Below are 144,179 nucleotides of genomic sequence, written 5' to 3'. Positions count from 1 at the left end.
TTGTCATTTACAGTCTGCATTTTGAACAGTCTAACAATCACACCACAAAGAATACCAGAGTCACAAAAATAAAGACAAACATTAGGCATTATTACAGTATTCTGTTTTCATCTATATAAAAGCACTGTTGCTTACCATTAGACATATTATAAAGAGACATAAACATTAAAAGCAAAGTCAAAGATTTCAAATAATCTGAGAAAAGCTATTAAAATAAGTTTTCCTTTTATCAGCATGCCTTCTTATCAAGTTCATCAGTCTGAAATTTCTTGTAAGATACAAAAAGACGTACAGTCTGCCACAATTTTCAAAACAATACAAGGATATGGGGTAGGGATCAGGAAGTAGTGACTTTGGGCAATGTTAGGTTTCATTTCTCCGGAAAGGTCAAACTGGGCAAAAAGTTGAGTTTCACTTCTGAGATCATCCCAAATCTTTCCAGGAAATAGATGACCATAAAAGGTTTTGTAGCAGAAGCAACAACAAAAGAGCAAGTGGGGCTTTAGGGACATCCTTCACAGAGCAAATTGAAAGGATTGGAATAATTGTTTGTTAATTCAGTGTCTGAGGGGGTTGTGCTTTGAAGCTTAATCCGACAAATGAAGACTGGACCATATCCAAGGTTTTCAGGCACCAGAATCAAGTAATTTCACTGCAGCCTGCCAAATGAATTCTCCCCAGCTATGGAAGGGAGAGGCTTAGTATGTGCCTGTCAGGGGGAATAACGTTATTGTAAAAAAAAAAAAGGCTAAGTATGTCATGTTTTAAGTTACAAGCCTAAACCTTGAAGGGACAGTCTATCTTTAGGGGAAACAAAAATGTGCTGTTTAGTTAGACAATAAGATTGATGATACCTTACATGACTGGATGTTTTATGCAAAATCCATTTGCAGCTGGATCCAGAAAGCAATAAGCATAGCAAACAGAACATACAAGAACTAAACTGTGTAAAAATCATGTTTTGCTTTTATAGGTGTCGTGCATTCCTGCATATATGTAAAAAATATGAGTGAAACTTAATCCGCTGCCACCCAGATCATCTTTCGACACTGCCAAGCTGATATGGCTGTTTTCTCGTCTTTATGGTGGCACAGCTAACTGTTCATTACCTGTAGCTTTATTTAGAAAACTGCTATGATTGGGATTAAACTTCCCATCTCTCATCGCAAGAAAGACAAAATGTTGGAATTTGGAAGGTGTATTGCGACAGAAAATGTATTTCTGAGAATTAAAAATGTTCCTCTTGCGATAAAAAAGAGCCACTAAAGTCCAATTTGGAGTTTTTTTCAATTGGTATATTCTTTATTATTGTAATTCTTCATTGTTGTAAATCAAAATCAAACATGAAAAATACCTATATACTTATATATAGGCTATACATGAGCTGAGAAACAAGGAGTAGGTTTTCAGAGAAGATAGATTTAACACCAGCACAACATTCATCTTATTCAAATTTTAGTGTTCACTACAGTAGGTGAACAGTGTCAATAAAATCTGACTGGCATTTATGTAGTTAACATCTGGAGCATCTGGATCCAGCCAATGGTCACGTGACAAAGGGGAATTTGAGACTCTGTGAAACCTGCAGTCTGTGTTTGCGCAGCAGAGAACACTTTCTTGTTAAGCGTCAAACTTGAAGTGGAAACATGCCGCGACTCTCTATACTCACGCTCAGCCTGTTACCATGGATCCCAGGTATTCACTGTGACTGTGTGCATTTGATTAGAGAAGTCAGACAAAAAAGACTTTCAAGCTGTTTTCTGCTTCACATAATTGGAAAAAAACAAAGATAATTTATGTCTGTGCCTCCTTCTCCTCACTTCTCTGCTGTGCTTTTGGCAAATACTCTTGCTAAAATGTATGATACTCCTTAGACTTTGCTTCTCTTTACAATTTTATGACTTTTCTGTTATTAATCGTTTGTTTAAGACAGACTAGAAGGTTGTTAAAAGCTTGCAATTTTTTCCCCCAGGAGCCAGAGAGGGCTTTTGTGTTTTTGTAAATCTTCCAAGCTTCTGTACAGTTTGCCCTTTAGCAAACAGTATGTTTGATGTTTATTTTGTCAGGCCTTTAAAAGCCTGTGTATTATAAAGGGATAATCCAATTTTGGAATGAGAAGTATGAAGAGGGAAGTTAAAGCAGGAAATGTGCTTCGTAACAAAGGAAACTGAAGCGATAAATATGGTACAAGTGCTGCCAAAGGCCACATTTCCCCACATCTCATTTATAGATAACAGGTGTCCAATGTGAGCAACTGCTATATTAAGGTTGTGTCATAACCGAAAGTTTCATTTCAAATTGCTGTTTAACATTGAATGATCTCCACTTCTCATCAGTTGTTCTCTGCTGGGTGACCACTGTAGACGAGGTTAGTGTCCTGGAGGGTGGATCCATCACTGTCCCGTGTCGATATGACCCTAAGTATGCTAACCATGTCAAATACTGGTGTAGTGGGAGCATGAGAGAGTTCTGCACCAGCTTGGCTCGAACTGACGAGACCTCCTCGACCAATCCAAGTAAAGACAAAGTGAGCATTTTTGATGACCCGGCCCAGGAGATGTTCACAGTGACCATGAACAACCTGAAAGAGACGCAGTCTGGGTGGTACTTGTGTGGTGTGGAATTAGGTAATGGGTGGAAGGCCGATGATGTTGCTTACACTAAAGTGAAAGTCATTCACGGTGAGTAATGGAGAAATATTAAGATGATAAACATTTCTTGACTCACAGTTTTTAAGAAGTTTGTTGCATTTTCATGATTTCTGCAGGTGTGTCAGTCGTGAACAGCATGGTGAGTGGGGAAGAAGGAAGTAGTGTCACGGTTCAATGCCTTTACAGTGAAAGATTCAGGTATTTGGTTTTGCTTTGGAGGATTTTATCCACCTTTTACTCTTTAAAACTCTTAGAACTGTCCTTAAAGAAGCACTGATCACACTTCAGTAAATGTGGGAATTTGTCCGGAAACTTCCACTGGTGTCAAACGCTGGTGGACAGTGAGCATTCACTGACTCCCCTGTGACTGCCTGCCAACAGAGAAAGTGAGAAGAAGTGGTGTCGGAGCGGAGGCTGGAGCTCCTGTCTGTCGACGGGTTCTGAAGGGAGTTACGAAGATACTTCAGTGGCCATCAGCGATGACAGAACTGGGACTTTCACTGTAACCTTAAAGAAGCTGCAGATGAGAGATGCTGGCTGGTATTTATGTTCTGCAGGGCAGCAGCAAGTAGCCGTACAGGTTCAGGTCAGACCACGCGCCTCTACTAGTAAGTTGATAAAGAGCCTTTCATTCTTTTGGACATAAAATACATAACAAATTACACTTTTGAGCTTTGCTGTCTAACTGACTTGAAACTGTGAAATTTAAGCTTCATTATGAATTTTCTGTGTGCTGATATCATCAAGGATGAATATTTTTTTCATCGCAGGGAGTTTAGAGTTATTCAACATCCTTACGTAAGACCTCCCTCTCTAGAAATGTACCCCGATATTTTTATTGCTGTTCAGCTAACATTTAAAAGATTTATGACACAAAAATCACATGTAACACAGTCGGCGGTAAAAGAAATACAACTGACAGGAGCAACACAGCTGACGGCATTAAGAGGAAAAGAGAAACCTGTATTCAGATAAAAACCTTTTTATTTTCTCTGTGTTTCTATAAATATTAAGTGCTTCTCTCAAAATCAGCATGTGGTGCTGCTTCTCAGCAGAAGATAACCTCATCTCCCTACAACTTAAAACACTCTGTTTAATAATGTATGTAACGCTGCCGTTGTAACACTGTGAATGTAATGATTGAAAGCAATTCATTTCAGTTTTGCACCCTTACTTTGTTATTGACCAGATTACACAAATGTCAGCTGGAGCTCATCCTTTCAAACCACCAAATCACATCAAAATGAGTCATACTATGAGATCATTGCTATGTTGAAATGAGTTTTTCTGAAGGTAATGCAGATGATGTTGAAAACAAATGCTCATTTCATCTGGTAGTGAGGTCTAGTTAGAGTGTGATTATTTATTCAGTACTAAACCTCAACAGTATAATAATATTTATGTCAGTTATGTCAATCTCTTCTACTTTTATCAAATTTACCATGTAATTTCTGAGTCATAATAATAACAAGACAAAATTATATATGACAATAAGTCTAAATCATGATAGAATGTCGACTGTGTGGTGACAGGTAACACAGTTGACATTTCTTTAATTTTAGGCCCTCGCTAACATGTCACCTCTAGTGTTAATTTGAATAGCAAAAATTGACATTTAGCTAAATGGCCAGGAAAAAATAAATTATGGAAATTTTTTTTTTTTTAATTTATTAAAAACAACCATGCCCCAATATGATATTTATCATCGCTTGAAGTGAGTATTTGGTCGATAAAGCTTGTTGACATGAAATTTCCCCCTAACTGTAGAATGAACTAAAATTTGCTAAAATGCTAAACAGAGATCGTTTCATTATTGTGTGTCATTGGTCGCAAATGATTTTAATATATATATACCGCCATTTTACAGCATTGTTTTAAGTTAAAGAAAGCATACTAAGACCCTTCCCATGTTTCACAGCCCTTACATGCTCATTTTTACAGGCATATTTACCATCTCTGTGTTCTTAGGTTAGAGTAATAGCAACATTTCCAAGACAAATAAATGGTCATAGCTTATCATTTGGATAATCTATTAGCATTTTAAATCATGCATTGTAGGTATTTGTGTGATTGCTTGGCATTTTCTCCATGTCCCCTTGCAGCTGCTGAAATGAGAAGAAGCAGCTTTAAAGATCAATATGTGTTTGTGACAGATGGCAGAGGCTCTCAAGTCTCTACTTGTTCAGGGTATCGATTATTAAAAGTCACCTATCAACAATATTGATGTTAGGATGCTGGAAACACTCTTCACCTATCACAGCATATGTACAGAGTTGTTACAGTATTTTTTAGCGCTACAATATCTTTACCTTCAGCGACAGAGCCTGTGACATCCCCACCTACTCCGAGTCAGTCTGCTGTGTACCTCCCTCCACCCAAACCCATCACTAAGGAGTCCTGGAACAGTCACCGGTAAAAGTCAAGCACTTCTTTATCTTCACTTTAATGGATGTCGAAGGTGGATTGCCTGCTTAGTCTGCTTTGTGCCTGCTTCCTAGTTACATGTTGGAGTCTATAGCGGTGTGTTCGTCTCTCCTGCTCCTTGTGGGCTTGGCTGTATTGGCAAGAAAGTTGTGGATACTGCACAGTAAGGCAACTTCATATTCCTTTGAATTTTAAATTATGAAGTGTGTGTGTGTGTGTGTGTGTGTGTGTGTGTGTGTGTGTGTGTGTGTGTGTGTGTGTGTGTGTGTGTGTGTGTGTGTGTGTGCATGCATTGGCCACAAATCCTCTCTCTATATTTATATGATATAAAAAATGCATTAAATTTATCTGACTACTAATTTACATTCATATTTGTGCATTCATATCATCTTTCTAGAGGAGGATTCTGAACTTAGACACTTTAAGGAGATGAAAGAGAGATTCCCTGTAAGCCCCCATTATCATGTCCATCTCTGATCTATTACATTCTTTAAGAAACACAATTATCAGGGATATTTTTAATCAGATCACTCATTCTTCTTTCTGTCAACTACAGGATAATCCATCGGGCATGAGTGACCTGCAACATGTTCCTATTGCTTTCCATAACAAAGCTACCATGGACGTACGTGCTTACTAAGATCATTTTGTGAATTGTTAATTGTTACTCTTTGTAACTGAATGTAATTTTTCTATTAATTTCCCACACAGAACATATGGTCTTTGTTCCAGTATCTTTTTTACCATACCAAACCACTTCTGAACAGAGCTATATGTTCTGTTTCCTGTAATATAAATTTTGGACATTATAGTCTTGTCTTGACTCAGTATTTTAGACTCAATAAAATAAATCAACAAAATACACATGTATAATTATATGTGACTTTTTATTTATGTACCAGACTCTATGTGTTTATGCAACCTGTGACCTTTTTGGAAAAGAGGGAAAGATTTTTGCTAATTTTAGGGGTCATATGGCAAAGTTACTAGCTAGATAATCACACACAAATATCAACCAAGTTTAGCATTCAGGTAGAAATCTAGGCATAAAACTTTCCTTTTTAGTTTTTTTCACTGCCTCTGTGCTTACATGCCACTTTGCATTTAATCGTCATTATTAATCTCTGGCTTTCTTCCACTGTGTATCTTTTGTCATGTCTTCCTCAACAAACCAGTCAATGCAGATGTCTTCCCCTCCCTGAGCCTGGTTCTGCCCAAGGTTTCTTCCTGTTAAAAGGAAAAGGGAGTTTTTCCTTCCCACTGTTGCAAAGTTCTTGTTCAGGGTTAGCTCCTTGTAGCGTTTTTACATTAATATATATAACACCTTGAGGCGAGTGTTGTTGTGATTTGGAGCTATATAACTAAAATTAAATTTTGTTGAATCTGCCAATCATAGTTGTTACTGAAGAGAAGAAACACTCACTTGGGGTTTAACTGTTTGTGTTTCACAGATGGCGTATATGGACAGTATAGTTTACTTTTGTCTCTGCTTTAGTTTCTGTCTATTTTGCTTACTAATGCAATTGACTAGGGCTTTTTAATGCTGCATTTGCTCAAAAGGGTCAAAATCATACTCTAACAGTGTAGAAAGTGCAAAAATGATGTCAAATACTGTCAGGAGCACGGCAGCGCTGCAGGTGGCGATATAATCTTGTCTGTATTAAAAGTCTGGCCAATCAGAAGCCTAGGAGGAACCGTCACCAACAATAACACCGTGCACATTCTGACATCAAAGAAGGAAATAGAGGCCCAAACCTTTGATGCATCCAGACATCAAAGGTGTGGGCTGTTTTCCTTGTTCACATGTGAACACATAAACTGACTTTCTGAAAACCTTCACCCTGGAAGCAGTTTTCCAAAGTGCTGTTTTCAGTGATCTAAAAAGCTGTTTACATGCTTACAAAAAAGCTACATTTTTCTATGTAAGTGTAGACAGACCCACACAGAGCTCTCTTTTTGTCTTTAATGCATCCATGTGTATATCAGTTTCAAGAGGAAGAAACTGTTACATTCTACTGAAACTACTACCAATTGAGAATAAAATTGACTAGTTTAACATTGTAAGACTTTCTTTCTGTTATCATAAGGCAACATAATTATGCAGTCAATTAAAATAACATGTTAACACTGATGGAGCCCAAGGAATCATAAAGCCTGTAGATATAAGTGTCATATGCAGTGGTAATTTTTTTCAGCTCCAAACTGCTGCTTGTTGCTACAAAGGCCAAACAGAAATAATATGAAATGGAAAACAGTAAATCTTGTCTGCCTAAAAAGCCCATGAGACCCAGAGGGGAAAAATGATTTCAGTTTTTGCTCCTATTAGTGGAACTAGACTGAACTGTTTGATATGTAATATCATCATAATGATATGGCTAATTAACACATTTAGACATGGATATAGTCTGACTGAAAACTTGTGGAGGAAAATGTACATGACGTTAGCGTAGTTGTGAAATGCACTTCAGAAAATAGGAAGTAAATGAAGACAGAATGCATTAGAAGGAGTTGGCAAATTAACTCTGAAAGGAACAGCTCTACATTTTATGCTTGAACTGTCTGTTCTCACACTGAACCACAACCCGGGCTTTAGAATTGTAAATTGAACAAGCTAATGAGACCGTCGAAACCGCTGCGGAGCCCACGAGTCAACTAGACCTTGAAAATATTATATTAATATTTAGCTCACCTTCATTTGAGGGGGAAAAAATATCAAAATTCAAAGAGTCAAGATTCATTCACTGTGCCATACCGGCACCTATGTTCAGGCATGGCAGGTGATACTTTTGTTTGTGAACTGCAGTCCTTGATAATAGAGTGAATTTGACATCTCATCAACTATGACCCCTTAGCAGCAACATGTGTTATTTTAGGTTATATTAATATCACCAGAGTTTAGGATTCAATTCATTTCAATTCACAACATCAATGGCCTCAAGGGACTTTATATTGTAAGGTAGACCCTACAATAATACATACAGAGAAAAACCCAACAATCATATGACCCCCTATGAGCAAACACTTTGGCGACAGTGAGAAGGAAAAACTCCCTTTTAACAGGAAGAAACCTCCGGCAGAACCAGGCTCAGGGAGGGGCGGGGCCATCTGCCGTGACGGGAGAAAAGGAAAACAGGACAACAGACATGCTGTGGAAGAGAGTCAGAGATTAATAACAAGTATGATTCAATGCAGAGATGTCTATAGTGAGTGACAGAGGTGACTGAAGAAGAAATACTCGATGCATCATGGGATGCATGCATGCATGCATCTGCTGAGAAGGTGATTGGCTGCAGACTCCCATCTCTGCAGGACCTGTACACCTCCAGGACACTGGGGCTTGCAGCTCGGATCACAGCTGACCCTTCTCACCCTGGACATAGTCTGTTTGATCTGCTCCCCTCAGGCAGGAGGCTCCGGTCCATTCGCACCAGAACCTCTCGCCATAAGAACAGTTTCTTCCCCTCTGCTATTGGACTCATGAACAATAACCATATGACTGTTCCCACCACTAACACATGACCCTACACTGTGTTCACTGCATCATTCCATGTTTGCACTGATCACCACCTGCACTCATGTATATATCTATCTACTTAGCACTTTTAATTTTTATTTTTATGTTTATTTAAGCGTTGTCTGACAGTATGTTTTGCACTAAGTACCGCAGCAATTTCCTAATGTTGTAAACCTGCGCAACATTTGGCAATAAAACCCTTTCTGATTCTGATACTGATTCTGAGTCCCCCAGCAGCCTACACCTATTGCAGCATAACTAAGGGAGGATTCAGGGTCACCTGATCCAGCCCTAACTACATGCTTTAGCAAAAAGGGAAGTTTTGTGTGGGGCTCCCCACACTCCCTAGCAGATCGTTACATGGAGAAACCTTTTGAATACAAGCGTGCTGATCCACACAGGTGTACACACAGGTGTTCACAGACTCAAACTACACCTTTCTTGGCTGCTACCTCAAAGCACATTGTGTGCTGTCGATCTTGCGTACTGCACAATAACATTTAATATTTAGTATCTACTGTTATCTACTGTTAACTAGTTTATTGTGATGGTGTTGTATTTATTATGTTGCTCTTTTTTGTTTGTTTTCTCTTCTGTTTTTTCTTATCTCCATACAGGTGATCCAGGTGTTTTGTTTGTTTTTCTTTTTTTTTCCTTCCCCCCTTTCTCACCATCTCTTCTCCCCTCTATTTTTCTTTCTCTCCCTCTCTTTCTTTCTTTCTTTCTTTCTTTCTTTCTTTCTTTCTTTCTTTCTTTCTTTCTTTCTCCCTGTCCTATCCCCCAGTCATGTGTGTCCTGTCTGTAACAACCGAAAATCAAATCAAATAAATACATAATTATAATAAAGGTCAATCAAATGGACCAATATGGCAAGGCCATGATGATCCAATTGGTAAAGCAAAGCCGCTTGGCATCTTTCTTGGCCTTCAGACAACAATTCTGATGGCTAAAGATCCAAACGGGACAGGCAAAAAAAAAAAAAAAAAAAAAAAAAGGAAAGTTTTGGATGATACAACCCAGCAAACTTATAGTATTGATAGCAATGCAGACTTTGATCAAAAGTAACAAAGCAAAGGTTCCTTTCAGCTACTGCCATTCCTAATGTACTGTATGAATAGAATCCAAGTCCAAGGCCGTTATAATGGCCAAGGTAAATGACTGATTTCTTAGCCTCCTTGGTCTTATTTTAGCTCGGTTTGTTCTAATATTACTTTTTACATCACATTCTCTAAAAAAAACCATGTTATTGGTGTAATTTTAAAGAGTGCAATTACTACTTCCAACTTGGAAATACCTTATAATAACATTCTAATCTTTATAGCTCATAAGCATCACAAATAATTAAATCATGGCAATACTTAAAAAAGCTTGTTATGTGTATCATCATTATCTAATGTCAGCTCAAAAAAGGAGCCAAATGGGGACTAAAGGATTGTTTAAAAAAGGTCAGTTTGTAGGATGAAAGCCAAGGAATATAGAAAAAAACACACGGAGATCAACAGTGAACCCAGACAAACTGACAATAGGGCACAATCAGTTGAAAAACTGCATTTTGTCTACTTTGATGTTTCTGGCTTTAACCACATAATTCTTTTAAAAAAAGATGTAATTTAAAGTGAATATTGTTTGTGTAAGAAAAAAATAAACCAAAGATTGCTGGCGCCATCATGTTAATCTTTTTTTCCCATCTCATACTAGAGTGCTTTTCTCTGGGACTGCTGGTTTACGTGTGGTTCTTAAGGTTGAATGAGAAGGAGTGCCTTAAGTTTTCAGTCGCCTCTTCTGTGGGACCAGCTCAGACTTTGGATTTAAGAAACAGACACCCTCTCTACTTTTAAGATGAAGCTTAAACCTTTCCTTTTTTAAATGTTTACAGTAAACGCTGGATCAGGTGACCCTGAATCCTCCTTTAGTCATCCTGCAGTAGGCCTAGGCTGCTGGCGGCTTCCCACGATGCACTGACTGTTTCTTCTTCTCTCACCTCCTTTCAACAACCCTGTGTTTATGCACCACTTTGAATTTAGTTATAATTATTAATTATTAAAAGGGGGATTTTTGGCAGTTAGCAGCACCGATGCTGGAAATGTTTCGGCAGTGCAGAAAACTGCATCGAACTGTCAGGAACTGATGTGAACCTTCATTGCTGACAGTTGACAAGTTTGGGTGTTCACTTGAGCCCGTAGTCTTATGTAGCTTTCACATGTAAATGGTCATGATGTGAATTATACAAATGCAACTACAACTACTTCAAAAGCAGCTATTAAACTGCTTTGAGTCACTGAGAGCTGAATGTGCTCACTGGGCAGAAAAATCAGTTTTTTTCATGCATACACCATTTAAGCAATGGGCTTTTACTTCAGCAAAATTACTTGCAAATATGTGTGGAAAGTTGTGTAACAGATAAGCTACCGTAGCTGCTCCACTTATGTGATGTAACAGGGTGCTCAAATCTCTGCCGTTTCTATTTGAATGAACATATTGCTCCGTTTTGCAGGGGCTGAATGAATAAAACCACACAAAAAAAGAGGCACAAAACAGAAACATAGAGACAGGCTGGCAGAAAGAGAGGCAGAAGAGACCCAAGGATAAAGTCGACACAGAAATGGTAAAAAAACAAGCATGACAGAAAGCATGACATGTAACAAAAAATAATCACTGGAGGTGAACTCTTCCGTACCCAGCTTCAACCTTTGTGTGTTTAATGAAATACACTGTTCATTTGTGCTGTCCTGTATGTTCTGTTCTGCTATAATTTATTGTGGTCTGTTCTGCTCTCTGTAGCTCAATCTGTTGTAGCAGAGCTTCAGTACGGTCTTGTCTCCACCGTGTTACAGGCGCTTCATCATTAATCTTAATGCATTCAAGCGGAATCCATTCTGCCACTAGATGGAGGTCAATGCTGTATGAAATATGTTCTTTTCATTATATATTGTGTGCCCATCTCTGTGGGCGTGTGCATCTGTGTTTGTGGGTATGTGTGTCTACTCATGCACACAAATATTCCTTTGTTTTTTCAAATGCTGCACACAATCTGTAGGAAGTGAAGAAAAGTGAGAGGCTACTGCTATCCCCGACAGAATTCTGTACAGAGAAAACCCAGGATTTCTTATCTTAAAAATGCGTTAGGGTGTGCTTGTGTTTCATTCAGCGTAACAGCATTTCAGTTCATCTTGGTGTCTACATGCTTTTGAAATTACATTTCTGTAACCAATCTCTTGGCCCTTGCCATTTGAGGACGTCAACAATCAATACATTTGTACTCGCCCTGTGCCCAGATGCTGCCGATAATAAGGCATCGGCTGGAAACAAGGCCCAGGTTTAAGGGTAGGATTCTGGTTTGTGACAAGGTGTCTGAAGGCCAAACTTGCACAAGCATACAGCCGTCTAAAAAAAGAAAAAAGCAGCAATACACGTCACTAAGATCTCTTTGGTGTTTAAATGCAATCACGCCTGAGGACACAAAGATCGTAACTACTCAAACAGGTTTTGTGAGCAAAGATTTCTCTGGATTCTCTGAATCGTTTAATGGTATTATCACAGAAACTGTTGCAACCACAAAACTCTATGCAGCCTTTTTTTTTTAAAAAGAAAAGAAATTAATGCATGCTTTTTTAGCATATTGCGATCAATAATTTAGACACTGAATATGTCCTCTGCAACCTGCTTAGAGAAAGAATTTCCCTCAGTGTTTCTATAGTGATGGAAGCTTAAAAATAACACAAAACTATCTGAAAAGGGACCTAGTTATCCTTTTCACCCAATGAGAACGCATGACTTGGCCTGAAATAAGGGCTCTGGGTGTGCTGTGGCAGTGAACATCTGAACTCCTCTGAGCGCATCTTTTTAGCAGCTATTATCCATTGTATGGAGGCTTTAATGAGAAAATAATATATACTGTAGTTTTCTTTTGCCTTTTGTTTTACCTTCAAGGTCCAGATTTATATTATTTTATACTGTAAAACTCTCAAATGTCCAAGGATGTTTTATTATAGCCAAGAGAAAAAGGTTAAGCACCTTGAGAAAGAGGCGAGCCCTTTTATAATGGAACATAAGACCATGGAAGGACATAGCCAGCACAGTGTTATTCAAAATGAGTGCAATATGTTCTTATAAATAAAGAAAACACCTATTGTCAGTATGTCAAAGAATAATAAAAAATACACGCATGTAAAGCAGACTCCTGTAAATGAATTCGGTTAGGTGTCTCTATCCTCTTTACCTCCGATATTCTAAAGTGTTTTCTCCTTCTTTTCACCAACTATCAGTAATATTGATCATCCAATGGAGGCATTCAGATTTGCAGGGAAGCAGATGAGATTATTCTAGCTGCTTAAGTGAGACCACAGCTGCACAATACAGCCTCATTTTAAACAGTAAATACATTTACAATGTGTGTTTGCTATTTATAAATCCCGTTCCATCCAAAAGTCTAGATGCCTTAAAAATGTGAATTTAGACATTTTAATGGCAAGTGTATCCCTGACCTTGGGGTGTGGAATAAGATGACTAAAAGAAAAAAGTCAGTGAATGGAATTAACTTATTTGATATTTCCATCCGCTGAAGACTTTGGAGCTCTGGTTGCTTTGTCAAGCTACAATAATTTCATCTCTTGGGGTCAAATGTAAAATAATGGGAAGTATTCCAGTTATCTCTGATTCAGGATGTTTAATAACATGAACGAAGGGTGCCGCAAGAGACCCTTCATAGTTTTCATGTCACGCAGACATACGGCAACACAGGGAGAAAAACGCCAAAGCCAAGAACAGAAAATTATCATATTTTATGAATCAAACCCGTGCACCCATACACCCATTTCAGAATCAGACATTTCAATTATTATAAATATTATTATTTATGCACGCTGAACATTTTGCTGTGTTACAGACCGTAACATTTCTTAGCACATAATTGCACTATAATTAGCAGCAATGTGCGGTAGGATTTGCAACTTGCTGCTAATTATTTTCAGTTCTTTTGACATGTAACTAAGGTTCAGGTGGTTTACGTTAATAGTTGCAGAATAGCTGCTTTCTCCCGAAGCGGCCATGGAAAATGCCTGGAGAAACGAGGCCGTTTTGACCATGTTGCTGATTGGGCCTATGTCAGGGTTCAGTTCCTTCAACAATAAGCATTGTGATTTTAAATGTCATTGCCAGCATGGAGCAGCATTCCTGCGATGTGGTCCAATTGGGTCAAGAAGCATTGTGTCCTCATCATCTGCAGAAAATGCACAGCGATAAGAACGGGCACTGAGGGCTGACGGAGGCCCACAGCGCATATAATATGGGCTATCTCAATTTCCCAGAAAAAATATAGAATAAATATAGAAAATTCTGCAATTTGACATCATGTTGTCATTGCTTGAACCAAATATAGAAAATAATTTACTTTTAGCAAACATAAAGTGCACAAAACGGAATTAGCTGAGTGTAAAGAACATGATAAACGCCTTCCAGTCCAGCTGATATCTATATGCAGGAGACGGCAATGGCTTTGAATGACACAAATTATCTGGAAAACGTTCATTGAAGTTTAAAACTAATAACAGTTATCTCTCAACAGTTATTCAGTGATAACTGTTATTTCTGACAGCCTCTTTAACAAGCCAGATTTGAAGTCCTAACAGAAATGTTGTATTTCAGATTACTATCATATATATTTGTATCCCTGATGTTGGTTATTTGCATAAAAAAATCCTTCTGCTGTAAAAGTATGACTCAGTTGTTCTGCATCTGCTAAGTGTTTACAGACCCCTAATTTTATTTGCATTTCAAACTGACTCAGCTTTAGGTTTGTTCATTAAAAAGTTTGCTTTTCAGTTAATGTAAGAGTGTCATAATCATACTCTACGTTGTCATAAAACATAAGTGGGCTTTTGCTGGATCATTATCTTGCTCTGCTAGAGAGAAGATTGTGGTGAAAACAGGGGGACATATATGGATCAATATCTATTTCATGCTTCTATGTTACCATTGGCACTGTACAATTTATTGGTGTTACAACTCAGGTTTGGCCTGCTCACAGATCATAGGGGGATATTAAGGTGAGCCTGGTCATTTAGAGGCTGATGATGTCCGTGGGTTTTATGTTGCAGTCAGAGTCATTTTCAATACTGACTCATAAGTACAGCTCGTGCTCAACAGGAGCCTAATGTTTTCTGGGATAGTGTATTTTCTGTAGTTCTGTAGTTTTTTTTTTTTTTCCGCTTTCAGTTCAGACGTCTGTGGTTGCTCTAAAACAGCTGCAAGGATAATCATGTTTTTTTGTCACCATGGTTGTTGGTGCCAGATGGGCTTGTCTCAGTATTTCAGAATCTGCTGATCTACAGGGATTTTCCTGCATAAACACCTCGAGGGTTTACAGAATAGGGACAGAAAAAGAGAAGATATCCAATGAGCCGCGCTGGATATCACCTCTGGATGAAAACGGCTTGTTGATGATAGAGGGCAGAGGAGAATGGCCAGGCTGCTTTGGGGAAATGGAAGGCAGTAACAGTAAGAACTCATGGCAACAAAGGTATGCAGAAGAGCATCTCTGAATGCACAACACATTGAAACTTTAAGGAGATGGGCTATAGCAGCAAAAGAGCACATCTAGTGTCACTCCTGTCAGCTAGGATTAGGAAACTGCGGTACTCAGATGGCTACATGGAAAGATGGATGTATCCTGTCTTATATCAATTGTTCAGGCTTTGGGAGGTATTTTCTTAGCACACTTTGGGCCCCTAAGCTTCAACTAAGCATTACTTAAATGGCACACCTATTTTAGGGACGGGTTCTTGCCCCAAGTGGAAGAGTTTAAGTATCTCGGGGTCTTGTTCACGAGTGACGGGAGAAGGGAGCGGGAGATCGACAGACCCAGAACACGCTGGAGAGATTATATCTCTCTGCTGGCCTGGGAATGCTTTGGTGTTCCCACGGACAAGCTGGAGGAGGTGGCTGGACGGATGGACCTATTTTAGTACTGATACTGATGTCCGTTTCTTTATGGGCACAGTCCACCTTCCACCTGGATGATGCTGGAGATACCAGGTGCCTGTGCAGACCTAGCTGTAAGAATATGCATGTGGCTCAACAGAAAGTGTAAAGAGATGTTTTCTAAAGCACTTCTTCAGTTAAGAATCAGAGAGGAGAAACACAGTTTTACTTGTATACAAGGGCAGCACAGAGCAGGGCTCTGTGACACGCACTCTGAGACTGCCCTGGTCTTTATTTACACATCAGTGGGTGTTTGTTCCTTACATTGGAATGTGGATGTTTAGGTGTGTGTGTGTGTGTGTGTGTGTGTGTGTGTGTGTGTGTGTGTGTGTGTGTGTGTGTGTGTGTGTGTGTGTGACCCCATAAACGACTTCCCTAAACCTGCTGGTCTGGAAGTCCAACAGTTCATCTAAACAAAATGCACTTAGCCTAAAACAGACATAGATACGTTTATCCTATCATAAAACAATAAAAGAAGGTATGACCTCTCCCATGCTCCCAGGATGTGGGTTTAAATGCCAGAACACCCTGGAATGCACACAAAGCCCCAGCAGCCCACTAAAGATCACACATCCTATCACTACACAATCGATTATACACCTCTAAGCATATATGGAAACTTATATCATTAAAAGATTATACTGACTACTAAGTACAATTTTCCACTGACAGAAAGTTTCATAACATTTTAAGAGGAGTTCTTATGATGCTTCCAGCTGTTTGCATGCGTCCTGCCTATGAGTTTACTAAATACCCACAGCATCAAAAGGTTTCCTGTATCAAAGTGAAAGGATTGTGCACATTAGTAGTTAAGTGAGTAGAGATCATTATAAGTAATTGGACATGATTTATTCTGTGTCAGAATTCAATTGCACTATTTGGCGATTAGACTCTGATGGCTCATCACAGCAGCATGAAATCCCAGCGGTGATAGGAATTAGGCCAGGACCCCCTGAAGTCTTGACGCTGGTGGTGGTGAAGATAAGATAAAGGCTTGTGTAAGAGAGACTTGTGTTTCTGATGTAACTCTAGTATGAACTCCCATTTTTGCTTTTTTTGGGGGGGGGGGGTCTCTCCCAACTCTTGGAGAAATATAGACCTCTCACTGTTCTCCAGTTAGTCTCATAACTGGCATAACTGGGATTTTTAGACCTCTTTTCCCGAAGCCTAGTTGTTGCTGTTGAAGCCACTGTTACTGAAACGAATCAGTGCACCTTTAAAAATACTGTGTCTACTCCAGCTATGATAAATAAGAAATGTCTAAATATGTTAAAAGATTTTAGCGATCAAAAGTCATACATTTGCTTTGCTTTATATTAAAGTTTGCCTGTGAAACGTTTGTAAAAATGCAAAAGTAGGCACTGTAGAGTACGGCAGATCTCCTCTTAGTGTAATGAGACCTTTTCAAATCAATTAAAATTAGAATTAAATCACCTCGATCTAAATGGACCATTAAGAGGCTGCTAATCTTTACACAAAGCTCACATTTGGAAAATTGTCCTTTTATTGTAATAGAATATTTGGTCCATGACTTAATTTACCATGCTACCAATGGCAAAGCAATTGACTTTCTAGTTAACCTTATCCTAACATATGATTATATTCTTGTCCATGGTCCATTTGTGTTTGGTGGTCAGTATTAGACCGAGCGGTGCAGAGGAAGGCAGCAACATCGTTCACTGTTCAGTGGCTCCATATTTCGCATTTATTAGAAGCGTTGCCAAAGTTTGCATTCCTGTACAGCCATTGCATTTTCACTATGGCATGTGCATGCTGAGGGATGATGAGAAGAATACAGCCACCGTGACAGTAAGAGATAAAACATCATTTACTTCAGTAACACAATGACAACTACGGATTTCACATACTGTATACCTTCTTTGTAGTATGCTGAAAACAATGTTGGAAACAATTTAATTAAAGGCATTTCGTACCACCTGTGGTTTTAAAGTGGCTGTTAAAAACAGCCACAATGGAGCAGTTGTATTACAGAAAGAGGCTAAAAAATCCCTACTGAAAACAGCACTGACACCCATAACTAAGCTAATAAATGAAAACACAGCATTGGAACACAGCCTTCTGTTTAGTCCAAAAGGGTCATGTCATGACATGACAAAATAACTATGCAGTTAAAAACACAACAACTTCAGCGAGTGTGTACGTGGGCTTTTTCCAAACCAAAGTGACAAAAGTACTAAGTATGTCCCTGGCAACTAATTTTGAAGTTGTTTAAATGAGAAAGAAAACTGACTAGTTGACTAGACAAAAAGAGCAAAAACAGTCAGAAAACCTGTAAAACTGAGCTCGCTTTCAATGCATGAAGATGAACTTTGGTCACACATATACCATGAGTGTATTTTAGGAGCAGTAGTCTTGGTTTCTTACCTTATACTCTTCACACCCCCGGTGAAAAACGTGGCTTTGGTTTCTTGGTTAAATTTCATTTTATTCTGATAATGCAAACATTTTTTTAAAACTTCAAAGTGCAGCAGAACAGCACTGATTAGTATAGGCATCTGTTTACTTTCCACCTCTGCTTCTATTTACAGATATAGAGGATATGACATCATACATGCTATGTCGTGCACACTTTGCTTGAGATTTATTCTCAATATTGGATCTGCTACAATCACTGCTTTGGAAAAATGTGTATTCCCTGACTGGTTGGCAGTGGTTTCCAGTGGTTGCTGGGTCTTCTCAGGTGGAATCAGATTCAAAGACTGCTTGTTAGCAGACTGCCACAGTTGCCTTTAATTTTCCATGTTTGTCTGCAAATAGTGAGTATTTGCAGGCAAACATTGCAACTATCGGAATGGTTTTACAACTTGAAAAATTGCTAACATGTTTCATAAGGTCGAACTTTTACTTTGAAGGCAAAAGATCTTCATAACTGGTTGCACTTTTCACAGTTTAACTACAGCTCTGAGAGTACCTGGCTATTGTTTGTAGAATCACTTTAATTCAAACTATGACCACGACATCTCTACAAATCATTTTCCCAGCGACTGCGTCCAACCTCCACAAACCACTAGCAACTGGTCATTTTTTTCCTCAGTACTGGTGATTGTGAGATGATTACAGACCAGTCTCTAGGCCTGTGTGACTGGGGCTTTATTCACTTGATCCTACATTGTCACCATGATTGTCACATATCCAAAATAGCAGACAAGTTAATGTCACATGGTTAATGGTCACATGTCTGCAAAACCACAATAGGGAGAGGGTGACCATCATGGCTGCAGCCCAGGTAAGTAGCTTATGGTGTTGCGATATCTTGGATCCGATAACTACCTTTACACATTAATAAAAGATGGATAACATGTTTAACTGACTAGTATTTCTGACATCAACCAACAATGATAGCAACTTTTGAATGTCTAACCAAACAGTCACGCACATCCCCAATAAGTACAATGGTTGAGGTTGAATTCTTTTCTGGACTAAAAAGGTTTGTTATCTTCGTTCTTACAGAGAGGAAGAATGAAATTAAATTACAAGGTGTTACTAGTTGATCAAAAGCTCGCATAGCTGTATCATAATGACTTTAGCTCAGTGTAAAAAAAGTGTTTGACTCTGGTACAAAAGCTGAAGAACATCAGCCACTGCAGGAACTGCACATCGTGGGACTCGATGCTCTATAATCACACACAGTGGGACATTCTCACAAACCACAGTAATGCAAAAAAAATAAAAAATCAATAAATAAAAATATGTACATAAAAAGAATCAAGGCCTTTAAAATAGTTGCTCTGTGGCTTTCTGCCACACTTAAAAAAAATCAATACACTATTGCTAATTATATCAAGTGCAATTCACAAGGTCATTTAAACAAATCAAAAATCAATAACGTTTGAATCTGGTTTGGTCAAGTTTGCACTTTGCTTGCAGTGAGGGCGTTACTTTCAGCTAAACATTTAAAACATTGATTCGAGAGTTTAAATGTAGATGTGTCAGCTGTTGATGAAACTATTAGCCTGCTCTGTTTACCTGATGATTGATTTTGTGGCTAGCTGATGACAATGGTACAAATCAGTTTATATATAATAATTACCAAATGTTATTGCTGCTCTGTACTAAAAGTCCCAGCCCCTACTGTTTCAGCTGCACAGAGATTCGTGCAGTGTGCGGAGACACAAGTGCTCGATTGTCACAGCACTGACATCGGTCTCACTACCAACTCCTCACCCAGGCACACTTGAGTAGGATGTCTTAACGTCACATCTGAATGCAGTGGCTTTGCGTATACCATTTTTAGCATGCAGAGTTAACATCTTCAGTGGGCAAACCTAGCCCTTCAGAGGGTTCATCCAATTATCCGCAGAGTTTCAATGCACGTATTCCCAGTAAACATTAAAAGTCCAGAGCTTTGCAAATGAAATTCACTTAAAAGAGCAGTGACAAAGACTTGACTAAATCTGCGCCAGCTGGAAGTGTCTTCTCATTTTTCTGTTAAATCAGTTTTCCCATGTTGTTGTACCTGATAAATTCCTGTGCGTCCAGAGTAATGTGGGAATCTTGTTTTTATTTCTCTTACTTATGTTACTGCATTGTTATAGCTGACTTTGCCAAAGTAGTGACTGCACAATGGCATATTGTGATAGTGCTCTGTAATATAGCCACATCATCTTGTTACCCTGTTGCAGCTTTCCTTTCTGCTAAGTAATGCAGAGAATCCCCAACAATGCCATTTATCTTGATCTGCTGTCTATCACTGTGCTGTTGGGGATTTAGTATATTGAAATGTTTATGTTCTTGCAGGATGAGCAGTAGATGCAGCCATTAGGGGATTTCAGACTCTTCTTTAGCTTGTTCTATTTGTGTATTATAGCCTGTAGTGCACAAATAGCCAATCAACAGTGGAGACATAGCTTTCTAAGCTAAGTGTGGCTCTTTAATGTTTCCCTAAAGTTAGACTGTACTGTACACTTTTACTGCTTAGTTTTAGAGTGCATTACAACTGTATTGCATGATCCATTTGTACTGTTATATTAATCATTGCATAAGCTTAATGTCTTTATGTGTTTAACATTTTTTGCCATTAACAGTAGCCATATTGAAGGAAAAGTACACTACGCACAGTCTCCATGTTTACAGTCTTGATTTACTTCACAGACAACACAACTGCCTTTCTATATGTTCGAAAGGCTAAACATTTTATTCAGTCCTTATATAAAGCTTAAAAAAAATCCTTGTAGCTTTATAATATGCTTTATATGAAAAGAGGTATTAAGGTATTGTGGAAAAATCTACTAACCCTAATTTTGTTATGTTTTATTTCTTGGAAAATGGAAAAAGGTGCAGAGGTTTATTGAAACATAAGCAAACATACATGGATGTACAGTATATAAGAGATAAGCTTAAAAGTCAGTATTTGTTATGAGCACCTAATAAAGTCACTGCTTTATTATGGCAGCTGTCATAACATTAAAAACTAATGATTTTAATCATTACAATCATATTCAGTCATATTTGAGATCGATAATCTTTTTTTTATCAGTCTGATTACCTGATGTTTTTCTTTCCACAGGACTCTGCTGTGCCTGTTGGCTTGGGAGAAACAAAGTGAGGTAAGAATTTTTATTTAATGTAATAATAATAATAATAATAATAATAATAATAATAATAATAATAATGATAACAACAATAACTTAGATTTGTATAGCGCTTTTCAAGAAACCCAAGGACACTTTACATAAGAGTAAAAACACTAATTGCTAGAGGTTGAGGGTTTTGTTGAAGAGGTGAGTTCTGAGAAGCCCCGCCCAAGATCATATGGGAGAAAGTACCAGAAAGCGGGGGCCACCACGCTGAAGGTTGTGTATCCAAAGGTATGGAGGTTAGTGCGAGGGACAGAAAGCAGACTCATGGCTGATTTTTATATCTCTCTTCTGTTTTCCACAGTTTGTGCTAAACACATAGCAAAGACCTGAATAGATTTTCTAGCTTTGAATCATGTAAACCTGGGTGAAATATCACTCTGTGTTCAATCATGCCTCGAATAAAAATGACTGCAGAAAAAATTCCACCTTTTCAACTGAGCATCCAAACTAAACATCGCTGCTGAAAAATATTCCACTACCGTAAGACTTGAAACAACACACAGGGGTTTAATTACTGTTTCTTACTCTTTGTTTTTTCTGCAGGTACGCACAAGCTTACAATCCCAGCTCTGGTATTCTATTTACTACAGCTGTTAAATATGAATAAATCTCACATCTGAGCTCATGTTGCAAAACAGTTTAAAGGCCATCAAAGTTGCATAAATCCAAAACAAAAAGCATGTGTGGAGGAAATCTGTGCGCAGAGTTAGTGCCATCAAGCATTAGATGGAATTTGTGCAAACCCTTCTTCTGGAAAAAGGACAGGCGAGGCGGAAATGCGTCAATAATTCAGTCTCACATATCTCATATTTGACCCCACAGAAAAATTCATTGTCTTTTGTGGAAGTGAGTTTGAAGAGAGATGAAAACAGATGCTTGAGAGAAGGTGTAGATGGGGAAAAATAAAATAGCAAAATAAATAAATAACAAAAAAGAAAAACACAGCATCAGTATGAGAACCATGAGCTTTCACTCCTCTCTGCTGCATCCTCACGTGTTGATTGATGGGATCACTTAGGCATAAAAAAAGAGACAGCTACATCAGATTGGTAAAACATCTCAGCAATAAAGGCTCGTGTGAGTACCTATTGTGAATATATATTATACTAGTAACGTGTGCTAAACTCTCCTGTTCCATCTTTTTAATGAAAAGAATTCAATTTTTAATGTTGACAGCTGCCCTTGACAGTCCTTGAAGGGTTTTAATAAACCAAAAACTCTAATCTCTCCTTCGATCTTAAACATATTCATCCCTACAATATCCCTTCCAGAAGCCATAAACTGCCTCCTGCATGAAAAATGGGGAATAATCCCCTCACACAGTGACCAATGTTGTATTGCAAAGTGCCCGTGTATTTTGGAATAGCAAAATCATGTACTGACTACTCATTTGAGGTGCACTTAGCAGTGGCAGTACATTAAAAGACTTGATTTCCATATTACTGCCATCATTAGTGTTATTTTTGCATAAATTTCTGTCTGTTAAATCAATTAGGGAGGTCTCTAATAACCAGCATGGGTCTGCAGGTAAACTGGTCGAGGGAATCATTTGGAGTGATTTGCAAAGGTGCATAATGTGGTTTCAATGCATTCAGCTTTTATGCCTTAATGGAGATGAGCAAGCGTTGCCATTTTTGGATGTACTGCAGTTTTACTGGACAGTCTTGTGCTTGCTTCTGTGTTTTTGTCTACCTGCTGTGATCCACACAGAGAAAGTAAGACTCAATCAGAGACAGCAACATTAGCCTGATGACTTATATGTACCGAATCCATTGTGCCCATGACAACCATTGTGAGCCGAGCTTTGTCGGACATGTAATGACACAGCCCGCGAATTGTGTTATAGTAGACACAAAGAAAATCCATTTGCTTGGTGGGGGCAACTGGAATAAGAGTATTTCACATTTCATTGTGTGAGATAGGCAGCATAATACATCATCTGTGATAAGAAGGTGTTGTTGTGAGTTTCAGTCAGACGGTCGTGTCTTTTTTCAGAGTCTGGGGAATGCTTTACTTTTATCCTTTGTGTTAGCTTAGCTCGCTGGCAGTAATGCTGCTGTTGGCGAATCTGTATGTACAGTGTCATCTGAAACTGAGTTTTCCATTAGTGATCATTCCATCAAACGGAAATCTGGTTATAAAACAAATCCAGAGTTATTTGTAGTAATGAATAGGCAGGCTAGCTGTTTTTCTAGTTTCAGTCTTTGTGCTAATGTGGGTTAGTTGCGCATTTGATTATTTGATCTCCCTCTTTTTCTAAACATTCGTGATATGCATTTGCAACAGCTGATGCATTCATTGAGGTCCTTCTGTGTTTTGTGTCTGCCACTGGCATGTGTTTGTATATGTGTGCCTACCTCTTACCAGAGTAGGTGTGGTCACTAGTGGACTCTAACTGGGTAGACCTGTTCCTCCCACTCACCTGCAGTATTTAACTCTGGCTGTTCTTTCCACTCATGGCCAGATTTGACTACTCAGTGCAGTTGTATAGTGTAAGCCTCTTAGTATTTTGGAAGCGTTTGTGTCTGCTTAGCTGTAATCTTGCTCACAATACTTACCCTGACTGATTTAACTCCACTGCAGAAAATCTCTCAGTGTACGTGCCTGTTGAACTCTCAAGTACACCACGCTGTCCCACTGGCGTCTTTGGTGGAAGACCGTCTCTGTTGGAGTCTAAGGAAACTGGATAACATGCCTTATGAAAAATTACAAGTCTTAGCTGAACCTGAGTCCTGGAAGGCCCCAACTATGTCCTGCCATTGAAGGGAGACCCTAACTATGTGGCTCTTTTACCCATCTATAGTGGGTCTTGTGGGTGTTTTAAACATCTTAATTATTATAGTTATTGTTGCTGCAAATGATTCTTTACATTCTCTATATGTAAAAATGTATTTTCTATACACCAAATTAAAACAATTTTGCAATGCATCATGGCCTACATCTGTCAGTAGAGGGGTATGCCTTGGGTGCCTAGAAAAGCGCTATATAAATGCAATCCATTATTATCATTATATATCATTATATTATTATGCTATGAACTATGGTTAACGTAGTCAGGCTTTCTCAGCATCTCAACAGTGATTACAACTTTCTTTGTTAAGCTAGGCTTTGTGCTTCAGAAAGGGTAAAAGCCTAAAAAGGGGCTTTTTTAAATGTCATGTGACTCTTCTTCCTCACAAAATGCCCCCTATACTCACCACCGACTCCAGAGACACCATCAGATGGTGATGATAAAGTGGTGATTAAAACATATAAAGAACATAAAAAGTAGTAAAATGCAAGACTGTTGCAAATTCCATAAAACCCCCCCCACAGATTCTAGAAAAAAATCATAGCCGATTTCCTCTCCAGTTCATGGGGGAGCGGGGGTAGGTTCGGCTGGACATGGCCCCGGCCTCAGTTAGGTGGTGGGGGCATGTGGCGGGGCGTGGTTCGTGGCGTGGCTGCTGGGGAGGCTCTGTATAAAAGTCTGTACTGGGTCCTGTTGTAGTTGTTGTTGTTGGTGGCCTATGGGTGGCTGGGAGCTGAAAAGCTGTGGTGGTGATGTGGTAATGTGGTGGGGTCCGTCATTCGTGCCACATATATGTTTTAATGGTGAGTGTGCTCTTAGTGCTGCTGTTTATTTCTAACATGACAGTTCCATGTTAGAGCTCTGCAACATTAAAACTGATACATTTAAACATTAAATGTTGCTGTCAGCCTAATAAAGGGTGTTTTATTCTGGCTATTAAACAGGTATTTTTGGTGATAGGCTACAAATGTAACTTTTCAGTCTTCTAATCTGTGTTCCAGTCCAGCAGTGTAACTCAGCAGCATTTGGACTAAGTGTACTTGTATACATGCACACTGCAGTGATAATGTGTTGCACAGTTTACTGTAAGTGGGCTTCATTCAGTAATGTTAAGCTTTACTGATCGCTTATATAAAAGTTATTTCTTCGGGAGAGAATCTATATCAGACTTAGAGGAAAGCAAATAAAAGAAACATGATTTTAAACTGAAGCTCTTCAGCCAGACAATAAGATCCACTATACCAAACCTCTCTGGTGCCTTATTGCTTAATTTTGACAAACCTCAATAGTGATACTGTATATATACAAAAATGGCTACTCCTGAGTCTGCCAAGCTCTAGGTTCCAAAATGCATAAGTAGCAAATAATCATAAATACGGCACTGCATTTCCATGTTTTATGCACTAAAAGTTAGTAATGTTGATACCTGAAGCCTGCACCACCTTCTCTATTATCAGCCCCATACAGAGCTGCTTGTTTGTTTGTTTTTGTTCCAAAAACGGTCTTGTCTAGAAAGTTCATGAAAGCAAACAATTTTGAAGCAATTTTGCTTGTTTTATCATATAACTACATAGAAACCACCTTCAGCAAACACATACTGCAACAGAAATGTACTTCATGCACAGGATGGTTGACTTGTGCGCATAACAGTTCTGGAATATTTAAGAGAGCATTCTCAGGCTATATAAAACTTTTGTTTATTTGGCTCTGTGGCATCGTGCTGATACTTTAAGTGTTAGTGGCAGACAGTAGCAGGCTTTACATTTTTAAAACATGTCCTTTGTCTGTAATCCTTATTAAGCTGCATAGCATAACCATGACATTTAATACTCAGTAATAAACAGCTTTAAAATACCTACAGAGCAGCCAGTTTAAAAAGAATATTGACATGTTTTTGAACGAGAATCAATATAGCTCTGGGTCTCGGTGTAAAGCAGCAGAGATTATTTGGGTTTTCAACACATTTTCAGTCGCAACCATCTATCTTAGTCCACAAGTAGCTGTGAAAGGACACTTGATATCTGCAGTGTTTAGCGGCAAAGGGAAAGAATAAATGGTTTATGAACCATGAACCTCTCACAGACTGGCCTCTACACTGTGACTCAGATCAACCGTCTCTCCATAAAGCCCTTTTCACATCTCACAGAATGAAGGGAAGACCACAGAGAAAAACTACACACTTCAAATATGGACTATAGAGTCAGAAAAAGAGGGAAAAGGGAAAAACTTTCTCTTTTAAAATACATTTTATTATGTAGAAACCAAAGACAAAATGTACATTATTAACATCATAATGGTAATTACAGACTGACGTTAATGAAGCTTGAGTTCTTTCAGAGAGTCGACTTCACACATTAGAAATGCTAATATCTTGTTCTAGTGTTGCAGTCAGCAGGTATAAAACAACACAACATGTTAACATCAAGAAAAACAATGCTATGATACAAACATAAAAAAGACTAGATTCTGCATTCAGAATGAACCTCTATAAACAAATCCACCTACCCACACCCACTCGCACATGTGGGTAATGTTAATGTAGTTTCAGTAAGAGGATTGCTTTAGGCCTAATTCTAATGGGATGTGTAGCAGGATTCACAAAACAACTGTACTTCACTCTGAGAATTAACTTTGTAATATATTACACAAAACATAGACGAAACACGAAAAGTAAAGCGTAACGAACGAAATTAGAATAAAGCAGACACTGTGTGCTGCACCGTTTCAGCCTCTTTTCAGTGTAACTAAACATTTCTGACGAGGTTAGCCACTTAGAGTTATCCTTAAAGGGTTGATTTTGAGACAGAAAGCTGTGGTTCATGTGTTATTTCCCCTTCAATCATCAGTCTTCTTAACCCATCACGAGTGTCATACAATCAATCAAGAAGCTCTCTCAGAGGCCACTTGTGAACCAGGTTCCCCCAGAAATTACTAACTGACAATCTCCCCTCTTTAAAAGGCCAGATAATAATCTGATGCTTCAAATCATTGCACCAAGGTGATTTCCATTATTGTCTTTAATTAAAAGTCCATCAACATATTGTTTCATGCCAGAGCATAATAATGACTCCTTAACAATGGATCTCATAGGCAACCTGTGATCCGAACAGGAGACTCTGACTGAGGAAGAGCTCTTCTGGGTCTGTTGTTAGGGGCCCCTCTCCCCCATCCGCTGGGTTTCTGCGAAGCCCCAATCCCCCCGATCGCGTCAGAGTCTGAACCATTTCGTGATCGAGGAGAGCCTCCTTCATGCCCTTCTGTTGGACAAACCCACTCATCATGGGACATGCAGACGAAGTGGAACCCAGGACCGGCTTGGCTCGGTTGAGTACGTACATCTCGTGGCCATGGTCATCGCGGTACTCCTCCAGCTGCGCAAAGGTGGTGGGTCCATCAGAGTAGTCGTTCACATAGAGGATGCTCTCTTCCTTGCTCGTGCAATAGGAGCCAGTGTCGTCTTTCTGATACTGCTGGTGACGAGTGTAGATCATAATCAAGAGGAGAACAGCAGTGAGTGCCAGCAAGGAGATGCCAACAGCAATAGCAGTCTGTGTGGCAGGGCCCAGGGCATTAAAGTCCATGCTGTCTTGCTCATACAGAGGCTCCTGGCTAACATCCACAACCTCAGGCTGGTAAAAGGAGTTGGACGAAGATGAAACATAGGAGTGAGTGTTCAAACGAGGCCAAAACTGAGATGAATAGGAGGAAGAAGACATGTTGACTGCTAGGTGGAAAGTAACCCTAGCCACACCACCAGGGTTCCAGGCCTCGCATTCGTAGCGCCCAGCATGTGCTACAGTCACATTGCTGAGAAACAGCATGCCGCTGCCCATGTCTGGATCAAAGCTGTCCCTCTCACCACCTTCCTCAGTTCCACGTACAGGCCCGTGGATTGCTCCAACACCTCCCACCTTGATCCCTCCACTGCTAGGTAAGGCTGTCACCACTCCACCAGCCCCAGGCCTAAACAGCTCCCCATTGGGTCCCAGCTCTTGAACCAGACCTCGAGGTGACAACTGTGGTTTACCATGGGAGGCTTTTTTCCAAGTCACTTGAGGCTGAGGGTATCCCGAGGCCTGGCAGGAGACTCGAAGACTCTCTCCTAGGCGAACGGTCAGGTGGCTTGGCTCGAGCTGCACTACTGGAGGGATGCAGACCAGACTGTTTGGAGGTACCTCCACCAGGCTGAGGTGGGAGAGGCGAGGAGGTTCGGAGCACATTAGCCGACGCTGCTCTGCAGAACTCAAGAGACGCTGTCCGTCTTCGCTTATCCAGGTTCTCAGCCAGCCAAGAGCGCAATCACAACGCCATGGGTTCTCTATAGGGGAATGAAAGAAAGCAGTTAAGGAAACAGACATAAACGGAACGCAGTTTTCAAGGTAAAAATGAACCTAGCATAAATCTGATAGCATGGTGGAAAGTAACCCTGGCAACCTGCATGATCCAATGAAGTGGATTTGTTAAATATATTTTTTTGTTCATGTAATATCAACTTTCTAATTCAATTTAATTAATCTATCCATCAATTCTCTTCTGCTTATCCAATCAGGGTCAAGGGTGGCTGGAACCTATCCCAGCTGCTATAGAGCGAGAGGCGGGGTACACCCTGGACGGGTTGCCAGTCTGTCGCAGGGCTACCACAGAGAGACAGATAACCATTTGCACTCACATTTACACCTATGGGCAATTTAGATTTACCAAGATTTCAAACCCAGGACACAAGAAACTTCCAGCAGAACCAGGCTCTGCCATGACCAGTTGGGGATAATGGGAGTGAGACAGGTCAAAAAACACACTGTGGTGCTGTGGAGTTCTTTTGAGCCCACTGCAAGTCCATGGGCCTTAGTAATCAAGACTAAATCATTATTCATGTTTATAGTCACAGAGACATCATTGAGCTGTTTAAATAGTAACAAAAACAGACTGTGTACATTTTTTACACTCTTTAGGACATATAGACAGTGACAAAAAGTTCAATCTTTGAATCCATTAACGCCGCTGCCATTAAATGTAACGAGTATGAAGTTGGGATTGTTGCTTTCTTGGAAGTTACAGTAAGGGTCAGTCCGACTTTAGAAAAGTGTGGGAGGAAGGGTTACCAGATTTTATCTGAGTAAACAGGCTCCTCCACATGAGGTACCATTAATTAGCTGTTTCTTTAATTTAGTTGGCTTTTTCCTCTAGTTTTCATTCTCGGAAGTCTGCCTGCTGTGACCCGCTGTTATAATTTCATTGGTTGAGTGTGAATTTCAGCGGTTGGAAGTACATTATTGCAGAGGTGTGTCAGAACTGTGGAAATAGAGGAGTTATTCAAGGCACCTTGAATTAAAATCAGTGTTGGATGATTCTATCATATTATAGTAACACTTAATATAATCTAGGAATTCTACCTACCTGTAACACGGAGCACCTGCAGACTGACAAGCGGTTTGAGTGATGAGGCTCCCAGGGTGCGGAGGTGATTCCTGCTGAGGTCCAGCAAGGCCAGAGACGACAATCCAGACAAGGCTTGCTCAGCTAGCAGCTCAATGCTGTTTTCTTGCAAGTGGAGTTCCTGCAGACGCTGCAGACAGCAAAAATGACACAAAGCAGGGGAAGCAGAGGTAAGTATAAAATGTGCAAGTTCATAAGGGATAGAATTATCCAGTGTAGTGACAGGAGGGTGTCTCAGCTCCACCTGAGTCAGTCTGTACTGTATTACCACATGCTAGGGATTAAGGAGACATCAGTCACGAATAAGACTTAGATTTGAAGACATCATTCTGTAAAAACATTCTATATTTGTTTCCTAGAACACCTATTTCAAAGTTTGCATTAACTATTTCCAACTAATACATTTGGGCTGACACAGCCTAACCTGTAGTCCTCTGAAGGTGTGGTCCTGGACTCGAGTGATCTGGTTGCCGGCGAGATACAGGATCCTTAGGTGCTCCAGACCCCGAAACATATCGGAAGTAACCAGGTGGATGAGGTTGCCATTAAGGGCCAGCTCCAGCAGCTGCCCCTGCCCGAGAAAAGCCCCGGGCTCTAGGGCTGAGATGCTGTTGTTCTGCAGGTATAGATAATGGAGGCTGCCAAGGCGAGTCAGGTCCTGAAGACGGATCTGCACTATCGCATTGTCCTGGAGGAAAATGGTCTTTATGGACGACAGGGTAAATGAAATTAGCAGAGTGATCACACATTGATTACATTAGGGAAACAGAAGATAGGATGTGAGGTTTCATCTGAGGTTTGTTTTGTACAAGAAAATGAGTGTGGCTTATAGCTGTGCTGCACTCAGCGGGTAGAAATTAACCACACGATGGATTAAATCAGAAACAGACCCACCTTGAAACTCTGTCTCACTGGGCTGTGCATGTTAAATGTAGTCATGTGTGGTGTTCCATGAACCACAGAATGAACTAGTTCACAGTTATGATAATCCTACTAAAAATGGTAAATGGCCTGTATTTATATAGCGCTTTCTAGTCCCTAAGGACCCCAAAGCGCTTTACATATCCAGTCATTCACCCATTCACACACTGGTGATAGCAAGCTACGTTGTAGCCACAGCCACCCTGGGGCGCACTGACAGAGGTGAGGCTGCCGGACACTGGCGCCACCGGGCCCTCTGACCACCACCAGTAGGCAACGGGTGAAGTGTCTTGCCCAAGGACACAACGACCGAGACTGTCCGAGCCGGGGCTCGAACCGGTAACCTTCCGATTACAAGGCGAACTACTAATTCTAATGATGTCTGTATGCTCTAAACCTATCATCGGTAATCATTGTTCATCTGATCTTTCTCAAATCTGGCATATGTGTTGCTGAGAATCCAAATAACATCCAAAGTATGTAAGCTTCAGATAGGTTTGGTTGAGTGGTTCTCATATCAGCTCACTTGTCTGCGATCCTACTTTCCCAAAAGGATCAATCACTAATTTCAAGTCATAATGAATACAACATGATTTTAATTGAGTAAAATGTGTTGACTTAACAAACTGGGACTTTGACCCTGAGAGATCTGCACTCCACAGTGAGGCTGGAACAGCGACAGCCGGAGGGACAGCCCAGGGATGACTGAGGGTATGTTTTACTATGTGACTGAAAGGTTTCTAGCCTCTGTTTCTGAACCAGATCTGCCCCTTTGCCCTTCACGTTCGGTTTCAAAACACCAGGTGAAGACATAGACATTCAAAATCAGGCTTCATATTGAGCCTCCACTAACCAGTGAGTGACAGTGTCACAGTGGCTAGGTCCATCTTTTATTTACATCTTTTAGCTGTAGCCAACAATCTGCCTGTTCTGCAGAGCCCCATTTTGAACCGGCACAGTCACACCCACGCACATTCTGCGAGTGCAACCTCCTTGTTGTCAATATATGATTACCTGTATGTGATGTGTTTAGGGGGCGTCTGTAAATTGAGAAGGACATGGGTTATATTCTGCCTGAATGAGCACTGTGGTAGTAATGGTAGTTGGTTGTGTTTCACGTGTCTTAGTCAGAAATCACAGGTCTTTTCAGTCAGCATATCCCCAAAAAAGAACATTAGACTGAGTTTTTTTTATGAGATGTGCTTTCTGCGTTGGATCTGGCATGCATGATTTTACAGCTTGATTGGTAATATGCATTCATCTGTGACGCTTCCTTGGAGGAAAACATGGAGGCCACGAGGTAAAGTGTGATGGACGAGATAGACCTGCTGATTGAGGTTAATGGAACAATTTATGCGGGGCATGCTTTACATTAATATTCATGAGCTGCAGTGATGTTGGGGGGGCGGTTGAACCCAGGAGGAAAAAAAAACACGGCATAATGTTAAACATCTTCTCAACAGATGATCAGAGCGCGTGCGAGAGTTGCGCTCTGAGCAAGAATGAATAATTACACAGCCAACAGCGCAGCCCCTCCCTCAGGCTTACATCAAAGAGGGTCATGGTGAATTGATTAACCGCAATCATTTCAGGGTAATAAGAATGGATCAGAGAGGAAGTCAACTGAAAACCTCTGGTGTGCATGTGTGTGTGTTTGGATGGGGCGGGGGCACGGGCAACTAGTGCCCTAACATACAGTCGATCGTCCAACTGACCTCGGTGACAGACGGGATGCCCTGTGGGATTTCTTTGACCCCGAGAGATCCGCACTCCACCGTGAGGCTGTAGCAGCGACAGCCGGAGGGACAGCCCAGGGACGGCTGAGGGATGAGGACTAGGATGATCAGGATTAGCCTGGAGAACCACAAGAGGCCCATGACGGCTTTACAGTAGGTCTTCAGAGGCAGAACCTGAAAAGAGAAGATGGGAAAAAAGGGGAAAACATTTCTCTCTTCTTGGTTAATGCACTTTATTCTCAAAGCGGAGACTGACAGCAGCTCCAGATGTGCTGTTAAAGCATATAACTGTGAAATGGCAAGGGAGGATTGACAAAAAAGCAAGCAAAAACAAGCATATCTCTTCATCCCCGGCTATTATCCATTCAACTGTGTCTATTCTGTGGGACTGCAGCAGCTTCTATTATGGGCTTCAATTAATTAAAGATGTGATAAAAGATGTTCAGGTTGCCTCAAGGACCTCTCTCTTGTCTGCTTAATGCATGCACAAACACACTCTCCCTCATTTTCGGTCTCTTTCTTTGTCTTACAATCACACACACACACAAATGTGTAGCAAAGAGTCACGGTCTCTGTTTTGAACTCTGTAATCTCAGAAAGCACATTTACCTCCTCAAAGCAACTCTCCAGTGGTAACCAGCTCTAATCATCTGATCAAAACCATCAGCATCGGCCGCTCGCTGCACCTTACAGCAACGTCTTGCTTTGATATAAACCCATCGCAGAGCAACTCATCCATGCACTTCTTTTTTTCCATCCGTTTTCTTTTCTTTTCTTTTCTTTTCTGTTTTTTTTTTTTTTTTGCATCTATACGGTCCAGAAGGCATTTATTGTTCTGCTTGGTTGTTCACATGAAAACTCAATGCTGGCCAACACTATCCAGCTTGGCAATGTTCAAAATAGTTCATCTGCAGCAGATCACATGAGGATACCGGAGGGCTGGAGATATAATATGCACTGAAATGTCACACTGAGCCTGTCATTCTGTCCCCGTGACAGCAGGTTGATTTACCGCGCTTTACTGTGCCACCTGCCTCGTCCTGGAGCAGCTTCTTCCAGCAGAGAAGCAGACGTCTCATTGATCCAATCTAAAGTTTCACATTGTTAGAAAACATTCGCTCGTACCCCGGACCCCGTTAAGCTTGTCTGACTTGTGAAAAATCCTAGTTTACTTAAAGAGTCTCCCGGACAGATAATTGATAGCATTTGCATCTTGCTCGGAACGATCTGAAGATCGTTTAGTTTATTAATCATCAGAATGCACACAGCTCTCATTAAAGCTAAATGATGAAAGGGTCCTGTGCCTGAAATAAACTGTGACTGATAAATATTTCATTTGCCGGGTGTTTGAACTCTTCTCTTGGACCGATATCAAGCCTGTCCACCCCGTATGCAGCGTTATAATCCAGACCAGTAAATAAATGCCTAAGCGTAAAAGTACTGGGATCACTGTTTCAGTGGCTGAGAAGTAATTCTCAGTGCGGTCACGCTGCAGTATTAAGCAAATATGAAATAAAACTGGATTTTATTTTTTTTTTAACATTGTGTGTTTCATTTAGAGCGCATTTGCAAGGGTAGCCAGCTTGATTAATACAATGTGACCTACATAAGCTTTTCAATCGTCTCCTCTCACCAAAAAGACACTTATTAACAAAAGCATGCCATTTCCTCTCTGGAGCTCGCCAAACAAGCATGCAGAGAAATTAGGTATTTCTATTGTTGGGAAGAGAAAGCACAAAAATTGAATTCTGAATTAGGCCTTGGTCTGTCATTGAGCCTTTGTTACTTCTCACAGTGAGATGACTTCTAAATAGCTTTGACTTAACTTGAAAAGTGTCAGAAGGGGAACCGGAGAGGAAGACGCCTGCCCTCGGCTAAGAATACACTCAGAACAGGGTGCACAGTCTGATATTTGCTGTTAGAACATGAGCCCAACATCAATGCAAACGACGCACTGCCAGAAAACAGCTCGTGCATTTCTCTCCTTGCTTCCAGGGCTGCTCAGTTTTTTTTTTTAAACCGCACGTATACAGAGTCTGGATGGCCCAGTGAGACCCACACACAAAGGGTACCCATGGAGTCATCAGGTTCTGCAAACTGAAAGGACTCAATGACAAAAATAACACAACGGGCGGGGGCAGGCTTCTTTAAATAATGCTGCTGACACTTGTTTTGCAGTACAGTGTATACTCCACTTTTTCTAGATTCAGCAGAGACTCGCCGTGCTTGACTCTTATCTTTTGTTTTGCTGATGTGGGATTTTGGTGGTAAGAGGTCAATTTGTTCATTTCTGTCTCGGTAATCCCTCGCGGAACACGCGGTAATCTGCACAATCAGATGCTTGTTAGCTAAGCCTCTCTCTGTGCTGTCCACGTTTTCGTGGAGGGAGGCGTTTTGTTCGGCATTAAAAAAAACGAGGTCAGCAATATATCTTTATTGACCACGTGGGAAAGTGTACATAAGATGATTAAGGCTTGTTGGTTTGTAGAGCGAGCCGAGCGTCAGGGAGAGAGCGGCCGCAGAGACCTGCCAGGGCAGATGTCAGTCAACAAATGCCAAAGGAAATCTAATAAACCTGGCATCACACAAAGCCCTGCTCAGCATTCACCAGCAGCATCCGGACCCTAACGTGTGCCCACGCACATCTCTGCAAACATTATTTTGCTCTGGACTTGTTTATTTGGGCATTTCTGAATTACAAATGTCTCTTTTGCTCTTGACACAGTGATCTGTTTCTGCAAACAAAATCATCATCCACTGGTGAATAGTTACATTCTGGCTGACCAAACACAGCACTGACAGCTCGCTGCGCAGCGCTCTTAGGATTTTCTCTTGTTTTTGCCAAGAAGGGTAGGTGTTGATATGTCAGAGGTGCAGCAGACTAGCCAGAGTGCTGGAGGCGGGAATCAAAGTTCACATCCCCGCGCTGCCATCGGTGCAGGTCGGCCTCATCCGTTGTTATGGTAACTCTCGCGATCAGGGAAGGTTCTGCTCGCAGGGCCTGAAGGCCAGCCACAGTTCCTGTGAGCTGCTGTTAGGCAAACAACTCTGCAGAAATAGAAGCTGTCATTTCCAGGGGAAAATTGCTCACAGGCACTTGAGCTATGTGATGACCCAGAGCTAAATCGTAAATTCTCTTTCTCGCTCTCTTTTTTTTGGGTCTGAATCTCTTTCTCTTTTTCCAGCTTCAACTTTTCCTCCCCTCTTTCTCTCCTTGCTTCTATCGCAGTTTCCTTGAAAAGCTGCCATCATTTTCCCTTTCCATAGTCTCTGACCTCTCTCTTTTCTCACCGCCCGTCCTTCAGCTCTGACTGACAGGTGCTAAATCATTTGTCTCCGAGCATCCTTTTGTCCACAAATAAACTGAGGGCCAAGGCTCCGGCAGTGCACTGTGGCACTAACCCAAGAGTAACACACTGACTTTGAGAGATAGTCTTGTTGGCGCACACCAAAATGCACACACACACACACAGGAGCGCTCATGAACATGCAAAGCACGCCTACAATACAACACTCATACACAAGCACCAGCCACCAACGTTCAGGGACACACACTCTTGACTGGCAGATGCACACACACATAGAGGAAGACGCTCATATGCTTATGCGCTCGCACATCCTGTCTACAACCAGCAGCAGCTATCATCATTCACAGACACAGACAAGTCAAACACTCACATATTTTTGTGTCAGCGGTAAAGGAAGCTCTGCTCAGTTAATAAGTCTGCATTGATTTCTTTATTTTTCCACTATTACTCTGTCCAGTTGGGCTCTGCAACCATTGATTTTCACCGTGAAAGCAGTGGGGAGGGGAGCTGGCATTTGTGAATGTCTGTGTTGAGGAGAAACAGAGTAAATGACTGCATGTTGCTTATTGCTGGGTTACTTGTGTGTGTGTGTGTGTTTGTGTGTCTGTCTGTGTGTGTCTAGCTCACTGTCAGGTTGCCTCGAGCCAAATCACCCTCTGAGCAGCAGCAGCACTCCGCCACTGCTCCCAGAGGAGCATTTACTCTAAAACCTTCACTCCCTCTCCGCGTACTAAGACAAACTCGATAAATCTTTGCTTTTTAAGAGTTCACATGATAAACTGCTGTGACACGTCTGTCTGTGACGTGGAGGCTGTTGTTGCTAATGTAAGCTGGCAAGCAGAAAGACTCTGAAGGTATTGACATAAACTGCACGGAGCCTCGAATAAACCCACAAACTCTGATTTTGTTTTGAGGTTCATGCGACGCTTTATACAGGCTGCTGCTCCGGCTAAAACTGCAACCACGAGCGGAGCAATTTAGAAATATCAGCGTACGGTGTCTCCCGCAGGCTCAACAAGTCTGTGTGCTGGAATCCTTGCAAGTGAGTTTGATTTGCGACTGATAATTGAGAACTAAAAGCACAGCGGCGACTGCGGCGCTGCATAATCAATATTCCATTTTCTACATAAGATTTATTTTTATGCCCTCGTGGTCCGGGAAGGGTGGCTGAAACATCACGTCATGATTGCTCACAGCTCAGGAGAAGATTTTCAACCCGTTTTAGCCTTGCAACTTGTTTTCTGTTGCTCCATGCCTTCTTTTTTGTTTTTTTCTACCCCAAATCTGGTTAGTATGATGAAATACAAGCAACACTGCAAAAGCAGTGTGTCAGAAAATGTCTGACATAAAAATAAGGCTGCTTCTATATCACATGTATATCTTATTATATATGAATAGAGCAAACTAATGTGGCCAAAAATGTAACAAGTTTAAATTCATAGTTTTTTAAAATGCATTTTAAACCTTTTTTCTAGGACGTGCTTTTGCTTCTGTTTTGCTATTTTTGACAATTAAATTGTACTCAGACAACAGGTGTCGAGTGTGACCCTAACTGACAAAGTACACACAGTGAACAATTCACAAGAAACCAGATAAAGTAATAAATCAGCCATTGTATTTGCACCGGCATGAAGGTGCCATACACAGTCCAGTAAACACTGTATACTGGCCATGGATGGATATCCAGATGGATTTAATGCAAAGCAAAAGCATTTCATTTTCACTAACCAAGAACCTTTTATAAAAGAATATAGAGCATGAAACTGCTGCCCACTTACTAACAGACTACATGATTATAATAAGAGGCAAAGACACACATACATCAGTCTGGGAACCTCACTAACTAGCCTCTGGGAGGAGGGGCCAAATTTCCAGATCTTCTGCTTTAGCCAGGATATCAGTATATCCAGGTCTATGCTTGCTATTTGATGGATTGGTGATGGATTACCTGCTCAAACATGATTGGTTAAATCAGACTCAGACTACAAATACAATGCAGACAGTTTCAGTTAGCAAATATTTGGCCCATTGTTTTCAGTTTCTTCAGATTCATGTGGAGACGCTTGTAGTGCTGCACAAACAGTAAACATCATGTTTAAATCTCTTACACATTTTCTAACAAGCTCCAAAATTACAGCACTTTGTAATAACCAACATTATATGTGTGTGTAAGCAGATGAACGTTATCTGGACGGCCTTAATACTTGTTTTTTAAAAAATCAGGTGGGCTGTCAGTGACAAAAATCACCACACTGTTAACCTGAACGCCATGTTTCGTCTTCTTTTTTCACTAACAGCTGAGCTTTGTTTTCACTTTGAGTTGACTACCTTTTAGGCTAGGAGTCGGCACCTGCTTTGGTTTAAGCTACAATGATTAGACAAGTGCAGCAACTGCATCACAGCCGCCTTTATCATTTGTGGCACAGATTCAACATTCCCCAGAGATTTTGGTCCACATTGATGTGATAGCATCACACAGTTGCTGCAGATTTGTCAGCTGCATATCCATTATGCAAATCTCTTCTTCCACCACATCTGGGGATTGTAGAGACCATCTGACCTCATTGTCATGTTCAAGAAACCATTCGGTATAAGATCATCTGAGCTTTATGGCACAATGTGTTATTCTGCTGGAAGCAGCCATCAGGAGATGGGTACACTGTGGTCAATACTCGGGTAGGTTACGGTGTTTAAATAATGTTCAAAGTGTGCCAAGAAAATATGCTCAACAGTATTACAGCAGCAGCCTGAATCATTAACATAAGGAGGATCGATCCATGCTTTCACTTTGTTTATGCCCAGTTCTGACCCTACCATCTGGATGAGAAACAGACTCATCAGATCTAGCAACATTTTTCCAATCTTCTGTTGTTTACTTTCAGTGGCTCCATGCGAATAGTAGCCTCAGTTTCCTGTTGTCAGCTCACAGGAGTGGCACCTGGAGTGATCCTCTACTGCTCTAGCCCATCTGCTTCAAGTTGTGGCTTCAGACATGCTCTTCTGCCACCTTAGTTGTTACAGGTGGTTATTTGAGTCGCTGTTGCCTTCCTGTCCGCTCCAAGCAGTCTGGCCATTCTCCTCTGACCTCCGGTATCAACAAGACATTTTGGTCCAGCAAATTGCTACTCACTGGATATTTTCTCTTTGTTCGACCATTCTGTGTAAACCCCAGAGATGGTTGTGCAGGAAAATCCCAGCAGTTTCTAAAATACTCAGACCAGCCCCCGTGGCTTTCACAACACAACTATAATGGTCACTTAAATCACCCCTCTTCCCCACTCTGATGCTTGGCTTGAACTTCAGCAGATCGTCTTGATCATGTCTGCATGCCTAAATGTGCTGAGCGGCCGAAACTGAGTGGGTACTTTGAGCGAGCTGTTTCTTGTATCCAGTCTTTATGATAAGCCAAACTAACTTTGGCTCTAACTTGATCTTTACAGCTGCGAGCATGGTGTCAGTCTTCCTGCCTGAAGAAATTATAGTTAAGTGCAAATTTTGAGAGAACAATAAACATAAATGAGCCAATTGTGTGTTTGCGTATGCATGACTCAATTACTCACTTAGAGAACATGCTGGCAGTAGGCTGTGTCACCTTTTCGAACACAACGTCACACATACGCATGTGCTCTCTCACAACTTTTTCCTTTTTCACAGACATTTTCCTCCAGCCTCTCTGTGTCGCACACTGTCCATTCTAATTGTCAACGTTGGTGGATGCGATCAGTCACAGCCGTTTCTCTCACAGTAGCCTCATCTGACAGGCTGCTGAATTTGCCCCAGATTAAAATAAGCAGTTTGACTGATTGATTTATTTTGATATTTATATACATTTTGGTCCGTTTTCATCAGTCGGGCTTTAAACCTCTTGTTTTCCTGCTGCGCCCGGTACTACATGTCACACTGACAAACACCACTCACGTTTGAAGGTTTAAGGATGAATGAGATCAGACAAGTTTGAAGGCGAATGCTGGGAAGACAGATCATCCTGTATTGCAAAGCAGACCAATCCCTTCCATTTTTATATTTCCCTGGATTCGACAGAAGCATTAACTTGAATGGATTTTCTTTTTCTATGCGACTGTTTTCTTTTAAGCGGCTGCATTACTGCCCCCCCTCCTGTTGTTCTGGATGGGCGAATCTGAATTGTAAATATTGTTTATAGCAGTCGAGTTGAAAGTGCAGGTATTACTCAAGCAGCAGTGAAACTGTGTGTGAAAGCGTATGTGTCCAGAAATGAAATGAAATGCTCCGATAATGATTGCTTATCGTCCGTCTATATTGCACTTCTGTAATACTTGGGTGTGCAGTGGTTGTCTGTGCTAGGAGCCACTGAATCCTCATAAATTATGTTTCTTTGTTGCCATGGAAGTGACAGCATCTGCTGACTCCAAGTAATGGATGTCAGGCGTGTGTCAAATTGCACTCTGACACCTAGCCTATACTGTGGTTATCTGTACAGTCTGGCATACAGGCAGGAATTAATGAAACTTTAACAGAATCTGCTTCTTTTTTTTTTCTCATGAATTTCTTATTTCAGCTGATCTTTGCCATCTGCCCGTATCAAGTCAGGCCAGAACTGAGGGTACTATACAATTACAGCCATGAGACATTTCAGTCATCATTGTCTGGCAGACAGTAGCCAATGAAAAATTAAACATCTCTGCAGCCGTAAGAAGTCAACTTGTCCGTACGGATATGTCCACGGAAGACAGATTCCCCACCCTCGGAGTTAAACAAACGAGGTCCTATCTAGGGGGGTTGCTGTTTGGCTCCACACCGCTTCATGTGCAGAATAGCAATTAAGCAGAGGCAAGCACATTACAACTCTTGACATTAGGGAAGAGAGACGTCTAAAATTCCGAATAAGAAAGCAGGGTGGTCTTCCTGTAGGGCTACGCTACTGCATGCTAATCATATATTACTCTTGGTCCCTCACTTTAAAATATCTCCAACAGCAGCAACAGCTCGTCAGATAATCTGGATATGCTGCGGCTCTGTCTGCAGTGACATTAGTGTAAGTTGTGTGAAAGGTATTCTACAGTCTAAGAGAGCTGTTTAAGCATTGTAGTGCTGCCACATGATGACACAAAGTACAAGGTTCCAAATCACTGCAGTGACCTGATTGCTAATTAATCACGCCTGGAGTTCTGTGTCAAGACAAACAGCAAGAACCTTTGACAGCTGGTCAAACAGTGATGACCCAGTTTATCCACCAGACCCAGTGCAGTCAGATACAACCGCTCTGCAGCAGAACCCAGAATATGTGATGCTGATCATTCCTCAAGTTTTTTCATTTCTTTTCTCTTTGACAGGTGTTGATTCTGTTTCATGGCGGCTGCCTTTTGTGCTGTTGTTGAGCTGTATAGGTCATTATTTATTTATGTGCACTCACTGGCCCATTTATTAGGTACACCTACAAAGTATAATGCTGTGCAATGCAATAACCCTGTTATAGCAGTCATGTATACAAAGGTGAGTTTTGAGTGATGCTTGTGTCAATACGGAATTGCATTTGCAGTATTCTTACTCAATATGTGTGTTATATGTGTTGTATACCGGGAGGTATTTACATTTTTTGTCTGTCTCATGTACAATCATTGTAACAAAAAAGACAAACAAACAAATATCTGGCATCATGTAAGGAGAAGAGAGCAGCTGCAGCAGATTGATTTGAACTACACAAGCATACACGGCAATAAGAAGTGATTTATCATACACACAGTTAGACTTTCCATTTGAGGACTTTAAATGTTAACACGAGATTCAGGAGGAAATACTGTAGTATTAATACTACACAGAAACGAAAGGGTCTTATTGTTTCCACTTAAAAACTTCAATTAATATATTCTAGGAACGATTATATGTCACCTATAAGTTCAAGTAACACGTACTCACAGACACGGGGGAAAAAAACAAAACAACAACAACAAAAGAAACCCCCCAAAAGGAATAAAAAATATTAAAAACAGTGTTCTCCTCCAGCTTCAACTATGAGATGATAATAATAACACTTCCCAGAACAAGCCACCTCTTTTGTTTCACTCCCCTTCTGGTATCTGCGTGAGCGGGCTGCACAGTTTTCTGTTACTTCAACACAGAAAAGGAAAAAAAAAACCCAAAATCAACCAGTCTGGATTTAAATCAAACGTCAAACGGGGTCGCTAACAACCAACAGTGTGAGATACCTCATGGTCACTATCCCAGGCGCACTGTGCCACCCCCCGCCAAAAAAAGAGAAAAGAAAGCGCATTTACAACCTACCCTTTTCTTTGCGTGCACGGACTTGATCTCGGCAGCAGCGGTCGGGCGACTTGAAAGAAAAACTATAATAAGAATTTTTATAATAATGATAATAATAACAATAATTTAAAAACAAAAAGAGGAATTCCACAGCAGGGAAAAGCGCCGGAACATTGTTTCCCTCCCTCTGCCCTGCTCGCTCCTGGCTGGGCAGCGCTGAGGAGTCCACACAGGCTGAGCTGCTCCGCTGTAATTGGACGCTGCGAGCCGGAGGAAACTGCTCGCGTCTGCCAGGGCTGGACTTCAGCGCTGATGATGCTCCATTAAGACTCTTGTCTCCCTCCTCTCATATTATTATGCGGCTTTGATTCGTATTCCCCCCTTTTTCCCCTGACTTCATCGGTTGCTTTCTTCCAATAGTGACCCACTCTTCTAATTATCTCTGCTTGAACGGACTCCCTCCCCCTTCTCTCTCTCTCTCTCACTCTCTCTCTCTCTCTGTTTCTCGCTCTGTGTGCATGAGTGAGAGAGCAATAGAGATGAGATCCCTCACTCCTTTTACTCTCATTTATTCACTTTCATAACACACTAGGTGGTCTTATTGCCGCCTGCAACCTTTTGTTAGAGTTAACTTTAAGTGGCAGTTCCACAGCGGAAGGAAGGACGCTAAAGAGAAAGCGCCACGTTACTGTGAAACAACACATTAGCAGGGAGGGAAGCAGAATGGTTTCAGCACCACGGACAGCGGCCTCGTCTTTTATTGTGAAAGGTTACGGGCGTGTAAAATGTGATCATCCATGGTCTGCTGCTGAGAAAGAGAGGCTCATCATATATTTCCGGCTGTGACGACGACAGGAATGAGATTCTGAGTTGAAAAAGTCCTATTTCGATCTGGCCAAGGGCAAGAGAATCCAAGCTGAACCGCCAGCCTCTCAATATCCTGCAAAACCACACTGCTCAGTCATACTGCGGCCACAGTTCATTACTGGCTGTGTGGCAGAGGATGATTTTGAGCACAGGTTACATTCTATTTTGCAGCATTTTGCAGCCTGCTGTCTTGTACTGTGGCACAATACAAACAACTTTAAAGCTACTGACAGGTAAATAATATCAATCAGTTTGTTCTGCTCCTCTGACGGGTGACATCCACTCAACAGCAGCACCCTCTCCCAGCAGGAAAACGTCCCTGCTACGCTGCTATTAATGGCAATTTTCACGAGCAGTTATTGTATTAGAACACCAGTAACAGCCCAGGCCTCCAACTTCCCACATCCCAGTCTGATCAAGTTTGTATGAGACATGCAAGAAGAAACCAGATCCATGGAGGTCCCACTCCAAAACCCACAGGACTCAGAAGGTTAGCTGCCAACGCCCTGGTGTCAGAGGTTCTCTGTTCATATCCTGGAATGGTGGGGACCTACAAAATATTAGGTGATTTAAATATAGTCTGATCAGTAGACAGTTCTCGTGGAATTTGGCACACCTTAAACTTTTCTTCCCATTGTCTGTCCTTAAGAAAGGCCTATTGACAGCCACCCTGGATCGCCATGGAAACAACACTGGTTCATCCTTTGAGTTACTGTAGATGCCATATTTTTTATTAAACAATCATAGGTCAGTGTTAGGTGACCTAAAAAAAAATTCTTTGAAAACATGGACCAGACTAAAAAATTGGTGAAAACGCAACCAATGTCCAAAGAAAAAAACTGAAAGACATTCAGAAAGCCTACAGAAATATTTCCTTAACCCTTTCACTCATAGTGGTCACTACATTGGACAGCTATTCAAAGGCTGTTTTCTTGTATTTGTGTCAGTGTTGATGGTATACTTGCACATAAAGCACTACATTGGACACTGATGTGTCACTCCATAGCCTGCCACCCACTGGTCGTTTAATGTTACTATAGGTGTATGAAGTGTTTCACCGTAATTATTGTTATTTAACCCTGTCACGCATGAATCATGACAACCTCGATCAGGATTTTTTTCATAAGTACTTTATTCATCTTTTCATGCCTAAAGATGAATAAAAATACTTGAGAAAAAAATCCTGATCGAGGTTGTCATAATTCACGCATGAAAGGGTTAAGACCACTTTTTAAAAATAACATGAAAGTCTAGCTTCTTGGAAGGAAACTGTAATGAATTGAGGGGTGGTTCAAAACTTTTGCACAGTACAGTATATTGGACATGCTGTGTCCTAGTAAATGAGCTCCAAGCTCCTGTATCAACCATAGACTGTATATAAATGATAGACATAGCCACCGTGGAGTTCCCACTTGGCTTGGACTGCAAAGTTAGCATTTTGGAAAAGAACCATCACAATATTGGTTTTTAGGAATCAGATGTGACCATATCTAGATGAAAGGTTGACATGCATATTTACCAGATGACAAGCTTTGTTAGTGATCTGATGAATATCTGCTAATGAGTGATAACAGTCTAATCCTATACTCACCAGCTCCGAGCACCAACAGCTCTGTTCCATTCTCAGCAAACCTGATTATTTGTCTTATAACGGTATTAAAAAATACCCAACAGTACAAATACAGTCAACATGTCCAGTCTGATGAGCCAAATTCTCAGGGGTGAGGCCTAGCAGACAGCAATCAGCTACAGCGCCCTGTCGATTAAAGCAGCCACACTCTTAGATTTTATGTCTTAACAGTATCGATGATGCATGAGTTATTGAAAACAAATCACCCACTGTACAGTCGTTAGACATAAACTATCCAAAACAATTAGTTTAACTAGGCTGTAAACATGCTTTATAAGACCATTTAGTTGGCCATCTTAAAAAGAGAGTCTATGGGGACTGACTTGCTTTTGGAGCCAGCCTCAAATGAGCATTAGAAGAACTTGGCTTCATTTTTTATCCAAAGACGTTACAGCTTGATATCAACAGCACTCGATTTATTGCATTTTAAATAGGTTTAAACAGCCTACACGATTACTGAATACAGAACAAATGTTAGTGTTGATGTGCATTATACTCCTTAGATTGACAAAATACAGTCATTTAGACTCTTTAGCCTCTGACACTTTAATGTACGTATATTGTGGCTCTTGTGAGAAATTTAATTGAAATAATTACAAAGAATGAAAAAGACATAGTTTGCATGTGTCAGAGAGCACACAAACGGACATGTCTGGAGGTTAATGAAAATCACTAGTATCAGTCAAATTGTAAATTGGGTCCACTTTTATCCATAACTTTCAACTTAACGATATCCACCTCTTCTAGCTAATTTTCTCTTTCATCCATTACACTTCAACTTGAACAGATACGATATATAAAATACAGTTAAATGGTTGACTCAGTGTTTCTGTTAATTAATCTGTCTGGCGTTTGTTTTTATGCTCCCGCACCTGCAAAAGCAGGAGGTATTATGCTTTCAGGTTTTCTTTTCATTTCTGGCCATAAATAGCTTCATATGCTAATTATACAAAATGTCAAACAGGATGAAATTAATCATGTGATCACATTTTTTTTCCCAATAGGTCGATCGTCTCTTCACTGTAATATCATTATGTCATTATTCAAAGCCATAACTCAGAAACAGGGGGAGGTTGTAACTATATTTCACAAGGAGGAACCCATTGAATCGATGTTACTAAAACTGGGTGCCCTCCCTATAGCTTGAACCTGCCAGACTGATATGTGTGAGTCATCCAGTAGTTAGGATTTGCAGCATCTTTGCAGCAACAGTCACGTTTCAAGCACCGTCTACACCAGCGGCCTCAGCTTGGTGTTCTGTCAGAATCAGCTTTATTGGGCGAGGATTGAGCACATTTGATCCAGTCCTTTTCAAGTCTTCACTGTAAGTTGGGATTCTGGACAGACTTGGCTGGTGGGGGCATTCAGTGAGGTGGTAATTTTTAGTGATGTGCGGATCGATATTGAAATATCGATTCCTCTGATACCAGTTATTTATGTTCTAGAATCGATTCTCATATTAAAATATCGATATTTTAGTAATTTGGGGGTAAATTTGTAGTTTATCATTAACAGGAACACAGTGGAAAGAAACTATATTATTTGGAAGGAATTACTTTCTCTTCCGCCTTTCATAGTCATATACGAAATACGGGTGTATGAATGTGTCGCAGCCCCTTGGCGTGCGCACTCACAACAATGGCTGAGCGTAAACAGAGTTGTGTGTAGACGTATATTTCCTCCACAAACAGCCAAGACGCGGTTTGCGATACATGTGGCAAGACAGTGAGGTGTTGTGGCAACACTACTAACCTTGTCAAACGCCTCAGAGTAAATAATATCACCGAATATGACGAGCTTATGTTGAGGCGAACTGAAGAGGAGGAGAGGAGAGGGACAGGTGCTGCTAGGGTGAGACAGACGTCTCTCGCGGAGTCCTTTAGTGCTGCAGGCGGGCAGCGTGTTCAAATAGCTCACAACTTCAGGTTTTTTATTTCTATATGATAATTCTGTATTATTAAACAATAAGAACAAGTAGTCTGACGTCCTGTAGTCATTATGAAGCTATAATTTGAAATACAATAAAACATTAAGTTTTTGCACAAAGTATCGGATCAGTATTGTCAATACCGCCCTGAATTTTACTTGGTATTGGATCGGAAAGGAAATCAGTGGTATTTTACATCACTAGTAATTCTAGTTATTCCAACTGTTTAATGGTTAAAAGCTAGATAAGCCTGCTTTTAGCTGTTTTAGCTCAACTTATTACCTACTAATTTAAGCTAGCAGTTTTAGTCATGCTAACCGTTTTAGCTATTTTTGTGATTACTTTTAGGTAAACTATCTTAGACACTCCGTTGTTATTGTAATTCTCTTAGTTAGGCTTTGTACATTTTTTCTTTCCAAAATCTTTTTATATAATTTTAAGCTAGCAGTTATATAGCAGCTAGCTCACAGTTTACATCGTTCTCTTTACTTGCTAGCTAGTTTCACACTCTCAGTTACAACAGGTGGCATGCCTTTAGATGTTAGGGCACAATGTGATTGGTGTATTTTTTATTATTGTTATTTTTTTAAGTATTTATGCTGTACTGAAATGTTACCATAAAACCCACTGCCACTGCTCAAGTCCACCTGGTGTAAGCTGTAGTTTCCAAACCTGGTTGTGAATCACAGACACACAAGCATGCGCCTGTGTGTCTTTGATGTTGACTTGATCACACGCTAATCACACGGTAGTTAAATCCGTGCTGACCCATATTTAGCGTTGCTTGATTGACAGCTTGTGCGTGCGTGTTCGAGCACACATGCATACGCACACACTTAAATGTGCACTGATGCATAGCCATATGTGAAAAGGTTCCCATGCCTAAGCAGGTATATTAGCTAGTGCCTAATTGCGTGTGTTTGTGATGCTGAGCGCGCCGCAGTGTGTGTTTGGGCTTGGATTTTAATGATCTCCTCCTTCCCCCTCTGGGCCAGCATGAGCCTATTTCGACCCACATCTGGATAATTAACATCATACTCAAATGTCTGTAAGAGCACAGAGATCCTTTCACCATCTTCGCTGCTGCTCTTAACTCATCTCTTTTTTTTTTGGCTCACAGGAGAAGCAACAAATGCTAAATTACAACCCGCTAACTATTTGTATGCAGGCAAAGTCCCATACACATTTTATTTGCACATTAATTGCTCCATAAACTTCCCCAACAAGTTGTGTTTTCCAGCCATAAAAACCAAAAGCGCCTTATTAAACAGCTTAATGTGAGACAATCTGGCTTATGTCATAGTTGCCAGCATGAATCCCCAGATCTGCAGGGAAATCACTCCACTACACCCACTCACTACACTGCTCAACTGTCTAAGTGCACTTGAACTAGTCACACTTCCATTAGTGCTGCTCTCAGTCCAGCCTTAGAAGACTGAGGTTCTCTGGACTGTCTCCAGGTATGTGGGCATGTCTGTGTGTGTGTGTGGTTGAATAAAAACCCTTCATCCCTTTGCAGCTACTCCCACAGGGATTGACTGTAATTAGGAATGTTCTCTTTTCTCAACTTGCCTTGTAAATGAAAACACCTCTATATCAAAGGAGCGCGGTGGATACAACCCCGCTACAGAGGTTTTCCCACCTCTGATCTGCAATGACGTGCCTTTGTAGCTTTTCGCTTCCTCTGTAGTCGAGAAAATTCAAGTAGAAAAATGAAAAATTGTTTTTCCTTTTCCCTCACAGCATGCGGAGGAGGCTTAAATTAAGACATGCAAACTGGCACAGAGAAAGACACAAGCTCTTTGTCACTGCAAGAAAGATAATTGTGACTGAATCATTCATCTTTTTCTTACTAAAATTGACAGGTTTGAGCAATTTTCAAAATGGCTGGCAAAGATAAAGTCTGACGAATCGACTCACAGTCCGACAGGCAGATGGAGATGGAGCGATACAGACGAAACCAAATTACCAGTGGGGCAGTATAATTTCCATTTACATATTTTACGGAGCATTATAAATGAGCGCAATTTCCATATAAATGCGGGGAAGAAAATATCCAGGTGAGGAAATCGCCTTTTTGTTTGTGGTGTGGTCTACAAAGGTTAGAATCAATAACATGCACAGAACAGATGTCGGGATAACAGCGATTTAAGGCAGACCTGCGCGCGCGCACACACACACACACACACACACACACACTCTGCTGTGTAATGAGATGATCTCCCAGTGAAAAACATGCAAGACACAAGAGCTTTACAAATGGCCGGCAAAACAACAGCTGTAATACGAGAGGCAGATATTTGTTCCACTAATCACTTAGGGGATTGTCAAATGCGACCGAATGGAGGCCAAGAGAGTCTTATGATATTAGGCTCTGCAGTCGGAACGCCACAACACAAACATACATGCACATTGTGGACGAGTGTGCAGTCCATCATCCTATGCCTTGGCCCTCACACCTTGACAGCTGTCAGTGATTTTGACACGTGACGTTACAGAATAAAGGGATTACACTGACCGGTGGAGAAAAGGAGTGCTTCAAGCAGATACATCAGAGAGCATGGGCTACACATCAAGTAAACAGTGGTGGATTGTACAAGCTTGCAGATTAAAGACTTAAACCTATTTAAATTTAAAAAAAACAACTAGGTTTAGGGCAACAAAATCGAGTTTCAACATCGTGAAAGGAGACATTTCATATGCTATAACTTGTTTTGACCAACCCTCTAACCCATATGGTGATATGAGCCTTGAACGTTTGCCTAGTGTGCGATTTTTATAGCTTTTTTCCAGTAAATTAGCAGAAACATTCATTACTCTATGTCACAGACATTGAATTGGTGCAGTTTCATTCCTGAAACTATGATACTGATCCTCAAAGTTGATTCTAGAAAAAATCTGTGCTGAACAAAAAACTAGAAGGCAGTTTTGGATTGTAAGACTTTAAACAAATGCCATCATCAGAATCAGAAAGACTTTATTTATCCCCAAGGGGCAGTTAGCATTAAATGTCATCATCAGAGGCTGTAAATAAGACTTTGTAGGGATGGACCCCCTGACCTCCAAGTTTTTGTTAGACTCCAAGGGCTAGCAGTGCAATAAGAAGAACTTCTCCTTTTCGGTGTCCACCAAGGAGTGTGTTCTTGCCTTGACAGCTAGGCCATCTAAAGTGCATCCAGTGGATGATTAAGTTTAAGAAGCTAGAACAAACTTGGCTAAGATTTTGGTAAAGGTCAATGTTTTGAGCAATGCATGAGGTTTTGGGGTACCCAACCTCAGCTTTCTCACCATTTGGTTATTACAGAGCACATGTCTACCAGCACTGAGTCTGGATTAGGTTCCAAATTTTCCATTTGTGAATTAGAAACCATGACTCTGGAGCTCTAAGGAGCTTTATTCAATTCAAGGCCAGCTAGAAGTCAGCACCTAATGACGAAATACGCTCACGGGCCAATGGCCAAAACCAGAAAAAATCAACAAATGATTATTGCACTAACAGAAGACTGACTCCAATTGAAGGCTAAAGGCAACCAATTCAATTCAATTCAATTCAATTTTATTTATATAGCACCAAATCACAACAAAAGTCGCCTCAAGGCGCCTTATATTGTACAGTAGATAGCACAATAATAAATACAGAGAAAAACCCAACAATCATATGACCCCCTATGAGCAAGCACTTTGGCAACAGTGGGAAGGAAAAACTCCCTTTAACAGGAAGAAACCTCCGGCAGAACCAGGCTCAGGAGGGCGGGCCATCTGCTGCGACCGGTTGGGGTGAAAGAAGGAAAACAGGATAAAGACATGCTGTGGAAGAGAGACAGAGATTAATAACAGATATGATTCGATGCAGAGGGTCTATTAGCACATAGTGAGTGAGAAAGGTGACTGGAAGGAAAAACTCAATGCATCATGGGAATCCCCGGCAGCCTACGTCTATTGCAGCATAACTAAGGGAGGATTCAGGGTCACCTGGTCCAGCCCTAACTATATGCTTTAGCAAAAAGGAAAGTTTTAAGCCTAATCTTGAAAGTAGAGATAGTGTCTGTCTCCCGAATCCAAACTGGAAGTTGGTTCCACAGAAGAGGGGCCTGAAAACTGAAGGCTCTCCCTCCCATTCTATTGAGTTTAAAAAGGTGATTATCTTGTCAGCACTACAAGATAGGGTTCGCTTCCAGTCTGGTAGATTTAAATTTTTCATGTTATGGAGAACTGATTCCTTAATAGGTTTATCTATGTGAGCACATTATTAGAAGAAATGGTGCTGCCTGGCACGTACACATCCAAACAGATAACAAGGTGCTAACAATCATGGGAGCAGTGTCTCCCATCTTCCTCGATATCCCCCGATGCCTTTTCATTTGTGATTTCAGGAAGTCCATTACTATTGCAGACAGGTCGTGCTTCTGCACCACAATCAATACTCTTCCATTAAGGTGATGAACGGTCCGTTTCTCCAACCTTCTGCAGTCCAGAATAATTCGCAGGACCCACTGATCCGAATCAGTCAATGTGGGCATGACAGCCTAACACCCGGCAAAGGGAAAGAGAACGACTGACCTGGGAAGTCGGAGCAAGTTCTCAGTTTCCACATGTGGCCTACACCTTTTTTTCCCCCGTCAACCTAAATCTTAATGCAGTTAACTTAAGCACTGTCAAGGCTTTCTCAAACTTCGGCCTGGCAAATAAGTTAATTACTTTAATAGTGGGTATTGACCCCCAAAAAGTTGGGAGGTAACATCCACCAGACCATTGCAGTGCAGGGTTTTTGTACAACATGAATACTTATTCCCACAAGCAACATTATTCAGAAGATATCAAGATGTTAAGTGGTTTAAATGTTCTTTTTGTATAAAATAATATGTCATATCGGCAAGAAAAAAAACCCTAGGAAGAATCATTTTCGCTCTATTCTGGCATCAGAGGTTTGGTATTATAACTGACTTGGCACCTGTGGGATTTAAAAGCTAATGCAGTGCCAAGAAAACACATTTCCCCACATGCTCTATAAATATTTGCATCAGCACTGACAAAAACACTCGCTGTTCTTTAATTCATAAGAGATATGCTGAGTCACCCTTCAGGAAACAGGAATTAACTTTTCCTGAGATGGACATATTGTGAAAACCTTGGCAAAGACAACACTATGTTAATTTAATAAAGTCTGTGTTGTTAGCTTACTACAGAGACTGTTTTCCTTCAATTTAACAGCTGACATGTTCTACTATCTTTTGGTAATCCGAAAAGAAATACAGAGTGGCAAAGCAATTACTGGGAGACTGACAGGTTTGCAGCTGAACATTCAGCTCAGCCAACATAGCAAATTCTGTAAAATGCTCAGACAGTGTTCAAATCTGTCAGCGACAGAGACAGATTGAAGAAGGCTACACTACATTACTGAATGAATCAGTTAGAGTAAATGCTATGTCAATTAAATCAGTAGTTTTTACCAATTATAAATACAAATCAGCTAATTAAAAAGAGGCAAACGTAATGATCAAGTGCAGTCATCAGGTTGACATGTTTACTAGCCACAACTACCAAGCTTATGAAAATGGACGTGTGGTCATTTGTAAAAAATAACAAGAGAACAACAAAGTTTTTGAGATCGAAATATCCTGCACGCCTTCAGAGGCAAAGCCGGAGTGTATTAAACTTGTATTCTTTTTAACAACCATCAGGGGGCGACTCCTCTGGTTGTTAAAAAGATTTCAGATTGTATACAACAAGTCCCTGCCCTAAGAGTGCGGAGTGTCCTTGGTTTCCCAGTCAGATCTACCCCCTTACTTCTCACATGTGGTTTCGAAACACCGAGATGGAGGTAGCCAGAAAGTCAACGTTGGGGATTCAAATATGGATTTCACAAGGTAGAGATTGATGTCATGCTGGCCAGTACATTTAGTGTTATTTTTTTCTAATATTTTATTTATTCTAAAACTAGATTTATCTGAGGGTAGGTTTATTTTCATTTTAGCTTGTGAGAGTTCAAAAAGTTCAAGGCTTTAAATATCATGTAATTAATTTAGGAAAGATATTGCCATGTAATAAATTATGACTTAAAATCAAATGACAGATCAACTATTTAACAGGGACTTGTTTCATGAACAGCTCAATAAAAGTAACATTCTTGTATTCATAAATATAATTATGTATTAGAATCACCAACACCATCTACAGTGTTTATCCTTGAGCCACAAATCACTGATGTCATAGTCACTGACTTCTGTGTCGGTCCACAGTAATTTAGGTCATAATATTCTTAAGGGCTCGAAATGAAGGCAGCTGGACTTTTTGGTCCAAAAAATAATAAATGGGCCTGTCAAAATTAGTATTAGGTGTAACAGGTATAGGTGTAAATAATTAAAAACTTTTCCATCTGTTGTAATGGTTATTTGATACCTTCGCATCACATTTTCATTGCAGTAATAACATGTTTTTGTTGCAGTTGTCTGTAAGACTTACTCACATTTACAACTGGAGAATATATAGAATCCCTTACAGGAATGAAAATAAAGATTCAGATTGTTTTTCGCTTTTTCCTTGTAGCCTGTTGCTCTCTCCATCAGTAATGTCTTCTTGTCCACCACTTTCTCCACAGCATTCCCATACTAGGTAACACAGTGATGCGGCAGTTAGCACTCTTACCTCACAGCAACAGACTACTGGGTTCAAATCCACAATCTAGTTGTGTGGAGTTTGCATGTTCTCTGGGTTTCTCTCCCAGTCCAGAGATGTACATGTTTCACGATAGCTAGGCTTAAGCCCAGCAGGGGAAAATGGTATTTCCATATTCATTTCCACCTAGCTTTTTGTCATAGCCACTTTTTTGTACATAAAGAGTCGTGTCCCACTCTGGCATGTTTGATGCTAGACCTCTGAAGTTTTGTAACCAACAAAAGTTACAAAATTGGGCCGAAATGTGGTTTGAGCTTCATGCTAACTTCATGCTAGCATTCAATGCTTCAGCATTCAGTGCTTTTTAAGTTTCTACATCAAGCTGTAAAACATCAACTGTACTGGTATAAGCTTTCTATGTTCCTCCCATATGTCCTATTTGTGGAACTTATTCTGAGGTCAGTAACTGCTGCTAATCAACAGAATATATAACTATGCTAATTAGCCAAGGTTAGCCAAGGTTTTTGAAATAAAAAAGGCTCATAAAAGATTTCTTTTTTTAAAAAGGAGAAAAAAGTTGCATGCTTTTGTTTGACAAATGATTTAAAGAATGGATCCATTATACAAAATGTACTGTAGGTTAACACTTAAGGTTGAACTTACTCATGTGGCCCGCAGTATTATAAAGTAAAGGTGTCACAGCAGTGGGTATGTCATATATTACACCTGACAAAGGTGAAGGACCAATAGCTTGCTTGCCTGTGACCCTGAATGAAGGCTGTTTTTCTTTTCTCCTAAGATGGATTCCCAGAACTAAAGTCACCTTTCAAACAACAAGCAACAATAGACCCACAAGCAGCAAAATTACTTTCTGTCAAAAATGAAAACTTCAGTCTGGGAAATGTCCTTCAGCCACCCCTCAACACAAAGGCTGCAACACTCCACTGCTGTTCTCGGTAGAATATGGTAAGTATTCGTGGATAACAATCAGCAGTTACGCCTCCACACTTGTCCTCTGTCTGTTACTGTCCAGAAAGGTACTTAGAATTCAGCAGCTATGAGGCACTTCATTGCATCATGTAGTTTCCTAACAAAACTGCTGTAACTGATGGGATTCTGTAACTTATAAGCAGACCTGATAGTTCACCAGCAAAGAGAATAACAAGCTTTGTGTGTGTGTGTGTGTGTGTGTGTGTGTGTGTGTGTGTTAGCGGCTAACAAGCCACTGACATCTAGCTGTGTTCATTATGTAGCTTAATCCTGTAGCCTGGTGGTACCCATGATGGATGTTATGACCCAGTGATAAAATAGCTTGGCTGTAGTTGCTGTGCCTGTAAAGGAGTCTGTTGGGTCTTACAGTCACACTCTCACTGCCCTTTTCTGATTACACTTGATGAAGGACCTCACTGAACATTTTAAGGATGATGAATCTGATGTGTCCATTCATCTATCCTACGTGACATTTCAGCCACTTTAGCCCAGATTGCTGCGGGGTCCGGCAGTCATCAGTCTCAATCGATGATTCCTTTGGATTTTGGTCTCTTAGCACAGTCGGGTTAATGCTTTTGGTCTGCGACAAGATGCCTCACAAATGAAGAGAACGGGCTGTGGAGGTTACATACTGCACCTATGGTGACTACTGGGCTACTTATCTCAGAATCTCGTCTGATGGGTACAAAAAAGATTTGATATTTATGATATCTTGATGTGTTACAAAGGTCTTGGAAAGGTTAAGGCTGTTATCTATCAATCATCACTTAACTTGAGAGGACAGAAGCGGTGGATGTATCTGATATAATGCAATGAATATGAGCATAAATATAAAAAAAACATTTTGGAAGAATTCACACTACAAGCCTTCATTTGGATGAAAAGGCACAAATTTTAGCAAAAATGGGGAAACAGAATCTAGAAATATTACAAATGAGCTATTAACAGAGTCTTTTTTTTTTAAACTGATGACTATAATGTAATTCCTTTAATACTGAAGAAATCTTTATTTCCTCAGGCTAATTCTGAAACCTTACAATCCCTGAACCATTAATCAGTTACCCACTGTACTGCGTTTATGAGTTTCCTTAGCTCAATGATGAGATATTTTTATGCCAGTGAAACAAATGAGAACTTAGAGATTCAGGTTATATATCAAGGGTGGTTTTTGGAGCTATTGTACCAGTAAAGATAAATAAGACAGAAGGCTCTAAAGACGGCATCTCTTTTGTATCGTAGGTGTCGATGAACATTACAACGCCACGCATGGCTTCATTTTAGGACTCAGCTAAGATATTAAAATATCCATATCCAGATAAAAGAGAAGTAGAAGCTTCAGTCTTTCCCCCCCATGAATCAAAATATGCATTTTTGTTCTTGCTCATCTTTTGCTTGTAGGCACTCTTCACAGCAGTGCTGACTTAGAAGGGTGAAGCTTTGCCTACATGTTGATGATTTTCTTTTATATTTACAGCCATACTGCCCTCTTCTGACTCCACATGGGTAGTGTGATCATTACATCCAGCATCCAGGACATACAGTGGAGTAAGTGATCACCTGTGCAGCTTCACTGGCATGGGTGCATATATGTTGAATCACTGTACATGCACTATTTAAAAAGCGTGAAGAAAATGGATCCAAGCTTAGCCGTGTTAAAGAATTAAATGTTAAGAGGTTAGCAAGACTTTGAAAATTTTGCTTAACAGTGGAAATGACAGTTTAATACCCTTTCCCTTTAAAGTCCCTTTATTTCCCAAGACTTTCTTAAGTCACCATGTTTAATTCTAGGCATTGTATTTGACCCATAGAGTGAGGAGCAGATTGGTTTGATCCCACTCAAATCATTACAGAGCAACCACTTATTTCCTGTGATGAAAGTTTTCAATCCTGATACAAGTCCTCTGTTCTCGCATGAGGGCGTACTTAAAATTGTAACATTGTTTTGCAGTTTTGACTCAGTACACCTCCAAAGTGGATTTTAAATCAAACAGTTATTGCAGACTTTCAGTTTAAATTAAATGGGTTTTTGAACAAAAAAGGTATCAAGTGTTTAGTGAATTGCAGCAGTTCTTTTCTAGCCCATGTTCAGAGGCTGAAAGTTAAAGTTTAGTGACGAGTAGTTTCATGACCAGGTTAGGTCTGTGACTTTTTACTATTTCATGAAAAATAAAGCAAACATGATATCTCAAGTTGATTCGAAGTGTTGATTTAGTAGCTTTACACTGTAATTTTAAACATGAAGGCTCTATTCAATTCAATTTTACATGTATAGCACCAAATCACAACAGTTGCCTCAAAGCCCTTTATATTGTAAGGTAAGACCCTACAATAATTCAGCAATCAAATGATCCTCTATGAGCAATCACTTGGTGACAGTGGGGAAAAAACCCTTTTAACAGGAAGAGACCTCTAGCAGAACCAGGCTCAGGGAAGGCTAGTCATATACAGTGACAAGTTCAAGGGTAATAGAAGGAAGATTTAAGTTTTGCTGTTGTGTTCAGAGACTTAAAGAAAAGTTGGTCGGCCATCTGTACATCTTCAAAATATGATGCAACAGGATGAGCAGAAACAGTGTGTCCAAACTAATTGTCAGCTGTACAGGAAGATGTAAAACTAACAGTCCTAATATAGGTAATACTGTATCAAACTGAGTAAAGGTGCATTTTACACTGCATGCTATCAACTTTAACTTTAGTCCACATTGCACAAAAGGATGAGACTGCGATGGATTAAGTGGAGACTGCTCCAGGACAGAAAAATCTAGATTAAATTGTTAACATAACTTCGGCTCTTCACAAGCATCTGCAAAGACAGCATGCTAACGCTAAGCTAGCCAAGAACCCATAGCGATGTTAGTGATTGCTAAACCCAAGCCCAGCACAGTGATAAAGTGAGCCGTCATTTGCAGTGAAGCGGATGAGCAGTAAGGCTGCAGCTTGTTTATACCTGTTCATGTTTCTGCAGTAGAGTCAGTGTGACGATCGCTTTAAAGTTTGCGTTGTCGGCTTTGTGTTCATACCCTAAATACTAAGGGAAAGATCAAACTGTTAATTGGTAATTATGAGACAGTGTGTTTCAGATAATTTTACAGAGTAACATGAAAGTAACAAAAGTAGTATAATGAATGTCTTTCTCCTGGGTGTAATTAAATAACGTACCGCGTTACTTTTAAGAAGAGCGTTCTGTATAACATGTAGTAACTGTTTTGAGTAATAACCCCAATGTTGATCACAACAAAGAGGGGAAATACCTCCAACATGCTCAAACATTTGACCACGCAGCATGTAATTCATTTGTATGAATGTCTTTGATATGCTGGTGACTCTCAAAGTGGAGCCAATGAGAATCGATAAGGGAATTGATAAGGTCTTGAATCGATAAGTGATATCAATAATGGAATCTAAATTGCTAAATTCTTATCAATTCCCATCCCTACTCGCAAAGATGTGAACATTTCAATCTTGTAGTCTCTGTACTGTGATTTGTTTTTTTGTAGCTCAAGTCATTTCCATACATATAAAGTATTCTATTCTGTAGTAAAACCATCATTTCTGTACGTGCATTAAAATCAACAAAACTTGAATAGACAACACCGAGCAGTGATCTTTAAAATAGATTTTATTTATCATTTTGTAATTCAATAGCTTACGATACACAGCTGACAGGACTAAGACATTTCAATGAATTTTGGCCCTAAAGGTTGAAGAACACGAAGAACAGACATGGTTAGATACACAGACAGATATGATAGAAGGTACCAGAAGAACTGTGCTCTCTTTTCTTTTCATTTTTTCTTTTTACTTGTGCTTTTTCCCCTCCACTCCACCCATGAAACAATTCACATTGGCATAGCAACAACAAAGCAGTGTCCTTCAGCCAGAACACTGAACAGACATGATTTACTTTTCTTGTTTTGCTAATTTTTTTTTAAATGGAAGTTTGAGTTATTATTGTAATTATATATTTATACATTGTGTTGCTTATATAAACACTCATGATCTCTTTAAAGTGCTGTGACATGACATTATGCTTTTATGACCAGTAGTAAGAAATACAAGAGGTAATGTTTTGTAATTCACAGAGAAAGCAATGCAAAATGCGCAAATGTTTTGTTTTTTCACTACAGTGGATCAGTTGTCCTGTAAACCTTTGCCTAGCTAATGTTCTTCATCAACATCAGTGACTTTCTGCACAGCTGCCAGCAGTGGAAAGCGATGGTAAGTAGTCAAGTTTCATCTTTCTATTCATGCAGTTATCAAGAAATCATAGTTAAATCAAAATCAAACAATAGATGGACCCATTTCTGAAACATATGGCACGTAATTTGCCTACATTTCCACACAAAACAAGATTACACGCAAGAATAAAAACTGTATTCCTGATGCCGATTCCCTCGTGGTTGCTGAGTAATTTTGGTGTTTTGATGTCGTTAATTTTTTTTTGTTTTTAAGGACTACACAGAAAAAAAGGCAAACTGTTCACACTGAGGGCCACAGGATATTAAAAGTAAACAGTGATGTATGACTGTTGGCACTGCACAGATGAAAGTCAATGTAATACTGTTAAACACACACATACAAAAAAACAAAAAAAAAAGCATTGTCATATAGTGGCTGCCACTGTCTACACCAGAGCACACAGTACAAACTAACCACTCTTTTGTAGTTCAAGTTTCAATGCAAAGCTTTTTGTTTGGCAATGCTTTTGTTAATACCAGCTGGCTTCGTCGGAATTTCTCTGTGGATACAGTGTCAAAAACCAACAAAAAGTTGCGTCATTGAACGTGGATAAACAACGGTTAAAATCAGAGGATAAAATATGTACTTGTCCTTCTTTTACTACAAAAGATAGACTGTATATGATTAGCAGAGTAGGACTAGATTAGAGGTACATGGACATCAATACTGACACTACGCCTGCTCTACATGCAGGCTCAGCAGTTAGAGCTAATCCACTACACACAGAATACACAGTACACTCGACATTTTCTACATTACACTACAAATCAGGGGGGAAAACAACAACAACAAAAAAAAAACAAATAAAAACTGAAAGCAACAACAACAACAAACACAAGAACAAAAAAAACCTCAGTCGATATCTGCCCCTCAAGACCCAACCCCCCAAAAAGAAAGAAAAAAAAATGAACACCCACCCCAGAAATAAAAGCAAAGTAAAACACGCACAGTCTGATTATATATGTTTTTCTTTACATTACTGTACAATGTGAGGAGGAGATGCGGGGGCCAGCAGAGGTGGCCAGGGTTGAAATATATAGAGAGATAGCATTGCAGCAGGCTGGCTAATCTTCACTTATTACAACATGAACACAACGAGGCAGGCAATCACAGACAGGACGTGGTCTGAGCTACAAGCTGTCCCGACATACACTGAGAATAATCAAGTTCTTCATCATCTTTTTCAGCAAGCAAGACCTTACCAATAAAGCAGACTTCCTAACGTATCCAACGTGGTAGGTTAAGCTAGGTTAGCAGATGGTGATAATATATTGTTTCACAGAGCACCTGGTTTTGGAGTAATTTAATTAGAAATAAACACTAATCACTCTACCACCTCCCTGCCAAAAAACAAAACAAAAAAATCCACCACATGTGGCCTGATAGTTCAGGAACACATCAGAACCAGAGGGTCCAAACAGTCCGCTAACCAACTAAAGCTACAGTTCTCCATCTACAGGAACAGCTTCCTATCAGCTTTTCTTTCCTGTGCAAAAGGTCGTTAAATACGATCAGTAGAAATGTGTGCTCGTCTTGGAATGCTCACTGTGCTTATTGGGCTCTTTCAGTGTTTCTGTCAGGATATTTAGCCTCTTCAGCCAACTTTTCCACTCCCAATCTTGTGCTCCATCTTGTGGATTACCGGAGCAACTGCGCTGATATATTAAAAACCACTTTCTGCTTCTGAAGAAACAACTGTGGGGACCTGAATTTTTTTCTTGACATTTTATTGGTCACAGATGCAATTAATGATGGCTCAGTTCCATTAAGAGTCAAAGTAAGCTGTGAAAGTGCTCTGGCACCGTCAAAAGAAGGCCCTCCAATAAAGCAGTATGCAGCCATCATTGCTACCCCTGCGCTTTTCCTAGAGTCACAAGAATATGTGCCAGTTTACATTGAGATTGTGCTTAAATACATCTGATACAGGTATGTACTGAATCAATTACCATTTTTGGGAGTGTGTTTATTTTAAGTTCTGACTGAAAGGTAAAGAATGAATACACTACAGCTTGTGTTAGCTAAGCTTACAGCGTTAGCTTAGGCAACTGTGACTGTGCAGAAAAATTCACATCCCTGCTCTTCAAATGGCCACTAATTAAAAATGAATTTGCTATATTTCTTCTTAATATTACTTTTTGTTTTTAACCGAAAATGAAATAAGTTGCCTGTTAATGACTGAGACACCAGCCAAGACACAGCGCTGGGCTAGCTGTAGTCCAGTTGTTATGCTAATGTAAGCCAACTGTAGCTATGAGATTGACATCGATATTCTACTCCAACTCTGAGCAAAAAAGTGAATATGGTTTCTACAAATAAATATGGGGCATATAATAGACAGTTTGCTTTATTATACTAACATGTTCACTACCTGCACATCACAGCCCTCATTTAACCAGTCTGGATAATCTGACAAACTGTAAGAACCTGGAATTGGAGACACAACTTTGCCTTTTGAGCTAAAAGCATCTCCCAACATCTAAGGAGGAGTGAATAGAAAACCCTCGCCCTGTTCTTCCTTCACACCACCATATAAATCTCTGACACCACACTTCCACAGCAGTCTACTGGAGGCCTTCCGGTCTCCGGGGAAGCATGACCCTGCATGCTAAAGAGTCCACTCCCTACTGCGTGTCACCCTCCGACATAACCACAGTAAGTCAAGTAACAGATGAGGAATGGTAAACACGGTTAAATGTGATTCCGTAGTGTCACTTTTTTTGTACAAAATAAACATATGCGGTCGTTACTATTTACTAAGTTTACAAGAATGAGAGGTAATAAAGAGACGTCTAGCGAGACAACAGTACTATGCAGCTACATGTAAAACTACATCAATGAAAAGGTTTTTCTTCTGGAAAGAAGCAGCATCTTCTCTACTTTCCGTCTCTGCCAGTTACAGCACAGCTTGGCTCAGAGCTTTTAAAAACAAATGTCTGTAAATACATTAAAGGTTTCCACTGACTGTAAGTGACTGACGTGTCAGTCTCTGAGAAACATATGTTACCAAAAACATGTGCAGGACTCAGGTAACTTAGGAAATGTTTTTGGTAACATGCCTGAATGGGGCAGATTGCTACGACCCATAGGACACACACAGACTACGGCACACTTTTTATACTTCCTAGCCTGGATTCTCCTTCACGGATCACATCTCATGATGAGTTTCACTCAAACAGAATTTCTGGAAGACTTAATAAGAGATGGCACTTCTATATATATATATATATTTATATACTTATATATACGGAGTTGCATTGACCTGGTTTGCGTGTATGTGTATGCGTTTTTGGACAGCAAGGAAAGTCCCTAAAATCTAGAACAGGCCAACTCAGTCGAAGCAAGGTTTCCACTAGCGAGGAACCACAAAGTTCACCTTCGCTTCGATCCTGAGAATTGGGCACTGGGACCTCTTCTGTTAAAAACAATGATTGTATGTGTGTTTGTGTGTGCACATGCGTGCGAATGCAGAGTTACAGTACAGTTCACTGATGTTTCTCTGCTTAAGGTTTAAGCAGCTTTAGTAGGAGGAAAAAAAGTTACCAGTGGAGGAAATTTCCAGAGAAAATAAGCCCTAAGTGTCAGTTATCATCTTGGGTGTTTGTTAAATATTTGTGCTCTTTCGATTTTTTTTTTCCTTTATAAGAAGAAGCAGCATAAAAAAAACAACAGGCTTAGTCTTAAGCTGAGATCAACTACGGTTGAGGTCACTGTGTGCTGTAAAATATACAGATTGTATGAGTGTGAATGAGAGTATTCGCCTCTTTTTTTTTTTATCTGGCTAAACAACAGAGCCTTTTACCATCTTTGTCAGACTGTAAATGGCCCATACAGGCACATTTTACCCTTCTCCTCCATGTTACAGCACCACAACAAGTCTCCAGCTGCCGCTACAAAGTCACCCATCCCAAACAGAACCAGCTAATGGTATAAAGGAGAACAGTGTGTGTCTCTATGCTGCTGCATGCACAAAAACATAACCATGCAGCTTCACAATCTACTGTACCTCTAATGGCATATGAAGATGACGTATACAAGTTTTACAAAAAAGAAAATGAAAGGAAAAACCCCCCAAATATTATTAAATTATGTGGAACAAATTAACAACTCACTCACTCACGCACACGATGCCATACGCACAAATCTTTTGGGTGATGAGCCAATTTTTCTTTTTTTCTTCCTTTCATTTTGTTTTTCTGCACTTATGTAGAGACAACACACAGATAGATAGAAGAGGTTAGGATAGATATAATAAGCCCTTACAATATGTAAAGGTCTCCAGTGAATGGGATCTCCCCCACAGAGGACTGTGGGAAAGTGGGGTTGAGGATGAAGGAGAAGGGAGGAAAAGGGAAAGGTGTGAGGCTTTTGCCCCCTGATGCCGATAGAGCGGAGTGCTGTCTATGCGCTGGGGTTGGGGTTGTTGTGTGTGTTGGTGGAGCCGTTGCTTCCCTGGATGGTGAGGCTAATCTCATCCTTCCTCTCCTTCTCCTTTCCCTCCTCCTTTTCCTTCTCCTTTTGTTCTTCCTTCAGCTCATCCCTCTCCTTTAAGGGACGGGCCTCCACAGTGTCTTCGGAGGCCATAGGGGCGTAGCGGCCTGTCCGGTGCTCCTGGAGGGCAGGGCCCCACTTTGGATGTGCTCGGCACGCTGCCTTCAACCTCTGAGAGAGAAAGACAGACGAGCCTTTTAGAGCAGAAACATCAAGACTTATGAAGTCAAATTAGGTTTTCATTAAGTGACGCTTTAGCTGCTTTCCTTTCTTCAGTAGCTCCCACACATAACCACTGTGACTAAACTCCACTTAACTTTCATTTTCTCTCCATGCTTTTTAGTTCATCTGATAATTTAGCAGCTGCCATTGCACATTCACATCTCTTAAACAAGATTTATGGCCTGTCTAATTGTCAGAAATTGCAGTATTCCAACAGCCGGGCAGCTTTGTGCTGACACACATTGTACTTTCTAGACTTTCTCCCATTTGTTATTAACAGTTCTGCAGCACTTGTGATCTTTATAAAACCAAACATGTGGCATCAGTGTGGTTACAATGTCCTCCTGGAGAGACTGCATAAAAAAGTGCACTGTTATAGCCTGCTCATTTTCATGTGTGTGGGTTTTTTGTTATTCTTGTTCCTTTTTAAAAAAAATATGTCACTTCCCTTGCGTTTCTTAATTCAGTGTTATTTACATAGCACAAGTTCACAACAATAATAATTTCCAGGCATTTTATATTGTAAGGTAAAGGTGCTGCAGTTTTAGAGAGAGAACATCAGTTGACCAAAAATTCCCCTGTGAGAAAATGCTTGACGATAGTGGGGAGGAAGAACTTCCTTTTAACAGGAAGCGAGCCAGACTCAGCCATGCAGAGAGAGAAGGAGAAAGAGCGAGAAGGAAGCTAGCCATGTATTGCAATTCACTGTGAGGTCATATCTTTCTGTTTATATCTCATCATATCTTCTTGTGTTTTCAGTTTTGTTCATTGTTGCCTGCCTGTTTTGCTGCAATGTCTGCATTTAGGCCTTCTACCCCAAACGCAGACCTAACACATATGGTGCCTTGCTCTGTTTTCCCAGTCTCTATGACAACCAGCTTTTCACTCCTAGTGTAGCTGTCGGCAATAAGGATCATAAAATTTCAACTGGCAGTTCAAGTGACCTCAGCACTAACTGACACCAGCAACGCAGTTTTTCCTCCTCAAACTCATCTGCCAAAAGCAGAGACGCTTGGATTGATATTTAAACATCGTTTATGATTTAAACTAATAGTTCGACTGCTTTTAGAGCTTACATAATGCAAACCGGCAACTGAATTATGGAAAGAGCTCTTTCCATTATTCGGCAAACATACTTCAGCTGATATGCAGTTCAGAGCTTTTCAGTTGCTCAGATGATGTTAAAACTTTAAGTGATTTAATTTGCAGTGCAGCTCTTGCCTGCAAAAATGTTTTAACACGTTGATCTTTTTGAAAATTTGTTTAAATGCTTCAGAGGGAAATTTAGCCTTTTGTATTTAACTATAGAGCTTTTTATATCAGCTGAACAGAGAGGAGACTTTTGGGGAAGCTGTACCTCTCTAAAGGTAGCTCCTGGTGACTTTGAGATCTTGTAGAGGGCGTAGATGGGTATGCAGACAACCGAGGACAGAGCCATGGCAAAGCCAATAGCCAAGGACCAGCCGGGATACACGTAGTCATTGTAAGTAATGGGTTTGTACTGGATCACTGTGAAGATCAGGATGAACTGCAGGGACAAAGAGAGAATAGAAAGAGCCTCAATGTGTGCAAAATGCATGTATAACACAATAGTAAAGATATATGTCACATGGGTGGGTAAAAACATGAAAATATAAAGAGGAAATTAAGCCAGTGCAGGTGAAATCACCGTTGACATCGTTATTTAAAAGTTGCAGATGATTAAATAAACCCTGACTGCAGCCAAAGGCAGTGAGTTTAGCCAACAGTGCTAACAGTGGCCCTGGAGGGCAGGGCAGCACTCTGTGCAAAGAAATGAAAGAGAGAGAAAAATGCCTGAAATCTGACCAGTAATCCACAACAATGAATTTCTTGGTTAGCCCAGCAGCTTAGTGGACTAAAACGCCTGCTTGGGAAATACCATTGATATCAGCTGCATGTGTCCATTTCCCAGTCAGAAAGCTTTGCTTTTGGAGGTTTTAACTGGAAACAAAGCCAAAAAGATTAGCACTGATGGCAGCTCAAATGTAGGTCGGGTCCATAACAATGCGTCAGCAGCACGGGGAAGTTGAGAACCTTCCACTCAACATCCCGCAGACTGCAAAATATTGGCAAGCTATTTCGTCACTACGTCTGGTCTTAGATCAGTGTGCTTGTGTGTGTTCGCTTACAGAGATAATCACAGGCGAGATGAATCTCCAGCAGACTTTGAAGAAGAGAGGAGGAGGAAAGCCCAGCATCATCTCTACATCTTTGAAGTAGTTCCTGTGGCCTGCAAAGGAACAAAAACCCAACATTCATCATCATCATCAACTTTGATTACTTGTACTGGATTATGTGACTAATATGACTCGCTGTGGTAAGTGGTATTCTAGTTTTTATTAGGTCTGTTAACTTAGCGCTTCAAACTATGGAGTCCAAAACCACTGGATGACATCACAGTGACCACGTCCGTCTTTGATACTGTCTATAAATGGTGAGTCATTTGGGTAGAGGTCAGGTAACTGTTGAATTAGTTGTTTAAGGAGTTCTTTCAAAGCCCTTTGGTGTATTTGGGTTCATACTGAACCATGACCCCCTTCTACACAAAGATGGAGACCACAGCCATCTATAAAGGATGGAGTGATACTTGGATGGAGTGACCCGTGGCCAGTGTTGAGTTGAATCAGGGTGACCATGGTTCAGGGGGTTGAGAAGCTCATCTTGTAACCGGAAGGTTGCCGGTTCGATCCCCTGCTCTGTCTGTCTTGGTCGTTGTGTCCTTGGGCAAGACACTTCACCTGCTGCCTACTTGGCCAGAGGGGCCGATGGCGCGATATGGCAGCCTCGCTTCTGTCAGTCTGCCCCAGGGCAGCTGTGGCTACAACTGTAGCTTGCCTCCACCAGTGTGTGAATGTGAGAGTGAATGAATAGTGGAATTGTAAAGCGCTTTGAGGGCCTCGAAAAGCGCTCTATAAATCCAGTCCATTATTATTATTATTGTTGTTATTAATCAGTGCAGGTGTCCAAAAGGTAGGCAAAATGCACAAGACCTAGTACCAGGTTTCATTGTGGGTTTGGTCCACTGTGGTATCATTATCTCTCCTGTTCATATTCTGAATGACACCCCACTGTTGGTCGTATATCTGAGATCAGCTTGAACACTTATTTCGGTGTGTTTCAGTTTGTGCTCACTTAATGTGATTACATATTTGTAAAAATTGAACTACCACACTTAGAAAGTGCACCATGTTCTCTTTTTTTCCCTCCTTACCGTAAATATACATGATGCAGATGCACATGATGCATGAGATGATGACCAAAGAGAAACTGGCAGCATAGTTGTCCATCAGTAAAAGCCAATAGATTCCTGCCTGCGCACACACACACAAAGAATGAGTCAAAAACTTCAGCCCAGTGAGAGAGTGATTGTGTTTAAGGATGTGCTCGCCACATGTTTGTACCTGTGTCGTTAGCGGCACTCCCAGTAGAAAACCAGCTATGGCCACTGACAGCGTGACTACGGTCTTGTTCTTGATGATCCAGTCTGTACCAATTTCATCGACGATGGCCGTCACTAAGGTCTCCAGCAGACAGAACTACACGAACAGGGAAAAAGATTTGACAGGAGATGAATTCTTGATCAAACTTCTGCTTACATAACGATAGACCAAAAGGAATCTTGACCAAAGGGATTATCCATTGTTGAGTGATTGTGAGGATAAAAATTCCTCACTTTCATTGTCCTGTGTATTTAAATGTATTTTTAATTGAATACAATTGGTTTATTACAGCATTCCTTAAGAGCAGCCACATATATATCCACTGTACTGTGAATTTGATCTGTAAATATTCACTATATGGAAGTAAAAATCCACCTCTGTAGCATAATGTCTACATATTTTACCAAAAATACGCAGAAACTCTAATAAATGTCTGAGAATAAAACACCTTTTATTCATACTGGCTAAATGGTTAGAATAGTACTACAACCCTGATTCTGAAAAAGTCAAGTACACACACATACACATAAACACACACACACAAAGCATGTTTACCAGCATGTGTTGCATTATCTTTTGTTAACACTCAAATGTTTTTGGAAACTGAGGGGGCAATTTCTACAGCCAAATGTTTTCCTGTTCTACACCCAGTGGCCACATTATTACGCAGACCTTTAATCTGGTAAGTATCAGGTTTGACCCCCTTTTCCCTTCACAACCAACTACATTTTTCATGGCACAGATTCAACAAGGAAATACTCAGTGGAGGTGAAGTGGACTCAATGTCATGTTTAAGAAACTAACTGTAAGCTGACTACAGCCACATTGATGGGACCACTGTGGCTATAAAGGGATGGACATTGTTAGCAATGATACTACTGTAGGCTGTTGCATTTAAACAATGCTCAGTTGGTACCAAATGTCCAAAGTGTGTGTAGAAGATATCCCCCATACCATTACAGCACCACCAGCAGCCTGAAACACTGTCAGGATGGATCCGTGCCTTCATCTTGTTTATACCAAATTGTGACACTACCGACTGAATGAGACCATTTTTCCAATTCTGTGTTTGCCAATGTGCTGGAGCTCATCTGCTTCAATGTGTTGGCTATTTAGAGATGCTCTTCTGCATACCATGGTTGTTATGAGTAGTTATTTTAGTTACTGTTGCCTTTCTATCAGGTTGAATCTGCCCAATCTCCTCTGACATCAAACAAGGGATTTTTGCCCAGAAAGCTGCTGCTTACTGGATATTTTCTTTTTTATGGACCATCCTTTGCAGAGATGCTTGTGCTGGAAAATCCTAGCAGATCTCCAGTTTCTGTAATACTCAAACCAGCCTATCTGGCTAACAGCTCTGCCACATTTAAAGTAATTTAAATGGCCTTTCTTTTGTATTCGAATGCTTGGTTTGAATGTCAGCAAGTTGTCTTGACCATGTGCTTGTGCCTAAATGGTGCCATGTGATTGGCTGATTAAACAATTGTGTTAACGAGCAGTTGGTGTACCTAACAAAGCGGCTGTTGAGTGTATTGCTTAATATAAGATTTCAGCAGCTTAACAGTTCAGATCTGCACTGTAATATGTGCTGTGCATGTTATCTTGATGAAATAAACAAGCCCTTCCCTGCCACAGATGTCCCCTGGATAGCAGCATATGTTGCTCCAAACCTGAATATATCCTTTAGCATTAATAGCACTGATGCCATGGTCACTGATTAACTTTAGATTGAGAAATGTTAAGGAGGGTGAACGCCCATCTTTACTTCTGAAACACTCCATTTCAGTTTCTTTCCACTCGATAGTTTTGTTTGGCTGGCACCAAATACATCTTTGCAGATACAAATTTCCCAGTTTCACCTAAATTTATCATTTCAATGAGATGCAAATGGTCAGCAGCAGAAGACCACAGAGCATGCCACTCCTTTATTTGAAATATTTAGCAGTTTAGCAAGTCCAAACTTGGAATCAGGGTTATGAGAGGTTACGTCTATTAAATTCAAACACTATTATTTAGTGGGACATAATGTTCACCATCTCGTTTTAGGAGGAATATCATTTTGTAGCTATGGGTCCACAATCAATTCAAAAATATAGCATACTAGTTCAAACATCACATCTAAGTTATACCTACAAACAGCACCTATAGTCTCCCTGAGTCAGCGATGAAAAACATGTGGCACACAGGCAGACTTACTGTTGACTGTAAATGACTTGTAAGATTTTTAGCATTACACATCAGCAGATCCAGATCAGATCTAATCCTGAGTTCCCCACGCAAACAATTCCAGTCAGTTCTCATTCCAGTGAGTTCATTTGGTCTGTTTACAGTATCAGCATGCACTGTAGGTTCACTCAGCATGCAACAAACAAGGATTAAAGACAGCATTTGCACATTGTTTTGTTGTTTGAAGGTAAACTGGAATTTGGTAGACCGCTCCAGCTGAAAAGATAAAACAATCTATACTAATGACTGCACATATACAGTCACCTATCTATATGTCTGTCTCCATACACATTTAGTGTGATGTTTAATTTATTATATCCACAAGGTCAATGCATATTAATTACTTATACTGACTACTAAGCTTAATTAAGAAATGAATTTCACACAGTTCATAATGAAATCTTCGAGCGGTGTGTGACGCTGCAGTTTCTTGCTCTCACCTGAGTTCCCAGTCCCAGAAGGATGAGCATGAAGAAGAAAAGCAGCGACCACAGCGGCGAGATTGGAAGCAGAGTGAGGGCTTCTGGGTAGGCCACAAAGGCCAGCCCCGGGCCGTGGTCAGCCACCTCTGACACGGGGACGTTGAGGTGGTGTGCCATGAAGCCCAGGATGGAGAAAATGACAAAGCCAGCATAAACGCTGGTGGCACAGTTGGTTATACTGATGATGATGCTGTCTCTGTATGTTGAAAGGAACAAAGAACAAAACCAATTATATGAATACATACCGAACACATTTTAAATGGTTAAGAGAAAACAAACGGGATCAGCTGATCTCGATCTACTCAACAGTCTGCTGAAATGTCAATGTTTAATAAAACCGTGAATTAATATAGAAGATGGCTTCATTAGTCTTAATAGGCACGATGTATGAGTCAAGATAGTGTTGTAAAGCTCATTTACTCTGTTTACACTAGTGCTGTTTTTCTGCTCTTTTTTTGACATTGACTGTTGCCCGGGAAACACCTTTTCATCTTCTCTCCCTCCGACACAGACTCGGACTTTGACCGTGTTCAGATCTAAACAAGGGAATACTGTGTTTCCACACTGCTTTCTTTTCTCACATTTCCTGTTTAGGGTTACCACAGAGGATGTCTTTGATCACTTTGATGCCAGTCCGTTTCCCCACACATACGGATTCTGCTCGGTCCCACTCTATCTGCACTTCTGCATGCACACCAACTGGTGGTGTTACAGGAGTGCAAAAAGCATCTCCACCAGGGATGGAGCTGCAGAACACAAGCTGATTAAGTTGCCGTGCAGCTGTGTGCACTGATAGCACAACTTCAAGCTTCTGGCAGAGGAACACATTATATCTTTAGCTTCTCTCCTTAGCGCCCTCCCCCGACACCCTCACTCCATCAGCATGTGTGGACAAGCTCAGGAGAGTAAATGACATCTTTTTCCCTCCTTATCTCCTTCTCTGTCCTTTTTCCTCCATCTTCACCTTCTCTTTGGCTTCTTGCACGCTCCCCTGGTGTTCAAGCACATGGCAACCAGCCTCCTAACACGAGTCCAAAAGAGCGTTTATCTCTGTGCCCACTTACCTCAGCTTCTCTTTTTGCGAATGACTATTTTACCCCACTGCTCATAGTTGCTCCTTAACTCTTGCTCTCACTCATTAGCTCATCTGATGCATAAACTCAAATAAGGTCAGGATTTTTTTCCAGAGCGAGTTACACTCAGCACAGCACTCACCACAATAACAAAACCAAACCTATACTGTGTTAATGTTTTTATAGGTGTGCTTTTAAGGTGCTGGCAGTTGGATTTTACTCCCTTTAGACAAAGCAAAGTCTTTTCCTCCTAATTTCTTGCTTAGTAACTCATCATCGCCTGGCCCTGAATGTGTATTCTTTTTCCTTTAAAGCATAGCTTATAATGAGTTTACTCATCGTCTTTACCAACCTGAAACAGTTGTTGTGGAACTTGTTATATGAAGCCATGGTAATGAGACCACCCCAGGCACAACCCAAGGAGTAGAAGATCTGTGAGGCAGCATCTCCCCACACCTACACAAACAAACCCACAAACCGTCAGAGGCAGTACAATGATGGGGGGAAAAACCCAGTTCAGAAACATTTCTATATCAAGCGCATCTCATTCATCTACCTGCTAATGGAAGTGCATACCTTTGCATCAAGGACTTTCTGCCATTGTGGAGTCAGGTAGTACTTGATGCCATTGATGGCTCCATCCAGGGTGATGCCACGGATGAAGAGGATAGTCAGAACGACATAGGGGAATGTGGCTGTGAAGTACACCACCTGAACACACACAGATAATCACACAAGCTGTTAAAATCATCCTATACACAAGCGCCTTAAAATGCCGTCAAGCCAGGGTGCGTGTGTGCATGTGTGTGTGCTCTAGGCTCACCTTTCCAGATGATTTAACGCCCCTGATGAGACAGAGGAAGACGACAGACCAGGATACAGCCAGGCATCCCAGGATAGGGAGACGGACCTCTCCAAAGTTCCCAATATCATCAGAGATGTTCAACACATAGTGTCTGATAGACAGACAGACAGAGAAGGTTTCAGGTGCTTTAAATACTTTACATTTACACGTCTGACTAAAGTTGTGCAAGAGAAGAAAACTCTGAAAGAGAAAAAAGGCCCAGCTTTGCACTCTATCAACAGTCTTCAGCACATAGATAATAGAAAACTTTAAGCAGAGCCACAAAAACCTTGTATCTTGTGATCAAACACATCCATCAATCTGAAATAGTCTATGTGTTATTTTAATTAGTAATGAACAGGTAGTCTGTACCGACAAGCTGAGCAGCCCCACATTACATAATCATATGTACCCTCTGTCATTAAAATGCTAAGAAAAGCATCAGAGAGTGCAGTTACACAGGGCTGCTCCTTCTGCAACACATTTGAATAAGAGGCAGCAGATCATAACACTCTGACTTCCACTTTGATGGTCTATATTAATGCTACTAATTATGGATGTTAAGTGATGCGAATGCCACAGGAACTGCTACACTGGCACAAAAATGATGATAAAATTCCAAAGAAGTTGACAGTGCTATGCTACTGAAAGTACCAATGTTATTGGAGATTTCTGCAAGCACTGGAGATCCTGTACAATAACAATATGTGGAATGGCAGTGGCAGGTGTAGGACAGGTCTGCCTCAGCTTTAGTAAAGAGAATCATGATATTTCTCTTACACTTTTGCTCCCTGTGCAACAAAATGCGAGGGTGAAAACTGAAGCCAATGCGGAAGTGCCAAAATCTGTAGTGCCTGGAGTGTCAGGTCAGTCACTATAGGGTGCCTGCTGTGAAGTACGGTATGGCCCTAACATAGTAAGAGTCAAAACGCTAAAGTTCAGACAAAATGCAATTTCCAGAAGCCAGCGACTCACCTTATGGTTTATGCACACTCTACAATGCAAACCATCAAATTTCTAGCATTGTCACATCCCTGATAATTGATGCATATACACCACTCTCACTTTTAAATAACATAGCAAAGCCTGAACTTAACAGTAGATGTACCTGGATATCCGCTTAAAGATCTCCTACTTTATGCAGATTTTTGTGGCTGTGCTGGACAACAGAGTGCGCAGGAGTATAGTAAACACCCTGCATGTCAGCTGACATGATGCAGACCCAACACTGTACAGAAACTTCTGCCAGTCCAGTCAGATCTAGTCCAAATATTTGAATACTTTCTGCAAACATGAGGCCTCTTTGAGGCAAGCTTATCTGATAGGTCCGAGTCAATTTCGACCTCTGTTAAGAATGATAGGCCTACACAACCAAGTCCAAAGAGGTTACTGGTATAAGTCGGCAAAACAAAGTGCATTACAAAACTCAATCATTGCATGAGCAAGCATTCCTGATTTATTTTATATATAGTACTACTTCGCAGAGAGAAACTTTTGGTTTAACTGCATTTTTGGTGTCAGCCTAAGTGCATCATATACTTCCTGTTCTTACTTCCAGTATTCCTCGCTTGGGCTGGTCCTCTTGGTCCGGTTCACTACCTCAGACACCCCAGCTACCAGGCTACTGGTAGCATTTGCCAGGCTAGCGTTGAACTGGTGTCCGCTGCCAACGACACCGCTGCAGTCTGGCGTGTTCCAGGGGTTGTTGCAGTAAGTCCATGGAAGCAGGTTTGTCATGGACAAGAAAAAGTAGTAGAAGGCAATGCAAATAACCACATTGTAGTATATCCCAATGTAGGTGGACACCACCATCATGCCGTAGCCCACGCCTGAAGGTTGGACAGGATGGAGAGAAAAAGATAACCAGGTAGAGTACATTAGAAACTGAAATGTGAAGTGGATGTAACTACTGCTGCCTAATTAAATTTTCATATAAACAATAAAATCAATATTCACACAAAGACATACACACGCATACCTTTAAACATGGGGCTGATCTTCCAAACCCCCAAACAGCCCAAGCTGGCAAACTGACCAAAGGAGAGCTCGAGGAAGAAGAGTGGAATGCCACAGAACACAAGCATGATGAAGTACGGCAGCATGAAGGCACCTGGAGGAGAAAGTTAACAAGGAAGTCAATTTCTCTGGTCCAGAAAGACTGGGAAGGATACCCGAACACATTGATTTAAAGGGACACGTCATATTTGTTTCCAGCTTTATATTTTTATTCTTGGATTTTGCTAGAGTAGCTTAGTATGAATCCCAATTTAAATGTGAATCATCTACTGTTGGGCCTTGGTGGCCTTATTTGGTCCACTGTCTGGAACAAGCTGTTTTAACTCTGTCAAAGCCAACTGTCTTCTGATTGGATGCTCCTCAAAAACAGAAGGTTTGTACAGCAGCTGGATGGGCCTTGTGTGCTTACAGCCAGAGCTGTATGCTGACAATAATAGACAATATTATTATATCCCCTCTATATGAAATCACTCGGAGCCAAAAGTAGAAAAAAACAAAACAAAACTGAAATTGAGTGTTTAGTGAGTCTACTCAAAAGTCTGAACTGACCTCATTATTGTAAATTTGGCCTTGTTTAATATGAGTGTCCAACGTTATTAAGTTATATGACAGAAAATGAAGTCAAGCATAACTCGTCCCCTTTGATATAAATGGTGCCCTATTCAGTGTTTTGTTACCAGCAAACTCTTAAACAGCTAGATGCATGGTCTGAGAACACTTTTTGTGTTAGTCGTGACAAAAATATCCAAACCTACAAGGCAAACAAAAGTCAGCTGCCTCCTATTCTGTTACCTGACAAAGATAATAACTACCATGGAGCCAGATGAGCATAATTACTGCAGAGATGCCAAGTCCACAGACACCAGCAGACAAAAGAAATCAGGCACATTATATAAGCCGGCAGATGTAGTCTATAAGTATTCTACATAGGTAGGCTCTCCAGCTACAAGCCAGAGAGGTACAATGGACCACATGTTGTCATTAAAAACATGCTGTGCTATTATACGGTTTAAAATACTTACGTGTAAGCAATGATGTGCAATTTAACACTTAACCAAATCAAGTCTTACATGAATTGGACCCATGCCAGTAATATAGTATACAAAATTATAACTGAACCTGCAATTAAAAAAAAAAAAAAAAAAGCCCATGAATTTCATCTGTTATATAACCTCCCCAGAGTGAGCAGAGAGGTCACTAAATGTCCAGAAGAGTCTGTTCAGCAGTGCAGCAACTCTCTGGTGGTTCAGACTGGACCAAAAACCAGACGGTCATCTATGCGTGTGTGCACGCGCTAGTATGTTTTCATAAGATACTCCACATGTGAACTATGTTGGTGCAACCAGCTGATTCCGTCCAAACCTTTTCACTGCTGATGAAGTGAACTGTCACTGCTGCAGTATCTGCAGCTGTGTGTTGAGCTAACGCATAGCCTGCATATAGAAAGTCCTTGCGCAGGAACGCAAGGCTCCTGCATGCATGACACAAATCCAAATATTTGCACTGTAGGCTTATTATCTGCAGCTGGGGTCATGCCAAGGAAATTAAGCACTGAGTGAGGAGAACTGGACCAACATTGCTGCTTTTCACTACACGTTGGTACAATTCTTGTGCATGTTTTCAAAGGAAGATGCAAGGTATTTAAAACACAATTTAGGCTGTTTAATGTTTAATCCACAGCTTTTAGGATGCATCAGAGTAGGGAGCAAAAATACTGACAAAAGAGCTTATTTTGCTGTCATGATGTTCTTACGCACTGAATACGGTAGCTATATTATGAAAGCAGCATAACGGCAGCAGCACCTGGATCTGTTCTATGTGCTCAGACATATTTTGACAGCAATCACAGCCCAACAAACAATAACTGCAAACCTTTATGCCTAAAAAGATGTTTTGCATTGAAGTTGAGCACATAATGTGTGAGCTATTGTGGAAAAAAGACAGCTGCGCCGAGTATAGGTCTATGAAATATGTTTGAAACATCCGGCCTGCACAATGATCTGATTTTATATCTCAAACAAATACACAGAATAAAAGAACTTGCTAATAATGTTAGCACAAATAAGTAATCATACCTGCTAAATTTCCTTTTTTTGAGATTTTAACCCCAGTTTAACTGTTAAAGACCTTTTATTCTTTTCCTTTTTACTGGCACATATTCAGTGCCGTGGAAAAGTATTTTCCCCCTTCCAGATTTCTCCTTTTTTGTGCATATATGATATATAAAATAAAATGCAGCTTTTAAATATTGATTTCATTTATTAAGAGGGAAAAAAACTATCCAAACCACCTGGCCCTATGTGAAAAAGTAATTACCTTCCCCCCTTGTTAATCATGAATTAACTGTGATTAATCACATTTGTTTGGAAAGTTAAGTTCAATTTCACTAGCCACACCAAAGCCTGATAATTGGCAGACCTGCTGAATCAAGAAATCACTTAAACAGAACCTGTCTGACAAAGTGAAGCAAGGTAAAAGATATCAAAAAGCAACACATCATCCCAAAGCTAAGAAATATAGTCATTGACATCTTCCAGTATGGAAAGGGTTACAAAGGAATTTCTGAAGATGTGGTACTTCAGTGAACCACAGTGAGCCAATATCCACAAATGGAGAAAACTTTGTGGTGGACCTTCCCAGTAGAGGCAGCCCTACCAAAATTACGGTGAAAGTACACAGATAACTCCTTCAGGAGGTCACAAAAGAACCCAGACCAACATCTATAAAACTGCAGGCCTCACGTGCCTCAGGTAAGGCCAGTGCTCATGATTCAAAAGTAAAAAAGAGACTCGGCAAAAATGGCATCCATGGGAGACGTCCCAAGAGAAAACTACCCTCAGATTAGCTAAAAAAACCAAACAAAAAATGTTTTACTGTTCCCCAAGACTTGTGAGAAAGTATTCTGTTGAAAACTAACCCAGCATTTCATATAAAGAACATCATACCAACAGTCAAACACGGTGGTGGTAGTGTGATGGTCTGAAGCTACTTTGCTGCTTCAGGACTTGGATAACTTTCCATAACTGATGGAACAATGAATTTTACTCTCTACCAAAAAATCCTGAAGAGGAATATCCAACCATCAGTCTGTTCACTGAAGCTCCTGCACACTTGGGTTATGCAGCAGGACAGTAAACCGAACCACCTCCGAATGGCTAAAAAACCCCAAATGAAATGGAGTGGCCTAGTGAAAGTCTGGACTTAAATCCAATACAGTTGCTTTGTCATGACCTTAAACAGGTCATTCATGCTCAAAAACCCTGTAATATTGGTGAAATAAAACCATTCTGCTAAAAAGAGTGGGACAAAATTTCTCCACGGCGATGTGAAAGACTCATTCCCAGTTATCACCAACACACAAACACTAGTTCTTAGGTTTGGGGGGTATTTACATTTTCACACAGGACCAGACAGGTTTGGAAAGTTTTTTTTTCCCTTAATAAATAAAATCATCAATCCAAAACTGCATTTTGTATTTACCCGGATTTACTCTTTGTGTAATATTAAAAAGCATTTATCATCTGAAACATGTAAGAGTGGCTAATATGCAAAACAAATTGGAACTCAAACACTTTTTCTTGGAACTGTATATCCGATTACAGCGTTGGATTATCATTTTAAACAACACTTAAACAACGCTTCGAATAATGATGTAAAAGTAGTTTCCGTGAGTCAGAACAGAAGACTTTGGACTCCCCTCTAAGCCCTGTTACAGGGGCAGCCAATTAGAAGAAAGTAGGTTTAACCTCCTAAGACATGAACTCTTTCATTGCATGCATTTTTAATTTCTCTTTGCTATTTGGGCTGATTGGGACCTGATGAATATAAAAACAAAGAATTACGTGATTTTTTTTTTTACCTGATTTTTGTTTCTGAGAAAAATGAGATCCACATATGAGGACATTCGCTTTAAATTCCAATAGGACAGTGGCAGTATAACGTGCTCGTAAATGGATATCAGGCCCTTGTAGAGCAAAATTTAGTATTTTGGTCTAGACAACCCAAAATGTGATGTCCACATATGTGGACGCAGGTCCTAGGAAGTTAAAGGAAGGGGGATGTTAAAGGGAGAGGAGCCATCTTGTTTCAAACAGAGGATTTTTCAGCAGCTGATAAATACTTAGTATCTTATTACACTAGGGTTACAACCCAAAATACAAGTTTGAAAGCACCCACTAGTTGCCATGATAGGAAACATGATTGAATAACAGTGGTATTGCCTCTGAGCGACTGAATTATTTCTAAGTTGACACGTATCTGATCATATATACAGTGTAGAGAATATAAGGGGAAAGTACAATCTCAATACAACAAACAAACAGAGAAAAAGAACCCTGAGAAAACCCGAACTTTCTCAGTTCTCGACCTATAGACTGTGTCTATCTGCATGCCTATATTATGTGCAAGAACCCCCTTTTAACAGGAAGAAATCTCATTCTACTTTTGAATATCCTCTGAACCACAAGTAACCCAGCAGTCGGAGAGCAAAGTGCTTCGTTAGGATAATATGGTAATATGGAGGTCTTTAAATATGATATTAAATATTCAAGTACTTAAATGTGAGGAGAAGGATTTTAACTTTGAGCCTGTAATAACAGGGAGCCAATGAGGAGCCAATATAGGAGAAATACACTCCCTCTAAAAATATCAACAGTTTATAAAAGTCGATAAACAGAACAATAGTACATAACTGATATCGAAGTATTACACCTGGTAGGAAGGTATGGGAGGGAAGCTAGTCTAAAGGTGCACAAGTCTAATTCTACTTTCTTTTGTTTTAAATAGAGTTAATTCTTCCAAAACACAAGTTATATATGATATATACATAGTAAGCTTCTTTTAAATGTACAAAAATAAATAAATAAATAAATGAATGCAGCCCCTCAGTTTAGCCTGGGGAAGAAAATATTTTTTCTAGACTTGAAACCCACTTTAACTTTAACTTTCTGATTGGCAGGCTCTGTGGAAGTCTGCTGAGGAGCAGCAAATGTACAAAGTAATGTAATTACTCTCTTTCTGATGGCTCCATACAGGCTGGAGACTGAATATTAATATGAGGCTGGAGCAACAAACTGAGCAGGATATCAATACTACACTGATTGCCACTCGTTTGTGGATCTCATTAATAGAACAGTTATAATAAATGCAGCTTCTGATGTTTAATAAAATTTAAACTAGAAAAATTGCAACAGTTATAATAAATGCAGCTTCTGATGTTTAATAAAAATCAGTGTCTGTATCATATTATGAACACGGGTACACTGTAGTTTAGTTTGTCAATGCAAAGAAAATGGGCTCAGGTCTTCATTGTAATGCTTACCTCCTCCATTTCTGTAGCAGAGGTATGGAAACCTCCAGACATTGCCCAGGCCCACAGCATAGCCCACACTGGTGAGGACAAACTCAATCTGGTTTCCCCAGTTCCCTCTCCGGGAGTTTTCATCCTTCTTCACTGGCTCTCCTGGAACTGCTCCGTTCTACAACAAAGACACACAGAAAGATAGAGGTGACTTCAGGTGACAAGGAAGCGAGTGTGTTCCTGAGATAGTGCTGCTGCAGCAGGTCCGGCAAGTGCACCAGGCAAAGAAAAATCAAAAGGGAAAAACCCCCACCTCATTTAGAAGCATGAATGGGAAATGGATGCTATGACAGAGAGAAGAATCCTAAGAGCCCCTTTTTTCTACTTTTTTTTAACCTTATTTGGCCATCGGATTCAAATGGATTGAAAGTATTGTTAGCAATCATCTTGGAGTGCATGTGGAGTTTAATTATTCACTGTTTGCACTCCCGCTCATTGAATATATTCTGTAAGCTTCTATCTCATCTACTGCAAAGTTTAACATAAACATAAGGTGGGTGCGCTGGAGCAAACAGGATGAGAAGTGAAATCAGCGCCTTAAGAACAGCCGATAAGCTTTCGGTCATGTCGTCCTGATTTGCAGCTTCTTCTCTTCCTCCACTCCCTCCCTGCATCCCTCCATCTGCTGGCATCAGATGGTCGTTCTCTCCTGACCTCCTCTATAACCTCAGCTGTGTCTGTCTGTCTGTCGGTCTGTGGGTGCACAGCAAGGTACTTGTGCTCATTCAGTGTAATAAATGCTGCTAATTTAGGATGTACTTTATTTTAGTGAAATTTGAGCACTGCCAGAGTTACATTCCTTCACCTGCCTCGCTACGATCTACGAAGTCTTGGGGTTTTACATAGATTTGCCTTCATTCTGGTAATTCAGTTAGACAAATCTATGTAAAGTACAACAAGACAGCAAAATTGTTTTAATAGTTTTCAAGAGGTAAAATTTCTGTATTTATGTATGGTTCTGCTGGAGGTTTCTTCCTGTTAAAAGGGAGTTTTTCCTTCCCACTGTTGCCAAGGGCTTGCTCACAGTGAGTCGTCTGATCGTTGCGCTTTGCTCTGTATTATTGTAGAGGGATTGGTACTGTATATATATGAATACAATTTTTTGAGAGATTTGTATGAGATTCATAATGTGAAATAAGTGGAAACTTTCTTTTAGATACTGGCCTGACAAAGCATGCAAAGATTTGGAATAATTATTTCATTTTCATACATTTAAGATTTTTACCTTTGTGTTAAAAGCAAGGTGGTTGGTTGGACTATTACATTAGGATTTACTTTGCCACTTTTTTTTTAATGAATTTTTCTTGTTTTAAGATGCTTTTATACAGCAGTCTGGTTCTGGCCAATATAAATATATGTCTTATAAGCTCTTGCAGTCTGCTGTATGGATGACACCATTCATTCATCTGGGCTGCCTGTGTTATCTATGTGCGGCAGAGGCTGCTCTCTGAGACTCGTCGCATGAATACCCTGGTATTTTCAATGCGATTGGCTTTGAATCTGACGAAAATGAGGAATACTGGTCATAAAAACACACCCCCTCAGTTGCAGCAGCAAACTGGTAATTCTTCTGCAGTGCCATAAAAGTTTAAAAAAATATATTATTATTTATTAGATTTGCATGTTTGGTTTTAACATTACAAAAATAACGGTGCACAGACAAAGAACCACCAGCCTCACACTTCATGCTTCCAGAATACAGCGAGACATCTTGTTCATAAACAGAAAAATTACAAATAGAATTTTTTTTAAAGTCAGAAACAAAACAGCAACAACCGCACAAAACAAACAAACAGCTGTGCTATTTTCCCCAAAGCCCTGTAGTTTGTCTTTGAGTCTAGCTGTGCTTGCATGGTAGAAGAGCAAAACAACGATCTTTTTTTTCCCCCTTAGCATCCTTGACCTTTCGTTGTGCTAGGCTAAAGGCTGCAGGTGGGGGACACAGGAAGATCAGCAAACACAAGTGTCGTGGGCGAGGAGCTGTTCGCAGTGAAAACCACGGCCACAGCGGCGTGCAAGTGCAAACCATCAGCGGTGGGCCTGCCTGCGCAGCGTGTCGCACATTATGACATCTCCGTCTGGAGTTGACTTTGGAAGGAAAAGAAACATGCGAGACAGCTGCGTGTTCTTGCTGTGCCTCTTGTATGTCTTTCCCTATTAGAAGCCAGGTGTGGGCCTTTAGAAGATACACACAGGCACATGCACACGAACACAGGTTGACACGCTGTGTGTCCGAGACCAGACAAACACGAGCAAGAGACAAAACACTAGGAATAGTGCTGACCCCTAAATCTTAGGTGTCAGCTCTTCAAAACTTCAACCTGATGTTTTAAGACAGGTACACACACACACACACACGCATGCACGCAAACGCACGCACGCACGCACACACACACACACACACACACACACACACACACACACACACACACACACACACACACACACACACACACACACACACACACACACACACCCCTCTCTCACAGTGAATTTGAAGTTGAAAACAAGCAGTGGACATGAATCTTTTGAAAAACAGACATTGTGTCAGTGCAAAGTTCATACATTTAAAACGCAAAAATCATAATTTACTGTGAAAAACCTGATTATTCTTGTAGCAATAAAATACATTGGAATGAATTTATATCCAATTAGGTCAGACCTTTTTTGGGAAACACACTTATTTGGTCACAGTCAGATGAGAAACCTGATACTGCTCTAACGTATGCCATATGCAAACGGACAGCCAGCAGTAGCTTAGCTTAGCTAACTTGCTGTAAACAGGAGAGACCAGGCGCATAAAGACAACATGCTGGGGATTACATTTCAGAGTATTTGCAGCTATCTGAAACATGCAACCAGTCCCGACTGGTTGCTTAGTAACACAACAGTATCATCAAGACAAGATTAAAGGTCACACCTAAAATCTCTCTGAAGAAAAAGCAGGCAACTATTTAATCACAGGGAATAGTCCTCATCGATCAGACAGCAGGATAATTATGAGGCACCATCTTTCTTTTGCAGCAGTCTCCATCCATCCTTCCATCCAAATTCACCAATTCATATAAAAGTTGTGGGAGCATTTATAGTTTTAAATGGGCAACTTGAACTTTTATATAGTGTACTTTCATCATTTTGAATATAACCCCCCCCCAAAAGTAACACAAAATATTGAGGTCAGACGTCACCATCTTAAACTCTCAAAAGCTAAATTAACCATCTGACAGCACTTAACATGTAGATGTTTAGATGTTGGGTTTTGACAGCATACATTTTCCAGACTCGTTTGCTCATTTAGATGCTGTAAAGCCTCCTTCATCTGCTTTGTTGGATCCCTTGGCTTTTCTTGGACTAACACTACGTGGAAAACACAACATTTGCTTGAAGATGTGGACGAGCAGACTGAGATACGTCACTTTAAAAGTGCTTTATCAGAAAACATATAAGGCAAATGTATAGTGTTTGGAGATCATTCTTGGGCTTACTGAAGCTGACTTAAGGCTCATCTGTAGTAAAAAATAAAAGGTTTAACTACTTTATATACACACACACACACACACACACACACACACACACACACACACACACACACACACACACACACACACACACACACACACACACACACACACACACACACACACACACACACACATCTGTTTGCGCCGGGCAAAAGCAAAACTTTTTGTTTTTCACGACACCCCTTGCTTCCTTGACTGACCCCAATATCTGTATCTTTCCATCCAGGTGTTGTAGCCTGTGGTGTTGGCTCACAGGTCCCTTCGGTCACTCAGTCAGATGGACAGATTCCTCTCTCTCTTTCCCTCCACCCTTCCATGTCCCCATCACGTGCTTCCCTAGAACCATCTGGGCTTTATATAAGACCCACGCGTGCCCTCTCCCCGTGGCTCTCCTTCTGTTTAGCTTAAAAATTCTCTCTCTTTCCAGGGTCTCTTTCGAGTGACTTCACTGAGACTCATGACTCTATCATCTCAGTTGCTGCTTTGGTACTCAAAACTGCTTAAAAAGACAGACTTAAAATGAGAACCACTAAATTTTGTTCAGCTTACATGCAGTTCTTCAATGGTGTCACGTTATGCTTCATATAATGAGTGCATTTCCTGACCAGGGTCACAAAGAGTGTGCTGTACCAGAAACCTCCTTGTGACTTTACTTTGGTCGAAAGCAGATTACTGTCGTCGCCTGTGCTGTATGTTGAAGACGCCGACTTGTCTGCAAACTTTTGCCAGTTACCCTCTGAGCCCTTGCTAAACTTGAAAAAGCGTGATGCAAACCAGAAATGGCCTTCAAAGAAAAGACAGTTGGCAACTTTTACTTTGAAAGTAAATAATTTCCATTTCTGGTTTCCAATGCATATTTTGAAGTTTCACTTGGAAGCTTGCGAGCATCTGCAGACAAGTTATCATCTACCATACAAACCACAGTTAGTAGTCAAACCAGTCACTGGGACGTTTTTGGTGCAGCACCTTCTGTATAACCAATTTCAGCAATCTCCAGCAACCACTTGTCAACCCGTCTGGGAATATGCTTTTTTTTAGTGACTGGTTGTTTGTCAGGCGCTCACTGACCTGATGTAGGCCTCCCTGAACATGGCTTTCGCAATCGATTTCACAGCAACCAACAGCAAGCTTTCACAACTGGTTGGGGAATACACATTTTCTATTGCAACTAGTGGTCAGTTGGTCACCAGCTGGGCTTTAAGCCTGTGTGACTGAGGCCCATCACTACCATTATGTCAAACAAAGATGACAGGAAGTAGATCTGACTAAGAAACCAAGGGACAGTGAACGCTCATAGGCTAGTTACTTGTCAGCTACAAAGAAAAGCATAGCTGATTTATCCTCCTATTTGACTCTAATGTGGAACCAAAATTTACAACATCAACACTGTGTTGTATTTATGAAGAAATTAAACTAGCGAAGGAACTGCAGAGTCCCAGAGACGTCTGTACAACCTCATGTTATATTTAAACCAGATATGTTTAAGACATTCCCATAATGGCTTCATTTTTACAGCCTATATTGTTAAAAACAGAGACTACAAGAATAACAAATTATTATTCAGCCTCATTGAGGAAACTGACTCCCGGAGTTCAAAATGTCTTAATGGAGTTTTAGAGCAATAGTTTAATGAAACATAGACATACAAAAACATGATTTACATTAAAAAAAATATGCAATCTACGCTTAAATATAAAAACAACCAAAAAAGATGGCAACCAACCAGTGACACACTGAACCTGTTAGACACATTCAGTAAAATTTCAAATGATATCATTTGTGGCTGCACAACGCAAGTTGCATCACTATCATTTTACTAAAGGATTGTTAAGAGCACCAAATAAACAGAACAGATGGAGCTGGGGCAGGTTTGTACTTTTGCTTTCACATGCTGAAATCAAGTATTGACTTCAGCCAGTGTCTGATTCATTTCTGATTAGCCAGCGTTTAATTACATTCAGAGCCTGCTGCATAAGGGCACTCAGCAGTAACGATACATTGATACTCGCAATAGTACTAAGGGCCATTAGTTACCTATTCTGTAAGAGTAATCTCATAAGTGTGACTCCAACATTTTGTCAAACAGCAGCTGACAAAATAAGAGCATCTAACTCTTCTCTCCCAGAAGCTTAACTCGAAAAGATTGTCAGCTCAGTGCCTGAAATGTAAATGAAACGAGAACTGCTGATCTGCATTGTGCAGGCTTAGAATGGAAAGCGACATAAGGCGGAATCAGTGCGATTTACACAAACATGTGTCACTCTACAAAGGCTTGCAGGTGTTCTGTGAAGAGAATAGATGCTCTCCAGTAGGACGGATGTATAACCCTTCAAAAACTCACTAAGATGTTTTTCGCAGCATGTCACATGTCTGCTGCAGGTAACGCTTTATCAAAAAAAAAAAAACAGAACAAAAAAACATAGACGTGTAAATAAATGAAAAGCATGTTAGGATGTATCACATTCAACATCAGTGTCAAGTATCACCGCCTGCTTGTTTTGGAAACCTGTCATAAATATTAAATAAATGTAATAGAAGTTATTGGTTTGTGTTCTCGCTGCAAAGGTAATTCAGTTTCATCCCGCCGCTGCACCTCTCCCCTCATGTGTTTCCTCTTGAAGTTGCTGTTGCTCATCCTCCCTCCTCTCACAGCCCACAGAGAGCACTTCAGCTTTGTGGACTCTACACAATATCACACACACATGCATTTAAATGCACACACCGGGTCAATTTGACAGACAGCAGCACAAACCTTCAAACCGACATCTCCTGACAGCTGCAGCCATGTTCGTAAGAGATACTGTCCACTGGAGTGTGGCAAGAACAACAAAATTCCTTTCAGCTTATGGAAACGCACATGCACGCGCACACGCACACAAAATTTACTTTTGCTTCTACAACTACAAATGTGGTTAGGACACCATGTTCTTAGAGCACAGTGTACTGGCGCTTCTCTTATTTTGAAAATTCCCTGTACTACTTCCATCTCTCTCACACACTTCAACAGTCACAGCTCCACATACAATCCCAACCACAGAGCAGTGAGCACAGTGCTGGGCTCTGCAAAGACTTGATAATCTCTCCTAACAGAATGTGATTTGTTAATATCGTGCAACTGCTTACTGTGCGTGTCATTTCCTGCCTGAAAGAAATTTATTTTTGAGACATCTCCTGTAGAGCGATGGCATTTTACTGACAGTTCAGCGGTCTCACATGGGAAGCTGGTTCTCCATGCACATTTGCAAGTTCCATCCAGTGAAAGTTTAAATGGCTTCTTTAAGCAAATAGTTACATCCATGTTCATTTTAGAGACACCATCAGTTGTGTGATATGTATATTCAGAGACAGAAGTGGTTTAGTAAGAAAAACAATTCAACTAAAGAGGATTTGATAATAATTTTTGTATGCCATAAACTGGAATTATCCTGCTAATAATTCATATGTCTATGACATGCAACAGCACAACAGCACTGTGGGGCGACTGTACCATAGGTTTCCATAGTAAATGCAAAGCTCTTTACAGATGCCTTAATGTAGGTGAGTAACAACAGCTGTTAATTTCACACAGGCACTGATTAGTCTGCCTTTTTGCATGTGGGGATGAGATTACAGTGTTTGTACTGTTGCCTAATAACACTTGTAGTTTTGGGTGTGACCTGAATAAAAAACAACCACAAATCGAGATCCATTTGTAACATAAAATGTCTTTTAAACGCTCATAGACGCTCCGGTTACCTATGTGTGATTGTAGATGTTGTGACCGAAATCTCTGTTTTCCTCATATAAATCCAGATGTTACTATTCGTGGTTGTAGTTGTGCTCTGCAAATCATCCTCAAGCGCTCCTTATTGAGTTTGAAAACACTACAAGGGAGGGAAACGTTATGCCACAGTGTTCGTTGTGGTTACGCATAAAAGCATGTTTGAAATGAAGACCTATCCAAGGTGCCATTATTAGCCTTTTTAAAGAAGCACTCATTGAAAAAAATTGCCACAACATCAGTCTGACTGCTTTTGTCCGTTCAAATCTCAAACAGATGTGAAGCAGTGGTAAAGATGGAGCTTTACCACTGCTCTAGAGGAAAACTAGAGAAAGTATTCAGTATATTCATGTCCATAAATTCTATGAGAGATCAAAGGCTATTAAATGTTAAAAGAATAACAGCCAGTGAAAGATGGCCATTTCATTATATACGTTGTCATAATCAGAGGTACCAGATAGGAACAGTGATCCAATATTTGTTTTGACCATCTGGTCAATACATTATATACTGTCATATATGTGAGGGAAAACCCACACAGGATCCAATATATAATTAGCATGTGAATACTCATGCTGTTGTATTATGTACGTACATGCTACTTTGTGATATCCAGGTGTTATTATTAAAACAGACCTTGCTGTTTTGCAAAACTTCAGCTATTTTAATTCAAATTGGGTCAGTAAGTTCTTAATACCTCATTTGGGTTTATGAACTTGAAGTGGAACTGGATACAGGAAAAAAATAAATGTGACACATAAAGGAAATGGAGACTGGGTATAGGTCTGTGTAAATCAGTGTGCATATATGGGTTGATTAAAAAAAAATGTCAAGGTTTTGTCCTAATCCAGTTAAAACTGTATAGATTAAATTTATCATTAGTGTTACAGTCACTGACTCACCAATCTGGATTTGACCAGCAGTGCAAAGAGAAATAAAATAACTGTTATTATAAACAGAAATTACATGTAGTTTTTGCAGGTTTAGTGTAAATAACAGGCAGAGCTAATGTTAAAGTGTCCTTTGACCTGTCATTGTGAGTTCTGTGTTTAAATTCAACCAAGGAGGTAAGCAGCCAGTCTGCAGTAGAACCATGTTGCATCATTATATGATGCAATGGTGAGTAAGAAAAGAATGGCCTGTGATAAATCATAACAGACAGATACAAAGAATAAAGAGGCTTCAAGGTGGATGAACATTCATATAAACAAAATCGCCTTAATCAAGTGTAATCATTTTCAATTTTATAACCATGGAGGGTTTGAATACAGACTGTGGGGCTGGATATTTTCAGGTGACCTGGTGAATATCATGCACTTAGTTTCACCAGAGTTTAAAACAGCTTTTCTCTGATGAAAAGATTTCTGAAATATACTGTATCATTAGCAGACTGTACATGTGCAATTTTCAAGGAAGGAGCCAGTGGCATATAAAATGGTGTCATCTACATAAAAATGTACAGTTTTGGGTGGCAGAGATAATATTGTTTGTCTACAGAGTAAATAAAAGAGGTCCAAGAAACCATCCTTCTGGAACGTCTACAAATGCTTTGCCTGTTTGCTTTACCTGAAGACGGTTTGTTATTCGATGATTTTTACTCACTCAGGGAGAGAAAATTCATCTTTTATTATACCTCAAAATGCAATGAAAACACATTTTCTTGTTTCTGGAGATAAAAGTGAAAATTAGACCACATAACTGCATGTGATGTCTCATACACTATTTGGCAAATAGTGTAGTCAGGTGTATTTTGTGTGCAATCTCACAAGCAGCTCCAAATGTAACACCAGATCTCTAAATCACTAGTTTTGTATTTTAGGCACTATGTAGAGCTTTGATTCAGTTAAAAAGGACCTCTAGCACCAGAATGGCTTTTTGATGTCGGTACTTCTCTAGCACCAGAATAACTCATCCAGTCTCTTGAAATTAAAAGCAAAGGTCAAATGTCATTCAAAGAGGAAAACTAGAGAAAGTATTCAGTATATTCATGTCCATAAATTCTACGAAAGATCAAAGGCTATTAAATGTTAAAAGAATAACTGTTCAAGAAGGATTTAACAACATATTCTGTTCCTGCCCATCAGTTCATCGTGCTTTTCATTCAATCTTCTTATACATTTAAATCATAGTTATGCAAAAAATTAGTATAATGTTAGTTCAAGAAGATCATGCTCAATCCCAGCAGATCAACAGCTTATATGTAAATGCTGGCCAACACCACCTGGGGCCTTAGCAGATTCCCATCTGTGCATCCTATTTTAGTCTTATAACAAACATGCTGCTTAAGATACTTCAGTATGTATATAGTTCCTGCCCCACTGCAAACCACTTTGCAACCCAACATGTTGCTCACCATTTTACATATACAGTCCTGATACTACTAGTGAAATAAAATGTCAACACCACTTCTCGGTGATCAGGGAAGAAACATTATCATTTTCCCAGACTGTCCACCAGCTAATATCAGGGCCCTGGTGTTTGATTGTGGCACATGTAATCTCTCTCACTCCACCTATGCAGGAGTTTAGTAAACATGTCTGTCTGCAGTGACTCAATCCAATTGGTTATTATGGTACAAAAAGCCTACCGGATCCCCCCGCAAAAACAGTCTGCTCAAAGCTCTCTTTATGAGTGGGCTGTGAGGTGAGAGTAATAGGCCTAAAGACACTGCAGACCGTGGCTTCTCAACCTGCTACCATTGGGGCCACATACCAAAGAATCCCACTGGGCAGGGACTGAATAAATTCCGCTCCATGGCTGATTAATTGAAACCAATGGATGGGGTGTTGGGAGGAGGAGAGAGGAGGATGAGAGAAAACCAAGCACTGTCAGATGAACGGTGGATAGATGACTGCCCAGAAGCTAGGGTCACCTACAGGTTACGTTACTCCCTACGCTGAGTGTCTTTCATAAGGTCAGGCATCTCTATTTCACTTTTAAAAAGTGCTGATGTATTAACATTCAGCTATGCTTCCAGGTACACATATTTAGGAGTGACACATTCACAAGTGAATGAAATTAAGCACAGAAGAGTGTATCAAAATATCACGACAGCTAGCCAAAGAGTATGAGCAATGGCATAGTTGAAGAGTAACTTACTAGAGCCTGTCCACAAGTTGCTATACAGAAAAATACAAAGGAAACCTCCTTTCATGATCTACAAAGCAAGTGCTTGGCCGATCAGTAGGAGGCTCTAAATGCATGTTACTCTTCCCAAAATACATTAAACATGAGATCTCAGTGATTAAGCTGGTTAGGGACAGATTGATTTGAGGTGTCATTTGGTAGGCATTCTACAGCACTGAAACCCATTAGAAGGTGTCTTGACAATTCTCCTGAACATACCTGGATAAAGTTAAGGCATCAGCATGCTTCTTTTCAGTTTCACAACTGTTTCCAAGTTTCCAACAAATAATATGAGAAAGGAAGAATGTCTGAGGGATTTTTTTTGTTATTCTTTGCAATTCTGTCATATGTACAACCAAGTACGACACCATAAACATGTGGTAATGCTGCCCATAAGTATGTGCCATGATCTTCCACTTGGTGTTTCTACCCAGTTTATCCAATTTCTGAAGTATCAGGTTGGCAGATTGTCCACAATATTCCACTCTCACACAGTCCAACATGACACTGACCTGTTTTAGAAGTAAGGTGGTAGTTTAAAGACCACCTAATGTCTTTTTTAGCTGCAGCAGACATTTACATTCTCACATGAATCTGTTTAGAGAGGTCTCTTTTTTACTTTACTCCCCAAAAAAAATACCAAACAAACAAAAACAAAACGGTTTCTCTCTGACGTGACGTAATGATATTTGGAGATCAATTCTGCTTCAAACATATTACAAAGCACAAGACAGTGTGTGCAGTTGCTCAGTGCGTCAAAGAAAAGACACCGTAAATCTTCAGGTTACTCTGAAAGGTGTTTGTGAAATGGTTTGCTTGCTAAAACAACCACAACCAAGTCAGCCACTTGGTGATTGGTAAGATGATATCTAGTGAACTGAGTGAATAGAACTGAGTGGCGCTGTCACTTGGTGTTCGCTCGCTCTGTGGTATAGTATCACTTCCTGTTCCTGCTCAAACACAGTGGTGTTTCTGAGTAGCTTTTCTGCTTAGCAATTTAATTTAAATCTTTTGATACATCCCTTTTTCATAGTATAATCTTAACGTGCTTCATCTGAATCACCCTTTCTGTGTACTCACTACCTAATTTATAGCCAAAGTATTCACTCACTGTCTCTTTACTGTTTCGCTAGCTTAGCTTAGCTCGTAGCCGACTCGTTAGCACCATGGCTACTTCACCTGTCCCTCCTGCACTTTCCTGCTCATTGTGTCAGATGTTTAGTTACTCCTCGGCCTCCTTTAGCAGTAATGATACCTGTAATAAATGTAGCATATTTGCAGCTCTGGAGGCCAGGATTACTGAATTGGAGACTCGGCTTCGCACCCTTCATTCACCCGTAGCTAGCCAGGCCCCTGTAGCTGGTGCAGCCGAAGATAGCGTGGCCCCGCTAGCTGTTCCCGGCAGACCCCAAGCAGCTGGGGAAAGAGGGCGGCTGGGTGACGGTGAGGAGGAAGCATAGTCTTAAACTGAAGCCCCAGGTACACCACCAACCTGTTCATGTGTCTAACCGCTTTTTCCCCACTCGGTGACACACCATGCCGAGGGGGTCAAACTCTGGTAATTGGTGATTCTGTTCTCAGACATGTGAAGCTAGAGACACCGGCAACCATAGTCAATTGTCTTCCAGGGGCCAGAGCAGGCGACATTGAAGGAAATTTAAAACTGCTGGCTAAGGGTAAACGTAAATACAGTAAGATCATAATTCACGTCGGCAGTAATGACACCCGGTTACGCCAATCGGAGGTCACTAAAATCAATATTGAATCGGTGTGTAACTTTGCAAAAACAATGTCGGACTCTGTAGTTTTCTCTGGTCCCCTCCCCAATCAGACCAGGAGTGACATGTTTAGCCGCATGTTCTCCTTAAATTGCTGGCTGTCTGAGTGGTGTCCCAGAAACGATGTGGGCTTCATAGATAATTGGCAAACCTTCTGGAGAAACCTGGTCTTGTTAGGAGAGACGGCATCCATCCCACTTTGGATGGAGCAGCTCTCATTTCTAGAAATATGGACAAATTCATTAAACCCCCAAAATATGACTATCCAGAGTTGGGACCAGGAAGCAGAGTTGCAGTCTTACACGCCTCTCTGCAGCTTCTCTCCTCCTGCTACCCCCAAAAACCCATCTCCATTGAGACTGTGTCAGCTCCCAAAAAGACAAAAACAAACTAAAACCAGCAATAAACAACTTAAACATAAAAATCACAAAGAAAGAAACAATACAGTATCCACATCTGAACCAAAAGAGTAAAACAGTGAAATGTGGATTATTAAATATTAGGTCTCTCTCCTCCAAGTCTCTGTTAGTACATGACTTAATAATTGATCAACAAATCGATTTACTCTGCCTTACAGAAACCTGGTTGCAGCAGGATGAGTATGTTAGTTTAAATGAATCAACACCCCCGAGTCATTCTAACTACCAGAAATCCCGAAGCACAGGCCGAGGGGGCGGTGTGGCAGCAATTTTTCACACCAGCCTATTAATTAACGAAAGACCAAGACAGACTTTTAATTCATTTGAAAGCCTGATTCTTAGCCTCGTCCACCCCAGCTGTAAAACTCAGAAACCAGTCTTACTTGTTATCATCTATCGTCCACCTGGGCCTTACACAGAGTTTCTCTCTGATTTCTCAGACTTTTTATCTGATTTAGTGCTCAGCTCAGATAAAATAATTATTGTGGGATTTTAACATCCATGTAGATGCTAAAATGACAGCCTCAACATCGCATTTAATCTGTTACTAGACTCAATTGGCTTCTCTCAAAATGTAAAAGAACCCACCCACCACTTTAATCACACTCTAGATCTTGTTTTAACGTATGGCATAGAAACTGAATATTTAACAGTGTTTCCTGAAAACCCTCTGCTGTCTGATCATTTCCTGATAACATTTACATTTACAATAATTGATTACACAGCAGTGGAGAGTAGACTTTATCAAAGTAGATGTCTTTCTGAAAGTGCTGTAACTAAGTTTAAGAAAATAATCCACCCACTGTTATCATCTTCAATGCCCTGTACCAACATAGAGCAGAGCAGCTATCTGAACGCTACTCCAACAGAGGTCGATTATCTTGTTAATAATTTTACCTCCTCACTACGTGCGACTCTGGATACTGTAGCTCCTGTGAAAACTAAGGCCTCAAATCCAAAGTCCCTGACTCCGTGGTATAATTCTCAAACACGTAGCCTAAAGCAGATAACTCGTAAGCTGGAGAGGAAATGGCGTGTCACAAATTTAGAGGATCATCATTTAGCCTGGAGAAATAGTTTGCTGCTTTATAAGAAAGCCCTCCATAAAGCCAGAACATCTTACTATTCGTCACTGATTGAAGAAAATAAGAACAACCCCAGGTTTCTCTTCAGCACTGTAGCCAGGCTGACAAAAGTCAGAGCTCTACTGAGCCAACCATCCCTTTAACGTTAACTAGTAATGACTTCATGAACTTCTTCACAAATAAAATTTTTATCATTAGAGAAAAAATTACCAATAATCATCCACAGATGTAATATTATCTACAGCTACTCTTAGTACCATCGATGTTAAGTTAGACTCTTTTCTCCAATTGATCTTTCTGAGTTAACTTCAATAATTAATTCCTCCAAACCATCAACGTGTCTTTTAGACCCCATTCCTACAAAACTGCTCAAAGAAGTCCTGCCATTAATTAATTCTTCGATCTTAAATATGATCAACCTATCTCTAATAATCGGCTATGTACCACAGGCCTTCAAGCTGGCTGTAGTTAAACCTTTACTTAAAAAGCCATCTCTAGACCCAGCTGTCTTAGCTAATTATAGGCCAATCTCCAACCTTCCTTTCATATCAAAAATCCTTGAAAGAGTAGTTGTCAAACAGCTAACAGATCATCTGCAGAGGAATGGCTTATTTGAAGAGTTTCAGTCAGGTTTCAGAGCTCATCACAGCACAGAAACAGCTTTAGTGAAGGTTACAAAATGATCTTCTTATGGCCTCTGACAGTGGACTCATCTCTGTGCTTGTCCTGCTAGACCTCAGTGCTGCGTTCGATACTGTTGACCATAATATCCTATTAGAGCGATTAGAACATGCTGTAGGTATTACAGGTACTGCACTGCAGTGGTTTGTATCATATCTATCTAATAGACTCCAGTTTGTACATGTAAATGGAGAGTCCTCTTCAGACACTAAGGTCAATTATGGTGTTCCACAGGGTTCAGTGCTAGGACCAATTCTATTTACATTATACATGCTTCCCCTAGGCAACATCATTAGAAGACATAGCATAAATTTTCACTGCTATGCAGATGACACGCAGCTCTATCTATCCATGAAGCCAGGTAACACACACCAATTAGTTAAACTGCAGGAATGTCTTAAAGACATAAAGACCTGGATGGCCGCTAACTTTCTGCTTCTTAATTCAGATAAAACTGAGGTTATTGTACTCGGCCCTGAAAATCTTAGAAATATGGTATCTAAGCAGATTCTTACTCTGGATGGCATTACCTTGGCCTCCAGTAACACTGTGAGAAACCTTGAGTCATTTTTGACCAGGACATGTCCTTCAATGCACATATTAAACAAATATGTAAGACTGCTTTCTTCCATTTGCGCAACATCTCTAAAATTAGAAATATCCTGTCTCAGAGTGATGCTGAAAAACTAGTTCATGCATTTATTACTTCCAGGCTGGACTACTGTAATTCACTATTATCAGGAAGTCCTAAAACTCGCTGAGAAGCCTTCAGCTAATCCAAAATGCTGCAGCAAGAGTACTGACAGGGACTAGAAAGAGAGAGCATATTTCTCCTGTTTTGGCTTCCCTTCATTGGCTTCCTGTTAAATCCAGAATTGATTTCAAAATCCTGCTCCTCACATACAAGGTCTTAAATAATCAGGCCCCATCTTATCTTAATGACCTTGTAGTACCATATCACCCTATTAGAGCACTTCGCTCTTGCACTGCAGGCCTACTTGTTGTTCCTAGAGTATTTAAAAGTAGAATGGGAGGCAGAGCCTTCAGTTTTCAGGCCCCTCTTCTGTGGAACCAACTTCCAGTTTGGATTCGGAGACAGACACTATCTCTACTTTCAAGATTAGGCTTAAAACTTTCCTTTTTGCTAAAGCATATAGTTAGGGCTGGACCAGGTGACCCTGAATCCTCCCTTAGTTATGCTGCAATAGACGTGATGCCGGGGATTCCCATGATGCATTGAGTTTTTCCCTTCCAGTCACCTTTCTCACTCACTATGTGCTAATAGACCTCTCTGCATCGAATCATATCTGTTATTAATCTCTGTCTCTCTTCCACAGCATGTCTTTCATCCTGTTTTCCTTCTTTCACCCCAACCGGTCGCAGCAGATGGCCGCCTCCCTGAGCCTGGTTCTGCCGGAGGTTTCTTCCTGTTAAAGGGAGTTTTCCTTCCCACTGTCGCCAAAGTGCTTGCTCATAGGGGTCATATGATTGTTGGGTTTTTCTCTGTATTTATTATTGTGCTATCTACTGTACAATATAAAGCGCCTTGAGGCGACTTTTGTTGTGATTTGGCGCTATATAAATAAAATTGAATTGAATTGAATTGAACTACAAAGTAGAACCATGTGGCTGTTTTAAAAAAAACAAGACCACAAATGGAGGAACTACAAATCTGTACTCAGTGGCTGTACTCAAAAGCACAAACTCTAACAAAAACCAGTGTTTAGTCTATCAAAGTAAAACCTGGATATTACTAAAAATAATCTTTTTGGGAACCTATTTTACCCTAATATTATTTCAGCTGTTTACCCTAAAGCCTAAAGCTCAAATTGATTAGCAGGTTACTTTTTCTCATGAGTGGAACTAAAATGTCAGCCTTTACATTAGCTGCCAGTGGGCCACTCTTGTATTAAACAACTCACATGTGTAGCTCATTGCAATCTGAAAATGACCTCCACGTTTAAACATCCGGACTATGTCATTCACCTCCTTACCTTGAGATAAGTTTTCATGGTGGGGGAACTTGGAAAAGCAGCATGAGCCCCTCAAATGCTCCCAACGTTCTTGTGTATGGCCAACTTCTCTACCTCTGTGATACTTATAGCACTAAACTTACCATGCTGGAATCCCCAAATGCCTTCCCTAGGGGGAAAAGGAAGGTGAGGGAGGGGGGGCTAGATGTGTAGACATCTTTATAAGTATGGTGGGGGCTGGGTCTAAGAAGGGGCAAGGAAGACACTGTCATTATGACTGACTGCACGAGTTTCTAAAAGTGAATGCAAGTGCACCCTTATATTTTCATTTATGTGCCGCACATTAATATTACATATGTATGTAGTCAGTGCAGGTGATGTGATCTGAGAGTTTTATTTCAGGAAGGACGGAAATAAACACCAACTCTCCAACTGTCTCCACATTTTCAGCCCTGTTTGTGTATCTCAGCCACATGCCGATGCATGTAAATACCATGAAAATGTCATCATATTTTGTGTAACCATTACCATCTCATGCAAAGCCCCCATCGGTTGCGACAGTCTGTTTTATGGTCCATTATTTGTGAATATAGAATGACAGTACCTTGTCAAGACATTGTGAGGATAATCTCCCAATCCAAATCAGAAATAGGCTGTTCTCTAATAAAACAATAGTATTACATGAGCTGAGTGAAGGAGAGAGATGGGAAGAGGCAGACTGAAATAGAGTCGCATAGCGAGAGCTCTCTGAGAGGATAGAATGACAGAAAGGGAAAAGGAAAAGAAGGGTGATATGCGCAGACAGGAAGGCAAGTCTAGCAGGGGCTGCTGTAGCCATGTGCACCTACCCACTCCTGCCACTACCCTTCACCCATACCCATCCACACCCCTCCCTTGCTTGTTCACTCATTTGCTTAACAAGTTCATTTGTGCGTAGGACATCGGGCATGGCTGTCAAATGATGCGCGAGACTGGCCTGCGGAACTGTTGGCCCTTGCAAGCTGTTCACCTGGATCCATCTCGCCCCCACACGCACCCACACACATGTAGGGACACACATCCTTATGCAAGAGCACAGACATGGCATCCAGTGATGCCAGTAGTGTGAGTAAACAGTGTGCGAGCATAGAGTTCAAGTCGGAGTGTTTACTACAACTTGGGTTGCAGGGCAGTATTTCAGATTGTTTTTGGCTTGCGTTGCTGATTGTGTTGCTGATTGTGGAGCTGAAATGATTCCCAAACAGTGAAAATTCACACATGGCTACACTTTTCATATATTTCTTTGATTTAAATTTGAATACCTTTGGATTTTGAGAGTTTATGATGGGCTTATTTCTTTGCAGAGTTCACTAAACAACATTTGGTCAGTTGAAAATTCACAGATGATGGTTTGGGGCTTCATAACCCTGATGAGTCACCTGAAGTAGAGTTATTTGTGACATTGGTGATAGCTGCCATACATTTGCTTAGGGTTGTACTGTTTGATATACTGTAGACTACATTTAAAGACTGTTTTTAAACAGCCACAATAGAAGATCCATGTATTGTACTTCTAGATTAACCTAAAATTCAAATAAAGCAAAGAGATTTTAAAAGTATAAAGCTAATGGAAAAAAGGGATCAGTTATTCCTAGTCAACATTTTATGCCACTTGAATTTCCCGTTAAGCAAATCAAAATGTATTTCTGACATATTTCGTTGATTTTTGGAGACTTATCATTTTGTGCCATCACTGATGGATGCATCGCTGACATTTATCTGCTTTTCTTCCTCCTTTTCAAAAGCAAACGCTCATCAAAATGCCGGGGCCAATCTTGTTCCGTCTCTCTTGTTTGCTCTTGTTTTCAATCATTGCTTTGGCCCTCTTCACTTGAGGCAGAATTAACAAGCATCATCTCAATAGAGTCGCCCTCAATCCTCGCACAGCACAGCAAGTGTGCTGCTTCAACAAGAGTGTGCATGGACAAAATCACACACACACACACTTATGCAGCCTCAACAAGCATTATCAGCCCCAAACCCTCCTGTGTTTCCTTGCTAACACGGTGAACATGCTGCCTCAACGAGCCCCATCATCAGCTCTTTTCTCCCCTGGTTTTTGCTTCCTACAAATCCATGACAAAGCTGATGAATAAGCCTCATCAGCCTTTTCTCCTCAGCCCATTTCAGAGTTTTGCTTGAAACTTGCTCTTCTTTCTGGAAGTTGCAGTGCAACGTAATGTAAATGTGAAGCATGTAGGTTACAGCAATGCACCTTCCACTGCTGAACAATGTGGGCTTTTGCAGTAAATACATTAGAAATAATTTAGTTCTGAGTTCTTTTTTTTTTGCACATTTTTTCCACACTTGCATGTTTCAGATCTTTGAACAAATTTTAATATTAGACAAATATAACCTGTGTAAATACTAAATACAGGTTTGGCAAACGTGAGATGAGCCTTTGTGTTCTTTTTGGTCAGCATTAGGGTTTTTTTTAGTAATCTCGGCCATGGATGCCATTTTTGCCCAATCTCTTTCTTATTATTGAATTATAAACACTGCCAATAACCTGAGTTCTTTAAATGTTGTTCTAGGTTCTTTATGACCTCCTGGATGAGTCAGCAGTCACTTTTACAGTAATTTTGGTAGGCCACTCATAAGATTCACCACTGTTCCAGGTTTTCTCTATTTATGGGTAATGGTTTGGTTTAGAAACGGCTTTTTAACCCTTTCCAGACTGATAGATGCTGATGACTTTGTTTCTTATTTGTTCTCAAGTCTCTTTAGATCCTGGCGTGATGTGTTGCCTTTTGTGAATCTTTTAGTCGACTTCCACTTCGTCAGATGGTTTCTGTTCATGTGATTTGTTGATTCAGCAGGTCTGACAGTATTGTCTCCTGATCAGGGGCGGATCTAGAAGGGTGGCATGGGGTGGCAAGTGCCACCCTAAAATGATCCCTTGCCACCCCAAGTGCCACCCCAGTTTTGCATAAGACAGTGTTGTTTATTAAAATAAGATAGCATTAACAGTTTGAGCGTAGTTACAGTCAACAGTGAATATAAATGCTAAAACTGAATATATTGCATAGTGTTCTCCCCCTCCACCATTAACAAATGGTTCAGCCCATAGCAGGACCGGCTTTTTTCTTGTTTTCAGTAGCAAGCGATGCTTATGATTGTGCCAGAGCACATTTTGAACAATACCATGGGAATTTCGGATTTTACACAGGTGGTTGGATGTTACACTGGAAATGGAAGGAAGGTGAGTGTTATTAACCCTCTGTGGTCCACGGACACGCTGCACCTCCAAATCACATGACTATGTTAAGCTGACATAGCAAAAAAGTTGCAGCCACGCTGAGTGTCTATTTCAGCCCACACTGAAAGTTCGGACTTCAAAGTTTTTAAATTTTAATTACAGGCCAGTAAATCCAGAGTTATGATAATATATATAAGCCACGCTTTTTACTAAATACTGTCGTCACGTTTTTGTGTGTGTGTGTGTTTTAAGCGTTTTCTAAGGAAAGCGCGAAAACAGTAAAGAAAGGAAAAAAAGCCACCTCTTTCCTATCGGTGGAAAAATGTACCATGTCAACCAATTTTTAAAAAAAGTCAACATGTGGGATTTTGTTGTTTAGGAAGAGGGGAGAGTTTTGGGAGTGACGGTAACGGCAGCGAGACAGAGCGAGCGAGCGAGCGAGTGAGAGAGAGAGTTTTTAGATGTGGGAGATTTGTGACGTTTAGTGTGGAGCGTATACTTAGTGTATTATGTTGTCTTGTGTAGTTGTTCTGTTGTGTAGTCGTTTTGTTTTGTGTGTCAGTGAGGGCACTAATGAATGTCACTAAGGCACATTTGCAGTGTAAACACTGTCACTAAGTAGAAAACCAGCGGAGTGATACACCTGCTGTTGTCAGGCCTGCAGGTTTATCCCTGTGCTGTTCTGTCATTTGGTGGACAAACATTTTTTTACTGGCACACATCATTTGTGGGGCATCTTATTGCGACACCTGATTGTTCTCTCACTTTAGTTTTAGTAATATTTTTAAATGGCTGTGCAAAATGAAAAAAACGGCAGGTGTATTGGCTGCATTTTTAGATAAATAGTTGTATATGTTTACAAAATGTATAATTATATTTGCATTTCAAGTTATAAAAATTTACTCAACATGTCTGTTTTTTTTACAGTAAAAAAAATACTACTAGGATTTTAAGTTCTTTGTGTGATTTCAGATCAGTAATACTAATGCAGTATGTCAGTGAAAAAAACCACTAAATTCAGTTGAGCTGAAAAGAATGATACCAAACAAGGCAAAGGGAAAAAAATAAAATGAAACAATTTGAGGGTGAAATACAAACGTAAACTCAAAATTAGTCAAAAATGTCCGGTTGTATTTCAGACCTCAGTGGGTTAATCCAACAAATCATGAAAAATTAGGTTTAAATTTTTGTTCATGACAGTGCAGATTACTGACATTTTGTGTAATTTAAGCTGTAACAATGTGATTGTTTTCTAACAAAAAACAGTGTGAAACTTAAGTTAGACTTGTGTTTCTAAATGAACCGCCCCATGTTGTGTAGCTTTCTGGATTTTATACTTATTGGGCTACATATTTATTTATTATACAGGCTATACAGTACATAACATCAAAACTCACATGTTTTATGTAACTAAAGTGTGTAATTATGTGGGCTACAGACAATAATTAAGTTATAGACTATATTTATATGAAAAACGTGTATACTTACTGCATTTGAATCATTTTAACCATATGTAACCACCTGCATATGTGTTTGAAAAAAAAAAGCCTTGATTTTGCCACCCCATTTGATTTCTTTGCCACCCTAAGAAAATTTCTCTAGATCCGCCCCTGCTCCTGATTATTACTGCTGATTGGGAGTTTCTTTAAGTCTATGTACTTCCTTTATTAGTTGTCCCTGATCAACTCTGAGTCAAATACCCAGATAACCCCCCCCTCCCAAAAAACCAGTAACAAGTCATTCATTATTCTTTTAAACTTCTCTGTAAGTATGAGTAGGAAGTTATGAAATATCATAACCTCCACCTCCCATTTATGTTTTCCCTCAGTAACATTGGCGTAACTTTGTTCTGAACACTGGGGGGGTCAAGATCTCTGTCTAAATAAATAAATAAATCTGGGTAAATTCCCAGCTGATTAAACATGCAACTATTTTGCTGGTAATAACTGAAATGAGTAAAGAATATTAACAGCCTGTTTATGCAAGATAATTCATAATTTTATTGGGTGGTTATATTGGTTGGGTCTGATTATTGGGGGGATCATAACCCCCCTAACCCCCCTAAAATTACACCCCTGCTCAGTAATGTGAAGCATCACTTCATCTGATGCTTTATGTCTTAATAATGAACTTTGTCACTATTTTGTCAATATGTGAATAATGAACTTTTAGTCATATCATTTTTGTAAATATATATTGCCAAAAAATAAATACATGTATATATAATATACTGAGAATTATATATATATAGATGCATATATATTACATATATAAAATACACATATATATATATATATATATATATATATATATATATATATATATATATATATATATATATATATATATATATATATATATATATATATATATATATATATATATATAACCTTACAGTATAACCATTAACAAAAGTGTCACTACAGTGTGATTTGGGATATAAAGTTATCACACTGACATTTAACTGGTGTAACTGGTTAAATGGTGTAACTATACCTACAGAGAAAAGCAAAATTGAAACATTGTTCTTCAGCTGTTGTCCAGAAGATACTGTTTTTGTTTTTTTCAGTCTATGGAGGGAAGAGTTGCACCAGCTGAGAATGGAAGCACATGTGGTCTGAATAGGAATTAAATATGTGTTGCAACTCCTGCAGCCACCGACTCGCTGTTAGTAAGTTATTTTGAAGAAGGAAGAATGACTGTCTAGACAACCCAAAGTGATGCAACACAGAAAAGGGTAACTAATGTTGGAGTGTCAGTGATGAATAAGTTCTCACTGTTTTGCATCATTTATGGTGTTTTTTGTTGGTCAGTTTGGTGGAAAGGCTATGATTCTTAATTACTTTAGAGATGACTAATAAATAAGGAGGCATCTGGATGAATTTACAGATAACTGTAATCTTATCTTAAATGAATTATAGAGCTGTTTGACTAACGGTTATGGAATAGTGCAACTTAAGGATGGGTGATTCTGCCCAACGTAGTTGTTGTAATCACCAGCCAATCAGGACTGTGGGAAAGAGATAAATGCTTATGAGGAATACGTAGGGAGGCACATCCCACAGTGAGACATCAAAACAAATTCCTTTCAAAATTTTAAAAATAAGACCAAGCTAAACTTTAACAAGTCCTAGGATGTTGGATCATAGATGTGGGAAATGTACTTGATATATGGACACATTAAACTGGATGTCCCATTTCTTAACATAACAAAGATTTTCCTGATCAGAGATGCTGGCAGCAAATGCTAAATAAATATAAACTTCTAACTCTACCATGTTGCCTGTGTAGTATTTTACAGAGCATTTGTTAATCAGCTGCATGTGAAGCAGTAAAAGCGCTGCAGAAGTCTGATTCTCAGCCTGACAGACTGTAAAAGCATCCGTCACTGTTAACTAATTATCACAGCAGTCGAGATGAAAAGGAGCTTCCATCCTAATTTCCCAGAATGACAAAATTAACTGTAGTACCTGATTAGCCTGAGACTGACCTTAACAGAAAAAGGCAGATTTTCCCCACAATGATCCAGTTAATTCCAGTTTGTATTAAAAACTTCCATGAACCTGAATAAATCAGTGGTCACTGCACTGTGGTACAATCCAAGGTCAAGGGCTCCTATGGCTTCCTGAAAATGTGACCATGTGGACCAACATAATGTTAATTAATCAAAATCGATGAATTCAAACACAAAAGTCAGAAAAAACCCCACAGACATCTTTTAGATTCAGTCTCTATTTTTTTTTGGCCTAAAATCAAAGGCTAATGATAAATATCACTGCTACTATAGGACAAAAAACAACAACAACAAAAAGCAGATTTATGTCAATCCCAATGGCTAAAACCCCCAGGTTGAAAGGTGCTGACCAGTGACATTAAAAGCTTCAGGCTTTTTCACCCTTGCCATGACCCCAACATTCCTGAATAGGGTGTTTTTGGAAGAAGGTGGTAACTCTAGCAGGGCTAACTTGAGCATGACCCACCTATAAACATATTTCGCTCCCTATCCTTTATTAAAAATGGTCAACAGTGCATTTTCACATTTGAGCCCCTTTCATCTATCCATCAATACAACCTCTTACCATTTATAACAACTTTAGGAAGATAATAAAAGATCACTTGAACTGACAGTAAGTCTACGACATGGCATGACGATGACAAGTTTTCACAAAACAGGAGGGGAAAAAAACCTGACCACTTTTAGAGATATAATTAGATAATAAGATAATAACTACAACAAAATGATCTGTGTTTGAGCTACCTCATGGTCTGGCCCCTTTAACCCTAGGTCAAAGCCTGCTTCCACCTTTCCTTTTGCCTCAAGCCCAAACCCTGTCATTTTAGGTATCTCTGGGATGTGAAACACATTCTAAAAAAAGTCTTCCCAGAGTTTCCTATTTCAGCGGTTTGGCTTCTGTGAGCAAAACTTTGGGTTTTATAACACGCAAATGATCACAAATACATCTTGTAGTGTTTAAACTTTGTACATATTAAGTAAGGTACATAAGAAAGAAATATTATTTTCCCTTTTTTCAACAAATTTGCAAAAAATTCCAAAATTGCCATATAATTTGTACCACAGGAGTTCGCATGGAGGGACAAAGTATTTAGCTGTAGAATCAGGGGCGAACAAGCTAGTGTAGCCCCAGAGACAGATGTCCCTAGTGGTGTCTGGAAAGGAATCCGGTGTAAAGATCTGTGCTAAATCAAATATATGGAGCCCTTTCCTGTGGCAGCCCCATGGGAAATGGAAAAAATGCTGTGAGTAATCAGTGAGTGTTAACCTAGGTTCACACTGGAATTAACATCAGACAACCTGATGTGGAGGGGAAGAATTACAGAGCTGTGACTGCAAAGGACTGACCGGCAGTAGAGGCCAGTCTGATGCTTGGAACTATTAACAGCTGCTGACCAGCTGACCTATGCATTCAACAGGGTGCAACAATATGTAACATCTCTGACAGATACTTAGGTGCACGCCCAAGTAAGCATTTATAAGTGAAATAAAGGATATGAAAATTGAATCCTCAGCTGCACAGGTATCCACTGGGACTATGCCAGAGTTGGTGTAATATGAACATATTTTTCTTTGTACCACTCAGGAGCCATAGTAGCAGCAGTATTGTGGACTAACTGGAATTGAGAGAGTAGTGCTTTACCCAATCCACTGAATAAAGAACTGCAGTAATCCAGTATGGCTGTGATAAAAGCATGGATCATCCCATCCCAAGATTACCAAAGAAAAAGAAGGATTTGACTTTAGATATCAAATATCAAATACTGCTTTCCTGCTAAGGAAAGTTATGATCCCCCCAAAATCTGGTCACAAACTTTGAAACTCTGTGGCACTAAACACTAAGGAGAAACTATTACACTTAATTTTACATTCATGAGTCAAATTGAAGTCAAAGCACAAACTTGTAGGAAAAAAATGCATTTCATTTTTAAGCAAAGAAAACAAACAAAAATGAAACTATTGTGTGAATTTATATATCTCAGCAAGAAAACTGGACTTGCACGTTCACACAGCTGGGCAAAGACATATCCCCACAGTTCTCTTTCCCTCCCATCAGTTACACAGCTCTCCTTTTAGCAAGCCAATCACTTACAATCCATCATTAATTCTTCTATTCCTCTGTCCAACCATGCACGTATCATCAGTTTGCTGTGTGTGATGCAGTATGAGGCTGTGCTTCTGCAAAGCAGCTGTGAGCCCGGAAGCCCAACTTAGTGAAGTCAGAGGGAGACCGAAGGTTAGAGCCACCACAGGGAGATGGACAAGGGGCACACACACACACACACACTCACACACACACATACAGTTTTTTAAATTTGTTTCAGCCTCTCTCTTTTCTCGTTTCCACATGTGTCTGTTCAATTCCTCGCTAAGCCTTGGTGCGGTGATTGAACACGGCTACTTTGCACTTACGCTCCATAAACTGCAACACCTGCCCCCAGATGGGCAGAGTTTCTCTTTCTGTGTGCGTGTGTGTTCATGTGTGGGCCCCTGCTGGCTTCCTACGCTAGATGTAATGTACTGAACTGTATTAGCAGCAACCATAACATTATATGTGACATCCAAAGATGTTTCACAGTTGATTCCATTCCAATATGGTTCTTAACATTTCCTGATAATGTTTATTTTTCCAATATTGGAGCCAAAAAAAAAAAAAAAAAATCCGTTTGTGATGTTTAAGCTAAAAGGGTTGTTTTAGAACATCAACTGGCACTAAAACCGTGACCGCCTGCAGGGCAGACAGGCTAAATATGTTTACGTACGCCCGTGAAGGCAGACATAAACAGAAAAGGTCGGTGTTGGAGTGCAGCAACGCTGGATGAATGCCTCCACAGTGGAAGAACTTTTCTGCACAACAGCACTTCTTGTCAAAGCACTGTGTGAAAATCTGCAAAGCAACAATCTGGGTCAGTTGTTGCTTTGCACTTTGAGTTATAACAACCTGAAACGAAAAAGTTGAGAGACTCAAAAGCCTAAAAAAAAAAAATACCCATACCTAAAATGCTGACTTAAAGTAATGTGATTACATGTAACTTTGCTACATAAGTCTAATGTAAAATGGTAAATTTGACAGAATTTATCAGATGAAATTTACTTGATTAGCATATATTCAGCTTATACCAAGCATATTTTCTTTAATGATTAATTATTTGCATAAATAAACTGTGTATATCTATAAATATATATATATATACACACATACATACATATATATACATAGATAGATAGATAGATAGATAGATAGATAGATAGATAGATCTATGTATATATATATATTAGGGGTGCAACGATACACAAAATTCACGGTTCGGTTCGATACTTTGGTGTCACGGTTCGATATTTTTTCGATACAAAAAAATGTTCATGCCTTTTTAATTTGTCATTTATTAAAATTATAAATATACATTTTAACTCAAAAGTACAGTTTTTAAATGTAATGTTGCTGAAACAACAAAATAATTAAAAAAAAAAATCTATCTGATCGAGAAATCACTCATCTTTGGAAAAGAGAGTTTATTACAGAGAAATGGCTCTTTCCAAAATAAAAGCTATACTATACGCTTCTTCTGGGCTATATTCTCAGCAGCATATTAAACATATCAGGTCCCCATAAGGAGAATCATGTGCTAACGGCTGTCTAAATGACTCGGGTAAAGTTTGTAGCATGCATGCTTGTTGTTTTTGTCTGCTTCCACTTGACTTTGCACTAGGATGATGTCGGCGTAAATGTGCAGTCATATTTGTTGTGTTCCCACTAGTGCTGTCAGCGTTAATCTCGTTAAAATGACACTAACGCCATAACGCGGCAAATCTCCGTTAACGAGTTACAGCGGATCGCCTGTGTTACAGCGGATCACCCTAGTTCCCACCAATGTAATTGTGTGGGGTCTGATGCTGACGACGGCGCCAACACATGAAGCGTTAATCTGAATGAGGGTGGCGCTAACGCACTTGAGTTCCCACCAATGTAATTGAGCATTGCGTCCTAAAAGCACATCCGACATGCTGTTTTTGTACTTTTGTCCATGTGGAAGAGACATAAAGTGAGTACCCTCAGGGTCATTTATTTAGCTTCACATGAAAGCCAAAATAGTTCCAAAACGCCAGATCTGAATGAGGGTGGGGAGTTACTTTGTTCAATTTTTAAACCTTGTGATCCACAAAACAGCATTGAGGCAGTTGCCATGTTGCAACGAGCGCTTAACTTATGTCTTGCTAGGTTGCGCGACAAAGTCGCGTTCAGTGGATCTGCGCTCAGTGGATCAGTGCAGCCTAGGCGGAGTAGTCGAACGCAGATCCACTGAGCGCTCAACACAGACAGCATCGTCAGAAGAAAAGTATATATATATATATATATATATATATATATATATATATATATATATATATATATATATATATATATATATATACACATACATACATATACACACACACATCAATCAATCAAATTGATTGCTTCATATTTAAGACGGCAAAGAATCAGTTGGTTAGTGTAATAGAGTAATGTCCATAGTTTGTATGTACAGAAATTTGGAGTATGTGAACATGACCAATACAAATGCAATAAAGTAATGACAGGCTGAATCATTTTATAAAAACAATATGAAGTCAAAGCTACGACAGAGCACTCAGAGCCATTTTCGGGATATGGAAATAGTTTCTGATCTATCTGATCTTTTCTTTCACTAAAAGGATGTCAAGACCAATCATAAGCACTCACTTAGCAATTACCAGATCCATCTGAACTTCTTATTATTCCAATTATTAGTCAAGCGTGCCTTGAAATCACACAAGACCTCAGACTATTGTCCCAACACGGCAAGTACGATCTACCGCTGAGAGGAAGGACGTGACCCGTGTAATAACAGCGGAAATGAAGGAGCGCAGTTTTGATCGAAGTGGGGCAACCACGCTACTTTTGAGACAGGATATTGGATGGGTGATTTTAGAAAATGGAGAAGTATTTGAAGACCGTGGTAACGATAAGGAAAATGGCTAGGGCTGTGCCAGAACAGAACTTTTTTTCCCCTACATGCAGACTGTCTGGAAATGAGGAAATCCAACGGCACTGGTTTAAGTCACGAGTTTGACTAAAAGGCACCTGGACACAAAAAAAAAAAAAAAGAAGAAAAAAGGAAAGAAAAATAAAATAATTTTTATTTCAAAATAAAAATAATTTCAAAATAATGTTAGGTTTGAAATCAAATATTCAAATAAAGCTCACGTAACCCTTTTTTTTTAAAAATGTAACTTTAAATTAAAAGGAGTAATTTTTTCCTTTTTAAAACAAAAGCTATAACCTTTAAGTTAACTATAACACTTTACCAGCCTATTGTTCCACTTGACTGTTTGTACACATGTAAGAACAGCTCAGTTCTTCTCATACCGATGGTCTTAAAGTTCTCTGAGTAGGGGATTACAGTGGGTTAAACCATTTACTGTTATGTGTGATCTCACTGGTGTCATGCCCACGGTGCATCACTCTTTTCTCTCTCCTGTGTCAGAAATGCCCTGTTCTGTCTTTACCACATAATTAGTGTTAGAGTGGGTGGATGTCACATCACATAATTCATTCATCAACTCACTGCCCTTCAACATGACTGACAACAGGTCAGAATAACAAACTATATAAAAGATGAATATCATCTCTGGGATGCACTACTTACTCTTCTCCTCTCAGATTGGACAGAGGTGAGAGGACGTTTGGATTACATAGTTACCTACAACTACCTGCTGAGATTACCTAGTTAACATGCAAACTTCAGTAAATATGTCTGTAACACAATCCACAGATGCCTGTGACAAATTTAGGAGATGTTATTGTTTTAACATTCTGATTGTGTGTGTGTGTGTGTGTGTGTGTGTGTGTGTGTGTGTGTGTGTGTGTGTGTGTGTGTGTGTGTGTGTGTGTCTTCATGAACGTTATCAGCTCAGCCACCACTTGAGTCTTTCCACAGTAAGTAGCTCAGACAGTACCGGCACAGAGATTTCCCCCAAACCTCCTGATTATATCCTTCACCTCTAGGGGAAAAAAAAAAAAGCAGTGACTAGTAGAAAACTGACACATAATTTATATTAAAAATCCAACTACTCTCTCTCTCTCTCACACACACACACACACACAAAACACAACATCATCAACCCTTTGAGGAACTTCATGAATAAATTCAAAAAAACACACTGACATACAAAATGAGACAGTGTTGAAAACAAATCATCAACCCTTTGAGGGCTGCTCAAAATCGTTTCCCTAAAACGTTTCCTAAAGACATGTTCAAATCTTCCTTAAATTTTTTGAGCACTATATAATGAACAGTTATAGCATCACAAATTTATTTGTCCTGGCAGGTACACACAAGCATTTACAAGCTGATAACACAACCTCGGGTTGTGACGAACATATTGCGGAAATGATGCGCTTGATTTGTGGAGTTTCTATTTTAATAAGCCTCGGGCTATAATAATGATTAAAAAAGTTACATATTCTTCACAGGAACCACAAATGTGGGAATGTTAGCACTCCGACACCTGCCTTCCCAAATACAGGGTTCAGGTAAGTCAGTGTGCAAAATAGCTTGTAACATGTGTAGCACCATCTCTGAATGGGTTTTAATGAACATTTTGGTGAATATATCCACAATGACATCGTCGCTGTACGAGCACTGAGCTATGGCTGCCGTTTTGCACATGCAGAGAGCTCAAGAAAGCACCACAACTTTGGTGGTGGAGGCTGCCTTTGCATGCCTTTGCTGAACTGCTCAAAAAATTAGACCGATCTCCTGAACACTGTTAATAAACTACCATTAACAGGCTTTTGTTTGTCTTTGGTGTAAGCTTGAATTTAATCGTCCAATTCAAACGTTACCTTATACAAGATACAATACTGAACATAACATTCAAACAGGTTTCTTTCATTCGTAGGATTGTTAATTACCGATTAAAAACAGAAAAAAACCCAAACACATTTGCTCCGATGAACAGATACCATACTTTTATTTTATTCACTTTTTTGGCTTCTATGAGGTCATGGTTGTTGTTTTTTTGTTTCTTTTTTTTTTTTCAGTCAACACTCAAACCATGTCTCCTGAGCTGAATTAAAAAAGATTTAACTGCAATGTTCACATCACTTTTACTGCAGACAAAAAGCACCATCTGCAAACTCTACATTTCTAATAACACTATTAAAAACCCCCCAATATGAATGACAGTGAGTCTGCCATCAAAACTGAATGAATAATTACAATTCTCTTCAAATGTGAGCAGGCAGATCTGCAAACATGCACAAATTAGAACTAAGAGTTCAGTTCGCACTCCACGGGTAATGATGGCAACATTTAATTTCGACGGGCAATCAGGAGAAAGAATGAGCAGTTATGTGGACTGAAATTTGCATTTATATGCACAGGCAACCCTACTTTGGAAGTCCTGAAGGAGCCAGTAAGTCCTGTCAGTCAAAGCTTTGGAAGAAATGTGGCGCTTGTGCTACCAAACCTAAACTGTCCAGAATGAGCGGATTATCATGTGGACTGCTGTCAGTTGTGAATGCCACTTCAGGGAATTGTTCTCAGTAAGAACAAGCAAACACACACATCCACCCAAGTAGCCTCCACCTGCATACACATACACACTGAAGGTCCAGATTTCTTCAGAATTCCGATCCAAAACCTTACACTCCCGGATTTTTCCTTTTTTCGTGGGTGTGTATGTGAGTAATTTAAGTATCTGGTTGAATGAGAACACATATAACTTTAAACACTTGTGTGCATATGCCCGCAGGTGTGTGTCTGTATGTGTGTTTTCAGCGTGTGTATTTGCCTGCACAGCTACAGCAGGCTGAGTCAGCCTTGACAGCAGCAATCGGAAACAGGAGACAAGGACTTGGCGAACAACACAAGCCAGCAGCAAGGTCAAACGCTCACACACATGCACACAAAACAAAAAAAACCCCTAAACAAAACACACACATCTTTTTTTTCTTCTTTTTGTCTCTACCTGCTGTAAGAAATAACTGTATATCTTATCTTAAGCGGATCCGAGGATTTAATTGTTTCAAAGTGTTTCAAAGTCAGCCGAGAGTTAATAAAAGGAAGCGGAGCGAAGGATGTGTGTGCCAAAGTGTGCAATTAAAGGCGCTTTCGAAGGAGGAAAGGGGGGCTGCTGGGGGCTGGGGGGTATAAATATCGTCCCTTTCTGGACGCTACTGCTTTTCCACTCTGTCACTCTCTTTCACACACACGGCGGACCAGCCCACTTCCTTACCAACCCCATCTCTCACAGCGCTAGCCCGGACTTCCCACTGCAATTACTTATAAAACTTTTCAGGGCCGCCACACGTGGTCGGGTTTTTAAAGAGCTGCGTCCCCCTCCTCACGTGGTGCGGGGGGTATTGAGTCGTCACAGACCCCCTGAATGATCACCGAAAAATAAGGCGGCGCAGACAATAGCTCGTCTTGATGAATTCAATTCTTTCAGGACCCTGTACCGTTGTCCAGGCAGCTCCGGGCAAAACAATCGTTGCTTTGATAGTCCAAGAAACACACACTCACTCGGTTGCTCTTAGAAACTCCCTCTAACTACTTCCGAATTAGGATCTAAAGATAATATACATCTGACCTGAACTTGTGATTTCTTTTTTTTGGGGGGGGGGGATTCAGCTTTTGTATTCCTAGCAGTCTCCTTCCGCTTAAGCCCAGCGTCAGGTGCACCTGATAGAGAAGAAACATCCGCGTGCCCGCTTCTGTTGCAAAATTAAAAAAGAAAAAGAAAAAAAAAAAAAAGAAGAAATTTAAAAAAAAAACCAAACAAAAAACAAAAAAAACCAACGATAACTTGAACTGACCTGGTCCGCAGTGGAAGCAGCAATGGTGTTCGACTCGGACATGATTTGATGCTGTGACCCAGTGGTGCTTCTCTGCTGGCCACTGTGGGCTCCTTCATTCACACCTTGGCTTTCAGTTCCGCAGCGAAAGGGGGGGAGAAAACACAGTATACCCTCCCTTTTGCCCTGGCTTGATTAATGCCTGAATTACTTTCACCTCATTTCATCTGATGGAGCTCCGCTTCCTCTCCGCCTCTCTTGCTCATTCGGCATGGTAGCCCACTCTCTCTCCCTTCTCCCTCCCCCCCACCTTCCCACTGTGATTCCAGCTCTGTCTCCCCTCCATCCACCCCGCTCTCCCTTCCTCCCTCGTTTTGCGCTCTTACTTTAATTCACCCCTCCCTCTCTTTCTCCTCTAACTCTTTTACTTTCTCTCACTCCCGCCTCCTCCTTTTTCTGTCGTACTTCACCATTTCAGGAATATGCCCCCTCCCACCTTCTCCTCCGCCATCCACTGCCCCACCTCCCCTTGCCCCCCCTGTTCAACTCCCACCATCACCTCCCCAGAAAAAAAAGAAAAAAAAAATGCACAGGAGAGATCCACAGTCTTTTCCCTCCACCTCCACAATGAATGGCTCGTTGTCACTCCAGCACCTAGGCTGAATACAGAGCAAGTAAGTGGGAGAGAGAAGGACCCATGGTGGTGGTGATGGTGGAAAGGACAGGGGGGTGTCGAACTTCTAGTTTAGCTGGCCGGAGTAAAGTTGGAAAGGGGGGGGGGGGGCGTGAAGGACCCATTGGCTTTGGCCAAGCGCTCCCTCTCTCTTTCTCCGAACAGATTAAAGCAAGGAAACAAAAAAAGGAAAGAAAAAAAAAGTGAGGAGCCCACAAGTGAAGAGCCCACACGGCTTCCACCGGACCCCCACCCCCCACCGCCCCCACCCTACCAACCCTTTCTCTCTGTCTCCCTTATTTCTTCCGTTTGTTTTCAGAGGCAGCTGCTGCAACTCTGCAGACCACCAACAACTTCCCTTTCAGCAGTACTTGACTCTTCCAAATCCTCGTCCGTCTCTACACCCTGACACTGCCAATGCCCACCCAGCCTCCAGCCCCCCCAAACCCACCAGGTCACACCGAGAGGCTGGCCAAGCCAAAGCCCTCCTCCTCCTCTTCTTCCGCAACATGTTCACAGAGTAACACCCTTTCAATTTTAAGCGCTTCCCTCCTAAGCCTCTGTTTTGATGCATGCATTGTTGCACCATATGGCTAATGGCTACCCACAACAAAAAGAGGAAGCAGAAATGGGGGGGGGGGTGCATCCAAAATGGGGGCGTGAGTGAGAGATCGAAGAAAACATCACTCATGCGGGAGAATGAGACGGTGTCTTTAAATAAGTCACTCAGCATCAGTTCAACGTCCGGATGTGGTTTAACGTCAAAATGTGAAGTTATGTCAACGGCTGATAGGCAACTGGCCCCCAGCCTAATGGGTGTTTGATAGCTGTGGACAATAGTAGGCCAACACCACTGGAGTGGAAGCCCTCAAATTATGTTTAACACAAGACAAGCACTGCAGACAGGATGCTGTTCATTCATTTATCAGTTCACAACATTTGAATCTCCCTTGGAATAAAAAGAACGAAAGTGATAAAAGAGTCATTAGCATAAACCCGCCATACTCAGTGTGCTGAAAGGAAGTATTGGCAATAGTAGCAGTACAAGTGGACAGGACAGTTGACATTACATTGATTTCTTGTTGTAGAAACTGATTAAAAATTTAGGCATATGTTTAAAAAAAAAAAAGAAATAAATGAGAAATAAATACGAGATTCCGAGAGATTTTACCATTTCAGTTTCTCTGAATGAGAAATAAAGCTCAGAAACGACAGCGTGGTGTTGCATCACCTGCAAATGGTCTATGTTTCCATATCACCATCTTTTAAATCCGCAGAAAAGCCAGGAAGCAGGTACGGATGGTATGCAAGAAAGAAGAAAGTCAGTCTGCTTGTCCTGAACGACACCAGAGAGCTGGGAAGGTGGATGGAAGCGTGGTATCTGTTGACAGCAGATGGAGCCTACCAATCAGACACTCGAGCCAGAAAATACTAATGCAGTTAAGATAAACTAATACTGCTTCTGTTTATGTTACTAAATAATCTAATAGCACATATAAATTAGTCACAGCATTAAAGGGCTAAAATACGTAACCTCCATCATTAACCTCATTACAATCCACTGTTCTGGACTCTGATACTGCACACCTCTTAATGTTTTGCTTGACTCTGTAGTTTAGCTTTATGGTTTTCATATTTTTCATTTTTATTTTATAACTGACTTTATTTAGAGAATATGGTGGAGTGCTATGTTCTCAGCTTGTGCTAGCATACTTGTTTTGCAACTTACATCAGTAAATTGTAACGATGTAGCGCACAGAGACGGATACCTGGTAATATGTGACAGTAAAAGGCAAAGAAAATACTAGGACTTCACTCAGACTTCTTGAATCAACTCTACTACACAATAAAATTTTGCTACACTGTCATAAATTCTATTAAAATGCTCTGAAATGTTTGAAATTAGCTAGCTTGCTAGCATCTAGCCGTGGTTGTTATTTTCATGTTTCAGCCCAGAGGTTGCTCCTAGTTTGCTGCTTACGGCACTTTTTAGCACCTTGTAGAGCAACTTGCTACTTTTGTAACCACTTCCATGGCTAATGAGTGTGCATAGTTTCACAGTAGCTACCCCAACACTAGATAGAAATATATAAAACGCATTAAGTCTTTGTACAGGTCAGTCCTAAAGTTGCAAGAGACATATTAGATAACATCACAGGAGCTGTGATTATTCACAGGGCGAACACAGCACCAGCACCAGCTTAGGAAGCCTGCTCAGTGCAATCTCTACATTTTCGAAATGCAAAAAAAGCCAATTATTTCTCATGTTAATGAATACAAAGGCTCCGGCTTTCTTTGCAGCAGCTATCCAGACGAGTTGGGGAACATATAATTAAAGCACAATACAGCCTGTCAGTGCGACCCACTCCTTTGCTGCTGGGGTGGTGCGACCACTGGGGAAAAATCTGATATATAATCGCAGTTCTGCATCTGAGGCACCTACAGTGGGACTGCTCTACAGTGTGGTATCAGTTTGGCTTTGTGCAACATGTAGAATGCACTTCTAGTTGAAAGAGTCACATTTGCATAGATAATGCCTCACTGCTTTTATGTAAAGAGGTTTTTTTATGAAGGCAAATACTAGTAATGAAGGCAATGGCAGCTGGCTGTGTTTTTCCAAGGCAAAAGTTTCAGTGTGTGTGTATTTTGGTGTTGGAGCCAGTGCTTTGTGTCAATGTATGTCAGAGACCATTTTTGTGAAAGCAAATTTTTTGTAATGGTGAAATATGAGATTACTGGAGTAAATCTTAGTATCTTTTATGGGGCTATTTAAGGGATATAACAACTTATTGTAACAATATGGATGTGTGCATGTGTATATGAGCATATTGGGTATCCAAGCACGCATTTGAGGCCAAAACTACGGCCGATCATTAGTTCCTCCACAGGGATCCAGCCACTTCTTACTAGCTTTGCCTCCGGAGAGTCTGTTGGCCTCAGATTAAGTCAAAGAAAATGAAAAGCTTCACAAGTGCACCCACCCACCCACATGCATACTGACACTTAACTACACATAAATCATGCAGGCAGTAAGTGTCGGGGTAATCAGTGAAAACCCAGTATGAATCTGGTGGGTCAAACAGATCTCAAAACAATCGCTTGTTGTGGCTGCAGCTGCAGTTTGTGGAGGGGAGGGGGTCTTGTTTCATTAACTAATTGCCCCATTATGTTAGGTCATTTAACTGTAATTGGAGAAGCACAGATGCTGCATCTGCCAACTTGTTAAACTGCACATTTAATTTCTCTGTTTGCTTGCTTCGATTGCAACAAGTCCAAAGAAAGGATATCTCTCTTTGCACAGACAGAAATCTCAGTGCAGATCAAAGGGAATGAACCCTGTAACGCCAGCAGAGGGAGGAGAAGCAGAAACATCATACTTGAACCCCAGATGGAAGCAGCTGCCAAAAAAACTAAATGAAAATAGCTGCCCTGTCTGAGACCTAGTAGATTAATTCATTCAAACTTAAGAGAAGTCTGACTGGAAACCACTGGCATGGATTCTAGTAGCTTCCAAATATAAGCAAGGAAACATCAACGGCCAAAAGCCGAAAGTCAAATAATGAAGAGGGTAGGCAGCAGACCACTGATAAGGTCAGAATGGATCTCCTTTTTCCTCAAGGCTGTCTATTTAGCTTCCAAACACATGCCAGCTTCTATTACAGGTAAGTCTAATGCTTTAACACAGACACTGATCCTAGACTCTGCCATTAAATGTTTAACGCAAACAATGGAAATAGAGGAATTAATTTAAAGCTCCAGCTCGGCCAAACACTGCTTCACACCGAATCTCAATTAAACAATATGCAGTAATTTGAAGATTGATGTACCCCGGGTCTTACGTTTCTTTAGGAGGCTTACTAAGCAGACTTTATAAAGCAGGTACTAAAATGTGCTTGCTGTGTTATTTTAAGCACACCCAGCTCTAATTAGAAGGCAGGTTGACTTTGGGCCACACAAAGAGAAGTGGGGGAACATTTTATAAATGAATCATTAATTTAATGCATTATTTGACTCATTTTAGGTTAAAAGAAAGAAGAACGTGGGCTTGAGATGGCATGTGTGTGGTGTGTGACTTATCAGCATTGGCTGTTTACACATTGTTCTAATAGTTGGCAGCTGGCAATGACATAAGACAATACTGTAGAAAATACTATAAAAGGATGCTGTAGAAGATACTATTTCCCACTATTAGGGCTTGCTCAAAATAACCATATAGCAAGACATATGTTAATGTTTTGAAAGAAATATCAGTTAGCTATTAAATGAATCCCATTTCCAGTTAGACTTAATAGAAGATTAGTAACAGAAGACATTTTATGTCCTGCAGCTTTAGCATCCAACTGGTTTGGGAGATGAAAGCTTATAAGTTGGAACAGGAGGAGAACTTTGGTTTACATTGGCCATTTGTAAAAATTAATCATCATAGCCTATCACATATCAGGAAAAACACTACTTAGCTAGTACAATGCCTCTGGTATTACACACCCTACACTCAGGGTTATGTTCAAATAGGCAGTTCCACTTAATCACAATCAGGCTCGATGCTCCTATCAAACCTTTTCTTCTCTTGTAGCTGTAAAACTCCAAACACTGCAATCCCCAAATAACGGCCATCAATCACATGTTATTTTGCCCTGTTCAGTAAGTCTGGCCATATGTTTAATCCTAATATTAATCAACAACACCAATTCATACCTTGAAAAGCACACCTAATTTTTATGTAACATTATTTCTTATGGAAAATAATTTTTTTGGATTTCAGAAGATCAAATTTGACAAAGGCCATTTAGTGTAGTCTAACAGTTATGGTTACTCTAGTAATGTTGTGTATGTTAAACATTGAAGTTTGTAATGACAGAGTTCTGATAATCTCCCAGGTATAAAGGAGAAAGTTGCTTTGACAGTGGAGGGCATGCGATGGAGGAAAGTGAGAAAAATGCACCACTTGGACATGAAAACACAAGTGTGAAGACAGAAATAATCGCTCTCCATTTGATTTTGCTTTCCATTTCATCTCGGCCGTCATGCTCATCTCTCCTTTTTGAAAGCCCCCTTATCTGCACTGACAAATAAACTCAAATATCACTGCATAATCATGACAGATAACTCTCTCCCCATGCCTTTCTTTTGTTGGTTGAAAAAAAGCTTTGTAATCCTAAAGGCCAGTCAACACAAATAATATTCAGCTAAAAGTTACTACACTGCACAGTCACACAAAATATTCTTTCACTCAGGTGAGTTGACACGAGTTTCCTCCTAAAGTGTAAAGGTGATGCCGATAGGTGTAATATCTGTGCAGGCGGCTGCTCATATATATATTATATATATACACACACTGCAATCAAGAAATGTCTTGTGTTATTTTAAAAATATACAATCTTCTCTCCATAATTTCTGATATCAAGTTGTTTTTTTTTTTTCAAAAGAATTTCCAAAACTGGTTCAACTACATCATCAACTCAAACAAACGCTCAACTTGTGCAACGTATCTACTTTGAACTGAGTTGACTCAACCAAAACTGTGGTTCACAACAAAAAGGATGAAAAGAGGAAGAGAAAAAGAGGAAACTCCAAATGCGAGTTTAAGCAAACACAGTTGGTGATCAGTGGCTGAACTCATACAGTGGTGCAATCTTAATACTAAACTAGTGAGTTTGAGAACAAACACACACAACAGTGCACCCTGATGAAGGCAAACATTCAATAAATAAAGCACTATTCTAACCATATTGGACATTGTAGCTAATAGCTCGTCTAATTTATATCTGCACATGGAACTCATAGCTAGCGCAGTACTGTACATACACTCAGGACCTTGTTTGTTAATCCCAGCACTTACTTGCAATGACAATAAACATCACAGTCATCATCTGTCAGCTGGAGCATACAGGCCCAGCCCGACACTGTGCCATTTTTATAATAAACGTGCATTCGAGTAAGTTTTAATCTGCAGCCACAAAGTGTAGCTTCACTGTTTACACTGTATTGGTCAGCTACTGTGCCTACTAAAGCCAGTGCTTGGGAGTCTACCAGACAGACCAGAGCACGCTTTGGAAGGGTCTCTCCAGTCCATGTAGTCTAAGTATAGGTCTATTTCTGACTTGCACTGCCTCGAGCAGCACACAGGAGATGAGAAGAGCAGGAAGTTACACAAAGGAACAGCACAGACCATCCAGTCAATTTTTAAGAAAAAAGGGCTCTGTGCTGATTTAAAGATCCACTTCCTCTCTGTGTCCTTTGAAGCCATGTGAACGAGGAAACAAAACCACACTGGAGACTTTTGGTCGCAAACCCACACCCAGTGTACCCTGGAGCTAAGTACTGTTTGCAATCCTAATATATAGGTAATCTTTCCATTATATCCATTAATAAACAAAAAAAACCCTCAGTGTAACTATATGCTTCTGGCGATTTGGGCTTTAGCTAACTGAATAAATACCTTTTTCACTGCCTGACAGCATGTCTCCTTGCCCTTTAGCATTCACCGATCAACATGCACTCGCACTGAACCGCTAATCTCACAGGGAGCCAACATCATGTCAAGACTTATTACATCCTCCACAATCTATATATCTGTCCTTACAGCAATTAGGTTAATATCGCTTCACCTCTCATTAGCTCAGCACGCCTGTGATGGGACGTCTGACTGTGAAAGAGACCTCCAGCTGAAGCATCGATAAGCCCCGACTTTCTCTTGCCTCCTGAGCGGATCATGTGACAAGAATCTGACACAGAGTTTAGGCCCGAGCGGTTGTGAGAGAAGACGGGATGACATAAGTGTACGGAAGAGCAGCGAGGAGAGAACTTCACAGGGTTGAGGTTCACAATAGGACAAGCACCGCAGGAGCCACAGAGCAGGGAAAAAAGAAGGAAAACACAAAAAGATCAGTTTTGCAACCGCACTTTGGCTTTGTCTGGCGCTACAAAGGACAAAATGTGTTGAAGCGCAGTCAGAGGGAAAATCAACCTTTTTTATTCAGTCCAAAACAGCTAGCTCTTTAATTGGAATGGGGGGGGGGGGCAAAAACATCAGCTGTGGACAAAGAGACAAAAACAAAAGTCAAACAGAGAGATAAAGAAAACATAGAAGGGAGATGGGAAATGGAATGACGAAGACTTAAATTAGTGAGTGATGTTTGTCCAGCCGTCCAGCTGACCTGAACACAAACTGGCCTAGCCAGCACCTGAGAACCCAGGAGAGAAAGACAAATGAAGGAAAGGAAGAGAGAATTAAAAAAAACAAAGGAAGAAAGAAAGAGGGAAGAGAGAGACATTTCCAACGGTTGGTTTAACCTGAAGTTTCCATGATAAATTCTCCACCCATCCCCCTGACCCCTCATCTCTCTGCTTTGGCTGGGAGGGCCCCAGCTGTTCGGTCTGTATAAATAGCGTGAGGCTTCAGCTCGGACCCCGGGGGAGCGCGGGGCTCATTGGAGAGAAGGCACGGGAACAAATCGGGCCGGAAAAAGCACACAACATACACATTTTGACAAACATATGGGACCATTGCTGGGGATGAAAGTGGGGAACATGTGAGTGAAGTTGGCCTCACGTGGCAAAAGTCACTGTCGCGCTTAAAATGTGGCGAGAGAGGAAGAGCAACAAACGGCCAGGAAGAGACGTGACAGCTTCACTCGCTAAAAAAACATCTTCGAAGACAGCCACTCGAACAAATAGGCAAACATGTTTCTTTATGGCAAAAGCATATGCACACTGTACACCAACTACAATTCTACTATGAGTCTATAAGCAACACAAACCTTTCAGAAATGACTTGAAGATTAGAGCATTAGAGATTAAAGCTACCTTGACTACCCTTCTATGAGCACCTGTGGTTTGAGGGACAACAATAGCCCTCCTGTTATTTCATTATGCTTTAAAATAAGCTTTGGCCTTGTTGTAATTTATTGTTCATTTGCTTTTTGTTCCGTTTCATTGCTCTGTTTAATATTGCAAAATATTAGAGAGCGAACCCTATTGATTTGACAGTCCCCTATGAGCAAGCGCTCAACGACAACGGGAAAGAAGAACCCCCTTTTAACAGGAAGAAACCTGCAGTACAAGCAGGTTCAGACAGGATTCATCTGCTATTTAATAACATGTAGTAGTGGAAGATGAACATATTTGGAGGAAAAAGAGGGGAGTTCAGAAGAAGACAACCATTGGATGTTCCTTCAGAGCCTATTGCAGCATAACTTAGAGATGGTTTAGGGTCAAGTGATCAAGCTTCAGCTAAAAAGCGTTACCAAAAAGGACCGATTAAGCCTAATCTTAAAAGCAAAGATGGTGTCTGACTCCTAAAGCTAAACTGGGAGCTGTTCATTCAGGACTTTGTATGCAAGGAGAAGGATTTTAAAGTCAATTCTTGATTTAACGGGGAGCCAGTAAGAGGCAAGTATGGAAGAAAAAGGACCTGTCTCTCTCCCTCTCTCTAGTCCTCATTAGTACTCTCTGTGCAGCATTTTGTATCCATTTAAGACTTTTCAGGGAGCCATTAGGACAACCTGATACAGATACCAAACAAGAAGCACTCCGAGAGCGCAATCTTCTCGGAGTGCTTCAGTATTTACTTCTAAGGGAACAGTATTGTATTTTGTGCAGTAAAAACACAAACAGAAACACAAACATTATGTATGAACAGATAATGAATAATAGGTATTGATTTGTAAATAACTGCATATGAGAAATTGGAGCTTTTATGTATTATTTATTTATTATTATACTACAGCATATCAGACTGACTAGGCAGCTCTTTCTCTTAACAATACTTTCTTTATGGATGTAACAGATTTTGGGGTCAGATGTGACATGATATTTGGATGCAAACTATAACGGGATATTCAGAATACCTCCTATACATTATCATTTCGTTAATGTTGCCAATCCAAACAAAAAGGCATTAGAATTTTAAACATAGTTTAAAATTATGAATATATGTTGTCAATAGAAACAAAAGAAGAAAGAAACAGTTTTAAAAAGCTCTACATGGCATTATTATCACTTTGACCTTCAGATCATTCTGTTGACCTTCAGGTAGAGGTCAGAGGTCAAATGGGACATTTTATATCTTTGTACTGATATGTCTGATATGTTAAAATATGTTATATTTTAAATCTTTATACGGTACTTTCTATATGCTGACAATACACACCATCCATCCACCATCCATCCCACTGTTGACATCATGGCTAACACAGATGGCAGTGATGGAATGCACCCAATGATACTATAGACTCCATCCCATGAAAAGGGATAAAGAGAGGGGGAAACAAAGAAATGAAGAAAAGTGATAAATAACACTGGGGAGGGGTGTAACCACGTACTAGAGGGCCGTCCAGAAAAGACCCACCTCCTCCCTCAGAGATCAGGTTGGGTTCAAGCGCAACAAATTACCTAAATATGGTTGTGAAAAGGCCTTGGAAAAAAAGTTTAGATGGAAACTGCTGAAAATGATAATAACGCTCAAAGAAACGGGGGGAGATTTAGGGGCTCTGTTGTGCAGACACAATGTCACAGCCCTGTCCATAATTTCACTGACTACAGAGGATGAAAATGGAAAAAAGTGTTAAGTCCCCGCTTTTTAACTTGCTCGTCCTTTTTGTGTAGTCGGAGGGAGTAGGATCTATTGAACGAGCAGAAAGAAAAAAAAGTGGAAGAAGTGGCGAGGAAGAAAATCAGAATACGAAATTTTCAGCCTGAGCGGTTTTTTCCAAATGAAATCTAAAAAGCTCTGAAACACAATGGAGTCCCCTTTTTTCCCCCCTCTTTGCTATGTGTGTGAACATACATGGGAGGTTGGTTGGTGGTGGGTTACCTTTTCAAGAGTGCCCAGCAGTGGACGTGTTTGGCATTTGCGGCCCTTGTCGCTCAATTGTACGTTCGCCACAGCAGCTGAATCTGGGCGCCGCCTGTGACCCGTGCGGATGCTTGTATTTCTTTTTTTTCCTCCCCCTCCTCATTCAGCCGATCAGTTGGAGGGTGGAGTGAAATCAAAAACAGAAATTATGTCTGACTTCTCCTCCCCCCCGACCTGCCTTCAGAGATCAGTCTCTCTTAGTTCACATCTGTTTGTTGGCCCTTCGCCCCAAAGGCAGTCAACACGGTTGCTGAGCACTGCTGTTAACTAAACCGGCTGACTGGCAACTCAGTATGTTTCTTACATAAGTGGAGAAAAAGAAGGAGAGAGGCTGTTTCACCTGTAATAAGTGTATGAGGAGTATGAGGCGCACATGGTCAACATTGTACTCACAAAAGGCAGCTCCATGGGGCAGAAACTACAAGAAAAAACAACATTTAGCAACATTTACAGGCTCAGGCACATGAAGCAGGGCTATTAACAAAGTGATGTGCCAGGAAAAAAAAAGAATCACTTCTTTAAAAGGCTCGGCCCATCCCTGCTAAGTCCCAAATATATCCTCTGGGCTTGCATTTATTACACTTTCAGACCAAAAGTCACAGCCTGGCAGCCTTTACTCCACACACAGAGGAGAGCCATAAAGACTGGATGTGTGAGTTTTGTTCTGCGTGTGTCAGTATGTACAAATAGCCAGATTGTTTGTGGGTGTGCATCTGTATTTATCCAGGTGGTGGTGGTGGTAACGAGTTTCATATCTGAGTGCTTGCTGAGATATCTAAAATACGTTTATGTGGTATTCTAAACTGTGTCAGTGCCTCGTGTATGCGTGGAGGCATGCGTGTGTGTGTATGTGTGTGTGTATCCTGACCTCAGGGAGGTTGTGGCTGTGGGTCCCACTATTTCTTTCCATTTAGTTTCCACTTCACAGCCTATAGCACACATTAGCCTCACAACCCCTGGGAAATGGCGCGCGCACAAACATAGTGAGAAACAGACTCTCTCACACACACACACACACACACACACACACACACACACAACAAAGTTCACCACTCAGGGGGCACAGAGAAAAACACATTCCTGTATAATAAAGTGACATAACTTTTGTTGCATGACTGATTAAATGAGTAACTGTACATGCCAAATGTATGTACGTGTATATAACTGTATAGGCCAACTTTTTACATTACTGGGAGTATAAATCTGTGTAAAGAATGCAGCGGATCAGGAAATAACTTGTTCCAAGGACCTTCTGTGCTACTGTCTACATCACATGCCAATAGGAATTACAGTCTATAAAATAATTGCAAATTGGCAGCATTCAAACACATTAGTTACAAAATAATTAGCTAACACACAGGAGGAGTTACATAGACAAAGAAATATGTCTTGTATGATTCGGGGTAGCATTGCATCTAATTTCATGCAGTTTTTCCATTGCCTTATTTTTCTCTTTTTTAAGTTTTGTCAGAAGGTAAAACCCTTTGTTTGCACCTGTGCATGTGCATCCTTAGATGCACAAACATGGAGGGCAATGTTGTAACTTGGAAATCACTCCTTTATGTTCTGTAGTTTTTGGTTACTTCGTCCAAAACTTAAACTAAACATGGATGAAAAACAGCATTTAAAAAAAAAAAAAAAAAAAAATATCTTGACAATTGCATTGAACGCACAGTGTAGCTTCAAGAATGTGCTGCAACAAACAATTTGACATTAGGGAATTAACATCATCTTATCACAGAGTGCCAAAAAGTTTCAGTTTTGAGGGAAACAAAAATTGTATCATGTAAGAATGTTAGGGTTCGAGAAACTGAGCTTAGAATCGCTGATAATCCCTCCCAGTCCAAATGTCTCAGCAATTATGGACGAAAAGTAACAAGCAAACTCTTAAAGGCTTGCCAACATTAAACTCTGATCAGTAGCCAGTCCTCGCTGACCTTTTCCTCCTCCTTTGGCCTTGATGGTGATGGAGGGCCAGCTGTGGCCCAGCACGGCCAGACATATCAATACAGCGCCCAGCAGAAATATAAGCAAAACCTCAGTCCAACTCCTCCTCCTTCCCCTCCCTACTCTCACATCCACATACATACATCTTAACAGCAGACGCTTTAAGGAGTAAAGACAAAGAGACAGCTATCCATGTGGTAAAACCTTGTGCCAGGGCACCATCTGCTCATCCGCTCAGTGGAAGTGGTAACTTCCAGGGCAGTCAAAGACAACGCAGGAAGATTGAGGAGACGGGGCTCCCTTTTGACCGCTGTGAAAGAGCAAGGGAGTAAAGTTTGAAACAGAAAGAGTCCCAGCAGAAGGCTACCAGCCGAGCCAAGCAGTAGCAGGAAGCGAGCGCCTTGTGTGTCCTGAGATTTACGGTGACTGGTCCATCCACCAACCACCTGGACCTGCATAAATAAATTTAACCAGACAATTCAAAAACGGGTATTGCTGAGTGGAATCAAACAATGAGGGGAGAAAGACCATTTCCGCCCTCTGAATAGAGGCAAAGATGAATAGACTGAGTCACATGATAAATAACTGCATAAATTCAAAATCATCTTCTGGATGAGAACATGGTCTAACATGGAGAGACAGAAATGGCAGGAAAAAAAAAAGAGCTCAAGGAGAGGGAGGGAGGGAAAAAACACAAGTGACAGTTGGCGATGGGAGAGCAAGATTCTCACACACACACACACACACACACACACACACACACACACACGCTTTCTTTTATCTGTTGTTGCCATCTCTAAGACACAATTGACATCACTGTCCACAAATGCTGAAGACAACAATCCCAGCCATGAGAAACAATGTGTGTGGTGTGTGGTGTGTGGTGTGTGTGTGTGTGTGTGTGTGTGTGTTAGCTGCTGTCTTCCATCACTGCTGCAGGAGGCGTACGATCTACCTGCAGCTCTGTGCCTCCATTATGCTTTTCAATGTGTTAAATCATCATAAAGAAGCAGTTTAAGTAAAGCACTCACTGAGCAGTACAGCAGAATGGCTTCCAACGCTTTGAGTCGACAAAATTCACTTTAAAGATTACAAATGATAGAATTTTAACTTCTCTCAGGTGAGATGAATAGATAAAGCTTGCACTGAAACAGTACAATATCCTGAATTGATCCATTCACTTTACTTTATTATTATTAGCCTTCACACCGCTGCTGACTGTGAGGAGTAACTACAGAAACACTTGATTGATACTTCAGTTGTTTCCTCTATACTTGCCCGCTGTGTGCGTGAGGTCTGTAACTTCCTAGTGGCCACAGAGTGCCACTTACATTTCAGTTAAATGCAGGCACATGTAGCCAAGACTATTCACACCTACCTCTTGACACAGTCATTTAAAATCTCCTGTTGAGCTACAGCCAAACACACAGAACTTTTTGGTTTTCTTTCCCCCCCAAATACCCAGCAGTGCCAAAGCAATCAAACAACTGACTGGCTATCTGTCACTGAGCTGTAAACTCTCCAACACAAACAAACACAATTTTTGAAAGCCAAAAAAAATACAAAATTATATCTCCATACTCCAAGCACCTTCAAATGTTTGTGCGGGAGAGACGCTGATAACGGCGCCCTCTTAACTTCAGACGGTGTGTTTGCATTTTAACGGGGATATACATCTTAAAAGGATGCGGCAGTGAGAGAGACGGAGAGAGAGAAAAATGTCAGCGGGGAGGAAAGCAAGGCTTCAAACAGGCAAGAATGTCAGATGAGAGTTGGAGCTCAGTTATCGCCGTCTCAAGACGGACTAAAGGGAGAAAGCCAGAGAGAGAGAGAGAGACGGAAGGAGAGGTGACCAGACTGCCAATGACGCCAAACCTCTATTTAAAGCTTCCCCAACAGTGTAGGCCTGACACTGACACATTTACCTCTTGGCCTCATGTTTTATCAGCAGCCACCTCCTCTCCAAATAAAAAAAAACAAAACAAAAAAAAAGTGAATCCACTTTTGCTGTTTTCAGCTCTTGCAGAGATCAGATAGCTGGTGAGAGTGTGCTGAGAGGAGAGCTTCTATGCCTGCAAATGAACTTTGGGGGCTTTTGGGACCGTGTTTAGTTGCTAATGTGTAGTTAAGCAGTGCCATTGTGAACAGCAGGGGGTGACAGCTCCGTCTCCTGCACATAAACACCAACAGGATAATCACCCTGGTTGGGAAACTGCGGCCGTTTTTTTTTTTTTTACTCAGTGAGAAACCTGTGAATCCTCATCCCAAGTTAAGAATTTCAACATAAAAACGGGAGAAAAAGTAGGAAAGTATGAGCACAACAGCCTACTTTTGAACACATAACAGGTTAGAGTCCTGTGAATGGTCCCCTAGTGAAATGAAGCCAAACCACCTGGCCTCAAAAGGGGAGCCAGAGGGTGACTCAACTGGTGGTCCAGCAGCTGCATCCCACCAGCGGCCTACAGCTGAGATGTGTTTGCATCCACATGTTACTGCTTTTAAAAAACACGAGTGTGCGCACACGTGTTTACTGAAGAAAAGTGAAACTTACCAGGATCCCAGCAAACTGCTTCTCTTCCATCCTTCAGGACCTCGTCGGCAAAGATCCCCTGCCTCTCTCTCTCTCTCGTGCTCTCTCTCTCTCTCTCTCTCTGTGTCTGGGATGGACTCGTCTGCTTCTCGCCCAGCAAAGTTTGGAGTTTTCTGAGGTGGCCGAGGTTCGCTGGAGCGTCTTCACCCCCGTCGCGTCGCTCTCTCCGTCTCTGTCCCCCCTTCTTCTGTGCTGCTTGCAAGTGTAGCTGAAGTGGCGTTGCTGCTTTGTGCTAATTCTGCCCTAATCCAGAAACTTTTCTATGCTGTGAAAAGAACACGTGACAGGCAGAGAGGGGTGGAGGGAGAACAGGAGTTGGGGGGGAGAAGGGGGTAGGGTAAGGGGGGGATAGGGGGGGAGGCAAAGCAACACTTTTTTTAGTTTCTTGTCCCGTTTGGCCATGTTCAAAACAGCTCGTCAGTCTTAGTACACGACCTGCTCTGAGGTCAAAATTTAAAAACAAAAAAACCCCACACACATCAACTGTTTATGGTCAGTTAAAGAAAAGGTGGGAACGTAACTGGTAAAGCGTCTGTGAGGATGCAGGCAAACAATTCAGAAAACAACAGATTTGCATTTTTTTTTTTTTTTAGCAAGGCAGCTGCCATAACAAAGTGCCCTTTTGTGTAAAGAGATTAACTGTTAGGGAAACGTTTAGACTGCCCACTGACTACTGCTGTATGGAAGCCAGACTGGGAAAAGAACACTCAGCCTGGATCTGGAAGAAAAGTGGCCGAAAATACTTTGGATTGAGGGAAAAGTTTCTGAAATGCGCATCTGGGCACTTACCTTTCACTGCATCCCTGCACGCATGTTCAGAGCAAACAACATGAACAGTAGTTTATAATAGATATACACCTATAAATACTACTGCTACAGATGAATCTGCAGCTGTTTCTGCTCATGAATTAATTACTGATTTGGTCTACCAAACCTGAAAAAGTCAGTCTTCCCAGCAGCTTATATTTCTCCAACAGTCCAAAACACAAACCGATATGAACTGGACATCCCTCAAATCTGAAGTATGTCTCCCTTTATTTGGCTCAGGGAATAAAAATGTTCAAAAAACCTCCCCAAAAAACTTCACTATACTAAAAGCGCTCTTGAAAAAAGGAGAGAAAAGGTGGCCAAATATAGCCACTATTCACTGTTACAGGCATGAAAAACATATCCCCCACACATGTACACATGTCACATACACGGGAGCCTACAGGGACTGGAAAAAATGCCTCCCCCTGGGGTCAACCATCATACACACCATGATGCACACTGATAAAAAGATGGGAAGAAACAAAACTAGGTTAAAAACTGATCCTTACCATCCACAACATGATGTCTGAATAGAGAAAAACCACACAACCAAAGCACCACCTTGTACGTCAGGAAAAAGGGCTAGCAGCTCAGCCGTGAGAAACTCACTGACACAAAGGCTGAAGTCTTTGATCAAATCACCGTGCTCTGGCTCCATCTCACTGGCTGGGTAATGTATGTACATAAGGTAAGAGTTGAGCCAAGCCTATTGGGCAATCCAGGGAGGAGTGGCAGCAAGAGGTTACGTCCAACTTACTCTGAAACCTGACGTGTCTGTTGGCCCTTGTGAGACAAGTAGCTTCCAAGCACAGACTGCATAATGTCCCACGGTACCACCTTGTCACGAACGTGAAGTAATTTTATCAATAAAAAAAACGCCCAAAACTGTCTGATTATTGTAAATGTGAGAACTCTAAGATTTTTTGTGTTTTATCGTTTTAAATGAAGTGTTTTCTGGTTTTGAACTTTATATTACTTTCCACAGAGGAGCGGATTAATGGATTAACTGTGAATGAGAATTATGTTATTCCCTGCCCCATTCACCACTAAGATGCTTGTGAGGGGAAAAAAAAAAGAAGAGCAGAAATATTCATAACCAATGAGCTTGGCAAGAGGGGCTCAGGAGGTGAAACTCAAAGATAAAAAACAAAAAGTTTTTGGTTTGGATGACGTAGGCTCTTTAGAGAATTTAAACATTTCCCTTAGTAAAAAGAGAGGCTGCAGACTGAACACTAATACGTGCCCCGACTACACCACAAAAAGCCAAGGATGATGCAAAGTAGGTTCAGAGCCGACTGCTTACACAGCATTAATGATAAACCCGGTAAGAATTAGCTCCTCAGCCTCTGGTTACCTCTCATGTCTTTCACCCTTGTATGTAAAAGTACTTGGACATCTTCAAAATTTAAGGAGTATTAAAAAAAAAAAAAAATCATATTGAGTTATGATGATGAATATGAGCTTATTGTGCAGACTGACATTTTTAATTTGAGGTTATTAACGACCAAATTAGGGGGAGGGTTTAGGAATTACAGCACTCCAAAAGTAATTGGAAAGTTGACTGAAAAGCCGTTTCGTGAGCAGGTATTGCTTAGTTATTTCTTTATAAATTAAACGGGTCAGGAGTTGGTTGCAGGACGCATCACAACATCGAGTCCAAATAAAGAACACTCTCTAAGAGTTCGATATATCACAATCCGAGTCTACCGTACTGAGATGTTGTATGAAGAAATGCACAGGAAGTTACTATAAAGAGCAAAAGAATCACAAGCCTGCAGAATAAAAAGGGGAAAACTTTATAAAACATAAAAAAAGAGATCATTTCTGGCACAAAATTCTCTGTAAAAGCTTTTTGAGTACCATTCAAACTGATCTGTATGCATGGCCATACTGATCAACAGCTCTTAGTTTGTTTGTCGTTTTCCAGTACGTGGTTCCTGGTTGATTTCTCAAGGTTTACATTCTCAGGATTTTGCCAGTTTTGCAATTGAGTTTTGTTCCAAGTTATAGTTCTGTTTATACTTAATTTCTTAAATCATTTTATATTTTGCCTTTTGGACTCTATCAAATAAACGGTTTCCCCTTTTGTAGAAACCATTTTGGGTCCTGAACTTCACACAGTCTTCAGGACCTACAGACAGTGACAGTATGGTCTGACCAGGCACAGCCCCAGCAGAGACAACCTGTTTACATTAGAGGAGTTTTTTTGTTAGGTAGTTAGGCTCCATGGATAATGGTTTTCTGCTTTCACCACCCAAAAGAAACAAGATGTTCAGATCCAGACTAACTGGGTAGTTTGTGCTACTCCAGATTCTGTGGATAATCCAGAGTCTGTGCAGGATGCCTCCGAGACTGTGCCTCAGCTGGTGACCCTCATTTGTCCTGAGCCTCTGGTGTATCCCGAGCCTGAGCAGGAGCTGCCAGATCCCGAGCCAGTGCAGACCGTGTGCCCTGCACAATTCCAGCCAGAGGAGTCTGTGTGCACTGTGTAGGCCCAGCTTCCAGAATCTGAGCCCAAGGGACTTGTGTTGTTTGACCCCGAGTCTGAACAGCCTAAGATTGAGCCAGGATGACTCTTTTGTGAGCGGATTCCAGCTCATCCACCTGACATTCTCCTTTGTTGCGAGTCATCTGAAGGTCTCTGACTCCACTGCTGACCATCTGTTTGGCCTCCAGAAGGTCTCTTTGACCACTGGACTTCAGATGGTCCCTGCCTCTGTTGTTGGTCTCCTGTCATGAGCGGGTCACCCTCATTCGTAAATGCCAGCCTCTAGAGGGTCTTCGTCTCCATCACTGGCCACCTGGCCAGAAGTGGTGATATAGCCCCCAGAACACCTCCGTCACCACTTCTGGCCACCTCTGATGCCGCTGCCAACCTGCGGGCCAGCCTCCTGAACTGCTCCGTCTTCAATGCTGGGCCCCAAACACACCCTCAGAAGCATCCTCCTGCTCAGCTCTGCATTTAGGTCAAACTCCTGAGCGAGTACTTTGTCCTGCCTCGTCCCCTGCTTGATCCCCAGAACCCTTTCTGTGGACTTTTTCCTTGCTCCTGCAGTTCTCTGGCTCCCTGTTTTTGGTTTTATTGTCACAAATGTCCCTGGCATTAAAGCATCAGGCAGTCAAAAAAACAAAACAAACAAACAAACACATTTTTCAATTTAATCATCATGAACACACTGGCACACATTAAGAGCAGAGCTTTCCAGGACAGTATGTCTCAGTGCCAAAGCCAATAACAAACTGGCCACAATCTTATTTATGTGTAACATACACAATCCTGAGCTCACACCTGATGAACCTCCAAATAAAAAGGTTAGAAACTTGTTTCACAGCTATGTGACAGCTAACAACAACATGCCTTGTTCCATAAAGCAGAATATTGCTCGGTAAACTTTTTACAAAATTAAAAATCTAATTAGATTTTTTACAAGGCTACTTTTCAATTCTAATAGTTTTTTGGGGGGGGGATATTCTTGTGTGAGTAGATCGTAATGGGGATAATTAAGAAACTATTCTGATTGATTCTTTAATCAATGAAAACATGAGTAAATTAATAAGTAGTTAATAGAGGTAGAAGCTGAGGATGGACACTTTTCAGCGACGGCAACTACAAGACCCTGGTGAGTACCAGTGTCAGCCAGTCTCTCCAGTCCAGAATAAAATACCTCAGCATTGATGCTGTCAGAGGATGAAGTCCAATGTTTCCTTTTTTGCAAAGATTAAAGAAAAATCACAGATTTTCACACTTGTGCCCAAGTACATGCACTACTTTTATGTTGAAAACGAATGCATGCTAATAAATAAAACTAAGATAGCTAACATGATTAACAATATAAGAAAAAGAAACTGCATTTCATTGTGAATCCCCAAATGTAAAAGAGTAGGAGGCTGTCTGAAAATGTGCAATATAAAGTTTGCCTTAAAGCGTTGGGTTGGGACAAAATCCTTTTCCTCAAACAAAACCCGACACTTCAGGCCTCTCCTTGCCTTGATTTATGACCTCTTGACTTTCCATATCTTTAAATTTAAATAAGTTCATAAAGGTGACAGATGAGTTACGACAGAGGTCATGGCGAAATAACAAGTGGTAATAATAAAGAGGGCTCAAAAGTCAAGGCTCAAGGTTTGCTTTGTGCTTTCAAGTTAATTCCATCACAAACTCACAAAGCAAAAGAAAATGAAGTTAATATATTTCAAAGTTAATCCACGTATCCTAAATGCTGCATTAGAATTATGCTGTTTATCAAGGTGGGAAAAAAGCCATGATGGCCCTGGATAGTTACACATTAAACACAATGCATAGGCGGCTTTTTTCTTTTTTTGTTGGGGCCCCATTGATCTGGGGATAAAACGGCCTGCTGAGTCAAAGAATTGCAAGGAACGAGGTTCACAAATGACAGATAGTTTGTTGTAATTACATTTTTGCTGAGCCATCGCTTGAGCAAATAAAAGAGCTAAGATGGATCCATGCAAGAAGAACTCATGAATTACTTTCCTTTATTTACCAGACAGATGCAACGCAGCCTCCTGCGTGGAACGGTCACACAACCTGTACTTGATTTGTACACTACATCTACACTGTAGCACTGTGAGACACGAAGTACAACGCAGCGGATTTAAGACAAAACAGCACCCATTTTTAGAATACATCATATTTTTTGCAAATCGGCCGTGTCTACTTTCAATAAAGTCAATATGCAGCAGAACGATTGGAGCTTCACAAGCTCCGTTTTGTCATAGCAGGCAGTCTGTTCCTCACTCTGTGCACAGAAATGCCTCTAAATACGACTAAGACATTGTGAGGGTACTCAAAACAGCGGTAACTATGCTTGGGCCTTTGTTCAGCATCCAGTAAATAGAGCCAGCAAACTATGCATTACTTGTGGACTGCAGAATTCTCACAATGGCATTGGGAATGAGAAGATATGGGATTTGTGAAGCACACAAACGTGATTTATTATTTTTGTATTGTGGCATTTAAATTATATCGTCTGCTGTTGTACACTAGTTTGAGTGGAAGGAGAATGCTGCAGAAACACAGAAACATATCATCAATAGGAGCAAATCTCCTGCCAAGACAACAGGTAAAATTAGTGCTAAATATAGAAATGCAGATAGCAGAGAAAACCTTTTCTGACGACAATCAGTGAGAAGCAGCCGGTACAATAAAAACACACACGGGCATATGCATACCTGAAGAGGGCCTGACCTCTTTTATCTTAATGGAATGGAGACTTTGGCCCAGAGATAATAACGATTTAAAGCACCACAAATACACATCGCTTTACAGACATATGCTACAAAAGAAAATGCTCACATCATCTCATGTCATATGAGAAAGGTTGTATCAGTGGGTAATTAAATAGCCCTCTAATCACTGTGATCTATTAAGTGTTTTTAAGGTACACTTATTCCAGTACAGTAAAGTATACATTTTATGTCCCTTTCTCTAATTCCCTTGATTGTGAGGACTTTAAAATATCTCATCATTAGCATACATGTCTGCATCAAAAGATCTGGGTAATCTGGAGAAATCTTGGTGCACAAGAGATAACGCCAAAAATCAGTATTGAATGTTCATGATCTCTGCACCCCCAGGTGGCACTGCATTTAATAAACAAACAAACAAACAAACAAACAAACAAACATGATGACTGACATCACTGCATGGGCTCAGGAACACTTTCGCTTCATTGTTTGTGAACACAGTTCACAGTGCCACCATGCAAAGAAGAAGCCATATGTGAACATGACCCTGAAACACTGCTGTCTTCGCTGGGTCAAAAGGCCACTCTGTTTCTAAATCTCTGGACTAAAGATGACAGGGACCATCTGTCTTGTTATCAGTATTCAGTTTAATAGCCTGAATCTCTGATGGTATGGACGTACATTAGAGCAGCGGTCCCCAACCCCCGGGCCACGGACTGGTCGATTTGTACCGGGCCGCAAAAGTTGAGTCGGGTGTGAAATTTGTGTTTTTTTAGGGTTTTTATTGTTATTTTTTTAATCGTTTTTATTGTTAACTTGGTTTCCCTGGGTCTTTTCCTGTGTGTTATGAATAAATCTTCTTTTTCTTTGGTACTGGTCTTATTTTGTTGTATTTATCCGTGACACCTTAAAGGCCGGTCGGTGAAAATGTTGTCGGACATAAACCGGTTCGTGGCGCAAAAAAGGTTGGGCACCGCTGCATTAGAGCCTGTAGAATAGGCAGCCTGCACATCTGGATAGCCACGATTAATGCTGAAAGTTATATGCAGGTGTTAGAGCAACATGTTCTCATCCAAATTACATCCTTTTTTAAGCGAAGGCTTTGGATACTTGAGCACAACAATGCTAAACCTCATACAGCACCCATTAAAACAGCATGGCTTCAGAGTCGGAGGGTCTGGGTGCTGAACTGGCCTGCCAGAAGTCTAGGCCTTTCACAACCGAAAATATTTGGATTATCATGAAACAATAAATACAACAAAGACCCAGAACCATTGAGCACCTAGAATCCTTTATCAGACAAGAATAGGAAAACATTCCCCTCCCAAAGCTCCAGCAAGCGGTGTCCTCAGTTCCCAGACGTTTATGGAATGCGGTGTGTGCTGCTGTGTGTGCTGGGAGGTGGAAAATGGTGGAGCGGCCACAGTGTTTAAGGATTGGAGGGATGGCTGTTACTTTTATTTTTATTATACTAAAAGATAAGATCGCAATGCTGAAATGGAAACAGGACAGAAACAACTGCATTATACTGCTAATACAACTTGATTCTGGCTCTGAGTTGTAATTTTCTGAATTTTCAGTTTGTATCTCTTCTTGCGTCATCTGTATGTTTATTGGTGTAGAGATCCTTGTAGTAACTGTAGCCATCATTATTTACTCTGTCAATTGTGTTTTGTCATACAGCAACTTTGATATATGTTGGGACCCCTTGTGATTGTACATCTCAAGCAGTTTATGATCATAAATAAACTCAGTCTCTACTACTTCCCAGTGTAAAAAGTGCTTCAAAGAGTGCTTTAGTCTAACTCCTGAATGAATGAAGGTAAATATTTTACATTTTGATTGTAGGAGATGCACTGAGGCCAGGTGAATAAACAACTTACTTGTCTGCAAACATGCATTAATGAACCGGAACACAGCACAGTATGAAGGTGAAAGCCCTGTTGAACTAATTTGTGATAAGCCTTGAAACATCTTTCTATTTGTTATATTTTTTCTACGAGATACACTGAATTTAGACGAATAGGAAGGTTTTTTTTATTTATTTTTTTTAGGCAAAAGGTTTTACATTATCAGGAATGTTGCGCAACATGAGTGTGAAAGCAGTGTTATCCTTATATGAAAGTGTAATAATAAAAAAAAACTGTCAAATAATCGTGATCTCTATATTGATCAAAATAATCATTTTGGTCATAATCGTGAGGCCCTACCTGCTGACCACCAGGTTCTCTGAAAATAGCATCACCATTCCTGGAAAACCCTCAAACACTAAGAGTCTTTGTTGATCCTTCATGAATGGATGAAATATATATCCTTTGATGAAACTTTATTGCTTGATTTGATGTCCTATCGGCTGCAAAGAACTTTATTGTTACATCAGCATTTTTGCCTTAGAGTTTGAGGGTTCTGTGCAGTATTTTAGTTCTTTTTAGCACAGAGACCTTTGATGTTGTGCCTAGAATGAAGCTTTGGAGGTTACAGCTCCTAACACTCCTATTACTATGGACTTCCAATAGTAGCTGAATAGTGTAGTGGCATTACCCTTTTTGGAACAATAAGTCAGTGTTTAAATTCCAACCAGGGCAAGGGTCCACAGACTAAGATCCCTCATGCTAGTCGTGCCTCCCTCTGCTCATGAGTAAGAGATAAAAAACGAAAGCCATCGTGACTCAGATATCACCGAGCTTAACAGGGTTTAGGTCAGATGTCAGTGAACCAAGACATAACAGGCCTAGTTATAATTTGGACACAAGTTCAACTGAGAATTTTTGGCATAAACAAACCATTTGTGCTCAAAACCCGTCGAACATGGACAAATTCTGCAAAGAAGAGTGGAAAAAATCCAAAACAGTGTAAATTTACAGGTGCTGTCATTTCAGAAGGAGTCTTTTTCTTTAAAATGAAAAGTCAGTCAAATTCTTCTGCAAGTTGGATAAAACATGCAGGTTTTTGCTGTGGATTTTGTCAAAATATGTCAGTCCAGCAAAACATGCAGGACATAAGCAGGGTTGCCAGAATTAGTAATTTTCCTCACTTTGAGCTGCCTTTGATTTCCCTGCAGATTATTTTTGCACCACATCCACTTGGGCTGTGTACAAAAAACACCTGATGTTTTTCATGACTGGATCTTTGAGAACAAATACCACAAAGCAAGAGGAAAGAGGAACTTCGGTGCCCCCTAGTGGTGGTAACATATATTGTGGCTAGAATCCATCCATCGTTTTAAACCATCTCCTCCACTTTAGGGTGGAGTTAAACAGAAAGCTTTCATGCATTACTTAACAGCACCATCAATTACTCATTTTGATCCTACTTCAAAGCAGCTGCAATTATAGCTATTAATTACAGAGATCTGTGACACCACAGCTAACCCGCTGATGTTGTGTTGCTGTGTTGCTACTTCTCTGCATATCTTTTGCTCAGTTTTCTTTTGTTTTTGTCTTGATGTCTTTCAGTGCGTAAAGCTCATCTTCTGCTCTAGTTGTCTGGGCATTCCAGCCATCTGGACATGTCCGACCCAACGCTTCACAAAAATAACACTGAAATATCTGAGAGCATTCTGTGAAAACTGTCTGATGCCGCCATGGGAAAATTCCACAGTTACAGGTATTCAAAGCTATAGACAAATATGTTTCAAGATACCTTACAAGCACATGAAACCCTTCTGTGACACATGACTGATATCTGGATTGATAATCAGTGCCAAAGGATACAGTTTTTCTATAGCTTGATGATTAAGTAACAAGGTGAAACATAGATGATGATTGAGTGAACATAGATGAATGGACCACAGACTTCTCAAGCTGTCACACAGTTTGCCAGATAACATCCAAAAAGGCACCAACATCACCACGGCAACTAACCGGTTTTTGGACCCTGCTCAGTTTTTATAACCTACTACAATGCAGTTCTTCTGCAACACTTTTAACCCCTGAGTTACCATTTAATTAAAGATTAAGTAAGCAACAACATGTTTTTAAACAGAGCATTAACATATTATCATAACCTTTTTTATGGTATACGTGTTAAGACTTAACTACTGCCACATCCAGCTGACAGTTTATTTAATTCACATTGTCTATTTCATTTCATATTGTGCCAAATCACAACAACAGTTGCCTCAAGTAGAGAAAACCTAAACAATCAGACGACCCACTATGAGCAAGCACTTGGTGACGGCGGGAAGGAAAAACTCCCTTTCAACAGGAAGAAACATCTGGCAGAACCAGGCTCAGAGAGGGGCAGCCATCTGCCATGACTGGTTGGAGATGAGGGGCAGGAGACAGAAGAAAACACGTACTGTCGAAGAGAGCCAGAGATTCATAATAACTAATGATTAAATGTCGAGTGGTGTATAAACACATGGAGAGTGGTAAGAGGCGAGTGAAGAAAAAAAACAGTCATCATGGAAAGCCCCCAGCAACCTAGGCCTAATGCAGTATAACTAAGGGAGGATTCAGAGTCAGCTGATCCAGTCCTAACTATAAACTTTATCAAAATGGAAAGTTTAAAGCCTCATCTTAAAAGTAGGGGCGGTGTCTGTCTCTTAAATCCAAAATTGGAGCTGTTTCCACAGAAGAGGGTCCTGAAAGCTGAAGACTCTGCCTCTTTGACTTTGAAACTGCTCTTTGTATGTTGGCATTCCAATTCCAGACAGGTAGGATTTCATATTTACATATGAAAACATAAGGAACCAATGTGACAACTTACAGGTAGGGTCTAACTTTACAGAACTGGGGAACAAGTTTTATCACCTATAAACAAAACTTTATGAACTATTTGATAAAGTAGGAAAAATGAAGGCTCGCGTTAACTACTGATAGCAAGTTCACCACTTGCCAAATGTTAGAGCTTCCTCCTACACCACCACTTCCCCTTCACTCCCCAACAAGAAACATGCAGGTAAGCCACTGAATCATAGCTTAAGTACACAAAGCTATTAATTTTAAAGTTTAAATGTCCTTAATTGAGCTATCAAAACAGAATTGCTGTCAGCCCTGTCTAGACTCCTCCTTCGCTTTGCATAACTTTGATTGTTCAGATGCACGTATGTTCTGTAGAAAACCTGAACGGTGTGTCAGGAAGTGCATTGTGAAACCATGTGAGCCAGAGCGACTGTCTGACATAACACACATGATGTTTTTGCATTTCATGTGAATGGTTATATTTGACAGTTCAGGAGTCACCACCTATAAACTTGTTCTGTTATTTAGCTATGAGGATGTGTTGGAGACATAACAAAGTTGGAAAAGCTTAATTTTCATTTTCTAGCATTAAATTACTACATTATATTGTTGAAATAACACTCTTATTGGTAATTTACTTTTCACTAGCATTTAAAACACTCAAAGGAGGCTGGACTTGTGATCATGGTAAAGGAATCCATGTGGCCTAGAGAGCAGTGCATCAGGAAAACAAATAGAAAATGTTAAAGAAAAGCACTTTTGTGGGAGAAAAGATTCAATGGAAATGGGTGGCAGGTCCAGTTATAGTGGGCTGGACTGCTGTTAATGCATGCACAGTCTCTGCTGACATACTACACATTTATCATTCAGCCCAACAAACAATTTAAATAAGTTGTGACGATGCACTTGAAGTATACAGAACACATTAATTCTTTACTGATCAGTGGGAAGCTTAGACTGCATTGAAAAACTAGAGAATCACCATTGATGACATGATTCATTTTTATCATCAATGAAACAGCATCTCTTTATTTGATGTTTATCTTTGTTTATGTAAAACTGAAAGTTGTCTCAATTGACATCATCAGGGATTTGACACTTTTAATTTTCCATGTCTGTATAGAAATTCCCTGTAAATACTACTACTGCTGCTACCACTGATAATAATAATGATAATAATAATAATGATGATGATGATGATGATGATGATGATGATGATGATGATAACAATAATAATAATAATAATAATAATAATAATCTGACTTGCTGTAATATTACAGGAAATTCATCATTTTTTGTGATTTTCAGGCCATTACAGCATTTGTCATCAGTAATAAAACTAGGAGGTCAATAACCATTACTTGAATTAAATAAATGTAAGATTGGCATCTTACCTTAGGTACATAATTTGTTATGCACTTTTAGGTACATAACAAATCATGTAACTAAAAGTGCTGTTTTCAAAGAAGTTCACTATGAGCACAAGCAATTTTCAGATATGTAATGGTAGACAACATCAAAGTAAGTAAGGAAGGAAGAATAGCAGCAACAGAGCTGTCAGGAATGATCAAGAAGGTGCCAAGAAAAGAGTCTGACCGCTGCACTTGCTTCCCACCCACTTTGACAAAGGCGCCACAGTAAAGCACACAGGATCATACACAACCATGTCACCGTAATGTGATTGCATGAGAACAAAAAAAAATGTGTTTGATCAAGTTGGACAACTGCTGATTGAGGCCACCTTTAAATCTATCTAGCATGTTAGATCGCTACAACTAAGTTTCTGTAGTTCATTATCCAATAAAAACCGACGCTTTTGTTATCTGGATTACTGTTTAAAAACGTGGGCTTGTTTGATTTCATTCAACAGTGTCTCTGTTAGTGATATAAGCCTTTCACCATTGAGACAAAGTACCTGACAGGAAGAAAGGGGAGAGGAAGTAGGAAGAACATTCTACCGCGGAAATCCCCCCTCCCCTTCATCTTTATCCCGCCCCCAAACACCACCACCACATCATCTCCAAGCATCCCCCCAAAAATGCTCCCTGTCCCCCTTCTAGGAGTAACAAGGAGGGGTTACAAGCAGTGCCACGTGTTTCTTCCTGCTGCCGTTAAAATAACAGCTCCTCGACATCACTTAGCAGAACAATCATCACCCTTACTTCAAACCGAGACCGCCGGCTGTGCGCATTGTCTCCCTTTAACATCAGCCGCTCGACGCGCAACGAGGTAAAAGACAAAGTTGCTCCTTAATGACTCCACGTTAAAAGACCACTGAGGTGAAAAACTGAAACACAACCTACTTTTACTTTTTCTTTTGCCCGTCGTTAGGAGATCTGGCCGTGTAGAGGTGATCCTGCCACCTTGGTCGCACTATGCACTGTGTACAAGTTCTTTTTCCGGCAGTTTTGGGTTATTGGAAGTTGCATCACCTTGGTTTTGTCGTCCACCCCCCGGCGTCTGTCACCGCCTGGCCAACAGCAGCTCCTCCTTTTTTCTTTCTTTCGCTTTACTCCAAAATAGGCGACCATTTGAGGGCACACTGAGAGAACCGACCTGTCAGAGGCTCTTATTGATGCGGGTTACTGCGTCAGTTTGGCGGTACTACCCTGTATCTGCTCACTGTAGTGCATAGCCAGCTTCAGACACTCACCAATTCCGCGTTTAAGTATTTAAGTATCGATCCCGAACAGCACGTGCCTTTTCTACATATGAATAAAAGCCCTTATATGGTGACTAGAAGCCAAACTTGGGTGCCATGGAAACATTGTAGATTACTACGGGAGCATTTAAACTGCTGTGATACGATGTACGTGCCTGTCACCCCCCTCCCCCTCTACATAATGCATAATTAGTGAAGCTACACGTGTTCAGCGGTGTGCTGAGCGCCTTCTCTTTTGTTACACTGCAGCGGTTCCTCTCGTAGATCAGTGTGATTGTGACTCACCGCGTGTGCGTGTTTTCTGACATTTTGTATGTCTGGTATGGGTTAGTGTGTTCTGATGAAGAAGCGAATTGAGCCCAATAAAGGCAGAGGTAATGAGTCCATGCGATGCCCCAGACAGGTGCGGTAGCCTAGGCTGTGTAGTGCAGTAAGCCACTGCTGATAGAAGGAAGCTTCTGGGCGTCCACAGAAAACATGATGGGTGTGTGGCGGATGATAAGACGCAGCTGAAGAATGAATGATAATACTCCGGAGGGGTTTTTGAATGGCATGCAGATAAGGGCTTTACCTTCTACCTTGCTTCTGGGGAGATCAGATTGGAGGCTTGTTAGGGTTAACGCCGGGAAGAAAGCAGGCACGCCGGCGCGGTGCTGGTCAGAGGCTGGAGTGAGAGAAGGGAGGTGAGGGTTTTCCTACAGTTGGGGTGGTAGACAACATTTTGGTGAAGGTGTTCATGTTGAACGCCGTATCATAATGTCTATCTATAATGCCAGTAAAGGTATGAAAGCAAATGAATCGACAAATGGATGCTTACATTTTTCTTAGAGGCAATTTTGATCAACACTGTATAATCTAGAAATTAATAATATGGCAATTATGGGGATATGGAAGTTTTTCTTTAGTGTATAACAAAATAGGATTGTGGAATAATCTCTGCGGGGCTTTGACAACCTCTAAGCAACTCAGTTACCTCAACTGACTCTTGGGTAAAATTAAAGCTAACTTTGAAGTTGACCATTTCATTTATCTTTGTATTTCTTCCAAAAAATCAAATTGCTGAATGAGCACTATGGACATAAACCTTATAAATAAACAATACACATATATACCCATAAGAATATATAAAATATGAACATCTATTGCAAATCAACAATGTACTAATAAGTACTGATAATATTACTAAAATATTCTTTTCAGTCTTACAATATCAAGAAAAAGTAATGTACTGGACTACCCCTCATTTTTTTATAATTTGCTTCCAAGGAAACAGATTTTCTTATATATTTTTTCCAAGTACTTTTGAGCAATAGTTCTTCAGGTTTTCGAAGGTCTTTCAAGAATTTTTCTTTCAACGTTGACTGCTTTGTACCCAACCCGTTTCAGAGGAAGCCACCTAACACTGACCTGTGAATTATTCACAGGAGCCTGAAAAACTATTCCTGAAGACCACTTAAAGAAATTATAAGAAAACTAGCCAAAGAGACTTCAGGCTTTGTTAAAGAATAAAGGTGGTCATACAAAATCTAGTCTTTCAGACGTGCTAGAATTGTACAAACTGTTTCTACCGTATACACTGTATTTCCATGCACTTGGAACAAGTTTTGAAAAATTGCTGCACTTTTTTCCCATTGTCCTTGCAAAATATTTTTTTTAAATGGCAGTTAATACAAGACTTTTGCACATTACTGCACATGAAGTTATTGATTTTCTCCATTCGTAAATTGTGATCTGATACATTTGCAGATTTGGTCTGCTCTGTTCTGGTGGTCTGTTCTGCTAAACATTCAGTTGTGTGTTTTGAGTCTATATTACATATTCTATGCATTTCTATCTTTGAGACTTTTCAGCTCTATGATCATAAGCCTTGTAAAATTGAACCATATCTTCCAAAAATCAATATGCAGTGTCTCTTGTGAATTAGACTTGAGGCTTGCTAACTCCTGAATTCAATTAGCCTCCATGTCTTTAGTCTAGAGATGTAAATATTTTTAAATCTATACTATGTAGATCTGTATATAATGTGGACAAGGATAGCACAATTTTTGTCACTCACTTAATATCACAAACCTCTAAAGCCCATTTGAAGAGTACTCTGGACACTTTGTATTTAAGTACAAACAATTTTGGACTCTGTGCTTGAAGCAACGTTACTCAAGAGATACTTTAAACATGCATTAGAAAATATGTTTTGTCTATCGACTAAAAAGGTTCTTAGAAATAAATCCAGTAACCTGTCGATGCAAACACGTGAAATCACTCAAACCGAAAGAGGAGGAAAGAGAGACTTCTTGCTTTTTGCTTCTTTTTTTGTGGACCGCATACTTTACAGTAAGAGGTTATAATTCTGCAAGAGGAACTTACTTAAAACTCTACAAGATGTTACAAGAGGAAAATTTTCTGTTCCATTTCTTGTCTATCACGGTTCCTCAAATTTCTTTGGTCTAATGTGCTTGATGAAGTTATTTCTGTGGTGTAATAAACACGCCTTCCATAGAAATGCTTGTTATATAACTTAAAATAAAACAGGTTACATATGTTAACAATGGAAACAAGTTATGTCGGACATTTAAAGCATTTCCATTGTCTGATGCTTTTAAAAAAGAAACTGGAATCATGCAGAGTGCCATATGAAGCGTTTAGAAAGTGTCAATATTTGTCTGGATATTTCATAAACTGCACTAATGGGTTAATTAATGTTGCTTTTATTTATTAATTATCTAGTTGTGTGATTTTTGTGAATTTGCCACTGTAAACATACTGCCTAGTGCAGTTTTAAGACCTCACTACAGCCACTAAATATTCATTGGTTTCTACACTGCAGTTTTTCCAGCTGACAAATAGAAAGCACAAAATACATTTAGACGTATTTGTTTGTTTCTTTTTTGAGAGTCACTTTGAAAAGTAAGTAAGTAAAACCAAGCTGTTTTTCAACTAGTTATAACTGAAAGTTATTTGGACTGAATGGTGCAGAAGGATGAGTCTTCTCATGACCTTTCTTTGACCCCAAAAGATAGCATCTAAGTGTTTAAGGAATGGCATGTCTGAAAGGAAACCCTGTCAAAAAGGATGTTTTCTGAAAAGACTAAAATAAGTGACTTACAACTTTTTCACTGCTTTCATAATTTCAGGCAAAGTGTAACTAAAGGTGACATAAGAGTAAGTAGTCAAAAATTTGAATTCATTACCATTATCAACCATTTCCTGCCTAGCATTTGTAGATGGGCAGTGACCTCTGACCTAGTGACAGTTGACAAGGCCCAGAATCTCTTGGGTTAGATAAACAAAGCCAGAGACGCATACATAGCTTAACCTCCTTGACAACACTCACACAGAATGCAAATATTCCACTAAAGTGAACTCGCAAGGAGTTGTGTTACAGAGTGGCTCAATACATAATATTGTTGACTCGTGTTTTAAAAACTAACCTATAATTAGTGAGATTGATTTTAAATACATGATCGTTTATTCCAAAACATGAGGACTTGCAACACCGTACATTGCTCCTTTTGAGCATATCTTTCTTTATTAGATTTATACAGTTATAAGAGGTCAAGCACCCTCGCAAGAAGTGTATCATTAAATAAATGGTCCTTTTTGCTGTAGGTTATGGGACTCCGTTTATAATTAAATTCATTCATCAATTCAATAACTTTCATCCACTTATACAATGTTGGATCATGGTAACAGCAGGCTAAAGAAGGTTACTCACCCATCCCTCAGACGATGAATATTTTCAGCACTTTCTGTGGGTTTACCGGTCAATCTCTATCAAGTTAGACATGCTTAAAAAAACCATGATGGAAGTCTTCCATCTGGGATCTGCAACAGATGCCCACAGCTACTTTGAGCTCCTTCTGGGTGTCTGAGCTTCTCACACTGTTTCTTTATGGGGTACATTGCAAACTCACTGTTTTGGTCACTACCAAAGCTTATGATCCAACTGTAAAGTAGCTTCTAACCTTAGTGTAGCTCAAACTTTGGCCTCACTAAAGGGCAGGGCAAAGTTTGGAGATTCACCTGCATTCTTATTAGGGATAGACGCCGCTTTATCACGTAACGCACACTGCTCCGACTTAGCACGTCGGAGCAGTGTGCGTTACGCGATAAAGCGGCTGCCGACAGGTGTCGTACAAAACAGTCTCCAGATGCTTTCACACTGAAAGCACCTGCAGCCTCGCTACGTGCTGCCAAACCAGCATTTCATCTCCAAGCAAGCAAGCTATCCCAGAGAAGTAAAGCAAGTGTGTAAATGGTAAAATGGCCTATATTTGTATAGCGCTTTACTAGTCCCTAAGGACCCCAAAGCGCTTTACACAACCAGTCATCCACCCATTCACACACTGGTGATGGCAAGCTGCATTGTAGCCACAGCCACCCTGGGGCGCACTGACAGAGGCGAGGCTGCCGGACACTGGCGCCACCGGGCCCTCTGACCACCAGCAGTAGGCAACGGGTGAAGTGTCTTGCCCAAGGACACAACGACCGAGACTGTCCAAGCCGGGGCTCGAACCGGCAACCTTCCGATTACAAGACGAACTGCCAACTCTTGAGCCACGATCGCCCCAGAAGTGTGTAAGTTCATCTCTGAATGTTTTTAAAGCATTCCTACGTTAAGCTTAACAACCGATATATGGAGCTCGGTCTGGAAAAAAACCCCTATGAAAAACACTTTTTTTCATACTTGTGTTAAGTTTTGTATAGAAATTACACAAAATTCAGTCTCAGGTTAAATGTGATAGAAACAGCTTACACTGAAGCCATGTGTGCATTTATTTGCACTGCTTTCCACTCTGGATGTCTATGTTAAGCTTTAAGTATAAAAGGGTCCATTCTACAACTTGTTTTTTTAACTTGTTGAATATAAACATTATTTTGTGCTGATATTGCACTTATTTTTTTCAGAACCAAAGAGTTTTTGAAATCAGCATAAAATTGCATTTTAAATTTACTTTTTAAATAACTAAGATTTAAAGTTCTGCTAAAAGTTTAAATAAAAAGATCGGTATTGCTGCAAAATATTTTGGGTGCAGTGTATTTTTGCATACAAGTGTAATAGCATAGCTTTAGTGTTTTGTCTTTTTAAATTTGAGTATACAAAACATTTTTATTGATTATAAAATTGACTATACCTGATTCATATCGGTATCGGCAAATATCCAAATTTATGATATCGGTATCAGTATCGGACATAAAAAAGTGGTGTCGTGCCATTTCTAATTCTTATTTGTGCAAATTAGCCTCTATGTCATAAATTCCTCTTATGTTTACATCCTAAGACAGAGGAATATTTTATAGCCCATGTCTCATATCTCAACCTAGTGTGGCAGCTGCATTTTTTCGTCTTTCCGTTATTGTTTGATGTTTCTTCAGCCTTACAATAAACTCCACTCGCATATGCCTTAGCTCCATCTCCTTATCCAATACATTCACTCAAGCCAATAAGCGGTTTAACAGCCTTTTCGGTTAGTTTCTGTCATGGTTGGCAGTGTGGCAGGCAGGCAGGAAAAAGGACCCAAGATGCAGGACTCTCGGAGACAGGACTGAAACTCAAAGCGCAGCTTTTATTGCTGGAAAAATACTTTATAAATTAAACTCACCAACAAACAAAACCAAAACTCTGAACAAAGGTGCTAAGAACACAGACAAAGAAACTGAACATGCGCAGGAGGCAAACACACAGCATGTAGAGGGTACGATGCAACAGAGGCTACGTTCACACTGCAGGCGAAAGCGCATCAAATCCGATTTTTTTGACCCTATGCGACCCATATCCGATCATGGTATGACAGTGTGAA

General features: G+C 40.4%; 3 protein-coding genes across 4 annotated transcripts; 1 reads left to right on the top strand and 2 right to left on the bottom strand.

The window, feature by feature from the left end:
• The first annotated feature begins 1,544 nt into the window (after positions 1 to 1,544).
• Positions 1,545 to 5,939, top strand: pigr (polymeric immunoglobulin receptor). The gene is made up of 8 exons (XM_031730719.2): positions 1,545 to 1,695; positions 2,337 to 2,681; positions 2,768 to 2,849; positions 3,033 to 3,259; positions 4,967 to 5,063; positions 5,150 to 5,238; positions 5,473 to 5,522; positions 5,632 to 5,939. Exons 1-8 carry the CDS (start codon positions 1,647 to 1,649, stop codon positions 5,713 to 5,715), a joined length of 1,023 nt encoding a protein of 340 aa, XP_031586579.2. The 5' UTR covers positions 1,545 to 1,646; the 3' UTR covers positions 5,716 to 5,939.
• Positions 5,940 to 26,304: 20,365 nt separating this feature from the next.
• lrrc24 (leucine rich repeat containing 24) lies at positions 26,305 to 32,382 on the bottom strand. The gene is made up of 4 exons (XM_039602723.1): positions 32,028 to 32,382; positions 29,816 to 30,094; positions 29,353 to 29,521; positions 26,305 to 28,276 (listed from the first exon to the last, which is right to left on the bottom strand). The coding sequence occupies exons 1-4, from the start codon at positions 32,187 to 32,189 to the stop codon at positions 27,030 to 27,032; spliced, it is 1,857 nt and encodes a 618-aa protein (XP_039458657.1). The 5' UTR covers positions 32,190 to 32,382; the 3' UTR covers positions 26,305 to 27,029.
• Positions 32,383 to 57,225: 24,843 nt separating this feature from the next.
• Positions 57,226 to 139,079, bottom strand: slc6a9 (solute carrier family 6 member 9). Of its 2 annotated transcripts, XM_031730720.2 has the most exons (14): positions 138,023 to 139,079; positions 124,978 to 125,281; positions 77,996 to 78,152; positions 72,638 to 72,769; positions 72,212 to 72,488; positions 70,639 to 70,771; positions 70,392 to 70,526; positions 70,168 to 70,271; positions 68,701 to 68,938; positions 65,996 to 66,130; positions 65,806 to 65,905; positions 64,724 to 64,824; positions 63,931 to 64,101; positions 57,226 to 62,522 (listed from the first exon to the last, which is right to left on the bottom strand). In XM_031730720.2, the coding sequence occupies exons 2-14, from the start codon at positions 125,005 to 125,007 to the stop codon at positions 62,262 to 62,264; spliced, it is 1,974 nt and encodes a 657-aa protein (XP_031586580.2). In that variant the 5' UTR covers positions 125,008 to 125,281; positions 138,023 to 139,079; the 3' UTR covers positions 57,226 to 62,261. The 2 variants fall into 2 exon arrangements, with proteins under 2 accessions (XP_031586580.2, XP_039458140.1); XM_039602206.1 differs by lacking the exons at positions 124,978 to 125,281; positions 138,023 to 139,079 and adding an exon at positions 109,972 to 110,185.
• Between the last annotated feature and the right edge of the window lie 5,100 nt (positions 139,080 to 144,179).

The sequence above is a fragment of the Oreochromis aureus genome, linkage group 18, assembly GCF_013358895.1.
Source record: "Oreochromis aureus strain Israel breed Guangdong linkage group 18, ZZ_aureus, whole genome shotgun sequence".
In the NCBI taxonomy this organism is placed as follows: Eukaryota; Metazoa; Chordata; class Actinopteri; order Cichliformes; family Cichlidae; genus Oreochromis; species Oreochromis aureus.
This window is presented reverse-complemented; position numbering and strand designations above follow the sequence as displayed.

Bases quoted from the DNA above. Each gene is read 5' to 3' on its own strand.
- pigr (XM_031730719.2), top strand. From the start codon at position 1,647: ATGCCGCGACTCTCTATACTCACGCTCAGCCTGTTACCATGGATCCCA. The intron at 1,696-2,336 runs GTATTCACTGTG...ACTTCTCATCAG, and splicing joins CCTGTTACCATGGATCCCAG to TTGTTCTCTGCTGGGTGACC. The intron at 3,260-4,966 runs GTAAGTTGATAA...CTTTACCTTCAG, and splicing joins CAGACCACGCGCCTCTACTA to CGACAGAGCCTGTGACATCC.
- lrrc24 (XM_039602723.1), bottom strand. From the start codon at position 32,189: ATGGGCCTCTTGTGGTTCTCCAGGCTAATCCTGATCATCCTAGTCCTC. The intron at 29,522-29,815 runs GTTAGGCTGTGT...TGCTGTCTGCAG, and splicing joins ACACCTTCAGAGGACTACAG to CGTCTGCAGGAACTCCACTT. The intron at 28,277-29,352 runs GTAGGTAGAATT...ATTCCCCTATAG, and splicing joins GCAGGTGCTCCGTGTTACAG to AGAACCCATGGCGTTGTGAT.
- slc6a9 (XM_039602206.1), bottom strand. From the start codon at position 110,013: ATGTCCGAGTCGAACACCATTGCTGCTTCCACTGCGGACCAG. The intron at 68,939-70,167 runs GTTGGTAAAGAC...TTCAACATACAG, and splicing joins TTCCACAACAACTGTTTCAG to AGACAGCATCATCATCAGTA. The intron at 65,906-65,995 runs GTACAAACATGT...GTGTGTGCGCAG, and splicing joins GAGTGCCGCTAACGACACAG to GCAGGAATCTATTGGCTTTT.